Source organism: Babylonia areolata, chromosome 30 (assembly GCF_041734735.1).
Source record: "Babylonia areolata isolate BAREFJ2019XMU chromosome 30, ASM4173473v1, whole genome shotgun sequence".
NCBI lineage: Eukaryota > Metazoa > Mollusca > Gastropoda > Neogastropoda > Buccinidae > Babylonia > Babylonia areolata.
Window position 1 is genome coordinate 12,019,978 of NC_134905.1, and position 144,179 is coordinate 12,164,156.

At 42.1% G+C, this 144,179-nt stretch overlaps 5 protein-coding genes across 7 annotated transcripts in view; 3 read left to right on the forward strand and 2 right to left on the reverse strand.

Moving 5' to 3' along the window:
- Positions 1-13,020: 13,020 nt before the first annotated feature.
- Positions 13,021-36,979, reverse strand: LOC143275403 (uncharacterized). The gene is made up of 4 exons (XM_076579479.1): positions 36,970-36,979; positions 31,536-31,631; positions 30,489-30,663; positions 13,021-15,441 (listed from the first exon to the last, which is right to left on the reverse strand). The coding sequence occupies exons 2-4, from the start codon at positions 31,620-31,622 to the stop codon at positions 14,222-14,224; spliced, it is 1,482 nt and encodes a 493-aa protein (XP_076435594.1). The 5' UTR covers positions 31,623-31,631; positions 36,970-36,979; the 3' UTR covers positions 13,021-14,221.
- Positions 36,980-37,079: 100 nt separating this feature from the next.
- On the forward strand, positions 37,080-65,256 carry LOC143275404 (transmembrane protein 256 homolog). Its single transcript, XM_076579480.1, has 4 exons — positions 37,080-37,340; positions 49,199-49,236; positions 56,702-56,782; positions 63,704-65,256. The coding sequence occupies exons 1-4, from the start codon at positions 37,145-37,147 to the stop codon at positions 63,845-63,847; spliced, it is 459 nt and encodes a 152-aa protein (XP_076435595.1). The 5' UTR covers positions 37,080-37,144; the 3' UTR covers positions 63,848-65,256.
- Positions 65,257-83,796: 18,540 nt separating this feature from the next.
- LOC143275368 (mitochondrial fission 1 protein-like) lies at positions 83,797-102,984 on the forward strand. 2 transcript variants are annotated; one of them, XM_076579428.1, is made up of 5 exons: positions 83,797-83,892; positions 85,567-85,699; positions 91,357-91,436; positions 94,665-94,770; positions 97,205-102,984. In XM_076579428.1, the coding sequence occupies exons 1-5, from the start codon at positions 83,848-83,850 to the stop codon at positions 97,291-97,293; spliced, it is 453 nt and encodes a 150-aa protein (XP_076435543.1). In that variant the 5' UTR covers positions 83,797-83,847; the 3' UTR covers positions 97,294-102,984. The 2 variants fall into 2 exon arrangements, with proteins under 2 accessions (XP_076435543.1, XP_076435544.1); XM_076579429.1 differs by having other exon boundaries at positions 83,818-83,866.
- A 136-nt stretch (positions 102,985-103,120) lies between these two features.
- On the reverse strand, positions 103,121-135,713 carry LOC143275367 (protein MIS12 homolog). The gene is made up of 8 exons (XM_076579427.1): positions 135,623-135,713; positions 117,495-117,695; positions 117,047-117,114; positions 115,692-115,790; positions 113,997-114,140; positions 107,418-107,538; positions 105,452-105,543; positions 103,121-103,470 (listed from the first exon to the last, which is right to left on the reverse strand). The coding sequence occupies exons 2-8, from the start codon at positions 117,682-117,684 to the stop codon at positions 103,441-103,443; spliced, it is 744 nt and encodes a 247-aa protein (XP_076435542.1). The 5' UTR covers positions 117,685-117,695; positions 135,623-135,713; the 3' UTR covers positions 103,121-103,440.
- Positions 135,714-135,889: 176 nt separating this feature from the next.
- Positions 135,890-144,179, forward strand: part of LOC143275688 (mannose-6-phosphate isomerase-like) — a 24,921-nt gene continuing 16,631 nt past the window's right edge. Inside the window, exons 1-4 of one of the 2 annotated variants that reach the window (XM_076579981.1) lie at positions 135,890-135,918; positions 138,256-138,383; positions 139,186-139,386; positions 141,932-142,073. In XM_076579981.1, coding sequence (XP_076436096.1) covers positions 135,900-135,918; positions 138,256-138,383; positions 139,186-139,386; positions 141,932-142,073 — 490 coding nt within the window. In that variant the 5' untranslated portion in view covers positions 135,890-135,899. Of the gene's footprint in view, positions 135,919-135,961; positions 136,129-138,255; positions 138,384-139,185; positions 139,387-141,931; positions 142,074-144,179 lie in introns of those variants that run through there. The other variant, XM_076579982.1, reaches the window with a different exon arrangement.

Below are 144,179 nucleotides of genomic sequence, written 5' to 3' on the forward strand. Positions count from 1 at the left end.
CTTTAAGCACCCTCAGCGAGATCCCACCAGGGCCGCAGGCCTTGTGAGGATTTAATCCTTTTAACAGGTTCTTGACGCCCTCCTCTGAGATGTGTATCTTGCTGAGCTCAGAGTAGTCTGCCTCGTTCATACAACACTTGCCCTTAAACTGACTCTTGGTGTAGACCTGCCCCTCTGTAAAGACTGATTGAAATTCAGAATTTCTGCTTCATGCTTGGGTTCTGATATTAATCTACCCTGCACTTTCAAAGGTGACACCCCTATTTTTGTAGTCCTCTGGTGTTTTATATAAGACCAGAATCTTTTAAAGATGACGAGGGCTCATCCAGCAGGGTCTCTGGCAGGCTTTCGTTTATGTACGTCCAGTATGCTCTGCGTAGTTTGCGTTGTATTGTCCGTCTCAGCTCTGTGGACTCTTCTCGAAGGTTCTGTCGTCCTGTCTTCTTCAGCTTTTTGTAAACCCAAGCTCTCCTGTTAATGAGCTTCTTTATATCAGGTGTAACTCAAGGCTTACTACATTTGGGACGTGCTTGTTTACGGGGGACATAGGTCTCTTCAGCTTGTAAGTATGCTTCCTTGAAGCGCGTCCACAGTTCTTCTGTAGTCAGGTTTCCCTTTTCCTCTACAAAGCTGGAGTACATGGCATTCATTGCTTCTCTCATGCCATCCCAATCTGTTTTGTTGAAGAGTTTAATCCATCTGGGGCTCTGCTTGGTTTTCTCCACCTTAATGTTGTACTCACAGTAGACTATCTCATGGTCAGAGACGCCCATGACAGTCTCTACTCTTGGAATGAGGCCTGGTGACTTTGTGAGGATAAGGTCAAGGGTGTTATTATTCCTAGTGGGCTGGTTCACCATTTGTTCAAGTCCATGATCTCTAATTAGTTCGAGGAACTCCCGGTGTTGTCCCACAGCTGGGGCGTTGGGTTTCAATGTGGTTGTCTCCCAGTCAAATCCAGGGAAATTAGAAGTCCCCTCCAATCACTACGTGTGCATTTGGTATTGAAGATAATCTGTCAAGAGATTCTCCAAATTTCCTCAAACTTTCGTGGTCAGCATCGTCAGGACGGTAATATGAGCATAGCTACAAAGTTCTTTTTTCTCTTTAGTTTCAATGCTGCCAATGCAATTTCACAATCGGTTTGCAGTTCTTTCACAATGAAGCTGTTCAGGTTCTTATGCACGGCCACAAAGATTCCCCCCCCCCCACGCCCCCCCCCCACCCCCACCCCTGTCACGATCATTGCGATACAGTTGGTAAGGTCCAGGTAATGCTTCTGCATCCGAAATGTCATCATTTATGTGTGTCTCTGTTCTGAGTATAATATCTGGGCGGAGACTGTCAATAATATTTTGCATTGGTGCCCTCTTTGCTGTGCATGACTGAAAGTTTATGTTCAGTATACGCAGTGGACGAGTTTTCCATTTGTCTTGTTGACTGGCTCTAGTAGGCATTGATGCATGCCGGAGGTGAGAGTCCTTCTCCATTGGCGTTGTACAAGAAATATCCTTTTCAGAACTGCAAGTAGTTGTTCCGGAAGAATCAGTTGAGAAAAAAATGCCAATCGTTGACATGCAGATTAAAAACTATAATGCTATTTGGATGACCACATAGAGCACAGTACCAGGAGATATCAGCTTTAGAGTCATTCAGTTTTGTGTAATGTTCGTCTGTGATGCTTTGACAGCTAGCATGAAACCAATGACCGCAGGTTTCGCATTGGACACCCCTTTGTCCCCAGGTGTTTTCTGGTAAGGTGGCTGATATGTTGTCAGGGCCTGGGTTTGGCTCTGGCGCGTAGGAGTTTAGTAGCAACAAGACAAACAGATACAATTTCACAATCCTTATTTGGGAAAGAATCTGCATCTTTTTGTGTATCTGCAGGTAGCAAGAAGGTGGGTGACTGGACTCATGCATGTGTTGGAATTCCTGAAGACTGTTTTCCCCCTAAACCCAGAGTGTAACACGTTGTTACAACTGTCGGGTCCTTTAACTTCTAAGATTAACAGTCTGTGCCCAAGGAGGGCGGTTACGGCGAACACCAGTGTAATGCATGCCATGGCTCATTTCAAGAGTTCTTATGTGTGGTTTCAGTTTCAGAAGAGATTCAGCATACTCACAGTTTTGTAGGTGCAGTCCTCAGAGAATAAAGATAACAGCAGCAAACACCTTTCTAAGAGTATGACGTACTGTGCATCACAGTTGATATCGGAAGTTTATCATAACCGATGCAGTCCCGCACAAAATGTTGACGGATCAATGTTTTCACCACAAGAAAAATAAATTGTCCAAAATTTTACACAAATAGTTCAAAATAGGTGAAAACGTTTTGAAGAAATCACTCTGTTTTGTCCTAAGGCTCTCCCTTATTGGCAGAACGACTGAATTCATACCATGACTCAACTAATATTTCTTTTATCCTCCAGTCCAACCTCCAAGAGTCAAACGTGAGCACTCCCGCAGACGACACTTCAGACTGGACCAGGAATTTCAATTGTATTTCGCCAAAATTTCGAAAAAAAAACAAAACAAACCCACTAATATGTTTCGAAGTTCTGTAACTAGAATAAGAACTCAATCCACCAAAGCGAAAAATAACATAAACAGACATAAATAAACACAATAAAACACTAATATAGATAATTTAGATGCAGCGGTGTTGAAATACTTCTTCACTCCTTGCGTATGCGCCCCTCTTCTATTATCTTTTACATCTCTAAGTGGCGTAACTCATATATATATATATATATATATATATATATATATATATATATGTATGTATGTATGTGTGTTTGTGTGTGTTTGTCCCAATGCTGCAATGGGACTAGTCCGCTCAATTATATCATATGGTCAGGAAATCTATTTCACTGCTTCAAACTCTGATCTTCATAAACTGACAAGTATTGATTCCTTAGCTTTTAAGATTGCACTTGGGTTACCGCGATGGGCTTCAATCGACAAAACATACAAAGAAGCTGGTGTTTTGCCATTACCTGAACACAGGAAATTATGTGCCTGTAACTACATGGTAAGGGCTAGAGCTGTTCCAAATTCGGTTGTCTCTGAAATTGATGAAGAAACGTACATCTGTAGAGAAATTCGTAACAAAGCTGTATACACGTCCTTGTTCGATTTTACTAAGTCAGTCTTTGAGAGTTGCAGTCTGCCTCTTTCCCAGATTGCGAAAATTCCGCATTGTTTTCATCCGCCTTGGCTGACTGAGCAAGCAAATATTATTTTTACATATGGACAATTAAAAAAGAGTGACAGTCCACTCATTATTGCCTCTCGGGCCAAAGAACTAATTAATACACGTTTCAAATATTACCTCCGTGTTTTCACAGATGGATCAATTAGTAGTAACTCTGAAGTTGGAGCCGCTTTTGTAATCCCCGAGCTTAACATTAAAAAGAGATTCCACTTAACTAAAGGTTGTTCAATTTTTACTGCTGAATTGTTTGCAATTCTGATGGCTTTCACCTTTTTTAGTGATATGCCTCTTGTGCCTGCAAAAATCCTTATACTGTCTGATTCAAAATCAGCATTGATGGCTTTAAATAATCAATCTTCATCTGTACGAGCAGATATTATGTACGAAATTTTGTATTTAATCCACCAGTTAATTATGCGAGGCTCCGACATTTCACTCTTGTGGGTTCCTGGACATTCTAATCTTCGTGGCAACGAAATGGCCGATTTTTGTGCCAAGGAAGCGGCATCGAACAATTCAGATTCAATCAATCACAATATTCCTATTTCTGTTTCTGAAGCTTGTACTATTCTCTCAACATATATCTGGAATTTCAGACAGAAACAGTTCTTAGAAAACTCAAAAAAGAAGCTCTGGTGGGATCTCTCTCTTCCAGCAAGAAAAGGCACTAACCCCCCAGGATCAATTTCCACAAGAAACTTGACACACAGGCTAAGAACTAATGCATGGTTATGCAGATTTTTGAAACCGTCACCACTATGTATTTGTGGTAAGACCCTTGACATCCCACATTTTTTGCTCGAATGTCCAGATACACATTTACATTTCAAACCCCTTCATGATATGATTACATCCTTTAATCTTCCATTAGTCATGTCCAGCGTTTTTCACCCTAGCAAAGAAAATGGTTGGTCTCTGACAAAAACCGCAGTTGACCTAATTAAAAGCCATCCAATTGGTCGGTTTTTCTAATTTGTTTCATCCCCTTTCTGTTGCAGAGGTTCCCCTCTGTTTTATTTAATCCAAAATAGTGTTTCGTTTTGGGTGATAGCGTCAGATTTACTTGTAGAGCAAAGTTCCCATTATTCTAATTAGTGGAACTGTTCGACCCTAACATGTAATATGTCGTCTTGATTACATTACGAAACCTTAATTTGATGAGAAAGAGTGAGAGACAGTGTGAATGTGTGTGTGTGTGTGTGTGTGTGAGTGAGTGGGCAGGGGAATGAGGTAGGGGACTTATAATGGGCATTTGTGTGCATGCATGGATGTATGTAGAGAGAGGGTGGGGGAGAAACGTATGTGAGTATGTGGGTGCGTTAGAATATTTTTTGGAGATAATGATATTAATGAAATTTGGTACCTTGATTTGTTAAATATGTTTGTTTGTTTGTTTGTGTGTGTGTTGTTTTTTTTGTGTGTTTTTTGTTTTGTTTTGTTTTTTAAATCATACCTTCCTCAAATCAGAATTTCCTTGTGTTGCTCAGTTAATATTTTATTCAAATGGTTGCGAAAATGTCAGTACAACAAACAGTTAATCTGACAATAAATGGTTTCAGTCAGTCAGTGTGTGTGTGTGTGTGTGTGTGTGTGTGTGTGCTGCTGCTGCTACAGCCGCTAGACGTGTTCTGCACCTGCAGTCTACAAAGATTAACAAATAGTAAAGAGTGGTAACTCTCTCCATTCACAAGGTACACAACTTCAAGTCAATGCTGCTTACGCTACAGATTCAGCAAGCACACAGGTAAATAAAAGGTAGATTATTTACATGTGTGCTAGCTGAATCGGTAGCGTAAGCAGCATTGACTTGAAGTTGTGTACCTTGTGAATGGAGAGTTACCACTCTACTATTTGTTAATCATTTCATCTCCTGGCCTCATTGTTTGTTAATTTCCAGTCTACAAAGTGCCGTAAATACTAGGCCCGAATAATGACCACCCATCGGAGTAGACGCTGTACAAGTGCCAAGAGATATCTGTGAGCGTGTGTGAGATATTGTTGGACAGCAACGATATTCGAGGCTTTTGCAGCCTGACTGCCGTAGTCTACGGTATTGGCAAGGTAGCTACCCCGACATCTTGGCACCATTTGAAGTGAGGGCCGCCTGTCCTTCACTGGAGCCACTTCTGTGTCTTCGTTGTCGTGTCTTTGTGGTAGTCGTAGGTGTACGCTACCTGTGGCAGATGAGAAGACACTTATTAACTTAGCTTGTTAGTATTTCTATCAGGGGCGTGGGGTGTACAGAGATAGAGGGTTGACAAGAAAGGAAGGTGTATGATAGGTTTTGACACGAGAATTTATTTGGTTAATTACTTGTGCTACAACTGCCAACATTTACAAACCCTGCTGGATGGAGGAACTCCAGAATCTGGAAGATGTTACGGTAGCCAGGGACCGAGCAGAAAAGCAGCCATCACTGGAGAACAACATAGTGCTGAAGGAAGTAACTGCCAGATACAAGCTGTCCTGCGCACAAGCTGCAAGAAAAAGCTGGCAAGAGAAAACTGAAAGCCTAAATCTCGACAAGGATGACAGCAAGCCATGGAAACTGGCTATAACCCTCAGCAACGAAACAACAAGTCACACCACAATAACAATACAAGAGAATGGAAATTACCTCTGGAAAGAAAGCAGCAGACCACTTCATAGACGTCTATGAAAACATCAGCAATCTGGAAGTCCCTCCTGAACATAGAGCTGCAGTGCACAGGGCCCAAGGTGAACTTCATGAGAAAGAGCCCCAAGAGGAAGTCATGACCTCAGCTTTCACAGAGAAAGAGCTGGAGGAAGCGTTGCAGAGCCTCAACCTGAAGAAGTCACCTGGACCAGACGGAATCACAAATGAAATGATTCTGCATCTTGGGATGAAGAGCAAGGCAGTCCTTTCAACAATCTTCAACTCCAGCTGGAAGATAGGATCAGTCCCACAGTATTGGAGGGAAGCAGACATGATCCCCATTCACAAAAAGGGAAAGGACAAGTCAAAGGCTGGCAGCTACAGACCCATCAGCCTTACAAGCTGCTTAGGAAAGCTGACGGAAAGACTTGTTAACACTAGGTTTGCCTGGCACATTGAAAAGTATCAGCTGCTGAGCCCTGAACAGGCAGGCATCCGCCAACACGGATCAACAGAAGACCAGATCACATTCATCGCTCAAAGCATTGAGGACGCATTCCAAGAAAAGAAGAACACGCTTACTGTCTGGATTGACATGGAGAAGGCGTTCGACAAAGTCTGGAAAGACGGACTCAGGCTCAAACTACTGCGATGTGGTGTGTCTGGAAGGATGTACACCTGGATCAGCCAGTACCTACACAACCGCCAAGCCCGAGTCAAGATTCAGGGCCAGAAGAGCAAGAAGAAGGTGCTGAGACAGGGAGTACCACAAGGAGGAGTCCTTTCGCCAACGCTGTTCCTCATCTTCATAGATGACATCGTCAGAGAACTGCCAAGAGGGATTGGAGGAGCGATCCAAGCAGATGACCTGGTACTCTGGTGCTCTGAAGAGTACACCACTACAGCACAGGTACGCCTCCAGACTGCGCTCAACAAGATCAGCAACTGGACCAAGGAATGGCTTGTCTCTGTCAACTCAAGCAAAACAACCTACACAGTCTTCAGCCTATCCAGCAAAAAGCATGAGGCGAAACTGACACTGAACAACCAAAGGCTTGCAGAGGAACCCACACCTACCTACCTGGGAGTGACCTTTGACCACAGGCTCACTTGGAAACAGCAGATCACCAGATGCTGTAGCAGGGCCAAGCGGAGACTGGCGATCATGAAGAACCTTGCAGGGACGGACTGGGTGGCTGATGAACGTATCCTAAAGAGACTCTATACGGGGAGAGTCCGACCTGTAGTTGAGTACGGGACATCAGCATGGGCATCAGCTGCAAAGTCTAACCTCGACCATCTCAACAAGATACAGAACCAAGCTCAGCGTGTCATAACTGGCACCATGAGATCCACCCCAATCCTGAAGATGGAGGAGACCACTGGGCTATAGTCATTGGAGGACAGAAGGGATCCTCATCCAGGCAGCAAAATTCAAACGCCTTGAAAACTATCCAGTGAACAACAGAATGAGCAGACCCACCAAGAGCTGGCTGAAAAGAGGCAGCTTCATCCACCAGTCAAGACGCCTTGAAAGACAAACCCCAGTCTTGATGGAATACGAAGCAAAGCCTAACCCAGCAAATGTCACCCACCCATCTTGGAAGAGGCAGGTGTTCCCAACAGTCGTCACCAGCATTCCCGGAGTGGAGAAGAGAGGAACACAGACACCCAAAGGAAGGCCCTGGCCATGGAGTACATCTGCAACCAGTACCCCCAGGAAGACTGGACCCATGTCTTTACAGATGGCTCCACCACAGAAGCAACGAGGGATGGTGGAGCTGGAATCTTCTGATACAAAGACGGAGATGAAGAAATTGCAATCCCAACAGGAAAATACTCCACCAACTTCTGAGCTGAGCGAGAAGTCCTCTGTGAGGCAGCCACAACAGTCTCGCAGAACTCCACAAGAACAACAGGGCAGGTGGTGGTGTTCTCAGATGCTCTCTCCGTGCTCCAAGCCCTCAAGAACTCCCGCTGAAAAGAACAGAACCATCTCACTTCAGCCCTTGTTGCCCTGAGTGCCAGAGTGGAGAAAGTGGTGATACAATGGGTACCAGCACACTGTGGCATCAGAGGCAACGAAAAAACGGACATTCTGACAAAAGATGGTGCACAGAAGGAGCAGGCCAACAAACTGGTGTCATACAATGAAATCAAGACAATCATCAAGGCGCAGCAAGGAATAAAGTGGCGCCTCCAGCACCCCAAATATAACCCAGAAGACAGATACCATTTGCTGGAACGACGGGAACAGGTCAAAATCTTCCACCTGAGGACTGGACACAACCGCCTGCTCCACCACATGCACACAAAATTTGGCATTGGACAGAGTGGAGAGTGCCCTTGTGGTGAGGGACCAATGACAACCGACCACATCCTTCAAGACTGTAGAACGCATGCAGCATCCAGGAGGAAGTACTGGCCAACACCGACAGCAGTGGAAGCCAAACTGTACGGCACCCTGGAGGAGCTGCAATGAACGGCAGCCTTCATCGAGGACACCGGGCTGCTCATCTAATAGGAGGCGAACGAGGAAGAAGAAGAACTGCAAACATTTGTACTATTTCTTGAGGCGTTTGTTAATGATTTTGCCAATTTTATTTGGTTAATTACTTGTGCTACCACTGTGAACATTTGTACTATTTCTTGAGGCGTTTGTTAATGATTTTGCCAATTTTATTATCATTGAGTCTTAACATCATTATTTTACCACAATTCAAGGTTATGTAAAACTAGGCATTGGCTCTGTATCTTTGGTGTAGAGAGTGCGAGTGCCAGTAAATGAGTACTGTGTTTTTGCCTTCTCAATGTAATTGTGAGAGAGAGAGAGAGAGAGAGAGAGAGAGAGAATTTTCTTGCTGCCGGATTGATCATTCCTGTAGTGGTGCTCGCCACTAAGATTATATTTGTTTGCAGTAACAACAGATGAGTGGGAGGACGAAGGAAAACATAAGTCCACAGTAATGTGAAAAGAAGAAAGATTTATTCTGAACTCCAGTTTTGAGATGGAGATGAGTCTGCGCTACTCGGATGAGCATGACGACACGTCATTAATACATGCTTTTACGCGACAATTCCAACAAACCTGTGAGAAAGAACAAAAACAAACAAAAATCGCCCAGAAGATAGCTAGAATGTTTTGTTTTTTTTCTCCCTTGCAGAGAAGGTTATATTTGTCAAGAAACATGTAATCACATTTCACATTTGGGTAAGCAATATAACAAAATAGATTGTTTAATTCCAACAAAAACAATGAAGCATTACACCGTTGAATCTGCTTCAAGGAAAACACATAAACACTGACCCTCGCTTCACTGAAGTTATATCATTCATCCAACTGCAAGGTTTTTGTTTTTTTTGTTTTTTCATCTCCCCAGTCCCAACAAACACACACACAGTGAGGCACACACACACACACACACTCTTTAACGTATAATCCCTCGGTCAATATACCACGAAACTAGCAACATAATCTCCTTCTGAGACATCGAGGGAACACCGAGAATACTCCAGTTTAGTACAGGTTCTTAGAATGTACAAACATAATCATGAAGAAAAAACAACAACAACAGTATTATCAATTATTATTATTATCAAAACCTGTTACATAATATTGTGTATATTCTAAGCTAGCCATCTGTCCGATCATTATGTTATTCTCTTTCTCTCTTACATACACAGAGTAACAAACAGCCAGACACAAACACGCATACCCCCCCCCCCCCGCCCCCTCCTGCCCAATACTCATGTATGCACAAAACACTCGCTCTCGCACACTCTCGCGCGCACATTCACACACACTAGCAAACGAAATGGGTTAAAATTGTTACCATGATTTTGTGACCTGATTTGACATCAATGCCATGAACAGGCTTCATTATTCTGAAAAGACTGAATTTTTTTTAATGATTTGGTCTGAGGTGTCTTACAAATTATTAGTCCTTTCACATACATGTGAGAAATCAGCATCCATGGACACACACACAATCACATGCAAGATAAAAAGACAGATGTAGAGACAGGGATATAGTGAGATAATGTGATGGGGACTTTTTAACTGTAGTATGGCAAATTTTTATATTTTGTTGGTGAAAGAAAGAATGGCAGTAGAGTTCATGCGTAAACAATGCCAAGCATTTTTTGCTTGCTTTTCCAAGTTCTTACCTCAGACATCATTGAATTATGGATTTTTTAACATCACAAAATACAAATATCCAAAGTTTTACTTTTAGGTTACATTTTTCATCTCTCCATTCCTTCCAGTTCAACATTTACACGTCTTCCCACATACACATCACACTCTCACTCCTGCAGATAAATAAAACTGACTATACTGTATGCATGAACATACACATATCCTTTCAAATTTTTCTCAAGTTTTTGTTTATAAAATGTGCTATCAGTATGCACAAGGACAAATTTCAAACAAGTGTAACAAAACATACATTGCTTTCATTACAAAAATGGCAAATGGACAGAATTATAAGCATGACGTTCTGTGTGCAGTTACACTCATCAGGCTAATTCATATTCTCTGAGCAATGAGCATACATATGAATAGATATATAAATATACATATATATATACATATATTCATTTATTAAAAGAACAATGAACACACATGAATAAGTAAACAATGTGTATCATGTAAATACAATGATGCAGCTGTAAATGACTTATCTTGAGCAGCAAATATCACTTGTTACTTGTTGTATTGTTTTGTATTATTCTCTTGTCACAACAGATTTGTCTGTGTGAAATTTGGGCGGCTCTCCCAACGGACAGCCTATTGCACATTTTTTTCTTCTTATTCCAGCATGCAAGTGTATTTGTATTCCTATCAAAGTGGATTTTTCTGCAGAATTTTGTCAGGGACAACCCTTTTGTTGCCATGAATTCTTTTATATGTGCTAAGTGCATGTTACACACCAGACCTCAATTTATAGGTCTAGCAGGGGGCGGGGAGGGGGGGGAAATACTGCCAAAAGGGGGATTGAATTCAGTACGATCAGATTCTCTCACTTCCTAGGTGGACACGTTAACATTAGGTCAGCACACCACTTAGGCACATCAATACATGTTCACTGCTTCAGAGATAATGATAATAATCAAAATAAACCAATAAATATGGAGTGATGGCCTAGAGGTAATGCGTCCGCCTAGGAAGCGAGAGTATCTGAGCATGCCGGTTCGAGTCACGGCTCAGCCACCGATATTTTCTCCCCCTCCACTAGACCTTGAGTGGTGATCTGGACGCTAGTCATTCAGATGAGACGATAAACCGAGGTCCCGTGTGCAGCATGCACTTAGCGCACGTAAAAGAACCCACGGTAAAAAGGGTTGTTCCTGGCAAAATTCTGTAGAAAAATCCACTTCGATAGGAAAAACAAATAAAACTGCACGCAGGAAAAAGTAAAAAAAAAAAAAAAAAAAAGGGTGGCGCTGTAGTGTCGTGACGCGCTCTCCCTGGGGAGAGCAGCCCAAATTTCACACAGAGAAATCTGTTGTGATAAAAAGAAATACAAAATACAAATAAAAATGTCAAAGACTAAAACTGTTTCATACTCCCCACAAACTGCCCATATTCTGAAAACAATATGTAATTTGTGCTTTTAAGAACGAGCATACAATTTTTGGAATTAGGACCCGTGTGATCACACTCACACATACATACAAACACAAGAAGATGAGCTCTGTGTTAAAATAATAATTTTATTCTTATTGCATTTTTCCATGTAAAACATGCTCAACTGTGCGGTACAATTTAAAAAGACATTTAAGACATGCATTGAAACACTAAAATGAAAACTTAAGAAGTAACATGTGTCAAGACATAACAGAAGACACAAAACTAATAACAGACATTGACAAATTACAGACATAGAAGATATAAAAAGAAAAAAACAAAAACAAAAACAAAACAAAAAAATTCCCACAGAAGCCCGAGAGGATATCTACCTTCTGGAATTCCAGACTGTCATCTGCTACATTGAAACACATTTTCAAGAAGGAATTCCAGACTGTCATCTACTACATTGAAACACATTTTCAAGAAGCAATTCCAGACTGTCATCTGCTACACTGAAACACTTATTGAAACACATTTTCAAGAAGCAATTCCAGATTGTCTTCTACTACATAGAAACACATTTTCAAGAAGGAATTCCAAACTGTCATCTGCTACATTGAAACACATTTTCAAGAAGGAATTCCAGACTGTCATCTACTACATTGAAACACATTTTCAAGAAGGAATTCCAGACTGCCATCTACTACATTGAAACACTTATTGACACACATTTTCAAGAAGGAATTCCAGACTGTCATCTACTACAGTGAAACACATTTTCAAGAAGGAATTCCAGACTGTCATCTACTACATTGAAACACATTTTCAAGAAGGAATTCCAGACTGTCATCTACTACATTGACACACATTTTCAAGAAGGAATTCCAGACTGTCATCTACTACAGTGAAACACATTTTCAAGAAGGAATTCCAGACTGTCATCTACTACAGTGAAACACTTATTGAAACACATTTTCAAGAAGGAATTCCAGACTGTCATCCACTACATTGAAACACATTTTCAAGAAGGAATTCCAGACTGTCATCTACTACATTGAAACACATTTTCAAGAAGGAATTCCAGACTGTCATCTACTACATTGAAACACATTTTCAAGAAGGAATTCCAGACTGTCATCTACTACATTGAAACACTTATTGAAACACATTTTTAAGAAGGAATTCCAGACTCTTCTGGAATTCCAGACTGTCGTCTGCTACACTGAAACACATTTTCAAGAAGGAATTCCTGACAGTCATCTGCTACACTGAAAGTTACACTTATTGAAACACATTTTCAAGAAGCAATTCCAGACCGTCACCTACTACATAGAAACACATTTTCAAGAAGCAATTCCAGACCGTCACCTACTACACTGAAACACATTTTCAAGAAGGAATTCCAGACTGTCATCTACTAGTTTAAAACACATTTTCAATAAGGAATTCCAGACTGTCATCTGCTACATTGAAACACTTACTGAAACACATTTTCAAGAAGGAATTCCAGACTGTCATCTACTACATTAAAACACATTTTCAAGAAGGAATTCCAGACTGTTATCTACTACACTGAAATACATTTTCAAATTTTATCAATGATTTTCAAATGAATGAAACAGACTATACCCATGAATTCCTGCACATGACCACTCCAGTGTCTGAGCCACTTATACAACACAGTCTGCACACTGATGTTATAAATAAACCATACATCACAAGAACAGACTTCCCCTTCCAAGCAACATGACACAAACATACAGACACATTTCCAGTGAATCAGAATTTTCCCCAGATCCCTTGGGTAAGGGGAGGATGTGCACAGCATCACTGATTGGTGAGGTAGTCCTCCAGGACCTAATTCATGGGGCTGACTTGCTAAATGGGTGTAAAGTAAATTGTCTGGACCTTGAATGTCAATGCTTCTGCTTGCTGCAGCAAAGTCCGTATTCATGGGTCAGGCGAGAAGGTATGAAAACAAAGGACCAGACTTCTCACAAAAAGTTCGACAATGCCTTTGTTCTTATTCAAGAAAAGGGTTTTCCTGAAAAAGCTTCCCTGTGTGCATGCAGATATTTGTCATCTGCTGCACATAGTGAACTTTGCACTTTATTTGTTAGGTCTGACACTTTGTTGGCATGAAACCACTGGTTTAGTTTTGTCTGGAGGGCATCACTTGCATGTAAGAGTGTGTGGCATGCCCTTGGTTTACAAACACCAACCAAGTTGCTATTATTATTTGAAAACCACCAGTGACAAACTTCTGTAATGTCAGCAGCATTTGTCATACAGAAAGCAAAGCATCTTGTCTGTCCTGCACATTCTCAAGTTAACTTCTAACTGAATCTGTCAAATCTAGAATCGCCTGTAATGTGAAATAGATTTTTTTTTTTTCAGAACTTGATCATCATTATACACTTCCAGAGGCTGTGTTCTGTTTCGAAATATTATCATTGATTGCAGTACTGAACAAAAATAAACATGCTGTTTTTCTTTTACAAAGTCTGTGCGAAGTGTAGTCTAGTGAAATCAGTCAACTAAATTTAAGCCCTTCTAGTCTATGTTTAGACCTGGACTTAGCTTAATTCCTACTTCTGATGGATTGTCTTAGACAAGACGTTTCGATCGCATGTTTCTGTTTTGAATTACTGGCTCCCAGATCAGTGAGGTGGTCCTCAGAAGAACGTCACAAATCAATGAGGCAGTCCCCAGAAGACCGTCACGAATCAATGAGGAAGTCCTCTGAAGAACATCACGAATCAATGAGGCAGTCCTCAGAAGACTGTCACAAATCAATGAGGTAGTCCAAAGAAGAACGTCACGAATCAATGAGGTAGTCCTCTGATTCCTTGAGAAAGTGGGGGGTGTGTAGATCATCACAGATGGGTGAGGTGGTCTCCACACAGGACCCACCTGCAGCCAGTGCCACCGACTCTGACTCCCCTCCCCATCTGTCTGTCTGGCGCCAGTCTCCCGGTTCCCTCTCAGACCTGAAGAAGTCTGGAGTCTGCAAGCTGTCATGTGGCTCTTCCCCAGACACACAAGACCCGCTCAGTGCTTTGTCTGGAATGTTTCGGTCAAGCAATGCACAGGATGGCTGCTGACTGGAAGACGCAATGGGAGTGTCCTGTGATGAGTCATCGTCCCTGGCATGGACACTGTTTGTGTCTGTGATGTCCAGAAATGAACTGTCTTTTTCCTGAGTGTCACAGACATGTTTCACTGGAACTTTATGACCTGTGTCCCCAGGTTCAGATCTGTTCTTGGTGCTAACGACCACCACAGCCCTGGCCTCTGCCTGGGGCTGTGAGAAGTCCAGTGTGTGGTGTGTTTCACTGAGAAAGTGAGGTGTGTGCAGGCTGAGTGTGTGGTGTGTTTCACTGAGAAAGTGAGGTGTGTGCAGGCTGAGTGTGTGGTGTGTTTCACTGAGAAAGTGAGGTGTGTGCAGGCTGAGTGTGTGTGTTTCATTGAGAAAGTGAGGACTGAGTGTGTGGTGTGTTTCATTGAGAAAGTGGGGTGTGTGCAGAGTGTCTGGAAAACTGCCATCATCACTGGCGCAGGAAGTACCATGCTGCAGTCGAGATGAACATTTATGTCTGAAGTTTTCCTGTTTTAAATCAAGAAGTAGAACTGCATCTTGTGCGTCATGTTCCTGACTTTCCTGATGTTCCACATTTTGCTCAAGTCTGACAACTCGGTTGCTGAAGATTTGTTTTTCACGAGGCAAAACACCCCATACTTTGCAAGGAGAAGATGAGTGAGTAGTTGTTTTCGCCGACTCCAAAGACACCGGGCAATGAACTGTTGCTATGCTGCCATCACTCACACAACTCAGTGCAAACTCCTCTTGTGATGGTGTTGGTGCCAACATGTCAAAATCTGCATAGGCAGGATTGTGGGCAGCATGTGATTCAGTGTGGGCTGGCGTGGGGCCAGGCACATCAAAGTCTGTATACATCCAGTCATCACTGCTGCAATCTGTTGTCTGATCCTGTCTGACAGCACCCGCTTGTTGAAACGACATTTCATCTGCACCATCTGAAACATGGAAGAGTGAACAGTTGCTTAAAATAAATTAACAAATTAGACATTGATCTTTATCCCCTTTCTTTCTCCAGTATGAGGGCTACAATTTCCATGTTCACTCATATATATGAGTGGGCTTTTACAGGTTTGACCATTTTCATCCAACCATGTAGGGAGCACTACTCCTTTTTTGGGGGGGAGGGAGGGGTTTGGGAGAGGGGGGGGGCTTGTTGGGTATGTTCTTGTTTCGATAACCCACTGGATATTGACAAATATTACAAAATGTTTGACATTTTCATATCTTCTGCACACATGAAGGGAGTTCAGGCAGGAGCAAGACTGCACATCTGTTGACCTGGGAGATAGGAAATATCTCCAGCCTTGACCCCACCTCAACCAGGATGTGAACCTAGGACCCTCACATTGATCGCTAAAGTTTTGACCACTCAGCTCTTGCACCTGTCCCAATGATTGCTGGCTCTCCACAGCGAACCATCCATCACATCTGCAGAGTTTAGGTTTGGTTCAGGACACCATGGGTCATTTGACTGGTCCACCACAAAGTCATTGTGTCATTTTTAAAATTAATGGGTCAGGAAAACAACATCTTATTCCTGTCACTCATTGTGCCATCACACACCCCCAACATTTGTGACTGAATTTGTGCTTTGTCCACATTTGATGTGTAAAATGGTGTTACATGTGTGTGTGGTGTGTGTGTGTGTGTGTATAGATATATATATATACATACATACATCAACAGAGCAAAAAAATGAAATGAAATGAAATTATGGTGCTTAGAGCCTCGCCGACCACTAAGGCCATCTCAAGGCTATCGCCGCGTCAATTACTACTACAAGGCTAAAAAAAACAACCAATTAAAACGAGAAACCACTTCAAACTTTCCACTCCAAAGTTTAAAAAAAAAACTTCCATAGTTTAAAACCTTCAAATCTGGTTAAAAAGGTTCACTTCTTTTAAGAAGTCCATCAGCGCCCACGGAGGGACATCACGAAACAAAGTCTTCAAAGAAACCGCCGTGTAATGTCTGCGTCTAACGTCATGCAGATCCCAACAGTCAAGGAGCACGTGTTTCATGGTGAGAGGCTCGTCACAGGGAACGCATCGAGGGGCCTCCTCCCCCTTCAACAAGTAAGAATGAGTAAAAAAAGTGTGCCCCGTACGCAGTCTGCACAGCACAGATTCCTCCTTTCTGTTCTTCACCCCCGAAGGGAGGGTCTCCCCCAGGTCCGGACGGATCTGAAAGAGCTTGTTGTCTATCTGGGTGTTCCATTTCTCTTGCCAAAGATCTTTAACGTAAGAATTGACCTTCCGCTTCATGTCTGTATAGGGTACCAAGGATCTGGACAATTCTTTCTTTACAGCGTTCCTGGCCAGCAGGTCCGCCCTTTCGTTACCACGAATGCCAACATGTCCGGGAACCCAGGCCAACACAACCTCGTATCCTTTCTTCGTTGCGAGAGTAAAAGTTTCATAAAATTCCAGCAGTTTGGGATGAGTGATATTCCTGCAGGCGATCGCCTCCAGGGCTGATAAGGAGTCGGAAAAGATCATGAATCTCTTCTGTTTGGAAGAGAGAACCATTTTTAACCCCAGGACCAGTGCAGTCAGTTCCGCGGTGTATACCGAGCTGTCAGACAGGATGTGTTCCGTTGAGGGCCGGTCAGGAAAGGCGGGACAGAACGCAGATGCGGCGACTCCGTCCTCTGACTTGGAACCGTCAGTGAAGATGCCTTGAAAGGTGGGGAATTTGTGGCACAGTTCCGAAAAGTAGGTTCTGTAGGCCAGAGAGCTGGTGGTGTCCTTACGGTACGAGGCCAGATCGAATCGGACCTCAGGTGTTGTAAAGGTCCACGGGGGGCTGTCAGGGAACTTAGAGAAATCTGAGATGCCACCGACATCCAGATCGGCATTTTCCAAGTGCGGCTGAATGCGGAGTCCGAGAGGAGGTATGCAGTTTGGGTTGTCTGTAAATTTCTTATCGAAAGGGTTGTTGAATACAGCATCGTAAGCAGGGTTTGTAGGTTCCGAAAACAATTTCAAATAATAGTTCAGGGTCAGCTTCAGTCTGCGGTTGGAAAGAGGTGGTTCCCCCGCCTCTGCATACAGGCTGTGCACAGGGGTGGTGCGGAAAGCACCCAAGCTGAGACGGAGCCCTTGGTGGTGTACAGGGTCCAACAGTTTCAGGTAGGACGGTCTGGCCGAGCCGTATACAACACTTCCATAATCCAGTTTGGACCGGACCAGGGCTCTGTAGAGGTGCAAGAGAGTCCTCTTATCAGCACCCCAGTTTGTGTGTGCCACAACTCGGATGATGTTCAGGGCTTTTAGGCAAGATATTTTCAGCTGTTTAATGTGGCTGAGAAAATTCAGCTTCTGATCGAAGACGACCCCTAGAAATCTGGCTTCCTTGACCGCCGGGATGGTGGATGTTCCCAGACGGATTTCAGGGTCCTGATAGAATTGGCGAAAATTATGAAAGTGGATGCATTCAGTTTTGGAGGACGAAAATGTGAAGCCATTCTCCTCTGCCCAACACTGGATTTTGTTGACGCAGAGCTGAAGCCGTCGCTGGATGCTGGCGTACGTGCTGCCGGTTGCATATAAAGCAAAATCATCCACGAACAGCGAGCTGTCCGATCCTTTCTGAACGGATTGAACGATGTCATTAATTTTGATACTGAACAGAGCAGGCGACAGGATGCTCCCCTGCGGGACACCCAGCTCCTGCTCGTGAATGTCGGACAGGGTGGTGCCGACTCTCACCTGGAATTGTCTGTCTTGTAAAAAATTGTGGATAAACTGAGGCAGGTGTCCTCGGAAGCCGAGCTTGTGCAAGTCGGAAAGAATACCAAATTTCCACGTGGTATCGTAAGCTTTCTCCAGGTCAAAAAATATGGCCACCACATGTTGTTTGTTGACGAAAGCATTTCTTATCGTGGTTTCCAGACGAACCAGATGGTCAACGGTAGAGCGATGCTTGCGGAAACCGCACTGTTCCTTCGCCAGAAGGCCGTCGGTCTCTAGTTTCCACATCAGTCTACCGTTGACCATCTTCTCCATCAGTTTGCAGACGCAGCTGGTCAGTGCAATTGGGCGGTAGTTGGAGGGGTTCGAGGGGTCTTTTCCCGGTTTCGGCAGCGGGATTATGAGGGCTTTCCGCCAGGAGGGTGGAAAGAAGCCTGTGACCCAGATGTGGTTATAAACTTTAAGCAGGGTGTCCAGACAGGTTTGGGGAAGGTGCTTTAGGAGTTTATAATGGACTTCGTCCATTCCTGGACAGGAATCCGTACAGGTCTGAAGGGCAGATTTAAGTTCGTTCATTGTGAAAGGAAGGTTGTAATTCTCTGTGTTGTCGGAAAAGAAGTTACATGGTGTTTTTTCTGACAGGTTTTTGGTTTTAAGAAAGCGAGCAGATTTGTTAGCAGATCTCGAGTTCTGTTCTATTGTGGAGGCAAGCAAATTGGCAACTGCTTTCTTCTCTGTGACCAGAGCGTCTGAAAGTTTAAGATGGTGGAAGGTCGGGCATGCGTTTTTGCCCTTAATTCTTTTTAAAACCCTCCACACTTTCTTCTTGGGTGTGTTGGAGGTTAAGGAAGAGCAGAAATCTCTCCAAGACTTCCTCTGGCTCTTTTTAAAAACATACCTGGCTTTCGCCCTCAGCTGTTGATGGGTTCGAACGCTATCGGACTCCGGTCTCCGAAAGACGCGTCGCTGCGCTCTCTTCCGAGACTTGCGGGCCTCCCGACATTCCGCGTTGAACCAGGGTGTTCTAGGGACCTGAGGCTTGGAGGTAGACGATGGGACTGCTGCTTTGGCGCAATCTAAAACGATCCGAGTCAGAGCGTCAGCAGGGTCCTTGCTTTTCAATACTGTTTCTTCCTGCAGCTCAGCTCTTATCTTGGTGGTAAAAAAACTCCAGTCTGCTTTGTCGTAGTACAGGCGGTCAGGCAGAGAGTCACCTTCTCCATCTGTGGGGCGGAGGATGACAGGAAAGTGGTCACTCCCGTGCAGATCGTCGTGCACTTTCCACTCGTAGTCCAGGACCAACGATGGATCGCAGACCGACAGATCTAAACACGAGAGCTTTCCAGAGGACAGATGCAGGTAAGTGGGAGACTTGTCGTTAAGACAGCACAAGTCCATGTCAGAGAGAAGGTTTTCTAAGAGAAGACCTCGGGCTGATGTCATCTCACTTCCCCAGAGCGGGGAGTGTCCGTTGAAGTCGCCCAACAGTAAAAACGGACGTGGGAGCTGGTCGACCAGGTTCATGAGGTCCTGCCTCAGAACACGGACGGAAGGGGGAAGGTAGAGAGAGCAGACAGTGATGGTTTTCTCGAGCGTGACTCTGACTGCCACCGCCTGTAAAGGGGTGCTTAAAAGAACTGTACTGTATAAAAGGGACTTTCGAATAAAAAGAGCGACACCTCCCGTCAACCCCTCTTGCTTCGGTTGAGCGGGTTTAAAAACGGAGTTAAAACCAGAGAGAGATAAAACCTTGCCATCTCTTTGCAGAGTCTCCTGCAGTGCCAGCACTGAAGGTTTCAAAGCACGACAAAGCAGCTGGAGTTCCTGGAAGTTGGCACAGAATCCCCGGATATTCCAGTGGATCACTGCCATTAAAAAGGTTTTTTTTTTAAAAAAATAAAAAAAATAAAGCAGCAGCCTATTCCATCGCTACCCCCTGCTCCTCCACTTGCGGTGGCTCAAGGTCCGCCAGGATGGAATATTTGTTCTTTGACATAAATTTTTCAGGTTCCGACCGGGTCGAAATATCCACCACCTCGGCCCCTCCCGATCCCGCCGTGGCCGCAGCCCTCCCCTCCTTGAGTTTTGGAGGTGCGGGGGGCTTCCGGCCACTTCCGCCAGCCCAAGGGCCAGGCAGACGAGAGGCGGGGCGAGGGGGGCCGGGGGGTGGGGTGGGGCGGGAGGCGGACAACGTGCCTCCGCCCGAGGCTTTTCTCTCCCGCCCAGCAGCCCCTGAGGACTGCCGCGCAGGATGGGAAGGGGTGGACACAGCGCCTCCACCCAAGGCCAACGGTTCCGACGAGGCGGTTAAGTCGTCCGTCTGCGTTCCTGTGGACGTCGTCTGGACTGCGACGTCCACCGTCCCGGATCTGACGACAGAGGCATACGACGTCCTAGGCGACGCGGCCTCCACCTGTTTCCTGCCTCAAAGAAGGAAATTTTCTGTTCTGTCTTGACTTTCTGAATTTGTTTTTCTTTCTTCCAGGCGGGGCAGTCCTTCGATGAGGACGGGTGGCCACCTCCGCAGTTCGCACACAGGGCTGAACTGACGCAATCGCCCTGGTGCGCCGCCTTCGAACAGGTGCCACACGCCTCTTCCTCCTTACATCTGTCTCTCACGTGTCCGAATTTCTGACACTTAAAGCATCTCAGAGGGGACGGTACGTACAGGCTGACATTAACTAGCAGGTATCCGACCCGAATGTCCTTGGGGACATCCGGGCAGCAGAAGGTGAGGAAGAAAGTGTTGGTCGGGACTCTGTCCGACCCCTTCCTCACCGTCACCCTGTACACATCGGTCACTCCCTGAGAGGACAGTTCGCTCTTGATCTCGGCCTCAGACACACCTTTCAACTCCGGGCATCTGATGACTCCCTTAGAGCAGTTGAGACCTTTGTGAGGGGAAATCTTCACAGCCCTATCCACGAAAGTGGTCGCCTTCAGAAGGAGCTGTGTCTGTCTTTTGGATTCTGTCTGTACTAAAAACGCTCCGCTCCTCAGCCTCTTGATGGATCTGAGCGATCCTGCCAGGCACTGAAAGCCCTTCTGGACAGCGAAGGGGCTGAGAGCTGACAAGGGCTTGTCGTCATCAGCGCCCTCCATCACTAGCCATGATGGCCAAAAACCAGAGGTCTCGACGACCTCCGACTCAGAGTCTGAGTCGTCCGTTCCCTGTCGTCGTCTTTTTCCGAGTTTGGGGGGGTGTATTTGTTTAGGATTCATGTTGAAAGAAAAATGTGAATTCATCCCTCCCTTACCCACCCACCATGGGGTCCAACTTAGGGGCCAGGGTCAAGGGAACACCAGCTTGACCCCTTCCAGGTTTCGGGAGGGATATACAACCAGCAGCCCAGCTCCAACGTGCTCCCCCCCGATCATGCCCAGCTCCCGGGGACAGAGAGCCGAGCACTACGGGGGTTACCTTCGTCAGCCACTAAACTGCCAGTCTTGACCCAGCCCCACGAAGGGGTAGCCGATTGACACACACGGGCCAATGTGTGCCGCCTGTCTTAGGAGAGGTCCGAGCCAAAGGGATGTGTTGAGAGCAGCGTGCTCTCTCAATCCCCAGGATCTCATTCCCCTCCATCACAGGTCGCGCCGCACGGCAAACACGGCGGGCCTAAAGAAGGCCGCAGAGAAAAAAAGAATGTGGAAAAGAAGGCTTGATGGGGAGCTGAGGACAGAAAAGAGGCGGTAAAAAGAAGAACAAAGAATAGCGAAAGGGACAGTGGGTCACGTTTAGTTTGGGCCTCACTCACGACCTGTTCGGCATGGGAAGCCCTATCAGGGGCATCAGTACAAAACCACCACTTATTCAGCCCTAACAGCTACGATGGCTATGTAGGCTGTCAATTAAGACCTGGGACCAGAGCACCAAACCCCAAGAAGCACTGATGCCCCCGCCGACATAGCTCGCTCGATCACTGGCCACTAAGCCTCCCGACCACGACAAGGTAGTGACCCTCCCGGGAGTGCAACAGAGCAAAGACCAGAACGTTCCCTGGTGCAGACATTGGAAGTGACCATCAACAACATCCTGACACAACACTGATTCCAGTCAGGCATCAACAGAGCAAAGACCAGAACGTTCCCTGGTGCAGATATTGGAAGTGGCCATGATCTTGTTATCATGAACTTCAGAGTCAAGCTCAAGAAGATCAACAAACCCAGAAACTCCAGACTGAAATTCAACTAGACAGACAGAAGGATCCTTCCATCTGTGATTCCTTAAAAGCAACAAATGGAGGAAAGTTTGCACCACTGCTAGCACTTGATGAGAATGCTGAAGTGATGACCACCACTTTCAAGACAGTAATGACTGAAGTAGCAAGTTTACTGCTTGGAAAACACTGCCAAAAAACTCACAGATGAGATCTTGGACATGTGTGAGCACCGAAGAGACACGCAGAACACCAGGTACACAAGAAAAACATGATACAAAGAGGTCAGCAAAAAGATCAGACAAGGCATGAAGAAAGCCAAGGAAGACTGGACTGATGATGAGTGCGCATGCTCCAAGATGGGGGCTCAATTTTGGCCTCTGCTGTTTTGACCAAATTAGAAGCTTTTGATCAAAAGTCATTTCAAACATGTCTCAGAATAGGAGGCTGGAACATCAGCTTCAAAAACACTGCCTTATTTCTGGCGACAATCTCACTGTTCCTGAAGGAAGCTCGGAATTGATTCGTCAATCCCAACTCACCAGATTCAAAAACCATTTTCGATTTTGAAAGTTTATATTAACTCGATCGAGCTCTCACTGTTAAATGTAACAGCTGTCACTGCACGATTTTACTTGCTGCACAATTTACTTGCTGCACTACTACAAGATAAGGTTTTTCCTCCTTTTCCCATTTCCTGCTTTTGGTGCAATACATTGCAATAGTGAATACCAGAACTGGATCTGTAAGCAATGCGAGTGGGGGGGCCGGGGGAGGGGGAAACTCTACCATTGGAGAAAAGGGAAAAAAGACCGGAGCCGCGTCTCCAATTCTGCTCCTTACTGACGATGCAGACAAAACTCCCTGTTCTATTTGCAGCTCCTTGAAAGGCTGCAAAAAGTGGGTAAGTTGGAGACTGCTGCAAAGCTTGGTGTCACACTAATTGTGCCAAAGTCGATCATACAAATTCTGAACACCTCCAGAGGACTAAAAACAGTGCCATAAAATGGTACTGCCCCAAATGTATGGAAGAACTGACACAGGGATCAGATCCCAATGACAAACTGGCTCAAACCGAAGCCATGGTCACAACACTGATTAAAATTGTTGAAACTCTGCAGACACAGAATCAGATGATTCTGAGCATGTTGCAGAGTACAGGGGGAAGCATCAATGAGCAAATTAAGGCTCAGATTCAAGAATATTTTGAAGAGGAGAAAGAAAGGGACATGCGAAAAAACAATTTGGTCATTTTCAATGTTGATGAAAATGATTTCACAGGGGAAAAAGAAAGGGAAACGGATGGGGCACTTATGAAGGAAGTGTGCCAAAAGATTTGCCATGTGGCACCAAAACTAGCAGAATTTAAGGTCATGCGTCTGGGAAGAAAACCTGAGAAAAATTCTGCCAGGAAGCCCAGACCAATCAAAATAATTTTCCCTGATGTCAGTTCCAAAGAGATGGTCCTTAACAAATCAAAACACCTAAAAAATAACGAGAAACAGTCTTTCCGCAAAATGGTTATTGCACCAGATAAGACCAAAAAACAAAGAGAAGGTGACAAAAAACTGTACATGGAGATGAAAAGGAAGAGGGAAGAGGAAGGACTGGATGTCATCTTCAGAAATGGTAAAATCATTCCCAGACCCAAACCCAGCCAGGATGAAAATGACAGAGCTGGTAACACTGGGGTGCCAAGCTCAGAGCACTGACTCAAGAATACCAAAAGAAATGCTGCAAATAATGTAAATAGTGCAAATAAAAAAGATCTGAAAGTTACAAACAACAAGAGTAATGGTAATGTAAGGGGTGATAGTTACAGTCTTGAAGGTCTGAAGTGTTTATTATTAAATACTGATAGTACTGGAAACAAATAACAAGAACTGAATGCCTTGGCTTGGGATTTAAATCCTGACATTATTGCAATTACTGAACTGAAGCCAAAGACCCTGAGACCTGACTGTGGATGGGAACCTGAAATTGATGGATCTGATATGTTTTATATACTAATGAGGCTGGGCGGGGGGTAGGCTTGTTTGCAAAGACGAATTTGAATGTGGTGCGTAATACACAGCTGGAAGAAGTCTTCAGTCCCTTGTCTTTTGCTCCATTGCACTTGATAATGAGGAATTAAAAGTTGGAGTTGCATATAGATCTCCCAGTAGTTCATTAGAAGAAAATAAGAAATTAATAAAATGTGTATTGCTGTTTTTTGAAGGCACAGGTAAGAAAGTGTTGATGGGTGATTTTAATTATCCAGATATCGATTGGGAACAAGAAGTGTGTACCAAACACATAGACCATCCTGCTTCAAAATTTCTGAAAGAATTGCAAGATAATTTTGTGGTACAGTTTGTTATGGAACTAACACATTTTCGTGGTAATCAAACAGCAAATATTTTGGATTTGGTTTTAGCAAACAGAGATGACTTGGTTTATAACGTTTTATATTATCCCCCTATAGGTAAAAGTCACGATTCTAGTATCACTTTTGAAGTTGATCTTGGTCTTCCACTACATGATAAGTCGAAAGGCATACGCTATTTTTTTTTTTATAAAGGTGATTATGAGACAATGAGGCATGCACTGGATGACATAAATTGGAAAGAGACTTTGGAACTCAAATCTGTGGATGAGTGTTGGTCTTGCATTACTGATAAATTGAAGGAATTACAAGATAAGTATGTGCCATCTAAAGAGTTTTGGACTGGAAGCAAAAGTTACAAAAAGACTGTCCCACTTTCTGTTTTGGAAAAGATAAGATTGAAAGGAAAGGCTTTCATATGGTATAAGAAGTACAGGACAACTGAAAATTATAATGCTTATGCACGTGCTCGGAATCAGGTTAAGAGGGCATTACGAAAGACTACCAAGGAAAAAGAGATGTCTATTGCAAAGAACATTAAAAGTGACCCAGAGAGATTGTTTAATTATATTGCATCACAAACTAAACCAAAGGAGATTATTCCGAACTTAAGCACACCTGATGGAACTTTAACTAACAATGACAAAGAAAAGGCTGAGGTCCTAAATTTGTTTTTCTCTAGTGTTTTCACAGTGGAAGATGTCACCAATATTCCTTCTTTTGAGTCAGAATGCAAGGCTTCAACAGATTATGTTGAAGTTTCAGAAATGATGATAAATGACAAACTTTCACAGTTAAAGGTGAATAAAGCCATTGGTCCTGATGGAATACCCCCTTATTTGCTAAAAGAATTGCATAATAGTTTAGCTATTCCCTTAAAGATTCTGTTTGTTAAAACTGTATCATATGGTAAGATCCCACAGGCATGGAAAGTAGCAGAAGTAAAACCAATATTTAAGAAAGGTAACAAACAAGACCCTGGAAACTATCGACCAGTAAGTTTGACATCGGTTGTATGTAAAGTTTTTGAAGGTTTCATACGTGATACTTTGAATAACCATTTGATTGATAATGACTTACTGTCTGATTATCAGTTTGGCTTTACCAGTGGTAGATCCTGTGTGACTCAGTTGCTGAATACTTTACATGACTGGATGCAGTCACTTGAAAACAATAAACCAATGGATGCAATTTATCTGGACTTACAGAAGGCGTTCGATAAAGTTCCACATAACAGATTAATTGTTAAATTGCAAGGGTATGGTATTTGTGGTAAATTGTTGGAATGGATAAAAGACTTCTTATATGAGAGAACCAGTGCAACTACATCAAGAGAACATCAAGGAGGTTGACAAGTTTGTCTACCTAGGCAGTGTTGTCAGCAAAGACGGGGGGACGGACGAAGACATCAAGAGCCGTATCAACAAAGCAAGACACGCCTTCAACACCCTTCGACCAATCTGGAGATCGACAGCCCTCTCAATCCGCAACAAGATCCGGATTTTTAACACCAACGTGAAGTCGGTTCTACTCTATGGCTCAGAGACGTGGAGAGTGACAAAGACCAGCACCCACAAGCTTCAGACATTCACCAACAGATGTCTAAGAAACATCCTGAACATCAGATGGCCAGAGGTTGTCTCCAATGAAGAACTTTGGAACATGGCAAAACAGACCCCACTGGAGACGGAAATCAAGAAACGGAAATGGGGATGGATAGGCCACACACTACGCAAGCCTGCAACAAACATCACAAGACAGGCTCTTGATTGGAACCCACAGGGGAAAAGGAAAGTTGGCCGTCCGAAGCAGACCTGGCGGAGAAGCATTGAGGCAGAGACAAGGGCGGCCGGAATGACGTGGGCCGAACTGAAGAGGACCAGCCAGAGCCGGGTGCGTTGGAGGAGTGTTGTTGCAGCCCTATGTTCCCCACGGAATCAAGAGGAATAAGTCAAGTAAGTATATGAGAGAACACAGTATGTATCAGTAGGGACGGAGTCATCGTGTCCTGTTAAGGTGAGTAGTGGTGCTCCTCAAGGCAGTGCCTTGGAGCCCACACTCTTTGTATATTATATAAATGACATGCCTGACATACTAGACTGTTTTGTGAAAATCTTTGCAGATGATACAAAGATCTATGAGGAAGTAGATTCTGATGTTGGTAGATTGAAGTTACAAGTTAGTATTGATAATTTAGTACACTGGACTGATAGATGGCAAATTAAATTTAATAGCAATAAATGTAAAGTTTTACACGTAGGCAGAAATAATTCACATTATAAGTATTATATGGATGGTACGGACTTGCAGTAGACTTCATCGGAGAGAGATCTTGGAGTCATTGTTGACTCTCGTCTCTCTTTTGATGTTCATGTTAACTCACTCAGTACGGCCAGTCCTCTTTTCTCCTCTACACAGACCCCTTGGATGTCCAGTGGGTGTCTCAATGACCCAACCTTTAGCTTCCGTCGTCAGAATATTGTGGTATTCTTTGTCAGCATTCACGTCTTTAGTGTAAGAGCCTTCCGCTTGCAATATTTTGATGATGGTAATTGGGGTGAAACGCTGTTAACGTCCTCTCTTTCGCCGTTCGTATGGAAAGAGTTAATGAAACCATTAAAAAAGCCAATAGATTGACTGGAATGTTAGCTGGGAATATACAGTGTAAAAGTAAAGACATAATGGTGCCATTATTTAAGTCATTAGTCAGGCCAGTCTTAGAATATGGGAATGTTGTTTGGAATACGGGCTTAGTGAAACATATAGACAGTACTGAAAATGTTCCACGAAGATTCACTAAAAGAATCATTGGCTTTGTTGATATGGACTATGAAAATAGGTTGCAAGCACTTCAGTTACCTAGTTTAGAATGTAGAAGACTGCGTGGTGATTTAATAGAGATGTATAAAATGACTCATGGATTATATGACAGCAGAACTATAAACTCTTTGTTTACGCTGAATGAGAACAGTGCCACAAGAGGCCATTCCTACAAACTATTAAAAGTTTCAGTAAAAACTTCCAGAGTAACAAATGTTTGGAATAATTTGTCACAAGACGTTGTTTCCGCAGGAACAGTGAATACATTTAAAAATTATCTTGATATTCATTTAAAAAATTTTTAATACAAAACTCATTTACATATTTATTGATTTTTCAAGCACTGCGCACTCAATGTTGAAAAATGCACCAGACATATGTGGGGACTCTCTTTTTCTTCCCCACTTCAAACGGGCAAAAGGCCTTGTCAGGCCTGCACGCCTTGATACTGATATGATATGATATAAGAAAGGTGCTATGTAATAGAAGACTGTCTGACCCACAACAAAAGTAGAAAGGCATTCCAAGTTGTGAAAGATCTGATAAAGCAAAGGCAGTCCAGAGTCAGTACATTACAAGACAAAGTATGAAAATGTCTCACAGAAGAAAAAGACATTGTGAACACAAGGACAGACTATTGCAGAGTTCTACAGCCATCAAGAAGATAAAGACCTCAGTGCACTCTAAAGCCATAAGCCAACGAACAATAATGACTGTCTGATACTGTGTGAAGAAGTGGAGGAAGCAATGATATCACTGAAGAATAGATAAACAGCAGGCATAGACAACATACCAGCTGAACTGATACAGCAAGTAGGAAAGGCAGTGACAGATGTCCTTACCAGAATCTGCAACAAAATCTGGCAGACTGGGGAATGGCTGACAACATGGACCCAGTCTGTAATCATCACTCTACTCAAGAAAGGAAACTTAAAACTATGCCAGAATTCCAGAACTATCAGTCTGATCAACCATGCAAGCAAAGTGATGGTCAGAGTAATCTTGAACAGACTCAGACCACAGGCAAAAGAAGTCATTGCAGAAGAACAATTTGGGTTCTGCTGTGAGTGAAGCACCACAGAACTCATTTTCAACCATGAAGAAATACAAGGGCCAAAAGCTGATCAACACCATCAAACATTTATACGCTAAAGCCAACAGGGCAGTCCTCGTTCAAGGAACTATTGGGTCTCAGTTGGGGTCTGTCAAGGCTGTTTTCTATTTCTCAACATCTTCCTGGAATGTATAATAATTGATAGACTTGGAAGGACACTCTGGCACTATCAACATTGAAGGACGCACATCATAATCTCCAAATCGCTGATGATACTGACGGGCTAGCTGGAAATGAGGAAGAACTAGCAAAACTGGTGAACCACTTGGATGATACATCAATCAAGTATGGAATGGAGATCAACGCCGAGAAGACGAAACTCATGACCAATAGTAGAGACTCAATCAAGACCAAGATCAATGTCAGCGGTCAACGGCTGAATACAGTGAAGAGCTGGAGGTTTAAGTACCTTGGTGCCATCATCAGTGAAGAAGGGTCCAAGGCCGAAATACTGGCAAGAGCTGCGCAGACTGCAAGACTGAGGCCCATATGGAGAGACCAGAACATCAGTCTCAGAACAAAGCTGAAGCTGCTACATGCACTGGTTCCCTCTCTATTGTTGTATACATGTACATTGGTCAGTAGGAAGACCTCCTGACCACAATGAAAAAAAAAGGAAAATGAGATGGTGTGGCCAAGTGACAAGATCCAAGGGGCTCTCCAAAACCATGTGTCAGGGAACAGTGCAGGGGAACAGAAGACAAGGCAGACATCGAAAGAAATGGGCAGACAACATCACTGAGTGGACAGAGAGGAGCTATGCCAAACCTCAGGCCCTATCCCATGACTGCTAGAAATGGAGAATGTTAGTGATGTATTCAGCAGTGCAGTGCACCCACGACCTAACAAGGTTTCGGGACCAGTGACATGGAAGAAAATGACTAATAAAAACATTGATGCATGTAAAAGTGCGCTTGTGCGTATCTTGATTGGATCTTGATTTAACTTGAATGTGTCATGCTCTTGCATAACACCAATGAAGTAAACATATAAGTTGCCCATGAACACCGAAGAAATCTTTCGATTCACTCTTTAGACATGTGCAGAATGGAAGAGATTGTTACTGTTCTGAACACTCATTCGATCATTCTCATTAGGCAGCTCCTTTTGGCAGCATGCTCCATGATGTGGATGATGATTTATCACAGCAAAATATCTTGTGTGTATCTTCAATCGAGGAGACTGTCAGAAAAGTAAAATGCTAAACTGGCACAGTACTCTGCCACAGTTCAAAATATGCAAACGAAGATGCCTTTGTGTAAGTGTACCTCATTTCCTTTCCCGGCTAGGTGCGAGTTCTGTTTTTTATTTCACAATGTTCGTCTGCTTGATGTGGAACTGCACAGCCACAAAAGTAAAGATTACAGTTATATTTTTGTATATTTTTCTAAGTTCGAAATGGCAATCTCTGTTGTTTTGCAGGGGAACAAATAAAAGAACCCTTTTAGCATGACTGATTTTACAAAACATTCATGAGTCAAGTGACCGAGTGGCTGCCACATCAATGGGTCATTTCAATATTGTATGCGTCAGTGATCGATGACGGACACAAAACCTAAACCCTGCACCTGTGTTTGGTGTCATGATTACATGGATGATGTGTGGATATTGACAGAGGCATATATTGGGGCTGTGTAGTTGAGATAACTATGCACTGTATGCATAGGGGGTGTGGGGGGGAGATGATTATAGAAGTACCACTTGTGTCTGTTGTGATGATTTTTAAGTACAATTTTTTTCTATTTATCATGTTTTACATGTGATATGCCTGAGCATTATTATTTTAAACGAAAGGTGCAATGGAAATAAACTACTATCATATTGTTATCACCTATGGCAGGGAGCCCCTGCAGATGTGGAGAGAAGTAGTCAGCAATGGACGTCTGTTTTTTAGTGGTCTTCAGCGACACAGGTGTGTCATCCATCAACGTCACTAGTGGTGATCGAGGAACTGGTCTTCGCATCAGGTGACTCCCTCCTCGGGTCTTTATCAGAGGAGGTGAAATCTGTAAAAAAAAAAAAATAAAATAAAAAATTTAAAGAGAATGGAAGCCTGTCACAGCTGACCAATGATGCTGCTATCTCAAATGTGTCATGTCATGTGCATTCTTGGTTACTGGCGAAGCCTCTGCCTGACTACTGCCCATGAAGGTCACAATGGTGTCTAGTCCCATAATTGGAAGCAGAGTTTAATCCCCTTCCAAAGCCTCCACCTTGCTGTGGTCTGTGCATAGCTGCAATATTTTCACAGCACTGTGAAGACTGTCCAGTGCCTCTGGGGTGAAGGATGAGTTCCATTACAGTGAGCCGAAAAATCTCGTTACACTCTGGTCAAATGAACTCCTGCAAATATTTTATTTGTGCACACAACACAGTAAACAAATCATTTCCCAAAATGTGTGTTCCTGGCAATAATGTTATACACAGCATGATCATCTCTCCATCCTTGCTTTCTAGAGTCAGGCAAAGTCAGATCTTTACACTAGTTTTCAATGCCAAAAACTTGGCCCTGATGTCACACACTGAGGCGGGTTATTTTGGTTCTGCTTGGGATCCAAGGCAGGCACAAATGGAACGTAGGCACCTCTGACTGAGTGGCTGACTTCTCCACAAAGGCCACCCTGCCACTGATGGCCTTTAGACCTGATCTAAAACTGTCTACCATATCCTGAACTGTCTTATTTAAATCTTCCGACTGCACATATACAAGAACTGTCTACCATACCCTGAACTGTTTTATTTAAATCTTCCAGCTGCACATATACATCTTCTCCACCATTTTTTTTTTTTTACATTTTCTCTTCAATGGACATCATGGACAGTGTGTTTACAGACTAAAAAATAACATATAAATAAAGTTTTCAGAAAAAAGTCTTACCTGTACCTTTTTTTTATTTCTTGTGCTCAGCCATTCTCCATCATTCTCATCTGAGGTGACAGCGGACACAGATTTTACTTTGCCCATTGTTCTTGCCTGCAACAGATGACAGACCTGATTTGTCAATAACTTATAAGCTTTATGAGTTTTCTTTGCTGTTACACTTTGTTGGTGCTTTCAGTGAAACAACTCTGTCTTTTCAAGGATGAAACTGTAAATTAAAATTCTGATTGTCTGCATATATGTCATCTTTAATTTTCCAAGTAAGTAGATGTTCAATACTTTTTTTTTTGTAGTACAATAGTATATGTGCCAATGATAGTACTGATACAAAGTTATACATAGTTATATATTGTATAATATGTATGTATAGATAGATAGATAGATAGATGTAACACATTAACAGCCCAAATAACAGGACAACAAAGAATGGCTGGATACATGGGATATTAATTTTGATGCACAATAGTGTAAGGTAATGTCTAACAACATGAAACAACAATGATTTAATACACACATCTAATTCCAGTACGTAAAGAAGATAAAGATGACGGGTGCAACGGCCGAGTGGTTAAAGCATTTGACTTTCAATCTGAGGGTCCAGGGTTCGAACCTTGGTAATGGCGCCTGGTGGGTAAAGGGTGGAGATTTTTCCGATCTCCCATGTAAACCTATGTGCAGAACATACCCAGCATGCACACCCCCAAAAACTGAGTAGAGCTGCCTAAATGGCAGGGTAAATGAACAAAACGGTCAAACACGTAAAATATTACATATCTGTATGAGTGGGTATGTATATGTAACTGAAACTGATTGAATGACACAAGAAACGAATACAAATGGCAGCTGTCAGTCGGCTCTACCAAGGTAGGCAGCCTGTTGTGCAAATGATTCCATGTTTGTAAAGTGCTTAGAGCTTGATCTCCGACCAAGGATATGCTATACATAAGTACTCATATCATATCACATCATCTAGGTGTTCTAACTCTGGACTCAGCTTTGCATTTGTGATCTGATCCCCACATGCAAGCCAGGGGCCCACTCCCAAGCCAGGAGCCAACAATGACTTTCCAATAATGCGTGAAGAAGTGGTGGAAGCAATAAGATCACTGAAGAATGGAAAAGAAGCAGGCATGGACAACATACCAACTGAACTAAGAAAACAAGGAGAGGAGAGGCAATGACAGGCGTCCAAAAACTCCTTACCAGAATCTGCTACAAAATCTGCTAGACTGGAGACTGGCTGACAACATGGATCAAGTCTCTAATCATAACTTTACCCAAGAAAGGCAACTTACAATTAACCCAGAATTACAGAACTATCAGTCTGATCTGCCATGCAAGCAAAGCGATTCTCAAGAGTAATCCTAAACAGACTCAGACCATAGGCAGAAGTCACTGCAGAAGAACAAGCTGGGTTCAACAGTGGGAGAAGCACCACAGAACAGATTTTCAACCTTCATGTTCTGTGCGAGAAACATAGCCAACACCAACATAACATCTATCATGTCATATCTTCATCAACTTTAAGAAAGCATTATGCACTGTGGGAAACCATGAAGAAACACAACAAGAGCCAAAAGGTGATCAACACCATCAAACAGCTACACACAAAAGCCAACAGTGCAGTCCTTGCTCAAGGAACTGTTGGCGACTGGTTCCATATATGAGTTGGAGTCTGTCAAGGCTATCTCCTGTCTCCCACTCTCTTCAGCATCTTCCTGGAATGTATAATGACCAATACCCTGGAAGGCCACTCTGGCACTATCAACACCAGAGGACATACCATCAACAATCTCCGATTCGCTGATGATACTGATGGGCCAGCTGGAAGTGAGGAAGAACTAGCAAAACTGGTGAACCACTTGGATGAAACAGCAAACAAGTATGGAATGGAGATCAGTGCCAAGAATATGAAACTCATGGGAAACAGTAGATCAAACAATCAAGACCAAGATCAATGTCAGTGGTCAACAGCTGGAAGCAGTGAAGTAGTTCAAGTACCTTGTTGCCATCACCAGTGAAGAAGGGTCCAAGGCCAAAATATTGGCGAAACTCGGAAAGCTGCGCAGACTGGAACAGCACTGGCAAGACTGATGCCCATATGGAGTGACAAGAAATCAGTCTCAGAACAAAGCTGAAGCTACATCACTGGTTATCTCTTATTTTCTTATACACATGCAAGTTCTGGACTCTTACACCAGAGCTTCAGGGAAGGATCCAAGCAATGGAAGTGAGATGTTCAACTTCAAGAGACTCCTTGGCATTTCCTACAAAGACCACACAATAAATGAAGTAGTAAGAAAAACCATCAGACAGTATGTGGGTCAATATAAAGACCTGATCAATATGAAAAAAAAGGAAAATGAGATGGTATGGCCAAGTGACAAGATCCGACGGGCTCTCTCAAACCATCCTTCAGGGAACAGTGCAGGGGGAACTCTCCAAAACCATTCTTCAGGGAACAGTGCAGGGGGAACTCTCCAAAACCATCTTTCAGGGAACAGTGCAGGGGGAACTCTCCAAAACCATCCTTCAGGGAACAGTGCAGGGGGAACTCTCCAAAACCATCTTTCAGGGAACAGTGCAGGGGGAACTCTCCAAAACCATCCTTCAGGGAACAGTGCAGGGGGAACTCTCCAAAACCATCCTTCAGGGAACAGTGCAGGGGGAACTCTCCAAAACCATCCTTCAGGGAACAGTGCAGGGGGAACTCTCCAAAACCATCCTTCAGGGAACAGTGCACAGGAAAAGGAGACGAGGGAGACAGCAAAAGAAGTGGGCAGACAACTCAACTGAGTGGACAGAGAGGAGCTTTGCTGAAACTCAGGCACAATTCCATGACTGCCAGAAATGGAGAATGTTGGTGATGCATTCAGTAGGGCAGTGCCCCCACTACCAAACCAGGTTTCAAGACTAATGACGGTGACCCCACATACAAAAAGCAAAATTCTTGAAAAGCTTACAAGTTAATAAAAAGGAAATTTTCTACCTTAAATTACGTTTAAGTAACATACTTACCGTGACCCACTAGTGCAGACTCTGGCAGGGGTCTGATTCCTGTCCTGTACAAACTACTACCCGCCTATGCGGAAAAAACGAAAGTAGCTACGGCCGATAACCTCCCAAAGTAGGTTACCTTTCAGTCTCATTCAACCCTGATCTCCTATGGTGTGCCACAAAACACTGTCCTAGACTCTGTTCTGTTTGTTCTGTACACTACTCCTCTTTCTGATGTCATTTCTGGTCATTCTTTTTCTTCACCACTCTTTTGCTAATGATACTCAACTGCAGAAGTCTGCAGAACCTAGCCAAATAGACTGTCTAATTCTGTCAATGCAAGACTGTGTTCTTGATGTTAAATCGTAGATGACATTCAACAAACTCAAGCTAAATGATGACAAAACTGAGGCTATGGATATTTCCCCTTCAAGAATATCCATATCTGCCTCTTTCCCTGGCTCTTATGGTTGGTGATACCAGAGTTCAGTTCTCTAAATCAGAAAGGAAACTTGGAGACATTCTTGACTCAAACCTCAGTATGCACACTCAGGTGGTCAATCTGATATGCACAGTCAGTTGTGAACTTCAACAGATTAACTCTGTTCATCAGTACCTTTCTGTTGAAACTACAGATATTCTTCTGCTTTGTGTTTTCACTAATCAACTACTGTAATTCTCTTCTAAAAAGCCGGTCCTCATAATCTTCAGCAAATTCAAAAACTTCAAAACAATGCTGCCAGTCTGACTCTTGAGTCCCACATACTGATCACATTTCTCCTCACCTCTGTACTCTGCACTGGCTCCCTACAGAGGCGAGAATCAAATACACAGTTGCATGTCTGCTTTTCTCCTTTCCACTTCACTATTGACAGTAGACTTAAAGAGACCCACACAACACAGACTGCATTGACTTTTTGTAGATCATAATCAAATAAAAAAATCTGTTGAGGAAACAATTTGTACACACAGCAGACACTCTAGCAGATACAGGCAAATCAAGGCAGGCAGAAAAAGTACTCCACACTATCAGCACAGACAGATACAAATATTTTTTAAATGAAGCATTACATTTCTTGGGTCTGACTTTACTGATAGGCATGATGATTTATTTGACTGAAAGGATTGGACAATCACATCTATGTTGTTATCACTTAGAGTTAGAAGTTAGAGTTGTCACACTGAATCATGTATATCTCTCTTTTTTTTTATATTGTGGTTATTCTAGGATAATTTGTGTGTACGGTTATAATCCATTTGTCCAGAAAATACATTACTGTGCAAATGACCTGACTAAAGTCTGTAATGAACAGATTGAAAATCTGACAAAAACACAAAACACTGATTTCAAAACAATTGCATGTCTTTGGATAAATAAGAAAATGAAAAACATAATATTTTGTATTTTTTATTCAATTATTTTTCATAAAATATATACTTTTATTGGTCTTTATCCAATAACAAAGCCCACAGAATCTTTTGAAATCATAAATAATCGTTTTGTTTTGTTTTGTTGTGGAAAAAAATCCCTGGGAAATATATTTCACTTCAATCTTATTTCCTTGGCAGTCAAAGGGTTAAACAGGCCAGAAATATCAAACACTCATATTTTCTATTTGATGAATGATTTAATGAACTATAATCTACTGCATGCAAAAGAACCCACAGCAACAAAAGGGTTGTCCTCGGCATAAGTCTGTGGAAAAATCCACTTCAATAAAACAAATAAAATTGCAGGCAGGAAAAAATACATTTAAAAAAAGAAAGAAAAAAAAGGTGGTGCTGTCAGTGTAGCGTTGCGCTGTCCCTGGGGAGAGCAGCCCGAATTTCACACAGAGGAATCTGTCATGACAAAAGAGTAAAAACAGTCATCTGCAAATTATTCCAGGGACAGCATTACCAGCAACACGTTTTTTGTGGGTTTTTTTTTTTCCTTTAAGTATTGCAAGTAACAATTAAACAAATCACAAATTATTTTTCGTGTATTGCAAGTTACAATGACGCGAGTTTTTTCTAGTCCCAAACTTTACTGGACTGAAATCATTATAACTTGTTTTTGTATAACTGTTAGTTTCAGTTTCTGAACCTTTGTGACGGTTTGTTGTCTCATCCGAATGACTAGATGCACAGTCTGATTTTCCATTCAGACTTGCCAGAAAGGCCGAGAGTCGGATTCGAACCCAGACCCACGTTCTCTGTATTGACAGATGAGAGTCTTAACCATTCTGGGTAATGTGCCAGTCTGTCACTTTCCTCGTCTTTTGTGTCTTCTTCTTCCTGATTGTAGTCCACGGTCATCACGTTGTGTCAATGTCCAATCGTAATGCGAGATCATGTATTTAGCGACATTATGAGAAATAAATAACAATTCAACACACTGCCCCAAGCCTGGTCTATTTTGACAAGTTGGTATACTATGCTCATACAAGTTTACCTCTGCTGGAATAGGCACTGTGGTATGTCTCGGGACGGTTCTTGACCAAGGTGAATTACCCGCCCAAAGGTACGTTATTCTCTCAGACTGTACTTTCGTTTCCGGTGCAAATCAGCCCCACGGTGACATTCGCAAATTGAACTGAAGTTTTAACTTCGCCAGTTTTGGCATAGACATGTCTGGGCTGTGGACAGACATCACAGGCATTTTCAGTGAGATCTACCGTGTTTTGCCAGGTGTACCTGCTCCCAAGGAGATTGAGAAAGTCGTCATCAAAGAAGTGGACACGATGATCCAGAGACGAAGTTTCGTCAGAATCGCCGGATTGTCAGGAGCTTTGGCCATTGCGATGGCAGCGTATGGAGCCCATGGTTAGAGTTTTGTGATCAGTGCTGTGATGATAACATTACTTAGGTATTTGCAGTATCTGTGATAGTCTGATCTCATATGTGAGAGGAGTGCATTTGTGTTGTGTTTGTAAAATGATGTGTTTGTGTGTGTGTGTGTGTGTGTGTGTGTGTGTAAAATGCTGTGTCAGTCACAGAGCGCGTGTTTGACAATGCTCACAAGCGTGTGTGTGTGTGTGTGTGTGTGACGTCACGTGTGTGTGTGAAGAACTACTGTTAAGTAACAGCTTTTTTGTTGTTAATCTTGCATTGCCACATTGATTGGAGGATGGCTGGAATATCACTGTCGGTCTCCATTCAATAGGGACTAACTCATTTTTGCTGTGTAGCTAATTATTGTAATCAATAGACTGCTAAATAGGTATACACATAGTTTGAATTAATGCACAGTTTACCTTTTGCTGTGTAGCTAATTATTGTAATCAATATTCACATAGTTTGAATTAATGCACAGTTTACCTTTTGCTGTGGAGCTAATTAATGTAATCAGTAGATTGCTAAATAGGTATACACATAGTTTGAATTAATGCACAGCTTACCATCTCTGTTGGATGGCCCCATGGTGACCAGTCATTGACATATCTTGTGGACTGCTGGCTCTGCAACTACAACAGAATGAGTCTTTAATAACCATTCAGAGATGGCACTGAGATGAGATAGCAAACATGCACACACACACACACACACACACACACACACACACAGTGAAAAGACGTTAAACTAAAGAACGAACACACACACACACACACACACACACACACACACACAGACTGTGTAAGGGGTCATTCACTGGCAAAACAAAGATTTGTGTTTGCTTTACATGTTACTTAAAGTGATATATTTTGTCTTCCACTAATGGTAATTTTATTTAGTCAAAATAATAATAGATTGTCACAGAGTAGCAAACAGCCAGACACAATCCATTCACCCCCATTAAAAAAAAAAAAAAATCCCCAATGAAAAATGATTAATTTAGGGTGTGAAAGGCCCATAATATTTTACTTAAAGTTGAACTGAAAGTATGGAGCTTTCTTCTTTTTTTCTTTGTTGTTGTTGTTGTAAATGTGTAATCTTGAAGGTGATACACTTTGATTATTTTTTTCACTTCACCTTCACACCTTCACCTATCCTGTAGTCTTGTGGACCATTGGGGCGCCACAGGTGATCTGGCAATCAGCATCCTCCAATCCTCTCGGTTTTCTGACCTCCTGACTGTATCCCTCAACCTCAAGCCCGTCCATTCTGGGATGTTGTCCTCCCATCTCTTCCTCTGTCTGCCTCTCCTTCTCCCCCCTTGCACTGTGCCCTGCAGGAATGTCTTGGCAAGCCCTGATGATCTCGTGACATGGCCATACCATTTGAGCTTGCGTCTCTTGACCAAGGTCAACAGGTCTTCGTAGGGCCCAATGACTTGCCTGATTCTGTTTCGAACTTCTTCGTTCGTGATATGATCTTTGTAGGAGATGCCCAGGAGTCTTCGAAAGCATCGCATCTCAGTGGACTGTATTCTCTTTTCTATTTCAGCTGTTAAGGTCCACGATTCACATGCATACAAGAGTATTGATGTCACCAGGGTACGCATCAGTCTGATCTTTGAGCCGAGTGCAATGTTCCGGTCATTCCAGATGTACCTCAGTTTTGTGAGTGCTGCTGTCGCCTGTGCAATCCTGGAGAGTACTTCGGGTTTGGATCCCTCATCTGTCACAATTGCTCCCAGGTATTTAAAGCTGTGGACAGTTTCTAGCTTCTGGCCATCCACTCTTATGTCAGTGCTGATGCCATTGGTGTTGTTGGTCATCAGTTTGGTCTTCTCTGCACTGATTTGCATGCCATAGGCTCTAGAGGTTTTATCGGCTCTAGAGGTTTTTTCAAGGTGGTCCACTAAGCTAGCTAGCTCCTCTTCTTTTCCTGCTAGGCCATCAATATCGTCGGCGAAACGTAAGTTGGTGACTGCTCTGCCTCCGATGTTGACTGTTCCTTTGTGGTCTTCAAGTGCATCAGTCATGATTCTTTCCAGGAAGATGTTGAAGAGAGTTGGTGAGAGCAAACAGCCTTGCCTCACTCCGACTGTGGTTCTGAAGCAGTCCCCTATGTTACTGTTGAAGTAGACTGCGCTGGTGGCTTTGTCATAGAGGTTCTGTATCACTTGGGTCAGGTTGGCATTGATGTTATACAACCTCATGGTTGCCCATAAAGCTGCATGCCATACTCGGTCAAACGCCTTCTTGAAATCCACGAAGACGTGGTAGAGGTCTTGCTGATGTTGGAGGTACCTCTCGCATAGTATCCTGAGGTTGAAGATTTGCTCTGTTGTACTGCGCCCTGGTCTGAAACCTGCTTGTTCCTCTGCGATGATCTTCTCCGCTTGTGGCTTCAATCTATTTAGCAGGATCTTTCACTTAAAGTTGCCAAAATTACTTCAATTGTTACTTGAAACATGTTCACTTGAGGATATAGCAGTGGGTTAGTTGTCCTTAATTTAGTGAGTTATTGATCTGTGATTGCACACAAGTCACAAGTAACTGTGAATTCTATGTCAGGTGAAAGGTTCCACAGCCCTTTACTGCCATTACCGGTACTGGGGCAGTGAATTCACTAAGTCAAGAGCTCAGCACAGGTGGCAGAGCCTGATCGTCTCCTGCTGTTTTATTTTTAACCTTCCTGAGCAGGTCTCAGATAACCATTGACACTAATTAATAGTTGTTGTTTTTTTGTTTTTTGTTTTGTTTTTTTCTCCCTTGCAGAGAAGGTTATATTTGTCAAGAAACATGTACTCATATTTCACATTTGGGTAAACAATATAACAAAATAGATTGTTTGATTCCAGCAAAAACAATGAAGCATTACACCGTAGAATCTGCTTCAAGGAAAACACATAAACACTGACCCTCGCTTCACTGAAGTTATATCATTCATCCAACTGCAAGGTTTTGGGGTTTTGTTTTTGCATCTCCCCAGTCCCAACAAACACACACACAGTGAGGCACACACACACACACATACTCTTTAACGTATAATTCCTCGGTCAATATAGCAACATAATCTCCTGAGACATCGAGGGAACACCGAGAATAATCCAGTTTAATACAGGTTCTTAGAATGTACAAACATAATCATGAAGAAAAAAAACAACAGTATTATTAAAACATCAAAACCTGTTACATAATATTGTGTATATTCTAAGCTAGTCCGATCATTATGTTATTCTCTTTCTCTCTTACATACACAGAGTAGCAAACAGCCAGACACAAACACGCATACCTGCCCCCCCCCGTCCTGCCCAACACTTACATATACACAAAACGCTCGCTCTCGCACACTCTCGCGTGCACATTCACACACACGCACATTTGCAAACGAAATGGGTTACACACAAACACTTGAATATTGGCATAATGGCACCAAAGCATTTGATATTTCAATTCAACACAGATACATAAATGGCAATTGAGATTTAGCACATCGTGTTGCAGAAATTCACCTGTCGCCGGTATGTCTGTACATGTGGTTGGCAGTGTTGTATACAAAAATAAAATACAATGAAGTAGAAATAAGACAGCAATGATACTGGCAGCAAAAAACTAGTTTCTTTAACCATTCATATATATTCCGATGTACCATACTAGACTAATCATTTAAATCGTTTATTATTCCCATGTACAGGAACCACTTCCGTTCAAATTTGTTATAGCGCATTTCCATTCTGGACACATATTTTTCAGTGCAGTAGTTGTACTGTACTTCCTTCATGAATGCTGATATTGTTGGTCTGATTTTATTGATTCTGCTTTTGTATATAAAAAATTTAGCCCATAATATAATCAGGTTGAGTACTTCGTCTGTTTTCGTTTTGTCGTCAGTTCCAAACAAAACAAGTTCAGTATTAAAGGATAATCTCTCACACACTTTGCACTTGTCTTTCAATAATGTTTCCAGTTCTAACCAGTAAGACTGTATATAGTTGCATTCCCACAGATAATGATGTATAGTATCTTTTTCAATATTGCAAAAGTTGCATTTTTCACTTTCTGTCAATCCCATTCTTCTAAGAATACTATTTGTGACTAGAATTCTAAAGCAAATTCGGATTTGGAACCATTTTAGTTTGATTTCTTTCGTCTTCTTAATTAACTCTAAAGCAGTTTTCCAATCTATTACAACATCCATTTTTCTCTCCCAATTAACGAACGGTTTTATGTCATATATTTCTATTTCATCAAGCAAAATATTATAATATGTTCTTGATCCTTTTGTAACTCTACATATCATGTCTAATGCTTTTGTGTTCTGGTTACTTTCGTTGTTGATTATTACTATCCTTTCCTTTTTAATGTATTGCTTTATTGCTTGTGTACAACTTTGATAGTGTAAGTAGTTAACCCTTATGTTCCATTTTTTTTACAGAATTGTTCATGGCTCAGAAAGTCTCCGTCTTCACTTAATACATCTTTTACTAAATAGACATTCTTTTTTGCCCAGTCATTGAAACAAAAATCAACGTTACCTACTTTAAATTTGTCATTATAAAATATAGGTTCTGATACAAGTTCTTTGTAGTTTTGTAATTTTACGTGGTTGTTGAATTGATCAAATGCTACGAATACATCTTTCCAGAAGTGGTTACATTTACTTTTGATAAATCTTTTGGCTCCGTAACAGTTTAAGTTAATTATTTCTGGACATTGTTTAAGTAGTATTTGCCTCCACTTTTGGGTTCCATTGTTTAAGTAGTATTTGCCTCCACTTTTGGGTTCCTGTGTATAATTTCCTTACCTATGAGAATTTTAAGGACTTAACGAAAGTTATTATATCCAGTATTCCTATACCTCCTTGCTCAATGTTTTGCACCGAATACTGCCTTTTGATTTTGTCTGTTTTTTTTGTCCCATACAAACTCATAGCACATTTTTTGCAGTCTTTTCAGTTCGTTTTCTGGCGGGTTGGGCAGTAAAATCCATAAGTAAGTTAATTTTGTAAGTATTAAGGATTTTAGTACTGCCACTCTACCCAAAGGTGTACAAATTCTTTTTGCCCACGTTTTGAATAGATTAATGACATCAACAAATTTATCTGCAATATTAATTTTTGTTATGTCTGAAATTTCGTTAGTGAACCAGATTCCAAGTATTTTGAACTTTGTTGGATTCCATTGCATCTCTTTGTGAACTAAGTATCTTTCAGGCGAATTTTTCTTTTTTCCTAACTAAACATTTGGTTTTTTTTCAAAGTTAAGTCTTTGGCCTGAAATATCTTCAAATTCATTTAGTGTTTCAAACAACCTTTCGTATGAGCATCTGTCTCCTTCTAATGTGAATGTTGTATCGTCTGCAGAATGATTTATTTTAAATTCGGTGTCGGATATTTTTATACCTTTTATTTTTTTGTCATCACAAATTTTGCATGCAAGTATCTCTGAACATAGGACAAACAAATAAGGCGATATCTGGTCTCCCTGATGACACTCTCTATTTATATCAAAGTGTTGGGATACCTTTCCATTAACTGCTACATAAGACTTTATATCATTATAAAAAGAGGCTACCCAGTTGCATATATCCTTCCCAAATCCAAATTCTTTCAGTACATTTTTCATGAACCCCCAATTAATCGAGTCAAAAACTTTTTCAAAATCTGTCAATACGAGCAGTCCTGGTAGGTTCTTTTTTTCCAGGTAATGAATCATATCATACAGAGATCTGAAATTATCTCCAATATATCTTCCTGGTATGAACCCCGTTTGATCTTCATGTATCAGTTTTGGTAAGACAGCTTTGATTCGATTTGCAATGCATGCTGTTCCAATTTTATAGGTGACATTTAAAAGAGTAATTGGTCTCCAGTTTTTTAAGAATTCCCTTGGCTTATCTGCTTTTGGTAGACATACTATTTCCCCTTCCCTTTGTGTTATAGACATTCTTCCTTTGTAAAATCTTTCATTAATAGAATGGACTACAAAATCTCCAAGTTGTTTCCAGAAAAACTTAAAGAATTTGACTGTCATTCGATCAGTTCCTGGACTTTTGTCATTATTCATATTCTTTAATGCTATAGATGCTTCTTCTTTAGTAATAATTCCCTCCAGTACCTCAGCTTCTTGTTCACTTAAATGTGGTATATTTGTGACGTACGTACCTAAGTCAGCCTCTTGTGTATTTCTTTCTTTATATAGTTCTTGGTAAAAAGACCTAGTTTCTTCTAACATTTCCTCTCTTTTCGTTAAGACCTGTCCATTGTCTGTAACTAGTTTTAGTATTTGTTTACTCATAAAGTGTCTTTTTCTAGTGAACAGAAGTATTTTGTTATTTTTTCTCTCTGTGACGCCCATCTTGCCTTTGACCAAATGATGATCCCATCCATTTTTGTTTTTCTTATTTCTTCTAATTGTTTCTTCTTTTCCTCTAATTGGTATGCTTCCTTTACACTTCTATCACTATTTTTTTCTATCGCCTGTATGTCTTGTTCCAGACCTTCTTCTTTTACTCTTTGCTCTCCTTTCATTTTAATGGCATATGCTACAGTATTTGCTATTATTTCCATTAACAGGGTGTCTAAAAATAATTGGTCTGATATTGTGAAGTGCAATTCGCTATTTAGAATATCTTTGATTTTATCCCGGGAATATATCAATACTGCATATTGTTCCTTTACCCTTTCAATAGTTTCATTAATAAGTTCTACATATATCTGATCTTTTAACAAGGAAGAGTTAAATTTCCAAAAAGGTTTATGATTCTTTTCTGCTTTAAATATAATTTCTAATGTTATGAGGGAATGGTCACTACGATATCCATAACAAATGTCTGCATTTTTTACGTCAGAGATAAGTGTTTCAGAAACTAGGAAGAAATCTAACCGACATTGCTGAAATGGATTTGTTCTTCTCCAGGTGTATCATAAAATTTCTGGATTAAATTCTCACCAAATATCTACTAGTTCTAATTGTGATATCATATCCAGTACTGTATTGCTTGCTTTAGTATTATTAATATCTTTGTAATTATGATAATCTAAATTCGGGTTGATAACAAGATTCCAGTCTCCTGCTATTATGATATTTGTTTCTAACAGATCTTCAAGTTTTTGACTGATGTCTTTAAAAAATGATAGGTCATCTCTGTTCGGTCCATATACATTAGCTAGAGCAGTTTGTTTACCCATGGTATTTATTATAAGAATTATGTAATTTCCCTGGCTATCTTGATGCATTTCTCTATCTTCAAGTCAAAATTGTTGTTAAGTAAAATAGCTACCCCCCTAGATCTCTTATTTTTGGATGAAAATATACATTCATATCCCCATTCTGCTCTAATTTGATGCTCGGATTTAGGAGGAAAATGTGTGTCTTGTAGAAAATATATAGAGTATTGTTTTTGTCTCAGATATTGAAGGACATCTCTTCTTTTAGCAAAATTACCAAGGCCTTGGCAATTGAAAGATGACAGCGTAAAACTATTCATTGTATTGTATCATTATTCTAATAACCATTTTACTCATTTTCATTATAATATAGATACATTTTACATTTGTGCCACTTGCGTTCCTCAGCCACCTCATATAACCATTAAAAAAAACCTGCCTGCTTTCGTTCAGTTCTTGCATTCACATGGCCACTCATCCTTCTTTTCTTGAACAGCCGCTCTCTCTGACATGGTTGCATTCAATAGACGTTATTGAGCTCAACTGCACACAAATGAATAACTGACTAAACAAATGAATAAATAAAACACGACTTAGTTTGCAAATTAAGGCATACGTGAGCTTAAGTGAACTCATCAAAAGCACGTTTCTTCTTTGAAAAAACATGTAAGAAATAATTATAAAAAATAAATAAATAAATGAGTAAATAAAAATAAATAAATAAAAAGAAGATAAAAAAATACCAAGAAATACAAACAGAAATCGAGACATATTATATTACATTTTCACTAGAAAAAGTGACATACAGTAAGGTTAAATTATGTACAAATCATACTGAATGATTTTGAATGCAGTTTTTTTTTTTATGAATTCTCTTGTGAAACACAACACTAGGTGCTGAAGGATTCCTTGCTTGCTGAAGGAGAGTGGGAAGGGGGTCGGGTTGGTGGAGGGAGGAGATCGAGTGGAAAATGGTCACACACACTCACACACACACAAGGGGAAAAAAAACACAGAAAAAAAAGAAAAAGAGTAACATTTCACTCCACAATGATGTAGAATCGTGAGAGACCATTTTTCATGTTGCACATGAAAAACGCTTCACACTACTCGGATCACACCAAATCCAGACACCACCAAACCACTGGCAAGGAGGGGGTGGGTTAGGGGTGGGGAATCAAGTATGTATACAAAGCATGTGAAGAAAAGGGGATAAAGAGGGGCGTGGGGGGCAATGGGAGTATGTGTGTGCCTGTTCGTGCATGCATGCGCACACTTGTTAACTCACTCAGTACGGCCAGTCCTCTCTTCTCCTCTACACAGACCCCTCGGATGTCCAGTGGGTGTCTGAATGACCCAGCCATTAGCTTCCGTCGTCAGAATTGTGGTATTCTTTGTCAACATTCACCTCTTCAGTATAAGAGCCTTCCGCTTGCAATATTTTAATCATGGTAATTGGGGTGAAACGCTGTTAACGTCGTCTCTTTCGTCATTCGTATGGAGAGAGTTAATATTAGAGGATACACACACACCCCCCCCCCCCCCCCACACACACACACACACAGAGTACAACCCAATGCCTTTCATAAGAAAAAAAAAAAGAATAAATAAAGAAGGAAAAGAACTTGCACAGAAACCAGAGGTGGGATAAATGTGGATTGCACTATCAGTAGTGGACAAGTAATAAGTCGAATTCAAACACACACACACACACACACACACACACACACACACACACACACACACACACCCATCCATTTCCCAATAATCAAACAGTTCAGTCAATCTGACTTCCAGGTAAATTGCTGTTTAAAAAAAAAAAGAAAAAAAAAGATCTCACGTGAAAAAATGTTTCAAGTTGCACACCAGCCCGCTCACCCACTGGGTAAAAAAAAAAAAAGAAAGATAATAAAATAAATAAATAAGTTTTAAAAAAAATCATCGCACGTGTGGAAAAAAAAAACCCACCAAAAAACAAACAAACAAAAAAAAGTTCCACGTAGCTCGAACACCAGACGCAGCACAAAAAAAAAAAAAAAAAAAAAAAAAAAATCGCCTGTAAAGAAAGAGGGAGCAGAGGGATGTGTGTGTGCATGTGTGTGTGTGTGTGTGCACATTCACGCTCGGTTGCGTGCTAGCGGGGAGGTTGGGGTGTGGGGGTATACAAAGAAGTGTAACTACATGTCTTCCTGAAAAAAGACCTACAGATCTCCATCAGAGATGAATTAGGTCGAGTTTACCCCCCCCCCCCCCCCCCCCCCCCAACATCATTGGTTCAGTCAATCAGGCCTTCATGATGTTACATCACTGTTTTTGTTGTTGGTGTTGGTTGGTTTTTTGGTTTTGGGGTTTTTTTTTTTGTTTTGTTTTTTATTACTTGTCTGTCATTTTCCCTCTCAATAATGCAAAATCTAAAACCGTATTGTCAAAAAAGCAAAGAATAATGATAACAACATAAATAAAAACTATAGTAACAAAAAGATTGTCAATAATAACAATTAATAAATTAATATTGTCCATAATGCAAAGAATAATAATAGCAATACGTATCGTCACCATCACTGTCACCACTCCTACGACTGTTCATCATTACCACTGTTCATCATTATCACATTGACTGCATCAACAGCGGCAACAAAGAAAGGACAGTAATAATGTTACGTGTAAATGTACGGTATTCCCCCATCCCTACTTTGTCTTCCTATCACACAGTCCCTACATTCTCCATCCTCTCCTCCCTCACTGGAGTAAAGAATACATTCCACCACCACCCGTCACCACCACCCTTCCTCCTCCCCACCCCTCCACATCTCCTCCCCCCCCCCCCCCAAAAAAAAAAGTAAATAAAAAAAAAACATCAAAAATTTAAAAAATGAATGTCAAAATATAGAATTTGCCTTTCAAAGCTGGGTGGATACTTTTTTTCTGGGGCATGTCAGTGTCTGCTCAGTCTCCATGGCCTGGCTCTCCACTGGTTGCTGGCGGTCCCGTTGCTTCTGGGACTGGCTGGGGGAGGACGACTGGTGTCTGGCTGGCTGTACCTTCGCTGGCTGTTGGTCTTTGGTCAACTTCCTGTCAGCAGCTCGCAAAAATAAATGTCACCATGCAATCTGTCAAACTGCTCAGAAATGTGCTGAAATAAATGTGATTCACTGGCATCAGTTTTGGATTTTAAAGTATTCAGTTTTTCATTCAAGACTCTCTCAATGTTACCTAACTGTTCTTGAATACCGTTTGTCCCCCCTCCCTCTCTGCTATGTATGTCTTATTTACTTCCTTGGTTGCCCTTGTTTCTGTCCCACTCACGAATTCCTTCAATGTCTTTTGGTTGCTTAACGATTCAGATCGTTGTTTTTTGTTTTCTTTTAACCCCACCGTAGACTCAGCAGCACTACAGTCCTGAAAACTACTGCTAACATCAGATGAACGATTTTTTCTTTTATTTCCTGCATTACGTTTTGGTGGCATTGTTTTTTAATTGTATTTCCAAAAGACTGTCACCACACATATCAATTTTGATGTCTTTGCTATCGCAAGAGAAATGATTACAAAATGTGAAAATACTGGTTTCAAAATTGCTCCAGACAAGGAGATAAAATAAAGAGAGTCTTTCTACCTTCCACACACTCCTGTCCCGGAAAACTACATTGTACCCACACTTGCATGAAGTTTTCACAAACTTGAAACTTTGCAACCAGTAGCTGGTTGCAGTCATGATTATTTCTTGATGTGAGTTATGAAATGCAACTGCATGAGAATGAAGGGTCACAGCCTGTGATTCATCTCTTCTCCTGTGGAGCGTTTCAAAAAGTACGTCCGTTCCCTTCGACGGTGAGTGATTGTTCTCTTCTAATTAATAGTTATAACAGCGAGGTGGAGTGAAGAAAATCAGAGTAAAGTGCCTTTCCCAAAGAGACAGCAACATGCTAACGCATGGCCTCAAACCCTGATCACCGGTTAGCACTAAATCAGAAGTCCAATGTCAAACTGATTTGGCCAAGATGCCTTCAAAGTCTTTGTTACTAATTGTCAAAATTACTTTTTATTAGACCTATCAGCAGGATCATGACACTGCATACATACCAGTTCAATCATTTTATGAATGTCATATTTTGTATATATCTAGATCTATATTAGTATATTTTGTGTATATATATATATATATATATATATGGAGTGATGGCCTAGAGGTAACGCGTCCACCTAGGAAGCGAGAGAATCTGAGCATTCTGGTTCGAATCACGGCTCAGCCGCCGATATTTTCTCCTCCTCCACTAGACCTTGAGTGGTGGTCTGGACGCTAGTCATTCAGATGAGACGTTAAACAGAGGTCCCGTGTGAAGCACGCACTTAGCACACGTAAAAGAACCCACGGCAACAAAAGGGTTGTTCCTGGCAAAATTCTGTAGAACAATCCACTTCGTTAGGAAAGACAAATAAAACTGCACGCAGGAAAAAAAACAAAAAAATGGGTGGTGCTGTAGTGTAGTGACGCGCTCTCCCTGGGGAGAGCAGCCCGAATTTCACACAGAGAAATCTGTCGTGATAAAATGAAATACAAATATATATATATATGTGTGTGTGGTGTGTGTGTGTTATACATACATATATATATATATATATAATATGCACATGTATATACATATATACATTAATTTATGTGTGTTTTGTTGTATATTTTTCAGGAATGAGCCAAGAACCACCAGATTCTCGCCTGAGAACGGTAATGATCAATTTTTGAGTATTTGTTTTGTACATGCAGCATTCTTCAACTAAGTTCATTCAAACACTTGTGACTAAATTATGCGGGTAAGATCAGTTATGATTTTTTCTTCTTTTTCTTTTCTTTTTTTTTTTTTTTTATAGTGTATGTGTCTTCAACTAAGTTCATTCAAACACTTGTAACTAAATTATGTGGGTAAGATCAGTTATGATTTTTTCTACTTTTGCTTTTCCTTTTTTATAGTGTGTGTGATAACATATAGTTAGTCTTACGCATTTTGATAATAAGAAGGATATTTATGTGTTTATTCAATAGATGTTTCTCTTTATTCACACACGCTTTTTTGTGTACTTGTGTGTGTGTTAATTTCGTGCATGCATGAGTGTTTGGGGAAGGGGTATTAGTTGTGACACTGTAGTAATAACATTCTCTTTCAGACTTTCATTATCAATGTTACTTTTTCCATTAACTCACTGCAGACCAAAGGCCCTGATCGGGGCCCTACTGTTCACAACTGTTTCAGACAAAGGGCCCTGTTAGAGGCCTTAGCTAGTTTTGAATTTTTGGAGTGGCTTCTAATTTCCATGATGACGTTATGAGCTAAGAATACCCTAACTGACCTTTCCCCTCTCCACTGTGACCAATAAATGCAGTGTGTGTTGCTGTGCTTGTGAGCAGGAGAGTTATTTTCGTGAACTGGTTTCACGTGAACAGTGAATGTCAACAATGGTGTCTGAAACTCTGAGCCAGTTTCATCTTAGTCACAAGGCAGACAACAGAATTAGATGAACGGGCCAAGTCACGGCTATGTAATTCTGAATTTAATCTGTTTCAAACTCTTTGTGCTTTCCAGATTCATTTACAACTCATCAGTGTGTGCATTTTTTTTAAAATTTTTATATAGATATGGATACTTTCATCATCTAACTGATGATAGCATAAGAAGGGAGGAAGTTCTATATTTTGTCCCCAACTAACTCATTATGTTACTGATCAGTTTGGAAGTTTTCAGTTCATAAATTCTAACATTTGTTTTTTTGGTGATTTTATTTCTTACCCATACAAATGGGTCGTCTGTGGGAAAAGTCAGGGGAGCTAACTGGCATTAATAAGTGATATATTGTCATTTTTTAAAAGCTGAAACATACTTTTTCTTACAGTATTTCTGTCTTTAAAAAAAAGTTGTAAAACTGATCTGATTAAATATTCTCTATATATTCAATTCCGTAGTTTTATTGGCAATTAAGATTATACCTTCACATTTGAAATACTTTGTTGTTTTTAAAACACCAGTAATATAATCGGGATAAGAATAATAATGATATTTTATTTGTAGTGCAACTTTCATACAGCATCACATGAGCAAAATATAATAGAAAGGAACGTTTAGCTAGAATTGTTAGTAGAAATCATAATCACAAATGAGATTTCTATAATGCTTCTCACAGCACATGTCCACTTTACAGAAGACTGACATACATATCCGGTGTTGGCAGAGAAAGTAATGTTAAAACAGCTGCCCTGTGGAATGTGGTGTTTTGTTCCTTAGGGTGTGTAGGTTGCATAAGGTCATATCCAACTTTGTCTTCTTTCTTAAAAACATGATTTTTTTTTACTCATTTGTGTAAACAAAGTTAGTCTATGTAATAACCCAGTGTTCGATTGTCTGTGTGCTTGTGTTCACCACATGTCTATGAATTATAAAAAATAAAATAAAAAGATTTTGTGTACAAAAACTATGGGAGATACAGAAAACAAGCAGTGGTTTTTTGTGAAGGAAAATGAATGTGGATTCTGATTCTGAATCAGGGCATTCCCCCAAAAATAGTTTGATTGTAGATAACTGTTCAAGCATTTGAAAGTGAAGATAATAATTTTTGTGGAACAAAAATGTCAGTTTCAGCCTCCACAGAATGGCATCCAATAGGAAAACAAACAAAATACAGAGCTGGAAATAGCATATTATACCTGCAGATTATACCTGCAGATAAAATTAAAACAGGCTATAAGTTCATGAAAACAAATCGCAACTTTTGTAGACATGTAAGTGAATAACTTTCCCAACAGTGGCAAACATGGTGGGTACAGTCAACAAAAAAGTCAATCATCTTCTCAGAAACCGAGCAGTCAAGCTTTTTGACAGCGAAGAGCTTTCCCCAGTTAGAGGGTGAAGTTCTTTGTTTGCTATGCATCCGTCTTGCCTCCTGTTCAAACAAGTCAACCACCTGATTCATCAACAAAAAGCGTTAAAACTATGACTTATAAGCACATGTTTCACGCCCAGTGCACTTTCAACCCTGCATTTTATGCAAATTGTGAATTATTGGTGGTTGTCTATTTCTGGCAGTAAGCAGTGAAAGAACAGTTCACTGACATCCAATGGCCACACTCACTCCCACGCCCTATGACTGGCATTGACCTGTTGTCTTACATCACTCCTCTCCCTCTCCTCCCCCTCTTTCAACACTTGCTGCAGGTATTCTGTCATAGCCACCTGCTCAAAAACACTGTCTGATTGGATAGATGGACTTGGTTAACATCAAATGGGCTGTCAGTTTCATCACTGTCATAGTCATTCACCTTCATGTTCAAATGAATCCTCAGACAAGAGAGATCCATCTCCATTGTTATGGCTATCCATAATCATTAGCATTGCTTAGAAATTTGTGTAAATCTGCTGAATGGGGTCACTTTCTTTACTGGACAAAGTTTTCAACGCCTTTTTTTGCATATGAGGCAACCCCCTTTCCACGTGTGTTCCATGTTGTCCAGTCAGCAAATCATTATCAAGAAGAAAAGGTCTGCCTGATTTATGCTCATTTGAATAGTATTTTTATAATCCAGATGCATCAAGCTAACCATTCAGAGTCTGTTTAGGCTGCGGCCATAGTAAACCCGGCCGTCCGGAGTTTTGACGGCCGTCTCTTTAGCCGGTAGAACGGGTCCGTCAAAGTGGCCATAGTAAACCTGGCTTTCCGGAGTTTTGACAGCCGTCTCTTGCTGAGGCCAAGTGCGGTCAAGGGAAATGTGAGTCGTCATTATCAAAATGGCGCGGACGAAACGGAGCAGATCGTTGTTGTTGCTGTGGTGGTGGAGGAAGAAAAGAGGGAGCCTACGACGTTTCGCTGTTCATCCTATCAACAGATGGAGACACATGTGTGAAGAATATCACCATCTGATGCCCCAACTGCGCAATCACTTAGAGAAGTTTCATCAGTACCTCAGAATGACACCTCATTCTTTTGATCATCTTCTTGAACTCTGTGCACCTGATCTTTGAGAAAAGTCAACTAACTTTTGCCGAGCAGTTCCACCGGAAGAACGACTTGTTGTTACACTGAGGTAACCATTTGAATTTTTTTCCTGTATGTATATACATTTGAGTGTGCCTGTCTCTGTTTGGCTGTCTGTCAGTCTGTGTGTGTGTGTGTGTGTGTGTGTGTGTGTGTGTGTGTGTGTGCGCGCGCGGTGCAAATGCGTGTGAATGTGTATGTGCGTGTGTGGTTGTATTTGTGTGTTTCCATGTTTTGTGTGGGTGTGTGTGTAAGAGAGAGAGAGAGAGAGAGAGAGCGTTTGAAAACATTTATGCATTTGCATAAAAGCCAGTGGTACCCGTTATCCAAAGTACATGGGTTTTGTATTTTAACAGTAAATTGTGAAATACATACACACATAAGTGCAAATAATGCTTACTTTCACACATCGTCTTTGTCATTTATGATATCAAGAGCACAAAGTTAAAGCAGTAATTTCTTTATTTTAGTATTTTAGTCTGCTTACAAACAATCGAGCACAGTCTTTGACAGTTGTAAGCAAACAAAGAAGAAAGAACCATAAAACAGAAGAAAAAAGAAAGAAAAGAAGATAGAAAGAAGAAGTACATAAAGAAGAAGTAGAAAAAGTATTGATAATAAAGAAAAAGCAGCAAAGATCACTCAAAATACAGGCATTAATTTTGTTTACATACATTAATGATTAACTAGCCATCACTTTGGTGTGATCCACACTATGTCACACCACAAAAAGAAAAGGGGGTGGGGGGGAGAGGAGAAAGGAAAATGAAACAAAAACTAATAACTGAACACTTAAAAAAACTAAGTCTACAGACATTTTTTGTAGACATTACTCATCAAATGGAGTTTGAAAAATACCACATGAAAAGTATACACATATATACATTATGATCTTTAATTATTATTGGAAACTGAGACTGGAAGCAGTGTCAATTTTAGCAAAATACTATTGCTGAAAAACAACCAAAAAAGTGACATGATCACATGAAGGTATTTTTAACTGAAGAATTGGCAGTTTTCATTCGCATCATGATGCAAGTATTCAAAATAGCACACGTGACAAAAAGGTACCTTTGGCAATGCACATTCATAAACATTCAGGGTGAATATGCTCGCTGAGTGAAGTACTGATCTTGCACATAGTAAGGCTGCTGTTGAGACTGCTGGAACTGGAACTGAGCTGCACCTGAAGTAGATGCACTGGTTTGTGGGGAAGGGATGAGTGTCTGTTGTGCATGTGTCTCTGTTACTTGTGTTTTCGCCGATTTCACGAAAGAAATGACCAGTTTCTGAATTTCTCCCCGCAATTCCAAAGCCTGCATCACATCCAATGTTTTCATAACAGGCACTGAACTTTTAAAAAAGCATTCGTTTTCATCCATCGGTAACTCATTCTGTACTTCTCTAAAGGCGTTGATGACCTCTTTATCAATACCTTACATGTCATTCTTCTTCCCTGAGCAGTGAGTGGGTCGTTTTTTACGCAGTGGAGTAACATCAGGCCGAAGACTGTCGTCGTCTGAGGGAAGGTACCTTGAACTTTGTGTGTCTTGACTTTGTCTCTTGAGTTTGGTCATCTGATGACTCATTTTCATCTTGGTGGTCTTGGTCCGGGTTGGGAAGGTTGCCGCTTGTCAATCCAGTGGAGCATGATGGTATCAGAAATGTGAGAAAGTCATACAGATACCACTTCCGTCGTTTCTTAGCAGCTTGCCCAGAGACTGCAGTTGACATCTCTCTGTGCTTCTTCCTGAAGTGATCCCGCAGTGAAGCCCATTTGTTCTTGCAGTCCGCCACAGTCACTGAAATCATGTTAAAAATGAACAGTAATGAATTGTAGCTGCAGTAAAAGTCATTAAATTATCCTACAAAACACAAAGTATCTAATTATAATTCATACTCTCTCTTTAATGTGTTATGTCACCTAAACTTGCTTGTTCCTTTGTTTTCAGATTTCTGGCAACCGGCGAATCTTTCAGATCTCTTGCATTCCACTTCCGTCTTGGCAAGGAAACAGTCCGGACCATTATCAAGAAAACTGTCCGAGTTCTCTTCGAAAGACTGCAGCCATTGCACATGCCTGTTCCTGATGCAAGCATGTGGATCAAGACAGCTGAAGGATTTTTTCAAAGATGGAATTTTCCGTTGTGTGTCGGGGCAATTGACGGCAAACACACCCACTCTGGTACATTGCATTACAATTACAAGAGTCATTTTTCCATCGTCCTGATGGCAGTTGTAGATGCTGGTGGAAAATTTCTGGTAATAGATGTAGGTGGTTTTGGAAGCTGCAGCGATGGAGGCATTTTTCAGGAAACTAACTTTTTCAAGTTACTGAAAGCAAACTTCATCTTCCTGAACCATCAAAAATCCCCAACACAAACATTGAACTACCGTATATGTTTGTTGGCGATGAAGCGTTTGCTCTCATGACAAATTTGATGAGGCCATTTCCCAGGCGCTCCTTGGATAATGAGAAACGCATATTCAATTATAGACTTTCCAGAGCCCGAAGACAGGTGGAGTGTGCATTCGGTGTTATGTCCAGCACATGGCGCATTATGAGAAAACCCATCGAAACTGCGACAGTGTTTGCCATTGATATCGTGAAAGCTGTGTGCGTGTTGCATAACTACATCCCGGACAAGGAATCAGACTACAACAACCAAGTTGTGCAGACTGACACAGATGTTCAGCATTGGAGAGGCCTTCCACAAGTCAGTGGTCGGGCTCACAATGAGGCAGTGGCAGTACGGAATGCTTTGATGTCGTACTTTTTATCGCCTGCGGGCAGTCTGCCTTGGCAGGTTGACTTGTTACCACATGTGTAAAAGCACATGGCGCATTATGAGAAAACCCATCAAAACTTTGACAGTTTTTTGCCATTGATCTAGTCAAAGCTGTGTGTGTGTTGTGTAATTACATCCCGGACAAGGAATCAGACTACAAAAACCAAGTTGTGCAGACTGACACAGATGTTCAGCATTGGAGAGGCCTTCCACAAGTCAGTGGTCGGGCTCACAATGAGGCAGTGGCAGTACGGAAAGCTTTGATGTCGTAGCCTACTTTTTATCGCATGTGGGCAGTCTGCATGTGTGCATGCGTGTGTGTGTGTGTGTGCGTGTGTACATCTGCGTGCACATATGTGTGTGTGTGTGTGCATGTGTGTGTGTGCGCGTGTGTGTGTGCGTGTGTGTGTGTTTGTGTGTGTCTGCGTGCGTGTGTGTCGTGCGTGCGTGCGTATGTGTGTGTGTGAGAGAGAGAGAGAGAGAGAGAGAGATGTGAATTTTAAAAAAACCCAGCAATTTAGGATGCACACTTATCATTTTCCCCAACCTCTTTCGCAATGTTCTCCCATGCAGCCGCCACAAGATCTCTGTTGGCATGTCTCTTGTCACTTTTGCTGTAAATAAAGGTTCTGAGCCTCACAGCACTGATCAACGTCTCTTCGTCCATGTTTGCAAGGGAGATAAGTCATTGAAAAATAAGGAACGGAGTTCTTCCTCTTTCCCTTTTCCTTTCCGTCGACCCGGCAAACGGACGTTTTGCACGAAAGTCGAAACGACGGGTTGAAAATGCCGGGCCGGGCCTGCTCCACTATGGCCACCCACATCCGTCATCGGTGACACCACAGAGCAATTAAGCCGGGCAGGATCTTTTACCCGGGCCGGAAAAAAGACTGCGGTAAAAAACCGGGTTTACTATGGCCGCAGCCTTATGCTCAATGAACCAAACTCTGATGAAAGAAAAATTGGAACATATGCAGGATGTCAGTGGAGGTCTTATACTATAGGCACTATGGCAACACTTTATGCAGGATGTCAGCCCACATTTTATAGGCACTTAGTGGGCTAATAAATCATGGAGATTTGAACTTACTTAGCATGCACACTCTGTCTAATCAGCAAGATAAAAATGCTCATATATGTAAAAGACTACAGTATCAGTATCAGTAGCTCAAGGAGGTATCACTGTGTTCGGACAAATCCATATACGCTATGCCAGATAGATTCAAGGGAATGTAGGAGTCTACAAATGGATTCAAGTGAATGAAGGAGTAGCAGCTCACAAACTCACAAAGGCAAAAAAAAAAGGAAAAAAAAAAAGAAGAAAAATGCAATGAATGCATGGAAAATAAAGGATTGTTTAAATAGGTTTCAGTTCATTTTCAGACCTTTATGACTGGGAACCGGATGCATTTGATCAACAGTGTGGCTCTCTTGGCCTCCCCATTGGCACGGAGACCTGTTCTGGTGAGTGTGTTTGTGTGTGTGTTTGAGTGTAAGGATGAGTGTTTGTGTTGGATGTGTGTCTGTGCATGTGTGGATGCATGTGTGTGTGGATGCATGTGTGTGTGGATGCATGAGCATATAAAGGTCTTTTGAATTACCTGGTAGATATTTCATGGCATTTATGATTGTCAACAAAAACGTCTCCCTGGAATAGAGAAAGTGTGTTAAAAAATTGAATTATTTTGCAGAAATGAGTTTTAATGATTTTGAAAATGCAAACTGGATGGCAAAGGTTGACAACTTAAGTCCTTATCTACTTCAAATATGTTTTTCTGTATGTAGAGAGAGATAGAGAGAGATGTATATATGTGTGTTCGTGTGTGTGTGTGTGTATGCTTGCAAGCATTTGTGGGCATCTATTCTCTGTATGTTTTTGCATAATCTGTTTCAGTATGTGTGCTGGAATGTAATGTTGGATGTATGTGTGCATTTGCTCATGCATATTTGTCGGAGGGGGGGGGGGGGGGTGACATGTGTCTATATAGATATTTGTGTCATGCATATTGTAGGACGGGAACAGGAAGGGTTGGCAGGGAAGGGTAGTTGGAGTGGAGAAAGGTAGGATTGCAGGTAGAGGACAGGTGCACACACTCACACTCTCTCCTCAAACCTAGAGCAGGACGACATGGAGTGGTTTATTTGAAGTGTTTACTGGAGCCCTACAAGTACAGTAGCAGTACAAAGCAGCACTAAGCAGCACACAGCTCCCAAGTCAGTCAAGGATTCCCGTGCACCTTGACATCAGTCTGTGCCAGGTTCCATTTTCTTCCCAGAGACAACAAAAAACTTGGTGTGCACCCCACTTTTATTCTTTCCTCTCAACACGCTGTGATGCTGATAACAAACTACAGCACTCCCTAATTGGTTACGCCTGTTTGACCAGTCTGGGCTTTGGTCCAGTAATATTTGTGGAAAAATTGGCTTGAGTGCAGACTTTATTCTTCTCTCTCTCTCTCTCTCTCTCTCTCTCTCTCTCTCTCTCTCCGATATGATGGGTTTTGATGTTGAGGCATGAATAATTATTTCAGGATTTATATGTATTTTATATGTGTTTCTATTGATATGATGTGTGTTGATGTTACATGCATGAATATTTATTATATGATTTATCTGTACTTTGTCTTCTGTGTACTGTTCAAACCTTGGAGATGAACAACTGAAAAAAAGGCACATTACCCCATGTCACTTGTACTCATGGCCTGGCTTCGCTGACGAAGATCTAGGAAGGGCGTTGTCCACGTCTGATGCAGGCACGCTCATGGCTGACAAGGCCAATGCGGGAAAAGCAGAGTCGGCCGCAGCGGTTGCAAGGGAAAGTCTGGTCTGGGTTCGCGGCTGCAGCGTCGTGGTTCTTCCTCCTTCTGCGTTTGTCCTCAAGGCTGGCCCTGCGGTTGTTTTCGAAGGAGGAGACAGCTTGGTGGATGGTGCGTCGCCAGGTCTCTCGATCAGCGGCTACTGCGGACCACTGGCGATGGTCAATGTGACAGGCACCGAGAGCTTTCTTCAAGGAGTCTTTGTATCTCTTCTTGGGTGCTCCTCTGTCACGGTGGCCAGTGGACAGTTCGCCATACAGCGCGATCTTGGGCAGGCGGTGGTCCTCCATCCTGGACATGTGCCCTGCCCAACGTAGCTGGGTCTTTAGCAGCACTGCCTCGATGCTGATAGTCTTTGCCTGCTCCAGGACCTCGACATTTGTGATGTAGTCACTCCAGTGGATGCTGAGGATGGTGCGAAGGCAGCGCTGGTGGAAGCGATCAAGCAGTCGTATGTGGTGCCGGTAGGTGACCCAGGTTTCGGAGCCATACAACAAGGTGGGCAGTACAACAGCTCTGTACACGCTGATCTTTGTGTCTTTCTTCAGGTGTTTGTTGTTCCACACTCTCTTGTACAGCCTGCCGAATGCGCTGTTTGCCTTTGCAAGTCTGTTGTCGATCTCCTTGTCGATCTTGGCGTCAGACGAGATGGTGCAGCCTAGGTAGCTGAACTGGTGGACCGACTTCAGCTCTGTCTCACCGATGTTGATGTGAGGAGCGTGGAATTCTTCCTGTGGGGCAGGCTGGTGGAGAACTTCCGTCTTTTTCAGACTGACTTCTAGGCCGAAGAGCTGCGCAGCCTCTGCGAAGCAGGACGTTATACGCTGCAGGGCCGCTTCTGTATGGGCGACGAGGGCAGCATCGTCGGCAAACAGAAGCTCTCTGATGAGTTGCTCCAGTGTCTTGGTGTGGGCCTGTAGCCGCCTCAGGTTGAATAGGCTGCCATCAGTGCGGTATCTGATGAAGATACCGTCGTCGTCGCCAAGATCTTCAGTGGCCTGTTGGAGCATCATGCTGAAGAAGATCGTGAAGAGGGTCGGCGCGAGGACACAACCTTGTTTCACTCCATTTCCAATTGGGAAGGGCTCCGAAAGGTCGTTGCTGTGTCTGACCTGTCCACGCTGTTCCTCATGTAGTTGGATGACCATGCTGAGGAATTTTGGGGGGCATCCTAGACGTTTCATGATCTCCCACAGACCTTTTCTGCTCACGGTGTCGAAAGCTTTCGTGAGATCGACGAATGTCGCATACAGTCCTTTGTTCTGTTCCCGACATTTTTCTTGTAGCTGTCTGAGAACGAAGACCATGTCAGTGGTGCCTCTGTTGGCTCTAAAGCCACACTGACTCTCTGGGAGATGTTCTTCGGCGATAGTAGGCACCAGCCGATTTAGGAGGACTCTGGCGAGGATCTTGCCTGCGATGGAGAGCAGAGTTATCCCCCTGTAGTTGGAGCAGTCCGACTTTTCTCCCTTGTTTTTATACAGGGTGATGATGACTGCGTCACGGAGGTCCTGTGGTAGTTTGCCTTGCTCCCAGCAGCAGACAAAGAGGTTGTGGAGTTTGGAGTGTAGTGCTGGGCCTCCATTCTTCCACGCCTCCGGCGGAATTCCGTCAACCCCTGCTGCCTTGCCACATTTCAGCTGTTCAATGGCCTTGACAGTCTCTTCTAGGGTTGGTAGCTCGTCCAGTTGTAATTTCACTGGCTGTTGTGGGATGCGGAGAATTGCCGAGTCTTGAACCGTGCGGTTGGCGCTGAAGAGGGCCTGGAAATGTTCCGACCACCTGTTCAGGATCGACGTCTTGTCTGTGAAGAGCGCCTGGCCGTCTGCGCTGCGCAAAGGACTCTGGACCTGGTATGAGGGACCGTACACCGCCTTCAAGGCTTCGTATAAGCCCCGGTAGTCACCAGTGTCTGCACAAAGCTGAGCCCTCTCTGCCAGGTTGGTCCACCACCCATTTTGAATCTCACGAAGCTTGCGCTGGAGGTTGCTGCATATGAGCCGGAAGGTTGCTTTCTTCACCTCGGTGAAGAAAGCAACTTGTACTAAGTGTTAATGATATGTGCCAATGACAAAGTGCCAAAGTGTCACAAATCTCTTATTAGTTTATGTTGTTTCAGTTCTGGGTGGGTTTTTTGTTGTTGTTTTTTGTGGGGGTTTTTGTTTGTTTTTGTTTTGTTTTGTTCCAATTTTTTATATATTGTGCACCATTTTATCCTGATTAGTACCTACTATGTCACCAGAGCTTTTCAGCTAATGACATTAAACATTTCAGTGTTCTCTTTCTCTCTCTCTCTCTCTCTCTCTCTCTTGCATGATTAAGTAGTTTTTTGTACGCATAACACGATTTTATAGTTTACCAAAATATAATGGCAGAAACTGACCAAAATTTTATTTTGAAAAATTGCATTTTTATTTGCATGCTATTTCTGACACAATGGGACGACCATACCAGGTATCAGAGTTAGGGTGCTGTGGCTATGAACCATGTACAAGCACAACACATTTTCAACAAAAGCGGGTCACATCTTGAAAAGTTCTGAGGGAAAGTTTTTGAATAATGATAAGATGTTTTAGAGGTTAATATAGTATAGTATAATACAGTATAATATAGTATAGTATCGTGTTATATGATGTAATGTCATAGAATATATATATCATAAAATGTTATACAGTATAATATATCATATTATGTTATAGATATGTATATTAATTATTATATGAGTTAAAACACATAATTGTGACATTTATGGAGAGACAGTTTGTTAAAACAAAAGTGCCGAACGGATAATAAAGGTTTCTTCACGCACAGTGTCTGCAGGGTAACTTGACCGTGTCACTCATATTGCGTGCATGGCTGAGTCGAATTTCTATGGCAAATCATTTCTGTTACAAGCAAGAAATGTGTGCTTAAGAACATGCGTTTGCGTTTGCGTTTGCGTTTTTTCTCTCTCTCTCTCTCTCTCTCTCTCTCTCTCTCTCTCTCTCTGTGAATGAGTCAGAGTGTGCATGTGCATGTGTGTGTGGACAGACAGAGCCAGTGAGAGAATCAGATACATATTGATTGCTTATCAGTGTCAGATGATTTGATTTGATTTTTTTAAATACAACTAAGAAGTATGAATTGTTTCCTCTTGTGCTTTCATTTTCTCTCAACCTCTTTTCTTTATCTCTTCCCCCAATATCCATTCGTCATCCTCTTTTTTCCCCCTATCTTTTCTTTGAAGCTCCTCAAAGAGTGAGTATAGCAGCCTTCATAAAGTTCATGGCAGGAAAAAAAGAAATGGCTGTTTATGCTAAAGATTTGCCCCAAAGACAAATGTTTTTTTTACAAGAGGTCTCAAGGAAGAAGTGCTGAACTGTCAAGAGACGTAGCGTCCTTGGTATAGATGGAGAAGAAAAAGTTATACTATAGCGGCATGTTGTTCTGTCAGAGACTCAGAAATCACAGACCGGCAATTTTGTAGCAGATTTTAGTCATCATGGGAACCCAGTCAGGTCTTTTGAGCAGTGATGTTGCACTCTCATGCCTTGTTTACGGAGCACAAGTTGGAGTGCATGATTGTGAATGTGTTGAGATTTAGTTTGTTTTCGGGAAGACCAGCTGGCAGATAGTTACAGCAGTCTAATCTGGAGAGTGTGAAAGAAACTGTTAGCAGCAATAGTGGAAAGAAAAAAACAACCGATATTTCCTGATCTACAAAACTGACAGAACAGAGTGCAGCACACATGTCTGATATAAAATTATACATTCATGGAGAGTGTTTCATCAAAGTATATGCCCAAGTCTCTAACAGTGTTGGAGAATGGAATATCACAGCTAGAGGTGGACACTGGGGTAGAGGTAACCTGATTACTCTTTTATTTGGTGCCAGTGGCACTTAGCTCTGTTTTAGCCTTATTCCCTTGCATCTTATTCTCACATATCCACTCAGTTGCATCCACAACACTGTCTTTCAAACTACAAGCAGGGGTTGGAAAGTCTAAGGGAAAACAGATCTGAAAATCATCTGCGAGAAAATTGTAAGAATGACTTAACAAGCAAATTACAGTGCTGAGAGGCTGTGTAATTGCTGGGCCTGTTGATGCTACTTTCAAGTCTGTACCATGTCCACTGAAAACCTGTGGGGAAAAAAGTTTCAGTAAACTAGTAACAAAGTTCAACACTGTGTTATCTTTGTTGAGATATACACCTACCCACTTACCCACAAGCCAATTCACACCACCCATCCACCCACAAACTCACCCTTAACACACACACACACACACACACACACACACACACACACACACACATCAAATATCACAACACAGTGCATTTTCTGCCATTCCTATATAGCTAAAAATAATCATGATTAATTAGCTACAGAATTTTTCATGCACTAAATATCAATAACTCTTAGTAACGACTTATATCACTCTGATTTCTAAATAACGCATTAATTTTCCTATCTTGGAATGTTCATGGTTTGATTCCATTTCTACCCAAGAAGAAACTGGCAGTACTTTTTTTTCATAGATTGTCTACACTGGTCTGCGTCTCCATTTTTTGTTGCTTGAAGTGACTAATGTGTGCAGTGATTTTTGCCTTTTTGCCAGTTGAACATAGGAGAGATTCATATTTCGCTAGTGTTCAAAGGGAAGTTAGTGCATAAATGTTATTTAGATCTGGGAGCAAAAGATGTTGTCTTCATCAAAATGCACTCGCTGTGATAACAATGTGTTTAAATTTGATCTGAACAATCTAAGATCTGATATTTTGCCTTGAAGTCATAACACAGTTAGTGGTATAAGTTGGAAGAAAATAAATCACAAAAATTATTATTACCAAAATGATGATAACAAAACAGTAATGAGAAGAAAGAAAGAAAGAAAGAACATGAGACATCAAATCGTATTCTGATGTGTTTCAGATGCCATACTTGGTTGGTTATTGACATCTGAATGGTTATTGTTGAGATTAACAGAAAACTAAGAGCGAATGAATATGATAGATTCCGTTCTTAATAAGTGTTTTAATAAAAACTACTCTAAATTTAAAAGTGTGACTGCTAGAAAAGTTCATCTGCTACGACTGACATCCGCTCTTGTGTGACCAAATCCAAAGTGATGACACTTGATCATTACAGTGATCACACTGCGTCAGACTTGCAAATTGATGAAAGTAAAACACTTTCAAAACCAGATTAAGCGATTATGCAGAAACCTTCGTCATTCTAGTTTGGAAGACATGTTTGCCACTATTTATTCCATCTTATCCGTATGATTTTGTTTGGGTTCCTTTTAGTTTACCCCAATGTTGCTACTGTGTAGACTATATCTGATCCAGTGTTCATTAGTGCTCAGGGTTCAAGGCCCCATTTTGGCATGGTGTTGTGCCCTATGGAAAGGCACATTACTCACTCCACCAAGCTGTAATTGGGCACCTGACTTGGGTTGGGGAAGGTTAGAATGGCAGGAGAGGACTGGGCCCCGCCTTCCTGTGCCAGGCCCTAAACACAGTAAATAATTCACTGTCCTGATGGCCAAAACATTGCGTTTAACCTTGAGTGTTGCTGTTTTGTGTTCAGGTGGGAACGCTCCTCACGGTGGGAATGGTTCTGTTCTCTGGAAGCTGCTATTACCATGCCTTGACGGGCAACCAGCAAGTGCGATATGTCACACCCTACGGTGGGATCCTGCTCATTGTTGGTTGGCTGGCCATGGCCCTGTGAACACACTGGTCACTTGTCTCCCTTGACAGTGGTTGCACTGTGTGTGTGTGTGTGTGTGTGTGTGTGTGTGTGTGAAGAATGGAACATGCAGTTTTTTGTTTTTGTTTCTTCCTCTTCAGCTGTATTCTTTTCTCATTTTAATTTATAGCATTAGACAGCTCTAAAATAGTTTCATTTAGAAAAGAATATAAGCATGTTTTTTTTTTGTTTTTTTTTCTGAATTATAAATGTTCTTTTTATGATAGTCACAGCCGTGACCAAAGTTTCTTTTTTTTTTTTTATCTTTCTTATGTAGAATATGTCAGGAAGATAGGCTTTCATTTATTTTTGAAAGATAAATGTTTATTTATTTGTTTCATTCATTCACTTTTAGATAATCATCTTTGCCTTTCATTGTCCTTTAATTTTCTCCAGTTTAGACTGAAAGTGAGAATATCAATGTTGCAGATTGTAGAGAACTTGTAGCCTCAGTGGTCATAGCACATGCAGTGTACATTGCAACCTGTTTGTAGCATCAAGTTGAAAATGAATTATGCATATTTATGGAAAAATCAAATGTGCATGTGATATCTCATCAACCTTTCCTTTTTTTTGGCAGTTTGTTTGATACTGATGTTGAAATTTTGATAACTTGGTGAGGAAGATTATTGCTTTCTTTTCCTTGTAGTTTTTTTGTCTGCACTTTTGAATCGTGAAGTCCAACTGTCAGGAGACGCTGTGGCAGAATTGGTTTGACGTTGGACTTGTGACTGGTGTTCACAGGTAAAGGGGGCTTGAGGCCACCTTGTGACTGGTGTTCACAGGTAAAGGGGGTTTCAGGCCCCCTTGTGACTGGTGTTCACAGGTAAAGGGGGTTTCAGGCCCCCTTGTGACTGGTGTTCACAGGTAAAGGGGGTTTGAGGCCCCCTTGTGACTGGTGTTCACAGGTAAAGGGGGCTTGAAGCCCCTTTGGACATAGTGTTGTGCCCCTGGGACAGGCACTTTACTCTGACTTTCCCCACTCCACCCACATGTGAAGGGGTACATGATGTTGGTTGAAGAAGATTAAAATGGCAGGAGAGGAATCAGCCCCACCATCCTATTTTGAACCCTAGACTCAGTGGATATGAATTCATACCCGAATGCCATGAAGACTATGGGACCTTTAACCTTTAAACCTTCACTAAACTACTAGTGTATTGGAATGAAAGTTATTTTGCAGGAACTGTCATTGTTATTTGAATGTTGTCTTCATTTTAAGGTAGGGTTGTTGTTTTTTTGTTTTGGGGGTTTTTTTTTGGTTCTTTTTTAGCATTGATTGATCATGTGACTTTAATGATGAAACTTCATTCTGGTGATTTGACCTTTTGTAGGCTGCTGCTACAAATGGAATTGTGCAACAAAAGTGAATAAATATGATGTCAAATTTGTATGATCTCTTTTTTTTTTCTTTTTTTGGAGGGGGCGGTGTTGTTTGTTTGCTTTGAACGCTATCAACAAACCAGTAAACATTATGGATTGCTGATAGCAGACTGCACTGAGAGAGGCACAGCATACTGAGGGTTAGCTCCCTTTCCTACAGCAGTCAACATGAACCAGTCTGGCACGGTCACCAGCGATAGGGTGCTGACAAGGAAGAGTTTGTTGAGCGCTGTTCTCAGGCCTTAGAACAGAACACATGACCGTTCAGCAGGCAGGGCAGAAGAATCAGGCATTGGAGTGGACAATAATGCTGTCTGCTGTTTGCTGACTGTTACTTTCAGTTTCAAGAAGGTGTCAAACTGTACGGACTGATCCCAGTATGCAACACCACATCTGCATAGATTGAAATATAAAAAAGGAGCATATGCCTTGCCTATATGTAAACCCAATGTGCTGGTCAGGCCTGAAAGCATATCCTAGGTTTGTATAAGATATCAGCATGAAATGAAATACAAGAGAGGCAATGCCTTCAAGACTCACTTGCAATACACACTTTATCCAGTAAAAAAACAAAAAAAAAGTCATTAAAATGTGTTCCGTGTTTGATAATATAAAGCTTTGGGGGTGGAAGGAGGGATGTAATAGCAGGTTCGAACCAAGCAGTTTTGATTCAAGAGTATGTAGAATTACAGTGCTAAATCACGCCTACCAATGACATTTAAAAATTAATATTTAAACATATGGTTTGGGTTTTTTTGCGTGTTAAATTGATTTCAGTGTTCAAGGTGATAACACCATTTAAATCATGTTATTTTGGCATACCTCAATTATTTAAGAAGTTCTTTAAGAACTGTGGTAAAGGAGAGTTCGCTATTGCCTCATGCATACCATAACATACAGCTGTTTTCTCCAGATCTTCATGTTCGACAGGCTTACAGAAAGTACAACCCAGTCCATTCCATTTCTCTTTTATGTTCATTTTAGTTAATTCAGTAGCCACTTTAAAATATTCATATGCTGTAAATACGTCGATGGTATGGTTAGTGTCACTGTTTTTGTTCTGTCCAGAATTTGTGGTTCTTTTGATTACGAACAAGAAAAAGAGGTCAGGCTGTCTTCAAACCCAAACCCAAATTGTGATTTTTTTGGATACGGGTCCTCAGTGAAATAAACCATTGATGATCATGAAATACAGCTTAATCGGGAAGATGTACAACCTATTATTGGTATGACCTTGAAGATTTGTTCCCGCTATGTTTAATCCAAGTTTGGTATCAGCAGGCAAAGTATTTCCAGAGAAAATGAAGATGTTTAAGTGTACCATGGACACACAGACACAGACACAGACACAGACACACAAAATATTATCAAACCCAGTCAACTGATACTATAAGACAAAACGTGGGAATGTTTGGAAGATTTGTCAATAACTCCTTCCAAAAATGCCATATCAGGGAGAAATCATTCAATCTCTTGTTCTCTACTTTATTGTTTTACTTTTTGTATGTGGTATATGTAACTTTTCGTGTGTGTCTTGTAAACCTTGTTAAGGTTTAATTGACATTATAATTGATTCTGATTCTGATTCACACACATACACACATGCACGCACACGCACACGCACACACACGCGCACACACACACACACACACACACACACACACACAAACATGGGCTATTACACAGACTCACAGTGTTTACACAAGTGAGTCAAAAACAAAATAAATAAGTAAATATCTTAAATGTGATAAATTGAAAGATAAGTGGAAAGCAACTGATTGAAATAAGAAAAATTATGGGCTATGTTCAGCAAATTTATGTGCACCCACACACAGCATGCAAATGCAAACACACACACACACACACAGACACACACACACACACACACACACACACACACACACATCATATATATATCATTTTGTTGTTGTTGTTGCTCTTCTTCTGCTTGTTTCTCTCTCTCTCTCTCTCTCTCTCTCTCTCTCTCCCCTACATTTTTTCTTCATTTTTTTTTCTTCATTTTTTCCCCTTCTCTTTAATTATTATTATTATTATTTTCATTGATGGCTTGATGTAAAAAAGCAATTGTTGCTTATTCAATTTACCATCATGAAATAAAATCTTGACTTGTCTTGACTTCACACACACACACACACACACACACACACACACACTCTTTTCACCATTTCCTTTTTTCTTTTCTTTTTTTTTTCTTTTTTTTTTTTCAAAATGTCTGTCATTTAAAAATTCTTCAGACGAAAATTGCTCAGAAAAAAGCCCTTCTTAAACTTTCATGTGATGTCGCCTCCCATGGCAGTTATTGAGACACAGTATTTTTTGACAACAAAGACATCATTACAAGCCCTGTTTCTACGGTCTAAATTTCTGATTTTTCTAGATTAAAGAGCAAAAACGCAGGAGGTGAGAAAAAACTTCTGATTTTCGTTCATCCATGGATGGAGGCATTCATGGTTCTCTAGTGCCATTCATCATTTGTATTCTATCTGCTTCCCTGGGTACCTCAGATGCATTGACAGTTTTTAACTGTGAAGTGTCATTTTATTGTCTGCTGTCCATGTGTATGTAAGCAAAATTTAACTTCAGATTTCTCTACACAGAGGACATAAGTGTGTAAATATTATGGTGTGTGTGTGTGCATGTGCACATGTGTGCATGCATGTGTGTACATGCGCGCAAGCGCGCGCGCCCGTGTGTGTGTGTTTTGACATGTGCATCTATGTGTGTATGTGCCATTTATATAATTATGTGTATGTGAATGTGAGGATACCACCAAACAAAAGAACAAACTTTCAAACAAAATGTTTATTGATGAAAAGAACAAAGTTTCGAACAAAACGTTTATTGATGAAATTAATGATTTGCTGAATCGTTTTATTTCTCTCAAAAATATTTTATTGTTGATGATTTTATTTTCCATTATGATTCATCAACTGATGCGAATGTTATTAGTTTGAAGGATTTACAAGAAAGCCATTGTTTACAGCAGCTTAAGGGTGCTACACACCGTCACATTCACACATTAACACATTAACAATGAAAACAACGTGATGGGTGTTGTTGTCGTTCACAAACTCATCTCTGACCACTTTGTGATATTATTTCATCTTTGACTGAAAAAACCAGTAAAGATGAAGAAAACTGTTTGCTCTCGCAAGTACAGATCTCTGAACTCATTCACCACCATAGGTTACTTTAGCTGACATCTAGGGATCATGTTAAAAAGACCATTTTTCACATTAGAAAAAGATAAATGTTTGCTCACGCTATTATAGATCTATTAATGTCAATCTTTTTAAAGCTGATGTTTCTTGACACCAGTCTATGCACCAATGATCCCATTTTTGACTCACTTGTATAAACAAAGTGAGTCTATGTTTTAACCCAGTGTTCGGTTGTCTGTGTGTGTGTGTGTGTCTGTCTGTCTGTCTGTGTGTCCGTGGTAAACTGACATTTTCTCTGCAAATACTTTGTCAGTTGACACCAAATTAGGCATAAAAATAGGAAAAATTCAGTTCTTTCCAGTCATCTTGTTTAAAACAATATTGCACCTCTGGGATGAGCACAAAAAAATAAAAAATGAAGCCTAATTATATGCAAACTGCATTTACTGTTATATTTATATTTTTTGTATTCTCTAAACTTGGCACTTTGATCTGATATTCTGACCCAACAGCTAGAGCAGTCATTATTATCATTTTTTGTTCAAACAGGAACTTCTTTTGCTAAGCATGGAAGTTTTATTTATTTTGCAAACGTTTTGGTGCAGATAGTAAAAAAGGGAAATTACTCTGTAATTAATGCAAGGGGACTTAATTTGCTTTAAACTGATCTTTCTCATCTTAAACATTACATTTTGCAATTATACTCAATTCATAAAAAGCTTGTGTGTTTTACTCTCAGTGTACAGGGCTTTCACTATGTTCATTCACCCAAGTGGTCTTTTTCAGAAAATACTCAAATCAATACGACGAGTGGATTTACAAATCTGTTGGCTGAGCCCTGAAGGTCATGGGCAAAAATCAATTGCGTACACATATTTATACACATTCAAAGTGCGTGCTCATATTCTTCGCGAACGACGCCATTTTGTTTCAAGTTGTTGACCTGCCCCTTCAATCCTATATTCAATGGACAATACACATTAACATGTGATGGAAAGTTGGAGAAGGAGACCTTCAAATACTTATTCAGAGAAAGATTTGTGAACGCCTCATCACTTACTGGATTATGCCCCAAACTGCCATAAAAATATCCACAGAATCAGTCCGAATTCACAGTTAAAAATTGTAAACCATGCGAGTTAATACCCTTGAACTGATCACGATGAAACGAAAAAATTTCCAGTCTTGACTTTTCTCAAAATGAAGTCCTTTTCACTTCTTACGACGTTTAGAAGTACTTGTACTTGGCTCTACATGTTATTAGTTTAACAAAATACTAAATTTTCATATCAACTTTAAACCTATAAAACTAGAATGAACATAAAAGAGAAATTGAATCGATCGTGTCGTACTACATTCGCGGCGGGTGTAACTAAACTTGTACATCTATCTAGATCTAGTGAAAACAGCTAAATGTTGCAGTGTGATTGCGGCGATAGCCATTAAAAAGAATTTTTTATTGCCCTTTAAGATTTTTTGAATGCCCAAGATACACCAGAATAATATGATTTAAACAGCGTTCTCACTGCGAATGCCGCAATTGATTTATCGCCCTTTAAAAAAGTATGTTCAAATGTTGAATTTTTGAACGTCGGTTAAGGAGCCACGATAGTGTAATGGATAAGGCAGTTTCTTCTCACCTGAACACGCGGGGTTCTTCTCCTTCTTCTTCTTCTGCGTTCGTGGGCTGCAACTCCCACGTTCACTCGTATGCACACGAGTGGGCTTTTACGTGTATGACCGTTTTTACCCCGCCATGTAGGCAGCCATACTCCGTTTTCGGGGGTCATGCGGGTTTCGAATCTGGTTAGGACTTTTTTTTTCTTTTTCTTTTTTTTTTTTTTTTAACGCGAAGCTTTATAATAACAAATACAGAACACATTTTAACAATTAGATTTTTTTTTTTTAAAGTGTATCACAAGTGAGTCTTGAAGGCCTTGCCTCTCTTGTTGTTGTTGTTTTTATAACACTTTCATCCAAGACTGCTTATAAGCATGCCCCTCTGGGCATGAGAACTTTCATTTTGTTTTAGAATATCCCGAAAATACTGAAATTCGAAATAAATTGATACCACATAAATATAAATCACATATGTCAATGTTCGGTTTATGCAATTTATTCAGTACTGGGAAGAAAACACAACTTAATGTAAGTAAATTCATAAAACTTGGGGTGTAACTTTTGTTACATCGAAATCATACTTGTCAGTATGTATAAGTTTGATTTGGTTTTTTTTATTGCAAATCATTATCATTGGCACGTGTGTGTGTGTGTATGCGTGGGTGTGCGTTTTTGCCAGTTTCGGAGACATCGTTGGACTGAAGTTGTGATTCAATGAGTATGTATTGTTATTGTGGGGGTTAGGGGGTGCACGGGAGGGGTAGTACCTCTAGAGGGGGGGGTGGGGTGGGGGGGGGGCTTGTCACGCTCTTCCGGGAGTGGTTCGTCCTCTATTGGTCCCCACCGGCACCCAGCTCTCACCTATGGGTCCTAGAAGCTGCTAGCATGCGGTAGCGCCCAACCCCCGGGCAACGGCTTTGACAGGCTTGCTGAACTGGGTGAGGGTAGCCGACGGGTCTCAAAACCTCGGTGAGTTAGGGCTTGTCTACCCAAGCATGTGAAGACTGGATCCGGCGGACTCTGCGGAAGAAACCTTCATGGTTCAACGGAGAGGAAGGCGGTTGCAGCAGAGCACTGTGGAGTGCTGAGGGCAGGATGAGGCACATAGGACATCCTGGTCATCCACTGCATCCGTTTCCATCTCCAGTCGTCTTGACCTCGTCTTGCCACTGGATACAGACGGTCTCGGACAAGAGAGTGAGGTCGACGGTGCGCAACTCCTCCTCACTATAAACAAAGTCATCGCGCAAGTCATCAGTCATCCTTCATCCCATACCATCATTTTCCCCAAGCCCTGTGGCGACAGGCGAGCGACGAAGCGACAGGAGTGGGTACACTGGCAGTCATAGCCGCGGACCTGCACACAGGCGGCTCAGGCCATAGGGTCGTTTTTCACTGACTGGAGCAGCGGTGGAGATCGGCAGCCCCCTGAGCGACTGAGCAGCCCTCTTCAGGACAGCACTGCTCACCTCCATGGCAGGAGGAAGGGGCTAGAAAAGGTGCCCTTAACATTGCCTGCTCCACACCACCCTAGTCAGCATACCGCGGCTGACGGGGACGCTATTCAAGTGGTCGACACACAAAGGAAAGAAAGAAGAAAACAAGGAGCACCCCATTGACCATTGCCACATGGAACGTGCGTACGCTTCTGGACAGAGGCGACTCAGACAGACCAGCAGAGACGCACAGCACTCATTGCGAGTGAACTAGCCAGATACAACATCGACACCGCTGCCTTAAGTAAGACCAGACTGGCAGAAGAAGGCGAACTCTGTGAGCGAGGCGCAGGCTACACCTACTTTTGGAGTGGTCGCAGACCTGAAGAGAGACGTGAGGCAGGAGTTGGCTTTGCAGTGAAGACAACCCTCGTTGGTAAGCTGGCTGGCCCCCCGAAAGGAGTGAACAATCGCCTGATGACGATGAAACCCTTTTTGCAACGGGAAGAAGTTTACCACCATTGTCAGCGCCTACGCGCCCACCATGACCAACCCGGATGAGATCAAGGACAAGTTCTACGAGGACCTGAACGCTGTCATCACCACTGTTCCCAACGCAGACAAGCTCATCATTCTTGGTGACTTTAACGCGAGAGTTGGCTGTGACAGCACTTCCTGGGAAGGCGTGATTGGGAAGCATGGGGTTGGTAACTGTAACAGCAGTGGTCAACTACTTCTCCAGACATGTGCCGAGCACGACCTTCTTATCACAAACACCGTCTTCTGCCTCCCTACCCGTAACAGGACGTCGTGGATGCATCCTCACTCTGGGCATTGGCATCTCATCGACTTTGTCATCGTCAGGAAGAGGGACAGGCAGGATGTACGAGTCGCGAGGGCCATGTGCGGCGCCGAGTGCTGGACAGACCACCGCCTTATCGTCTCCAAACTCAACCTCCGCATCCAACCCAAGAGACGGCCTCAGGGCATGAAAGCACCCAAACGCCTGAATGTCAACAAGCTGGAACTAGGCAACATCAAGCAGAGCTTTGCTGACACCCTGGAGGAACGCCTTGAGTCCACCGTGCTGGACAACCAGAATGTGGAGGCAGCATGGGGCGCACTGCATGAGACGGTGTACAACACTGCCATGGAGTGCCTGGGGCCTTCTGCCAGGAAGCACAAAGACTGGTTTGATGAGAACTGCACTGAGATCAAGCAGCTGCTGGAAGACAAACGCCAAGCCTACAGGGCCCACATTGAAGATCACAAGTCACAGTCAAAGAAAGACATACTGAAGAGCGCACGCAGCACCATCCAGCGGAAGCTGCGGCAGATGCAGGATTCCTGGTTGAGCAACAAAGCTGATGAGATCCAGGGCTTTGCAGACAGGAATGACATGAAGAACTTCTATAACGGCCTGAAAGAAGTCTACGGTCCCACCACCTCCGGATCTGCTCCACTCCTCAGTGCTGATGGTTCTACCCTGATCACTGACAAGGACGGGATCCTCGAGAGATGGGCTGAACACTTTGACAGCGTACTGAACCGCCCCTCCGCCATCAATGATGAAGCCATCGACCGACTCCCCCAGGTGCCAGTCAGTGAGTCGTTGGATGCCATTCCAACTTTGGAGGAGACCCAGAAAGCTATCCGTCTGCTATCCAATGGCAAAGACCCTGGCTCAGGCTCCATTCCAGCTGAGGTCTACAAAGAAGGTGGTATGGCGCTGACTGAGAAGCTTCATCAGCTGTTCCAGCTCATCTGGCAGCATGAGGCAGTTCCACAGGACTTCAAAGACGCTTCCATCATACACCTGTACAAGCGCAAAGGAAATCGTCAGGCCTGTGACAACCATCGTGGAGTATCCCTGCTGTCCGTCGCAGGCAAGACTCTGGCCAGAGTGCTACTCAACCGTCTCATAGCGCACCTTGAGCAAGGTCTCCTACCAGAGAGCCAGTGTGGCTTCCGGAAAGAACGCGGGACTATCGACATGGTGTTTGCTGCCAGGCAGCTCCAGGAGAAGTGTCAGGAACAGAACGCCGACCTTTACTCCACCTATGTCGATCTGACCAAGGCCTTCGATACTGTTAGCAGAGATGGCCTTTGGAAAATCATGGCGAAGTACGGGTGTCCCAGAAAGTTCATCACCATCATACGGCAACTACACGATGGGATGCTGGCCCGAGTCCAAGACAATGGAGAGACTTCAGAACCATTCCCTGTCTCCAACAGAGTCAAGCAAGGGTGTGTTCTTGCCCCCACCCTGTTCAGTCTCATGTTTTCAGCAATGCTGACAGATGCCTTCAGAGACGCTTACGTAGGCATTGGCATCAGGTACCGCACAGATGGCTCACTCTTTAACCTCAGGAGGCTTCAAGCAAAAACCAAGGTGAGGACAGACACCGTCATCGACTTCCTGTTTGCTGATGACTGCGCTCTCAACGCTGCCTCCGAAGCTGACATGCAACACAGTGTCGACAAGTTCTCTGCTGCCTGTGACAACTTTGGCCTCACAATCAGCACAAAGAAGACTGAGGTGATGCACCAGCCAGCTCCAGGAAAGCCTTACGTTGAACCAAACATCTTCATCAACGGGCAACGACTGAACGCGGTGGACAAGTTCACATACCTGGGCAGTACACTCTCTCGCACAGTTGTCATCGACGACGAGGTGAATGCCAGACTCGCCAAAGCCAGTGCTGCCTTCGGCAGACTCCATAAGAACGTCTGGAACAGGAGAGGCATCACCCTGGAGACGAAGCTCAAAGTATACAATTATTATTACTATTATTGTGATGTTATTATTATTATTGTTATTGTTAGATAATAATAATAATTATTATTATTGTGAAGTTATTATTATTATTATTATTATTATTATTATCATTATATTATGGTTATGATTATGATGATGATGATATATCATCATCATCATCATCATCATCATAATCATAATTATAATATTTATTATCATTGTTGTTGTTGTTGTTATTTTCGTTGTTGTTGTTATTGTTGTTGTTATTCTTCTTCTTATTATTATTATTATATAATAATAAAAATTATTATTATTACTAATATCATTATTATTAGTATTAGTATTATTATTATTACTGGGATGTTGTTGCTATTATTATTATTATTATCATGATGATGATGATTATTATTATTGTTATTAGTATTACTATTATATCATAATTATTATTTGTTATTATTATTATTACTATTATTAGTATTATTATTATTATTATTACTACTACTACTACTATATTATTATCATTATTATTATTATTACTACTACTATTATATTACTATTATTATTATTATTATTACTACTACTATTATATTACTATTATTATTATTACTACTACTACTATATTATTATTATTATTATTACTACTACTATTATATTATGATTATGATTATGATGATGATGATTATTATTATTATTATTGTTGTGATGTTATATTATTATTGTTATGATTGTTATTATTATTATCGTTATTATTATTATTATTATTATAACTATTATTATTATTAGATTATTATTAGTATTATTAGTAGTATTAGTGTTATTATTATTATTATTATTTTATTGATATATTTTAGTGGAGGTGAAATGTCTCAAGTTGTGGTTAAAAGGGGAACCGCGACCAGATCCAATGCCGATATTTGCAACACTTTTTGTCAGTGTTTTACTGTTGCACACTTTTTCTCTACTTTTGCTACTGTTCTTTTTTTCAGAGACTAACATGTTTTGCTTGACGAATGAACTGTGAAGAAACAGAGCGATCACTGGTTGGGAAGAGAAAAATGCACAAAGGAACACCCAGTGTCGCTGTTGATGAGTGTTCTGTCAACATAAAAGTCTGCATCATGAAAATTCTTTCGTTCATTTTCAACATCATTTCACATTATTTTCTTCTTCTTTTTTCCCCAGAATATTCACCACAAACACATCACAGCGGATAGCAATGTCAGTTTACCAGCTGCCGTGGTGAACTTAAAAAGTGGTTAGCCGTGTGTTGCCGGCTGACGGCTGGGAGGACATGGGTTCGATTCCCAGCGGAGTTGGGTTTTTCGGCCCGCGGCCGGCTCCTGTCCAGAGCTGAGTGTACTACGGGCTTAAATGGGAAGACTGGACTGGGACCACACAGTCGAGTATCATCCACTTCAGGAATGCGTCTTCATTTTAAATTAATTGTGTGTTGCTCTAATTTCCTGACCAATACTGCAAGTGTCTGTATCTGTCGGGCCTGGTTGACGCCGGGATATCATGACATCATGAAAGGAGGCGTAGAGTGCAGCCTTGTCACGTAGTCCCAAACTTAAATTGACCTCCATAGCAGCATCGTCATCATCAGCAGCACCATCCTCCTCCTCTTTCCTCATCATCAATGAAAAGAAAAAGTCCCAAATTCTCAGTGTGGCCTTTCATGCCCTGCTCTCATGATGACCTCATTTTCGATATCTCTCTACTTCTGCATTTGGGGTGAGTCTTGTCAAGGTCTCCGGCGGTGTCAGTGTTGGCAGGTTCATAGGGAACTGTCTTTTGAGGGACGTGGTGGCCGGCGATCTCAGCCATCGTGACTTTGGGGAAGACGCTCACTCTGGCAGTTATTCTTGTCAGTATATAAGGGGCTTAGTCGGTGGTGTACTTAGTAGGTATACATTAAATCAGAAAAGGCACTATTAAACACCCCCAAAGTGACTCAGCAGCAGTGCAGGGTCTCCTCTGGTGTGTGGCTTCTTGGTGACGGACCTAACATGGATGGTTCTCTGTGGACTGCCGACGCTGGGGCTGCGACAGACGAACCCAATGTGGCTGTGTTTTGGGGACTCGGAATGGGCGGCGTGGGAGTGACGCCACTGTTTCAGTGGTGCGGATGATGGGGCAGCAGCAGCAGCAACAACAACAACAACAACAAGCAAAAACAATGACAACTTTTTCAATATAACTTGTTCAAGTTGTGTGGTATCTTTTTAACATCTACATTTCTCTCTCTGAGAGTCTGTTAAATATGTGCATGGTTCCCAACTTTCGCGGGACTGATGTGAAGATTTGATGTCACGTTGATGTCATTTGATATCAATAATGGAATTGGCGAAGACGTGGCCTGTTGTACAGCAATGATGATTCCCTAAAAACAGGCTCAGTTAAAGTCACTTTACATGTTTATAAAAGAACAATCATCAACTAAGATAGCACATGCAATGAAATATATAGAAATCATTAATACATGGTGTGTGTCCATCGAGATCGATGATGACCATCGTTGTCATCCAGCTGGGGGATGGGGGGAGGGTGGTGGTGGGGTGGGGGGGAGGATGCTCATGAATCTATCTGTGAGTGCGCAGATGGCTGAATAGTCCAATCTGCGCACGAAATGTTCGCTGACAGTTGGGGCAGACAAAGACAGGCATACCATTGTCAGGAAGCTTGTTTGCCCGTGACTTTCTGGCCTGCCTCTTCTGAACAGCTGCAGCAGTCCTGTTGGCCTCGCACAACTTGGCGCCTTTGTGCACAGCAGCACGCCATTTGTCACGGTCCACTGCAGATTCCTCCCAGGAGTCAGGGTTGATATCAAACGCTTTCAGAGAGACTTTCAGAGTATCTCTGAAGCGCTTCTTCTGACCTCCGTGTGATCTCTTCCCTTGTTGCAGCTCGCCATAGAAGAGCCTTTTGGGCAGCCGATGGTCTGGCATGCGCGCCACGTGTCCAGCCCAGCGAAGCTGGGACTGCATCAGGATGGTGAAGATGCTGGGAAGGGTGGCTTTTGCGAGCACCTCTGTGTCTGGGGTCTTGTCTTGCCACTTGATGTTCAGTAGCTTCCTGAGGCATGTTGTGTGGAAGTGGTTCAGCTTCTTGGCATGTCGTTGGTACACTGTCCAAGTTTCGCAGGCGTACAGTAGTGTGGGGAGAACTACTGCTCGGTAGACCTTTAGCTTGGTTTCAAGACTAATGCCTCTTCTGTTCCAGACATTTGCATTGAGTCTACCAAAAGTTGCGCTTGCTCTTGCAATCCTGACGTTCACTTCATCGTCGATGGTCGCATTTCGTGACAGTGTGCTGCCAAGGTATGTGAACCGCTCCACCGCACTGAGTCTCTGACCGTTGACTGTGATGTTGGGCTCAACGTAGGGTTTCCCTGGGGCTGGCTGATGGAGAACTTCAGTTTTCCTCGTGCTGATGGTAAGGCCGAAGTTCCTGCTGGCAGTGGCAAACTTGTCAACGCTGAGTTGCATGTCAGCTTCAGATCCAGCATTGAGGGCACAATCATCAGCAAACAAAAAGTCTCTGATGATGTCTGTCATGACCTTCGTTTTTGCTTGAAACCTTCTGAGGTTAAACAACTTACCATCTGTTCGGTACTTTAGGCCGATTCCAACATCGCCATCTCTGAAGGCATCAGTTAGCATTGCAGAGAACATGAGGCTGAACAGCGTTGGAGCCAGGACGCAGCCTTGCTTGACACCATTTGTGACAGCAAAAGGAGCAGATGTTTCGCCTTTGTCCTGGACTCGAGCCTGCATGCCTTCATGGAATTGGCTGACCAAGGAAATAAATTTCCGAGGGCATCCGTACTTGGCCATGATCTTCCACAGTCCCTCTCTACTCACGGTGTCGAAGGCCTTAGTGAGGTCGACATAGGTGGAGAACAGATCAGCATTTTGCTCCTGACATTTCTCTTGCAGCTGCCTTGCAGCAAACACCATGTCGGTGGTTCCGCGCTCTTTCCGGAATCCACATTGGCTCTCAGGCAAATGACCTTGGTCAAGGTGTGCTGTGAGGCGGTTTAGTAGGATCCTGGCAAGTATCTTGCCTGCGATGGAGAGCAAGGAAATGCCCCGATGGTTATCACAGGCTTGCCGGTTCCCCTTTCGCTTGTACAAGTGAATGATAGATGCATCTTTGAAATCCTGGGGGATCGTCTCTTCTTTCCACATGAGTGAGTACAGCTGATGGAGCTTCTCAGTCAGCACAGTGCCTCCATCCTTGTAGACCTCTGCTGGTATGGAGTCTGAGCCAGGTGCTTTGCCACTGGATAGCAGACGAATTGCTTTCTGGGTCTCAAGAGGTGTTGGCCAGTGCTTCGTTGATGGGGACTTGTGGGAGACGGTCTATGGCTTCATCATTTATGGAGGAAGGGCGATTTAAGACACTGTTGAAGTGCTGAGCCCAGCGTTCGAGAATTTTCTCCTTCTCGGTGATCAAGGTATTCCCATCTGCACTGAGGAGGGGGGATGATCCTGAGGATGTGGGGCCGTAGACTTCTTTTAAGGCATCATAGAACCTCTTCATATCGTGCCTGTCAGCATATCCCTGGATCTCATCAGCTTTGTCACTCAGCCACTTATCCTGCATCTGGCGTAACTTTTGCTGAACAGTCCTGCGGATGGCATCGTACACATCCTTTTTTGATGTGGACTTTGGGTTGCTCAGGTAGGCTTGATGCAGACGGCGTTTCTCATCCAGAAGCTGCTTGATTTCATCACAGTTTTCATCAAACCAGTCTTTGTGCTTTCTGGACATGGGTCCCAGGGTCTCTGAAGCTGTACTATAGATCAGCTCACGCAGGGTCCTCCAGTCAGACTCCACATTCTGGTTGTCCAGAGAGGCGGATTCCAGACGATCTTCCAGCAGCTCCACAAAGGACTGTTTGATGGTGATGTTTTTCAGCTTAGCGATGTTGAGCCGTTTTGGAGCCTTCTGGCCTTGGGGGCGTCTCTTGGGCTGGATTCGAATATTCAGCTTCGAGACTACAAGGCGATAGTCTGTCCAACACTCGGCGCCGCACATGGTCTTTGTTACACGTACATCTTGCCTATCCCTTTTCCTGACGATGACATAATCGATGAGATGCCAATGCTTTGAGCGAGGGTGCATCCATGACGTCCTGTTACGGGTAGGGAGGCAGAAAACTGTGTTGGTTATCAGCAGTTCATGCTCTGCACAGGTCTGAAGCAAAAGCAATCCATTTGGGTTGCAGTGGCCCACACCGTGCTTTCCAATCACTCCATCCCAGGAGATGTAGTCAGAGCCAGAGCATTGAAGTCCCCAAGAATGATGAGCTTGTCTGCTTTAGGTATAGCAGCAATGACAGAGTGAAGGTCCTCGTAGAACTTCGCCTTCACTTCATCCGGGTTGGTCATGGTTGGGGCGTAGGCACTGACAATGGTGAGGTGCTTCTGGCCAGATGCCAGTGGGAGTTTCATGGTCATAAGCCTATCGTTGACTCCCTTTGGGATTCCAGCTAGCTTGCTGACAAGTGCTGTTTTTACTGCAAAACCAACGCCAGCCTCACGTCGCTCTTCGCTTCCTCGTCCACTCCAGAAGAAGGTGTAACCAGATCCCCGTTCACAGAGCTCGCCTTCACCTGCAAGCCGAGTCTCACTCAAGGCTGCGATGTCAATGTTGTATCTGGCGAGTTCGGATGCAACTAGTGCCGTTCTCCTTTGGGGTCTGTCCGCGTTATCTCTGTCCAGGAGAGTCCTTATGTTCCAAGAACCAATGGTGAGAGGAACGATCCTTGTTTTTTTCTTTTCTTTCTCTTTGTTTCGACCGCTGATGTAGGGTCCCCGCCAGCCGCGGTATGCTGGCCAGGGTGATATGGAGCAGGCAATTTTTAGGGCACCTTTTCTAGCCCTTTCCTCATGCCAGGGAGGTGAGCAGTGCATTCCTAAAGAGGGCTGCTCAGACGCTCAGACGGCTGCCGAGCTCCATCGCTGCTCCTGTCGACGAAGAACGACCCTATGGCCTGAGCCGCCTGCGTGCAGGTCTGCGACTGCGACTGCCAGTGTACCCACACCTGTCGTTTCGTCGCTCGCCTGTCGCCACAGGACTTGGGGGTGATGAAATGATGAAGGATGAAAGGTCATTTTGGATGACTGATGACTTGCGCGATGAGTTTGTTTAAAGTGAAGAGGAGTTGCGCAACGTCAACCTCACTCTCTCGTCCGGGTCCACCAATTTCCAGTGGCAAGACTAAGTCGAGACGACTGGAGGATGAGCACGGATGCAGTGGATGACCAAGATATCCTTTCGGTGTCTCATCTTGCTCTCTGCACTCCACAGTGCGTTGCTGTAACCGCCTTCCTCTCCGTTGAACCGATAGGTTTCTTCCGCAGATTCTGCCGGATCCAGACTTCGCATGCATGGGTAGACACACCCCGGGGGCCAACTGCGTGTGGCATGCACACAGCACAGTGGAGCTAGATGGCCGTCGGTGGCTCTCCTGAGCCAACGCCCTTTTATGGATCTCCATAAGGGTGTCTAGCCACCCGCCTCACCAGTCCCGGAAGGGAGCGGTGGGAGTGCCGGTTTAGTCGCCGACAACCCGACCCTGAACAGGTTGTACTGGATTACAGGTTACCAGTAGCAGATCTAATGACCTGACATACAGTTACATGATACACCAACAAAAGTTTACGTGTTGTGCATGCAGTTGCTATTTGATTGTATTTGTCTTTAAACTATGACTATATCATTCATTGCAAAGGGGGCACATATACATAAACAATACATTATTATCTGTATGAACAGTTTATCAAGTTGATCCATCAGTGGAACAGGAAACTCGAAATGAAATTCACAAATTAAAAAAAAAGTGTTTAAAAAACAATTTTTGATTCAGAAAACGTGTGCAACCATCACGACATATGAATTTCAAACTTCTCCATTCACATTAAATTTTTTTCTTTTCTTAGAAATAGAACTGAGAAACAAATGGATATAAGAGAAATGAGTGAACAGGGACAGGAGACAGTGAGGGGGAGAGAGAGAGAAAGAGGAGAGAGAGAGAGAGAGAGAGAAAACAAGACAAATTCTTTATTTTCGAGGGTAATAGATAAGCACTTGCGCGCTTTTTTTCATCCAGTCCCCGCCCTGAAACAGGGTCTACACTACACAATACTACATTATATATGTCACTGCATGCACTACACAAGGCAACTAAAGTCATAGCATGCGAATACACTGATACTACATAAAGGCATAAGCATGGTAATAACACACACACACACACACACACACACACACACACACACACACACACACACACACACACACACACACACACACAAAGGCACAACTGAGCATGGTATTAATAAACGACATGGAAAAAACTCAAACAAACAACAACAACAACAACAAAAACACTCAAAAAAACACACACACACTTAGGACACACACACACACACACACACACTCTCTCTCTCTCTCTCTCTCTCTCTCTCTCTCTCTCTCTCTCTCTCTCTCTCACGCACACTCAAGTTACACTTACACACACACACAACCATGAGAGAGAGAGAGAGAGAGAGAGAGAGACGGAGAGAGAGAGAGAGAGACAAGACAAGACAAGACAAGACAAATTCTTTATTTCGAGGATAATAGATAAGCACTGGTGTGCTTTTTTTACATCCAGTCCCCGCCCTGAACAGGGTCTACACTACACAATATTTAATCAAATGAAAGCATTGTGTTAGTAGAGATACACAACAGAGGAAAAAAATATGCATAAATCAAAACAAAACAACAACCACACACACACACACACGCACACACGAACAAACACACACACACACACACACACACACACACACACACACACACACACACACACACACATGACATACAGGCACTAGCATGGTGTTAGTAAAATGCATAGGTAAAAAAAAAAAAAGAACAAAAAAAGAACAAAATCAAAGAAACAAACACACACAACACACACCGCATTACACATCAGAATGGGGGATAGAGGGTGAGGAAGGTTCTGTCAACCATACACATTTGACAAACAGTATCAATAAAATGAACGATTTACATTACACATTATGGCATAAGGTGGGAAAGGCAATGTTTTTTTAAGGTGGTTGGGCAATGGTGTTGTTTAATTGTTTCTAGGAGTGAGTTCCATGGGGTGGCGCCTGAGGAAACCAGACTGGATTTGAACAAGTCAGTTCTTGGAATTGGGATATGGACTTTGGGGGGATTCCTTGATGAATTTACAGAAAATTTGTCTGTTAATGTTGGTGGTGCATTACCTGTCATAATCTTTTGCATCATGATTCCTTTATTGTACTTTAATCTACGGATTAGTGGGAGAATATTCGCTTGTTTATAGTCTGAGTCTAAAAGGATAGTCTTTTTAAGGAGTACCAGCTTGAGCCCCGTTTATGAAGATTCTGTAATGGCTTCATGGTATTCGCACTTGCGGATTCCCATTGTGTTGATGCATAATCTATTGTAGACTGAATATGCGCTTGAAAAAATAATTTCCGTGAATGAAGGTCAAGGAATTGTTTGATTTTGGATAGTTGATGGGTTTTCTGTGCTGTCTTTTTGCAAAGGAAATTCATGTGAGGATTCCAAGTGAGAGAGAGAGAGAGAGAGAGAGAGAGAGAGAATTATTTAACTGAAGCCACTGATTTGCGCAAGAGATAAGTGTGGTGTGCACGATTCCACAGAGAGTTTGTCATCAGGTGATCAGGTAACATGAACGCCACAACACAAATATGGCCCCAAACACTAAGCTGAAAAGTTAATTCTCTTAAGCGCACAAAACCTCAGCTGACTAAATACCGGCCTAACATAAAGACCAGTCGCAGATGTCCACTCAGCTCCCTGAACCCACACGCCTTCAACCTTCCCACTCCTCATGCCCTCCTCACTCACAGATTGAAAACATTCATAGAAGATAAATGGACCAAAGCCGAAAGGAAAAGATAATTCAGTTGATAGGTGGTGGCGGGAGTTGACCGGATACAAACAAACAAACAAACAAAAAAAAAAAAAAAAAAAAAAAAAAGGGCAACATCCAACCACAAACAAGCAAGCAGAACAAAAACAAAGTAAACAAAACAAGCAGACAGAGCAATATGTTAAAGAGGAAACATCGTTTTCCCGGTTGGGATGCTATTTATACACTGCGAACTTGAACACACAGACACTTATTATTTCTATTTTTTTATATATGTGTGTGCACTTAATGTACATGTATTACAGTGTGCCACTTGAAGTCGGGTAAAAGGGCTGAAATATGTGCAGGTACATTCAATCACCGCCCACCCCTTACCCCCCGCCCCCCGAACTCCAAAATAAATGCCACAAAATGAATGAAATTACTGAAGTGTGTATGTGGAGGGTGAGGGAGGGGGGGAGGGAATCCACATTTCTTCCCCACCACTCCAATTACGCCTTGTTGTGAACACTACTCAGTACTCATTCCGTCAAAGGTTATGGATACATGCCACTGAGATTATGTATTACACGAAAATCATAGGTGTGTGACATGTGCATTTGGTGGTTTCCCTTGAGTCATCTTCACAGTGGAAAAAACAGTAAGGCGAAGGAAAAGTAAAAATGGATGCTTTGATCAAAGGTACAATCGATCTAGAGGAATTGAAGGTACAAACTACTGGCTCACAGTCATGTTAATGACGTTACTGAATGTTGTATTATGATAGTATTTCAGATTTGTTTGAAGTTTATTGGTGTCACGGACTTACTTTTCCGTCAAGTTAACCCTCAGAATTTTAATGTTTTTTTTAGTTTCGTTATGCATTGTTCCTTCCGTTCTTTCAGTTTGAAACAAAACCGACGAAACTTTTTGACTGGTTAAACCGAGCAGAGCTTAAACCCATACTTTCTTTGATTGCATCCAGTTCTTTTTGCCTCAGTTTACCACTGGTTTGTCTGATCTTGGGTTTTTCTTGTCAACTTATGCAGTTTCCCTTTTGGAAGTCCTTTTGTGCACTGATTAGAACGTCACAAACATACCATTTCTTGATTTGAACGAGGGTTTTGTTTTCATTTTATAAACACAAAAAGTTATTTCTGTCTACAGCAATTATTGCAGGCTGTTTCCCATGCTCAAATGTTCTTCATTATCAGTATAATACCATCTCATTCTTTCAGTCTTTGGAACATAAGGACACCACACTTGATGCATACAGTGACACCCACACAGACAGCATATTCCTTTTAAAGTGTCACAACCAGTGCTCATTCATATGTGTACACACACACACACACACTCTCTCTCTCTCTCACACATATTGGCAGTACTAGCACACACACATGCACTCACAGATGTGCACAGGCACCTCATTTTCTATTGTGAACATGAAAAAAAGAGCTCTGTCTAATTTTGCCCAGTTTTAAAACTGGCATGACTGTTCTGACACAAGTGACAGTGAGTATTTATGTTTTGTCTGACAAGATACGACCCAAAAAATATTATATTGAGAGTAAATTTCAAGCCAAAGATCATGCAGTTACTGTGTTATTATGAGTACCCACTTACCCCCACCCCTTACGCATAATCTAATTATATTTGATATGAAGTTAAAATCATAGTAAATAAAATTAAAAAAAAGCTCAGCATATTGGTATAGAAATGGTTCCAAAGAGCAAACTTAAATGTTCACACCTAAATGCATTATCTACAGCATGCACTCAATCTTAGTTTCTTCTGTGTTAAGACGGGCGCAATATCTGAGTGGTTAAAGCAATGGACTTTCAATCTTACTGTCCCGGGTTCGAATCTCGGTAACAGCACCTGGTGGGTAAAGGGTGGAGATTCTTCCGATCTCCCAGGTCAACATATGTGCAGACCTGCTAGTGCCTGAACCCTTTTCGTGTGTATACGTAAGCAGAAGATTAAATACGCACGTTAAAGATCCTGTAATCCATGTCAGCGTTCGGTGGGTTATGGAAGCAAGAACATACCCACCAGCATGCACCCCCCAAAAAACACAGAATGGCTGCCTACATGGTGGGGTAAAAAAACCGGTCATACACGTAAAAGCCCACTCATGTACATGCGAACGAATGTGGGAGTTGCAGCCCACGAACGCAGAAGAAGAAGAAGTTCTGTGTTGATATATTGACATTGTGACATACACTTACTATATTGTTGTGTTTGTGCATTTTAGGAAGTTTAAAAAAGCTTTTAAAACCCAACGGACTTAAACACAAATTTAATAAATTTGTGTTTCATTATACCTTTAAGTGTTCTACGACTTCTGCTGAACTGTTTTGGATATATACAAAATCCATGTGGTATTTTGAATTTTTCAGAAACATGAGAAAATGTACAACCAGCAGGTTCTGAGAGGGTGTGTGGGGGAGAAGACGCAGTTTGACTACAGCATATGTCTGGTTCGCAGTCACTACCAGGAGGACATGAAGAAAGGAGTTGCTCTCCTGGAAGGTGACTAAGCATTGTGTGGGTGTGCTCTTGGGGCATGGGGGTTTGGGAGTGGTATGTGTATGTGGATAATGGTGTGTGTGAGGTTGTGCTTATCTCTGTGGATGCCTGCATGGAAGGGGATGGGGGAGTGGGGGTTGTGTATTACTTGGGTGAAGGCTAGTGGTGCAATATGAGTACAAGTGACGTGTCCCTGCATATATTAGAGCTTCATTTTCTGTGTGCGCTCAAATGTGTGGGTATATATATTTGTACATGTGTATAATGGTGTGTGTGAGGTTGTGCCCATCTCTGTGGATGCCTGCATGGGTGGGGTGGGGGGAGGGTTGTGTGCTACTTGGGTGAAGGCTAGTGGTGCAATATGAGCACAAGTGACGTGTCCCTGCATATATTAGATCTTCATTTTTTGAGTTCACTCAAATGTGTGGGTCTATATATTTGTACATGTATGCATCAGTGCATGCATAGTCTGTCAATGCCTGCCCAGAGCATTGGGTTTAAATGAAAGTTGGGCATTGACTCTTCTTCTTCTTCTTCTTTGCGTTCGACAGCTACGCAGTCAGGGTCGAAGTCCAAGGGATGCCACAAACTCGGACGTCTGGTGAAGATCGGCTGCCATCCCCCAGAGCTTGGTGTTGAGGTCAGCACCCCCAGGCCAGGACTGCTGCCGCATCTTCTCATACAGGGGGCAGTCTTGGAGAATATGGGATGGGGTCTGGTCAGCCTGGCCGCAATCACATAGGGATGTGGCTGCCACTCCAATCCTCTTCAGGTGTGCTCGGAGGCCGCAGTGTCCTGTGCGAAGGCGGTAGATGGTAGTCTGGTGTCTTCTCTCCAGTGTCCTGATGGGATCTTGGTGTGCCTGGTAGCCTCCGTTCAGGGTGACCCAGCCTCTTCGGAATCTGCTGCGGAGGAGAGTTTTTGCTTCCTCATACGTGGCAGGAATGGTTGGCTGTGTGAGCTGGATTCCTTCCTTAGCGAGGTAGTCTGCACGCTTGTTGCCTGGGAGGCCTATATGTGCAGGCACCCACTGGAGGGTCGTTGGGGCTGTTTGGTTAAGGGTTGTGAGGGAGGCCTTAAGGGACTGGATCAGTGGACCAGGATCAGGGGAGTCAAGGGCCTGGAGTGTGGACATGGAGTCAGTGAAGATGGAGATGCTGCCAAGGGGCTTTCCACAGGAGGAGAGGAATTCTGCTGCTGTTTTGATGGCCAGGACTTCAGCTCTGAAATTGGAACAGAGCTTTCCTCCAGGGAGTGCGATGCTGCTGTGCTCTCCATCGGGAAATCTGACGTAGACACCACTGCCTCCGTTGTGTGTGGCTTCCTCCGCTGATCCATCCGTGTATACATGGGTCCAGGAGCTGGCTGCGTAGGACTCCTCTGTCATGGCCAGAGTCAGGATCTTGAGAGTAGTTGGTTGCTGGTCTTTGGTGGTGATGCCAGGAACTCTGAGGCTGATGGTGGCCTCTATCTCTTGGTCAAGCCTCCAGTCAGGCAAGGCAAGGTCAGTGCAAGACTCCCCTTTTGCCGCCAGAACATTGCTGTGCTGTGCTCTGAGTGCTTTATACTGTTGGTTGAGGCTCTGATGTTTGAGACGGTTCTTGGTGGGCTGCTCCAGTCTGTGGTGTAGGTGATGTGAGGGCAGTCTTCTGAGCTTCTCTCCCTGCGTCAGGACTTTCAGGTCGCATCTTCTCTCCAGGGGCTCAACGTTAGCAGTTTTCTCCATGTCATGGATCGGCATGGACCTCATGGCTCCAAGTCTGAGGCGTAGTCCCATATTTTGGACTTTGTCGAGCCGGCTCTTGTTGGTCTTGGAGGCTGCGCCCCACGAGGTTGAGGCGTACTCCATGGTGGGTCTGACCGCTCCCATGTAGACCCTGGCGAGAAGCCTGCTGTCTGCTCCCCAAGTCGTCCCGGCCAGCTTCTTCAGCAGGGCTAGCTTGCGGATGCCTCTCCTCTCCATCTCCTCAGTCTGGGGCCTCCAGGTCAGGCGGGTGTCCAACCTGACACCAAGGAATGTTGGTATATTCGTCTGGGGCAAGACCTGTCCCTGGAGCTTCAGCTTGACTTGCTTGTTGGCGGTGGAGAGAGAGAAAAGTGTTGCGTTGGTTTTTGTGGTGTTGAGCTCAAGACCCCAGTCTTCTGTCCATGTAGCGATATTGCTAACGACTTCCTGAAGCCGGTAGAAGGCCGTGCTGGTGTGTTCAGCGGATGTCCATACTGCCAGGTCATCTGCGTGCAGACTGTTGGAGACGTGCTTCGTGATGTTGTCTCTGATGTCGTTGATACACAACAGAAACAATGTTAGGGAAAGCACTCCTCCCTGGGGGACACCCTCACGTAGCTTGACCTTTCTGCTGTGGAAGCCGTCTAGTTTGACCCTTGCGGTCCTGCCAAAAAGGTAGTGTTGGATCCACATGTACATCTTGCTACGTACGCCAGCTTGGAGAAGTTTCAGGATGAGGCCCTCCTTCCACACTTTGTCAAACGCTCTCGACAGGTCAAAAAACACGGCCAGTGTCTTCTTCTTCTCCTGAAAAGAGTTTTTGATGTCCTGGACAAGGAGGGCTAGTTGATCTTCTGTGTTTCGGAATTTTCTGTAGCCGGTCTGGGTAGGTGAAAGGATGTTCTGTGTTTCCAGGAGGAAGGTGAGGCGGCGGTTGACCATCCTTTCCAGCAGCTTGCCGACACAGCTCAGACGGCTGATTGGTCTGTAGCTGTGGGGGTCCTTCTTGTTCTTTCCCTTCTTTGGGATTGGGATGATCTCTGCCTCTTTCCAGATGGAAGGCACAACTCCTGCTGTCCAGCTGTAATTGAAGATCTGAAGCAGCACTGTTCTGGATGCTGGTCCCAGGTGCTTCAGCATGTCGCCAGTGACACCATCAGGCCCCAGAGCTTTCTTGGGCTTCAGCTTGCGAATGCCTTCATGGTTAGTGGTTCGCTCGTACAGCTGTCATCTATGCCATGTGGGTCTGATGTCTGTTTTGTGGTTTCCTCTCATACCTGCTTGATGCGCTGTCTGGACATATGGATTGCACTCTCCTCTCGGTATAGTTCCGCAAAGGTGTTGGCTGCGGCCTTTTCTGTTTTCAGCTGGTTGTCCTGCTCGATGACGGTTTTGCCTCTGCTGGGGTTGTCATCATTCAGTTTCTTTGTCAGCTTCCAAAGCCCCTGCATGTCTGTCTCCATGTTCAGGGAGGATGTCTTGTCTTGCCAGCTCTTACGTGTTGCTTGCAGCTTTTCCTTTATGAACGCAGCTTTCGTTCTGTTGTGTGTCTCTACATTTTCGTCAGTGGGGGAGCTCTCCATCGTGTCCCTGGCTTCACTGAGGGTCTTGTGCAGGGTGTCGAGCTCAGGTGTCCAGTAGGGACAGTAGTTCCTGTGTTTGCCTCGTGGAATAGCTGCCTGCGCCGCGTCTAATACTGCCTTATTAAAAATTCTTGGCATTTTCGTTGATGTCTTGGTGCGACAGTGTCAGCGCAGAAGTCCTCTTGTCTACCTCGTGCTTGAAAAGGTCCCAGTTTGCCTTCTTATAATTCCAGCTTGCTGGGAGCCTGGTGGGATGGGTTTCAAAATGTCTCTGTACTGTAATGATCACTGGCCTGTGGTCGCTGCCTCCAAGCTGGGGCGACACCTCCCTTTGGGCAATGCTATGGATGTCGTCTGTTGCGAAGGCCAGGTCAGGAGTGCTTGTGGTCCTCCATGCTCGTGAGTAGCACGTAGGTGGATCTTTTGGACTGTTGATGAGGATCAGCTGGTTACTGATTGCCCAGTTTTCCACATCTTCTCCCTTCTTGTTGAGATCTTGGTAGCCCCAGCTGGGTGAGTGGCTGTTAAAGTCTCCTGTGATGATCCAGCTATGGGAGTCAACGAGGATAGAGTCAAGCTGTATTTGGTTTGTAGGTGAGTAGACATTGAGGACTGTCACTGACGTGCCTGGCAACACGAACTTGACTCCCAGAAATTCTGTGTCGAGATCAGCTTGACCAGAACTCTGGGTCTCTGCCGCTGGGATGTTGTTTCTTACCAGGGTGATGAGGCCTCCCTTTGGTCTGTTCTCTCGGTCTTGTCTAAACAACTTGTAACCTCTTATGAAAAAGCGGTGAGTGTTCTTGAGGTGGGTCTCTTGGATGCAACATACATCGATCGCATTTTCACGCAGAAACCGTTGGAGCTCAACCTTCTTGCGCTGTACTCCTTCTGCATTCCAGTGGACGATACGAAGTGCTGCTTGCCCATGTGCTCCAATCTGTTCTCCCCAGAGTCTGGGAAGCATCGCGTCCGTGGTCGGTAGTAGTGGATGGGCCCCTTTGAGGCTGAGGGCCCGGCACCATCTCCCCCCGGCCATGGTCCAGGAAGACGACACCACATCGGTCTAACGTTGTCGTAGAGTGCGTGCACAGCCGGTTTTGACTAGATCACGCCCCTTAGAGAGGCCACTGTCGCGCCGTCTTCGGTGATCTCCTGTTCTGCTAACGGTTTACAGTTGGCCGGGTTTTCTCTTGGGAGTTTTCCTTCTCTTGGAAGAACTGCCTGCTGAGGCTACGGACTCCATCTGCCCGGATTTTTCCTCAGGATTGACTCCTGAAGCCTTTCCTATGAGTGGGTATGGCCGTAAGGCAGTGGAGGTTTGAAATCAGAGTTTTCCTTCTCTTAGATGAGCTGTCTTCCCAGACTGCTGAGCCCCATCTACCCAAAGCACTGGTTTTCAGGCACCAGGTGAACCGCCTTCGCCCCTTCTCCTATCAGTAGTAGCAGTTCCGCCGGGCTTATATCTAAGCCACACGAGCAGGCTAGGAGCTGGACTTAGTTGTCAGAGGCTGTTGGAGACGCGCGCCGTGAGGGGCATTTTATAGACAATGGGAGCTTGTCCCCATTGCCACCCCTCGGCTATGACAACCTTGGGACCGGGCATTGACTCATTTTTCTTTAAAAAATAAAACAACCCCAAAACAAAACCAAAAAATCAAAACAAAACGAACAGGAAAAAAACCAACAAATGTGCTGTAGTGAATCAGTCTGCGTGCTTTGACACATTCAAACTAAGAATTGCCTGCATGCATTTTTTAGGGGTGCTGATCACAAAAATACAAAGTTTAAAGTGGTAAAGGCTTTTGTTTTATGAATATATTTTCGTGTGTGTGTTCATGTGCATGTGTGCATTTTGAACTGTAAACTTGAATTAACAGCAATAAAGAGTGGTAACTCTCCCCATTTACAAGGTACACAACTTGAAGTAAATGCTGCTTGTTCTACCATTTCATCTAACACACAGGTAAATAACAGGTACATGCATTGGAACAGACACATCCTCAAAAAGGAAGTTCTGGACTTGTATTAAACAGTTTTATGTCTGAGTGTGTACAAGTTGTCTGTGCGTGTATTATCATCTGTTAAATTACTGTTAAAAGGAGAGACTTTGAGAAAAGCACAACTATGGTGTTCATTGTGCTTTATCATTGTGTTTTTGGTCATGTGTAGACAGTTTACTCAGTGGCTGGGTATTATATGTTACTGATAATGTTTGGTACTCTCTTTGTTTTCTACTATGGCTGCTATATATGATGAAAGAGTGACAAAAGCGGCTGTTGGGGTGATTTTATGATTACTTTTTTTTAATTTTGATCCTTTATTTGATTTTAACATGATGTTTGTTCCAGATCTTCTGCGGAGAGAAAAAGATGATGCTCCCAATACAGATTACCTCTTTTACATTGCTGTTGGCTACACCAGACTCAAAGTAAGTGACCACTCAAGCCACCTTAATGATAATATAGCCAAGTCAGCCTTGGTTCTCCAAGACTTGGCTCACCCACTAACTGTAGTGGCCAGCACATGCCATAGCAGACAACAGATCTGCGGTAACACTGCTCAGCACATGACCTGTACTGAGACAATGGCGGCATGCCATTTCAAAATTCAGGCTGATGGCCACACTAAATAAATGTTTAAAATTGTTTTAAAAACAAATATCTTTATCTTTCACTGCCAGATAAATTCTTATTGTGCTTATGTGGATTTAGATCAGTTAGAATCTTAATTGATTTTAATCTAATTCTCTGCTGGCTTTGCTTCAATGGACGCTGAAGATTACATCATTTCATCTTTTTGTCAGATATGATGCTACATTGTTTAGTTCTATATGTGATTGCTTGTCTGTACACTAAAACAACACTTTTATATTCTAGTATGAATTACACTGTTCGGGTGAAAATAGATAAGGTATTTAAATGGTACAAAGCAAATTTTCATTGTTGACACACAACATCATGCCATAAATCGGGTATTGTTGCAAAATAGTAATTTTGAAATTTGCGCATTCACACACACACAGCATCAGTGTGACACTTGGTCAGTTACACAGGTGATGATCTCTCACACACACCTGCAGCACATCACTCACATCCTGGCTGCCTGAAGTTTTGCTGAGTGTGCTGTGTTATGTGCTGATAGTTTGTTCCAAAAGATTGCTTATTTTGCATAATTATTTTGATCAATTGAGTATATTGAAGGCCAGTAAACTGTCTAACTCATTGTTTATCGCTCAAGGCACAGTCATTACACTTGATGTAACTTATTGTTGTGTTGCTATGATAGGCTTTTATGCTAAAAGTATTAATTCTGTCAAACACAGTCAGTCATTGATATCAAGTGTTTGATGTGGAAATCATTTCCTCTGCACACATTGATCTGTTGTTGAGACACCTTCAGAAATATTGTAGGGATGATGCATCTTTCTCATCTGTTACACTGATCAGCTCAGTCATAAAGTGAGATCAGTTTACAATTAATGTGTCAAGCTCCCAGTGGGGAATGAAACCTGTCTGCTATTATTGTAGTGCAAAACACATCTGCTCAGCTTTGTATCATTTCATCTTATTATAGAACACAGGCCATACTGAGCTGTGTTGATGTTTGGCTTCTTCTGTTCAATCATGTATTTAATTAAGTCCATTAACTAGCTGCACCACTTTATTCTCCAGCCATATGGCAGGTTTCACAGTCTTCGATCGGCTAAGCAAACAAAAACAAAAAAACAAAAAAAAACAAAAAAACCCAAAAAAAAAGCAAATGAAGCTAGGCTCCCAGTTTTTTCTGAGTTTGCAGTTGAACATGTCTCCATGCTAGAAAACCAGCATAATTTTTTAAGAGGATAGTGGGTGTTTGCTTTAGCTGGCACCCATCTCAGTTTAATTCCCCCCGGTAAATTTTGGATATGATGACTTAATAGTTGCTCAGTATTTCACTTTAGTGTGATAGGTAATGTCCAGTACACAATGCAAATGTTAAATACAACCATGACAATAAAAAGAGCAGAGTGTACATAAAGTATTTCACTTGCAATAAGCAAGACTAAATAAAACAACCCACTCTGTAACCACATGGTTAACCTAATTTTTCCTTTCACTACATTTGGCTATGTGAGCTAGGATGTTGAGGGATCTTTTGATACTTAATCCTTTATCCATTTAACCTCTTCAGTGCCCCATGATGTATGTATGTGTTATAAAAAAAAAATGCTTCGCTTTTTGCCCCATGATATATGATACATATACGTCAGCATCATTTCAGGAATTTTCACAGTTCAATTTTAAAGTTGATATGTCCTAATAGCCACCTGTCAGAAACATTGATATGTCCACTTTGATTATCAATGAGAAGCAACAGAGAATCACGTACTGTATGAAAATTTCTGGGTGTTATTGTCAATATGCCCCAAATGATGCTTTCAAAATGGTGAACGACAAAACACAATCTTACAATTGTGGCTTGAAACAGCAGTGTGTTACAACAAAACAATTTAGATTTTGCCATCCAAGATGATGCAGAGGCTTTAGAAGTCATTGACAAAATTGAATTGAGTGCTAGATGTGGCAAAATCATGTTGGGTGGTTCATTTGACGTGACTTAAAGTTAGATTGATGATTTGCAGAGAGAAGGAAATCTGTTGTGACAAAAAGAGAAATACAATACAATACAATACAGTACAATACAATACAGACACAGATAATTTTCTTTTCAATTGCCAAAGACGTGGAACAAGCTCCCTGGTAACCTCCATCACTCTGACTCTCTCGCCTCTTCCAAGTGTGATCTCAAAACTCACCGCTTCCCTCAGCAATACGTTCAGTTGTGGCAGGTCCACTTCTTTGCATGTGGTGTGTTTGACTGTGTGTATACATACATACATACATACATACATATATATATATATATATATATATATATATATATATATATATATATATATATATATATATATATATATATGTGTGTGTGTGTGTGTGTGTGTACACATACATATGGATGTGTACTTTTGTGTGTTCATATGTTTGATAGTACATGTGTGTGTTTGTGTGTGCCTATGTGGGGAGGGCTGCTAAGTACATACATATGTTAAAATGTATGTATGCATTGTGTGTGTATGTCTGTTAGTCACATTTTGGTGTGTGTACGTAACATTGATGTGATGTGTTGTCGAAACGAAAGTGTTTTGTAAAGCACCAAGAGCAGATTCCTGGATTGTGTGCTATATAACTTATAAGTATCCATTATTATTATCATTTCTTCTTTTCACATTATATTTCCTTGTGTGAAGTTGGGGTGCTTTCTCCTGGAGAGCTCATCACCACAGTGCAGTGTCTTTGTTTTAGTATAAATGTAGATTTTTACACAAAATTTTGCCAGGGACAACACTTTAATTGCCTTGGGTTCTTTTACATGCTAAGTGCATGTTGCACACAGGACCTCCTTTTATCATCTTATCAGAAAGAGAAGTCCAGACCATAACTCTGGGTCTAGTAGACAGGGTATCAAAAATACTGGTTGGTATGTGGGACTTGAACCCATGGGTGCTTGTTTTCTAGTCAGGCACATTGCCACTGGGCCACCGCTCCAACTGTGTGCATATGATGCATTTTGTACAGTGTGTGTGTGTGTGTGTGTGTGTGTGTGTGAACTGTGACAGGATTACCAGCAGGCATTGAAGTACGTCAGTGCAGTGACACATCTGGAGCCCAGACACCAACATGCCCGGCGGCTACATGCCCACATCACCAAGAAGATGGAGACAGGTCAGCTCACCCACTCAGTGCCCAAAGTTCATGTTTCAGAAATCAGATTCTTGTTGTTTGTTTTTGAAATTACACCTTGTTTGCATGCATATCACAGAACACTTTTTTTTTTAGTTTAATTTTGAAGGTGCTGGTGCATACATCTTCTTTTGTGTGTGTGTGTGTGTGTATCTTTCTTTAACCCCTAGGCTGCCTATATGACGAGATAACTTGTCATGGCAAGCATTTATGCTTTGCTGCCACAATGATGAGATAACTCGTCATCGAAATATTCTGACTTTTCCCTGCTTTGCATTCAGTTCATTGACAAAAATGCTGGTAGCTTTAGTTTGGGGAATCTTTCTAGATTCTATTCATGGCGAGAAACCCCATCTACGTCATGAGGCAGTCCTTTATTTGAACGTTTTGGTTGGGTTACTGGGCACAGTGTTTGCCTGATTCCTCTCCTCGCTCGCTCAACAAAATGTCAGACTGATGCCGTGCTCAAGACATGTGATCGTGGCGAACTAAATCAACCAAGATTGCTTTCTTTAGCTGATGCTCAGAAAGAATTGAAGCGTAGATTAGAAGACAGTGATGAACTTTATAGGACGATTTGATAGAAAATAAAGGGAGCAGTCAAGAGAGTGGCCAAGATACAACCATCAGTGATTGATGCTGGCTGTCCATTCATAGCAGACGACAGACTGACTGAATTATTAGCAGGACACAGTGTAAGCGATTTTTTTGGCACTCAGCCAACACAGTCTGATGAGTGACCGTGTGGGAGGGGTGAAGAGGAGGGGGGGTGGAGACTGAGGGGGCATGGCCTCACATCTATATTATCACTTGGAGAAGTCACAATGCATTGTTTATCTATCTCTTTTTCAATTTTTTTTTTTTATTGTGGTTGTTCTAGTATGATTTTGTGTGTGCAGATATTCATTTGTCCAGAAAATGTGATATTGTAGTGCAAATTACCTGACTAATGTTTGTAATGAACAAGTTGAAAATGTGACAAAGAACATAACACTGATTTCAAAACAACAGCATGTCACTAAAAATATAGAAAAATGGAAAAATATCATGTGTTTTGCTTTTTTTTTATATATATATATTCATTTGCCTTTCAGAAAATATATACTTTCATGGGTCTTTCTCCAATAACAAAGAGCACATAATTTTTTGAAAATTTGTACCTGTTTTTTGTGAAAAAACCCTGGCAAATAGATTTCACTTAAATCTTATTTTCTTGGCAGCGAAAGGGTTAATGTCTTTTCACTTTGAGTGATATTAGACATGTCATGTGTGTGTGTGTGTGTGTGTAGAAGATGAGAATGTGGTGGGGATGGTACTTAAAAGGGGGATATGCAGAGTAATGATAAACTAGAACAACAGAAGCAACAATTTGTAAAAATCTGTGAAACAGCAATTAACAACATAAACGAAAAAACCCAACAGAATTAAATATCGGAGGTTTGCATCAAAGAAACACTTCTGTTGGACTATGTAACAGGGATTCAGCAATTTCTAACAACAGTAATTGGTTGGTGTGTGTGTGTGTGTGTGTGTGCGTGTGTGTGTGTGTGTGTGTGTGTGCCGATTGCTGTAAACATGTGTGCATTTTCTGAACATGGACATCTGACATCACACTTGTATGTGGAATGTGATGCAACGTCTGGTCTTTTAAATGACATAGTGAATGTTGTTATTTTTTCCTTAAAAGAAAATGAACAAATATATATATACAATAAGGAAAAAAAGTAAATAGGAATTAGATTTTTTTAGTCCAAAATAAAAAGAACAGATGAACATATAATTTTTAGAACTATTTCTGCAGATTGTGCATACATTTGTGTGTGTAGTATATTGCAGAAGTGTATACAGCTCTTTTTTATGAGCATGGTGACCACTGATACATTTATATTATAAATGTCCTTGTATAAGTAGAATTAAATGAAGATGTGCTCATAAATAATTGATTGAAGGAATGAATGTTCATTAATTTGCAGTCTGAAATAAGCAGTAATCACACATCTTGACTTCCAGCCTGCAGGACAAATGAAAAAGTAGAAAATAAAAGAAATCAAAACAGTAACAAGAGATGTACAAAGTTGATGAAACAAAGAGAGGATGCACTCACACACAAGTCTGCATACATACCTGCACGTGTGCTTGCACATACTCACATCCATGAAAAATTCACACGTGATATACATACATACATATGGGAGTTGAACACACACACACATGATTTCTATGCAGTATGTATACATGTACAGAGATGAATATACAAAGTATCAACATATAGAAAATTTACTCTTTTTTTAAATGGTATTTTCATTTGCATTTATGATGATATATATATTCATCGTAGTAAACAAATTCTTGAGATACTTTCAGAACTGAGAGAGAATGTTAGCAGATGGTGTGATACTGAATACACCCTGTGCAGATGGCCTGATGGGAATTGCAATTGTGGGAGGAGCTGCGGTGGTGGTAGGGGGGCTGATCGGACTTGGCATCGCTGCCCTCAAGAAATGACCTTGGCTGGTTGAATTTTTTTGGGTTTTTTGTTTATTTAAATTAGTTAATGTGATGGCATATGTAAAATAGAGGGAAGCCAGTAGTTTAAATGTGTGTGTATGTGTATGAGACAGTGTGTATTAGAATGAGTGTGTGTGTGAGGATGAGTGTGTGCAAGGGACAGTGCATGTCAGTAAGTGTATGTGATGAATGTGTCACTGTGACAGTGTGGATGTGTGCGTGTGAGTGTCTGTGTGTGAATTGCTGAGAAAGGAGCTAGGAAAGAGAAGTGTTTGTGGGGTATTTGGGGAGGAGAGGGGAGGTATCAAGAGTGAAAGGTTTGTGGATACTTTTGTTGCTTTTCTTTTTTTGGGACTGAAGAAATTGTCTCCAGAACGTTAGCTATGGGTGGACGTGTCTTTGCAAATTTGTCTGAATTTAATGTTTGTGATTTACTGTGCACAGTTAGTTCAAGTTTTTGAAATTTCCTCACAAAGTTACTGATATACAATAAACCAGTTAGCATCCATGTTTTATGTTGCAATGGCAGTTTTAAAAATTTTTCATGCAGTTTTTTGTCTGCACTTTAAAATCAAGTCAAACTACCAGGAGGCGCCATGGCAGAATCAGTTAGGCGTTAGATTTCTGATCCAGTGTTCACCAGCGATCAGGGTTCATGGCCCTGTTTTGTCCTTGGGAAAGGTACTTAACTGATTTTCATCACTCCAGCCTGGCGTAAATGGGAATTAGACTTAAGTCAGGGGAGGTTAGTGTAAAGAGACGACAGGGCCCTGCATTCCTATGCCAAGCTCTTCATGTAGTAAATCAGAATATGATTTCACTTCCCCAATGCCGGCAATGGCCATAAAGGGCTATGAACCTGTAACAATGTTTTTAATGCTCCCCAGACATCATACATTTTCTAGGTTTTCTTTGGTTTTTTCCACCATAGTACAGCCTTACTCCACAGGTACATGAAGTGTGCACAGTGGAGTCATAGACAAGAATGTATGTTATCCATTTTGTGTTCTATTTATAGACAATAAGTATTTTTTTGCAAGTCAGGCTGATAACTGTCTGTGCTGATCACAAGGTTTTTGTGTCTGGACTTCAGATTTGGAGAGGACAGGCACATGTATCAACAGAGTTGCAATATGCTGTGCTAAGAATACTGCCGATGTAGTATGACAGAGACATATTCAGTAAAATTCTTCAAAATTATACTCGGGGCCCAAGAATAAGTAAACACTTAAGCTCATACACCCTCATCTTGCCCCCCACCAAGGTAAAGAAGCTGAGATATCCCAGATAGCAGATGTTCATCTTTTTCTGAAAATCCAGTCCAGTTCAAGTTATATATAGCTCAGACCACAAATGTTATTTCAGGGTCCAAAGCATAACAGTATCTTTTTTCTGTCATAATTATTTTAATGTAGAATGTGTGTTGTTATTTTAATGAAACAGGTGTTTGACCAAGAAACTTGTTTTGGTGTTCAGAAAGTCCAGACTGTTGAAATATTGTATTTTTTCACACTAGCCAGATTCTTTTGTAGCTCAAACTACTGTAGTTACAAATAATGATGTATGTGTTTAGAATGGGAGTATGTGCGAGTGCATACAATTAAAGGATTGTTTATTTTGCTGCATTATTAGTTATTGCATCATTAAGATGTGTAAATAAATGTGTATTTATGCATGAAATATCGTTCAAGTACTATTTTGATTGATAACTCTGGGCTCCAGTATTACCATTCTGTGTATCCCATCTCTCCCAACCCTTTCAGAATAGTTTCATGAAGGTGACAGTGAATGGAGGCACCATGATCAATTTGGTCAGACCTAGTTTCTCCCCGTCTTTTAGAATGGTCATTTATTCATTTATAATCTGTTCATCTAAGATGATGATATTAGACTGATGTCTTCTCGATTGTTTACATCCCTTGGACTTGTATGGTCTACTCTGTATGACTTATAGACAGTGGGAGATTGTAAAGTCACTTACAGACACATTAAAATGATGTTGTCTAGCAAAGATCAATCTTGGCTCATTTTTTGAAGGTTCACAGCCTTGAAAGTGGCTCAGCAAATACTGAAAGATATAGACAGTGAGGAAGAAAATCTGTGTCGTGGTGAGGGTGGTGTTTGAGGCACACATTTAGCGTATGATGACAAGTCACTACACACTTCATGTCAAAGTGATTGTACCCAGACTGGTCAGTCTACGTCTGTCTAGCACGCTAGGAGTAAAATAACAGTGAACATGATCCAGTTGCCAGTCACTCCACATGTGCAGCTTGAAAGGGAAGGGGTGTGAAGACAGCGGTGGCAAGGCAAGCTGGTCACCATTGGATGGATGGAGGGAGGAAGGGCTCAGCCGTTTTTTTCTTTTAACACATTATGGTTGATATAAAGCTCACCAATGATTGCCGAGTTTAATTTATATAACCTACACTGTGTGCATGCACAAAGATGCAAAAGGGGACAATGTGTATGAATTTTATTTGGGCATGAGAATAAGCATGCATTAAGTGTTCCGTGTACTTTTTGATTTTATTGGTTCAGTGTCATGATTAACCCCTTGACTGCTGAAGCTGGCTGAAATGAGATCAGTGTGACAGTTAATGTTTTGTGAATGGTATTACTGATTTTGCTGGACATAGGTAATCCAATTCCAGGAGGAAGAAGCCCAGATATAGAAATAATGACTAACCTCCTGACCTGTAAGGTCTGTCCTATATCAGTGAGGTGACATCTTTTCACCGACAGAGCATACTCATCATCAGCAGTCAAAGGGTTAAATGAACAAGACTAATGTCATCCATTGTTAAGAATGCTTTTTTCTTCTGTAAAAAATATAGATTTACTTTAATTATGAGAAATCAAATGTAATATCATAAATTCTGTTTTGATGTATTTATAGTCTGAAATCAGCTGCTTGTATGAACAAGACTATAAACTGACTAACCAAGGTAAGAAATTTATTTCATTTAGTCATTATACACAAGCACATTTTACATACACCTTAAACAAAAAGTGATGACACAGAATAAACAAACAAAACAAAAAAGCCCACACAAACAAATACACATTGTAATTTTTTCTCAGCAATAGAAAACATTCTTCTCCCTAACAATATACGAAATGCTGTAACTTTATTGACACTGTATAGTTGTGTTTTTGTCCAGTTCAGAGAGCAATCATTGGTGAAGATGTACTCGGTATTTACAGCCCAGAGGATGGAGACAGCCCACGCTTTCTTGCAATCCCATGCTTTCTCACACTTTGAGATAAAATGTGGGGAGCGCAACATTTTCTTTCATTTTACAAAAAAACATGGTCATTCCCTTGCCGTGTTTCCAATTGCGAGAAAGCATGGTGGAGGCACCCCAGTGCTTTCTCACAATGTTTGAGAAACATGGGAAGTCCCCTTTATTTTCATCCAAATTTTTTTTTGCCATCTTAGTTGGTTTCTTGTCTTTTTCTATCACAAATCTCAAAGAAAATGAAGAGAGAAAGAAGGGTTGACAACAGCAATGATCATGATACTGATGGTGACAGTGTAGAGGTAAATGGTGATGACACAGGATCATAAAAATGGTTTTGTGCAAGTGTGTGTGTGTACATTTCCTTTTATCTGTTTATTTCTTTGGTTGGTTGTTTTCCTTCTTTGACTCTGGTTGTTGTTTTTTTGACTCACTTGTGTAAACAAAGTGAGTCTATGTTTTAACCCGGTGTTCGGTTGTCTGTGTGTGTGTGTGTGTGTGTGTGTGTCCGTGGTAAACTTTAACATTGACATTTTCTCTGCAAATACTTTGTCAGGTGACACCAAATTAGGCATAAAAATAGGAAAAATTCAGTTCTTTCCAGTCATCTTGTTTAAAACAATATTGCACCTCTGGGATGGGCACAAAAAAATTAAAAAATGAAGCCTAATTATATGCAAACTGCATTTACTGTTATATTTATATTTTTTGTATTCTCTAAACTTGGCACGTTGATCTGATATTCTGACACAACAACAAGAGCAGTCATTATTATCATTTTTTGTTCAAACAGGAACTTCTTTTGCTAAGCATGGAAGTTTTTTTTTATTTTGCAAACGTTTTTGGTGCAGATAGTAGAAAAGGGAAATTACTCTGTAATTAATGCTAGGGGACTTAATTTGCTTTAAACTGATCTTTCTCATCGTAAACATTACATTTTGAAATTATACTCAATACATAAAAAGCTTGTGTGTTTTACTCTCAGAGTACAGGGCTTTTTTTTTGCTTTTTTTTTTTTTAAGCACGAAGCTTTATAATAACAAATACAGAACACATTTTAACGATTAGATTTTTTTTTAAGTGTATCACAAGTGAGTCTTGAAGGCCTTGCCTCTCTCGTTATATATTATTTTCAGGTTCTGAGTGTTTTCTCTTTAATCGAGAAGCTAACTTCATTGAGAATGGATGCTAATACAAATGATCTTTATGAACCATCATGAAATAAGTGAATATTGTAAATAAATGTGACAGAAAAGATTGCATCACAACAAACATCAAAACGTAATTTGGTTCCACTTTCATGCTCCCTGTGCCAGGTTATAGCATTGTGAAAAACCTTTTGCAGTCACATTTATGTAGAAAGTTGCTTCATTTGGATGTTTTTCCCCAACAGATGTTGGGAAATATGGTCAGATCTTGGTATATATTTGATTTGTATGCATTGCCATAATTTTGTTGTTTGCTGTTAATTGTGATGTTGTATTTGAGGTCTGTGCATTGTAGTGATCCGTCTCATGTTAAGAGTAGTAAACAGGTGACAGTTTCAGTATCATCACCATCTTCATGAACACCATTATCATAATCATCAGCCCCCCCTCTTCTTTTTCTCTTAGGTATGTGTTGGGAAAACACAAAAAGCCAATCTCAATGACAAAGGAAATGTTTTTATCAAAAATAAGGACTTCTGAAGCTTTCTCGCAATTGAGAGAAAGCGTAGGTGTACAATCACACTTTCTTGCAATACCGCGCTTTCTTGTAAAGTGAGAGAAAGCGTGGAGGTGCCTTCCACTTTTTCTTAAAGAGTGAAAAAGCATGGGATTGCAAGAAAGTGTGGGCTGACATGGGGTATGTGTGAGGGAGGGTAGGGGAAACCTGATGTGGGGAAGAAATCAAGTAGACCTGCAATTACAAATTATAGGGTTTTTAATTTTTTTTCTTTTCATGTGTCTTCTTTCATAATCAATTTCAATGGATATGGATTTGTACTTGACTGCACACAAACATGTTCATGGGTGTTTGCATGAATAATTGTACAATATAATTTTTTAACAAAAAAAAAAAATTCCAACAGACGGCAAACAACAGGAAGCAAAAATGTAATCAAATTACATATACAATATAACATTTCCATGACCTGTTGGTGCAGACCGTGGCGCGAGTCTGGTTTTTGTTCTGTGCAGACCACTTCTGCACCAGTGAAGATGAAAGTGGAAGTAGCTGTGGCTTGTGACCTCCCTTCGGTAAATTATGTAAAAAGGGTAAACTCACAAACCATGCTTATGTCAAGTTCTGAGATGAAATACTTTCACACCCAGTATGTTTTTACATAAGCATGATGTTGCTATCCCTGATGTGATGAAATGGCCAGTATGTTCGTGAGAGAAGTGTCTGTTCAGTTGAACAGTTCTGTTCTCATTGTCCTGACATTAAAGCAGTATTTCCTGGACTTCCTCTTGGCTTCCCATGTAATCAGACACTGCTCTTTTCCATTGTTGTTGATTTGTCTGAGTGTGGTGTATTTTTTTGAGAGTATGTGCATGTGATTGTGTTGGTCATTACTTGAATATCAATCACTAAAGTGATTTTAGATGAATGAGTGTGTCTGTGTTCATGTGTGGATGTATGTATGCACACGCTCATGCATGCGTGCATCATTTATAGGCTCAGCTGATGTAGTCTTGGGTATCGATATCCAATTTGTATCCACAGAATGGCACTCAGCAAATTTCATGTCCATACTGTCCACACTAAGAGTGATGTCATTTACCCAGGTTTCAGCACATGTACTTCACAATATTTTTTTGTCACCAACAATTTTGTTATTTGCTAGACAAGGGAACAATGGAGCCATCACTGTTAGGGCTGGTTGGTGCAGGAATTCAGGAATGCTCCCATCAGTGGATTATTTCCTGTCAGCTTGACTGGGACCACCCTGAAACAGTGAAAACAAGCGTGAAAACAAGCATGAAAACACTGCAGAGAGACAATGAGATGACAGACATATTCCTCACAATCTATTTAACACAACACTGACATCACCAGGACCCACTGCCTTTCACAGCACTTTTTCACTTTTATTCACCCAGTTTGAGTGGCCTGACAAGACTAAAACTCATGAAGTAAGAATGCAAGATGTTTAAGAGAGCAAAGTTAACTTTTTTCACTTCTGTCACACCAATCTTTCAACCCCTAGGCTGCCTATTTGATGAGATAACTTGTCAGCACAACACTGTACACTTCACTGCCACAATGACGAGATAACTTGTCAGCACAACACTGTACACTTCACTGCCACAATGACGAGATAACTTGTCAGCACAACACTGTACACTTCACTGCCACAATGACGAGATAACTCATCAGTGAAATATTCTCTGGTTTGTATTTAATTTGTTTACAAAAACATGGGTAGATTCAGCTTGGGGAATCTTTCTAGGTTCTATTGATAGCTAGAAACCCCATCTACATCATGAGGCTGTGCTTTATTTCAGCAATTTGGTTGGTTAACTGGCCACTAGTGTTTGCCTGGCTCATCGTTCGCTCAGCAAAATGTCAGACACCCTGCTCAAGCTATGCGATCAATGTGCACTAAACCAACCAAAATTGTTTTCTTTAGCTGATGCTGAAAGAATTGATGTGTAATCTCAAAGAAGACAATGGTGAACTTTTATCAGATGATTCAATGGAAAATATAGAGGGCAATGAAGAGACTGGCCAAGATATGACGAACAGTCAGTGAAGCTGTCTGTACAGAGCAGATGACAGTGATGCAACTGAAAGATTAGCAGTACACAGCCTGAGCAACATTCTTGGCACTGAGCCAACACAGAGTGAGGGGACTCAGTGGAACTGGATAAAGTGTACTGGGCCAGAGAGGGGAAAGAGGAGGGGGGTGGAGGCTGAGGGGACGTGGCCTTACTGTGTTAGAGGAGATCAACAAACAACATTTAGCATGTTATTGCTGACTTTACTGGTGACAGTGGACTGAAAAAGATGCATAGAACACATACTGCATAGACTGTCTCTCTTTCTTCTTTTTATTTTTATTTATTTATTTTTTTTAAGATGACTATTTAAATCAGGAACTCAGTGAGCAAACCAATATGTATGCACAGTAGATACTCCAACAGGTACAGGCAAATCCAGACAGGCAGAAAAAAGTACTCCAGACTATCAGTATAAAAGATACAAATGTGTTTGAAATGAAACAGTTCTTGGGTGTGACTTTACTGATTCGACTGAAAGAACCGGGCAATCACATCTATGTTGTTATCACACAGAGTAGTCACAACAAATTGTGTGTATGTCTCTTTTTTAAATATTTTTTATTGTGGTTGTTCTAGAATAATTTGTGTGTACAGATATTATCCATTTGTTCAGAAAATATATTACTGTGCAATTACCTAATATTTGTAATGAACAGGTTGAAAATGTGACAATACAAAACACTGATTTCAAAACAATTGCATATCATTGAAAATGTACAAAATTGGAAAACATCATGTGTTTTGTATTCCTTATTCATTTACCTTTTAGAAAATATATACTTTTATGGGACAAAATTAGATTTCACTTAAATCTTATCTCCCTGGCAGAGAAAGGCTTAAAGAGAGTTCCAGCTTTCATGCCCACAAGCCTTCTTACTCAACTTTACTGAACATAAATGCACTGAGGTGACATTCCAATACTACTTCAATTTTACGCCGTTCCACAATAAGATATTGGACCAATCCCATACTAATCTTATCTCAGTTCAAACTCTCAAGGTGCACAAATTATGTGTGTCTTTGTGCAGGTATGTGAATGTATGTGTGTAGATGTACACAACAAAATTTCCCAGTAAGTATGATTTCTCAGCTGCGCATATGAATATCAGAATACCGTTTAATTACTGTACATGATCCTCATCTTACCTGAGTGTACAGGACCTGGATGTTGCTCAGAAGTCTGACAGTGCTCAGAACGGTCTGTGCACAATGGCTCAGTGAGTCATGAAGGTCAACAACTGCAGGACAAAGGGCATTTTCAGCTGGTGAAATATATAATAATAATAATTTTATTTTGCAGCTTTAAGCACATTTAACAATATATACAGCATGAATAAGCTAGAAGAATATTTTTAAAACGTAACCTTCAGATACAAATTTGTTAAAAACACTTTTTTTCAAAAACAGTGAAACATCACTCTGAACTCAAACACTTTCCCACCCACAGATAAGCACACACAAAGATGGTCTAGGGGTGGGGTGGGGGTGGGGAGAAAGATCTATAGTTAATGACTGAACAAAAACGTGTTTAGATTAATTGAAAATGATTCAATAGTCGATCTGTCACTGTCACTGGTCCTGAGACTTAGTTTGGTCGTGGTGGAACTGCACTGCTGAACGCATCACCAACATTCTCCATTTCTGACAGTCATGGGTTAGGGCCCCGAGTTGTGACAAAGCTCCTCTCTGTCCACTCAGTGATGTCTGCCCACTTCTTTTGTTGTCTGTCTCTTCTCCTTTTACCCTGCACTGTTCCCTGTAGGATGGTCTTGGAGAGCCAGTCGGATCTTGTCACTTGGCCATGCCTTCTCTTTTTTCTTTTTTTCACTGCGATCTGGTCTTCATACCAAACTGACGGTTTTTCTTACTTCTCCATTTTTTATGTGGTCTTTGTGGGAGATGCCAAGGAGTTTCCTAAAGCATTTCATTTCCACTGCTTGGATCATTCTATGAAGCTCTGCTGGAAGAGTCCACAACTCACATGCATACAAGAAAACACAGTTAGTGCAAGTATTATTTTCACCTTTGTTCCAAGACTAATGTTCTTGTCTCGCCATAATTATAGGCCTCAAGTCTTGCTAGTGTTGTTGCAGTCTGAGCTGCTCTTGCCAGTATTTCAGCATTAAGCACTTCTTCACTGATGATGGCTCCAAGGTACTTAAACTGTTTCACAGTTTCCAGCTGTTGACAGCCGACACTTATCTTGGTCTTGATTGGGTCTTTGCTGTTTGTCATGAGTTACGTCTTCCTCTCTGCCTGGCAGCCCGTCAGTATCAACGAATCGGAGATTTATGATGTTATGTCATCCAATGATGATAGTGCCAGTATCCTTCCAGGGCATCAATCGCTATATATTCCAGGAAGATGTTGGAGAGTGGGCGACAGAAGACAGCCTTGATGGACCCAAACCTACATGTGGAACCAGCTGCCAACAGTTCTTTGAATGATGACTGCACTGTTGGCTTTTGTGAACAGCTGTTTAGCCCATGTATTTCTTCATGGTTGCCCACAGTGCATCATGCCAGACTCAGTCAAATGCCGTCATAAAGTCAATGAAGACTGGTAAATGTTTTGTTGGTGTTGTCTATTTCTCGCACAGAACATGAAGGTTGAAAATATGTTTGAAGTTGCTTCTCCCAATGTGGAACCAGTCCAGTGACAACAGCAGTGACCGACTGTGGAGTGGGAATGCGGAAACAGAAGGGGTCTGAGGCTGATCCTATCGAGATGAGGTGAAGGCAGTCACACAGACAGATAAGATGAGGCAGAAATGGAAATTCATTTACAGCTTAGTGAAGGTTTTTTTTTACTCAAACTAGGAGGCAAGACTGCACTGGCTCTTAGTGCTGAAGCATGGGGGCTAGTTGGCCTTTAAAGATCATCTTAACACCAACTGTCCTAAAGCCCTCTTCACTGAGAGTGTGAATGTAACTTCGGCAAGACACTCTCCACTATAATCAAATTCTCACCCTGATAGTCGGGACAACAGTTGCCTTCTCTGCTATTCTTATGGACATAGTCGGACACAACATTCGTATGGCAGAGAGTGCAGATCAGGGAGCCATGACATGAGGGGACAACAAGCAATAACTCTAGCTAACAGTCTACCCACCTCCCTCCTGCCGGGCGATAGCCTGTGCGGAGTTCAGCCGCTCCACAATATTGTCAAACATTTCCTGCAGCTGCATGGTGTACTGCAGTCGCTGCTTCAGGACAGCATTGGCCAGTTTCACCTGCACACAATGCTTCAGCTGTTTAAATCTGTCACTGCACACACAGAGTTGAACACTGGATCAGAAGCCCAATGCATAACAGATTCTGCCATAGCCTATGTAAGATTACAAGCTTTTTTTTTTTCTTTTTTCTAAGAAGGTGGAGAAGTGGAGAGGTCATAATAACACCCATATTTTCTGACTTCCCTTATTCCCCCACCACCACCACCCTCCTCCTCCGCAAATGATAGAATCTTTTGCATTCCCAAACAGTGGTTTTATTTTTTCAGCTGTACAAACCTGGAATTCACTTTCTTTTTCAGTCAGCCACAGTTACCAATGTTTGCATCATTTCAGGATTTGATGGGTGCAACAGCTGAGTTAACATTGGACTTTCTATATGAGGATCTCAGGTTAAAATCCTGGTCACAGCACCTACTCTGCGCTAGTCCCAAAAGACTGAGCATGACCTTGTCTGCCGAGTTGGACACATGCCTTCTTGGAGGCGATGAGTCAAAATGCTTTCCTAGTTTTGACTGGGCTTTAGTCTCTGGATCATAGTGATGGACCCATGTTTCATCCTGCATGATCAATATGTCGAAGAAATCATCCTGGTTTTTGGTTTTCTTGGCACATGGTGTGAGCAACCGGGGAATCCATTGCGCAGACAACTGTGGCATGTACAAATGGTCACAGATGATTTTTTTCCACAGACCCTACACTGACCTTGACATCTTGGGCCAGCTGGTGAATGGTTATGTGGCGAACCTCCAAAATGGTGGCCTCCACTTGCCAGATGGTGTCTTCATCATAGACAGACTGTGGTCACCCAAGAATGGGAGCCGTTTCCAGTGATGTCCGACCAGACATGAACTGACAATGCCAGTGCTTGACTATGTCATATGATGGGGCATAAGTCTCTTTCATATTATTGAATGTCTCCCTTGGCCTCTCAAGTGCAGAAACCTGATGACCACTCTGCATTCAACTGGCTCCATTATCACACCTACTCCACCATAGCACATGTAAAAGAGAGACTGTTGTGAGTTCAGAGATGCAAATTATGTGAACTAGAGAGATGCGTGTTATGATACATGTGCAGTTTCAGCCTCCTACAATAAATGGAAGCAAGTCAGATGACTTCTTTAATAAACATCCCTCATAGTATGTTTTTCACTGGCTTTTCATTTGCTACCCTTGCTGAGTTTAGCCTGGTCACATCAATTCTTTTTTGTTCCTACTAAATTTAATCCAGATTTGGTTGGTACTGACAGAAAAAATATTTCCAAAGAAAATGAATTTGTTAAAGTTTATCATGGACACATGCACACACACAACCAAACATCACTAGGATTGATAGATCAATTCTGTTTTTTTATGTGAATCTTTTTATGTTAAACTTTCAGAAAGTAAACAAATGTCAAAAATAATAAAATCCAACTTAAGCCGAGTTTTCATGTGCTGTGTCACATTTTCTGGGTTCATTTCTGCTGCTTTTTCTTACACTCTATAATATATTAGGTGGCAGCAGTGAAAATTTAAATATTCATTACAATGACTGAAATGTGATTTTTGGCAAACAACATGACAATATAAGAAAAGAAAAAAAAGTAAGTGAATATCTTGATTGGTTCTGAAGCTATTCCATTTTAAAGATGTGACGATGCGTACGTGCTGTTAGTACTTAATATTTTCACAGTCATACTATACTGTCCATGAGGGTACTGTAATGAAAACTCATATACTTTTAAAAACCATATGATAATGGCATATTGCACAAGAAAACACTAACACTTCAGCAGCAAAGAAACTGGAAAATATGCCTGTCAAAGGAGGAAATAGAAAATCAAGACGTGTCAATCTGCACAAAATAGCAACTTTGGTCTACAGCACTGAAAAGAATAGACAGTTGCATTTCATAATAAAATATCTTGCAGAATACATCACAGAAAGTGCACTGAATTTTTTTTCAGGCATGATAGTTGACTGAATTTTAAATATCAGTCTCAAACTTTGAAAAATCTTCAATTTGTCCAGTGGAAAAAAGACTGTTTATTGGAGTAGCATGCTGCAAAGATGAATATTTCAGTAACTGTCACAAGTAGGACCAGGAAATTTTGAGTGTGTATTAAGTGAAATGTCAGCTTTCAAAATAAATTAAAATCAACCTTAAAATTTTTTTTCTAAATTTGGCAGAAAAGGAATGATACCTGATTTTCTCATTAAAAAAGGGTGCACACTGTGGATGAGACTTCTTCAAAATTTTTGTTTTAGAAAAAATATTGAAGTTACAGCCACAATAAGTTACCAGTGGTCTAGACTGATCATCTTCTGCAAAATTACTACAAATTTTTAAACAAATGCAACTTGAGAGCATTATACAGAATGGGTAGGTTGATGGGGCATTCCAAGACAAAGGAGGGAGCAAATATTACTTAAGTTGCTAGCAAAAATGACAGATATATAAATCTATTTTCTTTCAGCTCTCTAGCTTTTTCTTCCATCCATGAACTCAGTCATGCATTTCATTATAGAAGAAACACAATAAACAAGAAATAAAAGGTAGATAAATAAGAAATAAAAGGTAGATGATGCATCTTTATTTCTTCACAAAATGGCATTCACAAGAGAGAAAATGCACACAAAAAAATATCTCTTTTTTGGCACTCATGGGTTTCCTGGCATCAGCAATAACATGCTGCTCGCTACCTGAGATGTTCATACTGGCCTTTTTGGATGATGGAATATGTCTTGCAAACCCTGCCATGAGCAGCTGTTTCTGCAACATGTTAGATACACAGATCAGCTCATAAGAAAGAACAAATGTTATATTCAATTTAAAACTTCAAACCAAAAACAGAGCTTTCAGTTTAATATATGTTTTGGCTTTTGTCAATTTTGGTGTGTTTTGAATGGGAGGAAAACACTGTGATAACAGAATTATACAAGAGGCAAAGCCTTGAAGACTCACTTGTGCTTCACGCTTTATCCTGTAAAGGAATCATTAGGAGGTAAAAAAAAAAGAGATTTTAAAAATGGTTGAAAAGTGCTCTGTATTAAATATGATGGATAAACTTGGGAGAAAAAAAAAGAAAAGAAAAGAAATGTAATGTTTAAGATGAGAAAGATCAGTTTAAAGCAAATTAAGTCCCCTAGCATTAATTACAGAGTAATTTCCCTTCTTTACTATCTGCACCAAAACGTTTGCAAAATAAATAAAACTTCCATGCTTAGCAAAAGAAGTTCCTGTTTGAACAAAAAACGATAATAATGACTGCTCTTGTTGTTGTGTCAGAATATCAGATCAAAGTGCCAAGTTTAGAGAATACCAAAAATATAAATATAACAGTAAATGCAGTTTGCATATAATTAGGCTTCATTTTTTTTTTTTTCTTCCCATCCCAAAGGTGCAATATTGTTTTAAACAAGATGACTGGAAAGAACTGAATTTTTCCTATTTTTATGCCTAATATGGTGTCAACTGACAAAGTATTTGCAGAGAAAATGTCAATGTTAAAGTTTACCACACACACACACACACACACAGACAACCGAACACCGGGTTAAAACATAGACTCACTTTGTTTACACAAGTGAGTCAAAAATGGCATACTAACAGGTAAGTATTCATTCAACAGCAACACAAAATTCACTGCACTGAACTATATGGCTGCATTTACCTTTCACACAATAACTCAGATTGCAGCAACAACTTATGCTTTGACAACTGAGGCTGAAGTTTTGGGGGTCTGTCCTTTCCAATTCCTGACAAGAGCTTTGCCATCTACATGTACTGTTCATCTTATGGATGTCTTTGTTGCATGCGATTATTTAGTCAGATATTTCCACTTCAGGGTGCTACATTTCATGACTGAGATGAAAGTATTACTTAATGTCTTAGGTATATATGATTACTTAATATTGAATATTTTATTGTTAATATTTACATCATACTTAGTATCTTATTCTTTGATATATATTTTGTGTACTCACCTTTATTTGTGTGTGTATGTGAGAATGCATGTCTTAGATATATATCAAACTGAATATTTCATTCACAATATGTGCATGGTATTTTGCATTTTATCATTTCATGAAATATGTGTTTACTTCCGTTTGTTTTCTGTTTCATGCAGTCAAGATGCACAGCATATCATGGGTTACCTGAACCCACCCACCCACACAATTATACTCTCTTAATTGCTGGACTCCTGATAGTGTTATAGTTTGACTGAACCTGATGTACAACTTAGGCTATGGGTGTTATTGTACTGATTTTCTTTTTACTAATTTTAGCTTGTTAAAAATTGGTGTTTAATTTTTGAAGAAACAGGATGCTGACTGCACTGTTCAAATTAATCATATATCTCTTCACATTACACTTTTTTCATACTCAGACATACACATACTCACAAGGATACATGTGCAAATGCAAACTTGCTCGCTCTCTCTCTCTCTCTCTTTCTCTCTTACACACACACACACACACACCTACTCCACTGACAGGAAAGAAATGGGGAAGGGGGATGACTGGAGGGAGGAGGTGGTGGGTTATATCACTGCCAGCAGTCAGGGATTCTCAGCCAGAGCAAGTGGTTAGTGATTTGGCTCAATGTCATGTTTGCCACAACCATTGACAACCTCCTCCCCTCTCCTTACCACTGGTGGGAGATACTCAGAGACAATGGAGGGGAATGACTATACAACTCTCAGAAAATTATGAAAGTGAAGTTTGCAGAGGAGAGAGGGGGAGGAGGGGTTAGTATGAATTGGTGTTCTTGTTCTTTCTGGAATGTGAGAGCATAGTATCTACCTGTCTGTATATATTAATATAAAGTTTCACAGCTATCGAAGCAAAATGCAACTAGAATATCAGACTTTTGTGTGATGTTGAATGAAAAAGAAACCACATTACAATTTTTTACTCACTTATTTAACACTCACCGAATTTGTAGCAGACGACGCTAATGCTGTCCCGAGCACTTGCGGTTTTAGGCCCAGGTAATATTTTGCTTACTAAAGCAAAAATCAATCAAATATTAGTAATGGGAATTGATGGTCTCCATTTTAACATGTCCATTTTTCATTCTGTATTAATAGTTTTTGTGTGTTTTACTCAGAAAAAAATAAATCGTATTCCAATTGAAACACAGTGTCACGCTACAAAAACACTGATGAAATAGATCCAAGCTGCTCAGCTACTGACATCGATCAAAATCCTGATTCAAAGAATTTCAGATCAATATTGTGCATGAAAGTGCTAAAGACATTCGTTTTCAAAAATAATATAAAACTTACCGATGAAACTTAAGATTTTCTGGAGAAGCAATGCCATTTTTGTGTTAGATGAAGTGCCACTCTCCTGTGTCGAATGTTGATTGGGCTGACGCAACTGACGAAGAGGGGTACCTGCTTTTGAATCGCTGGAGCAAATTAGGCATGGATCAAAAATCTTAGTTTCGGATACCATTGAAATCAGCAGAAAATGCTGTTTACCACTCATGCAGTATCGTGTAGGGTCAGACTTCATTTTCGAACTGCGTGAGGTGTTGAAAGATAGCCGAAAATTTCCCCTGACTTGCGCTCAGATCTAACTACCCTACTTAGCCCAAGGCTTGGAAAAAATCGCACGAAAGTTCTCCTTGAACTTTCGCCTTTCACGGCTCCCAGTTTTTCGAACAGTAACCAATGAATGGAAAACAATGGATGCAATTTTTTCCACTGTGCGGTTGGAACTAACTTTGTCGCGCTCAGAAAGACGCCAGCCGCCATTGAACAAGGATTGCTGTTTCGCGTTACAGTACACTTCTTTTTCTTCTATCTGCGAACTCATTCACGCATTGCATAAAGCAAACACAATAAAAATTTAAAACATAGATGATAAATAATTTTCAGTTGGATAGTTTTTCACAAAATGAAATCAAATTTGAGAAAATGCACTTCAAAATTAGTCAATTTTTTAGGCGTTCATAGGTTTCCCGGCATCGGCCATGGGGGCTGCTGCTACCTAAATATATATTCAGAAAGTATGTGAAATTTGTTTATTTCACATTTATGGTTTGCTCTTTGCTAATCAATATGTTAAATAAGCTTCAAACTATCAGAAATTGATAGTCTGTTCATCTGAATTTCAGAAAAGCATGTGTTATGTTTACTTCCTTGCAGTAGTTTGCGTGGTAGAATTTTTGTTAATTATTACCCACCGCAACCAACATCTGCTTGGCAAATAGGAAGCACAAGCCAAAATAATGCCCAGCACTGAAGAGAATAACACAATCTTAAAACACTCCGTTAAAGCAGTCTATGAAATGAAGACACACCATTCCATAAATGTATTCTATGGATCCACGTATTTGTGTGTGCATGTCTGTGTGTGTTAAGTCTTTGTGTCTAACATGTTATTGTAAAGCACTTTGAGAGGTTTGAAAGTGCACTGAAAATGTACTAATATTACAAATTTTATTAAAAGATTCACTCACAGCCAGAATGTTTTTTTTCATGCACTGGATGCCGTCCTGCACAGCACTGAAGTCTTGCTGACTGACAGGTGTGTTCACCTGGACCTGGTCCTCCGGCAGAATCACATTCGTTGGGACGCAGAAAATGTTGTTTGCCAGGTAGGTCTGAACAAAGTCAATCATCACTTTAATGTATGAAACACAGTGTGCAGAAAATTGCCTTCAGGCTCATCATAAGAGAAGGAAAAGGTTAAAACATATTTTAAGAAATAATACATATATTTTTCAAAAGTCATTTCATCGTCAAAGTAAATCACATTTAAGCCATTTTAAGAAATAATATATATACATAGATATTAAAGTCATTTCATCATAACAGAAAATCACATTCAAGTCAACCTGAAAAATCACTCGCATAATTCATGGTGAGGAAGGGGTTGGTGGAGAGGGTGTAAGGGAAGGAAAGACAATCGCTATCACAGTAAATTTCGTTATCAAAGAGTGATACGTACAGTGCAATGCCAAAGCTCAATACGTATACAAATAATGACAGGAAGGGTAGAGTACAGCCTTGTCACGTAATCCTGAATCTAAATGGACTTCCATAGCAGCATCGTCATCATCAGTCATACGTCGTCCTCCTCCATTATCAATATAAAAAAAAAGGTCCTAAATTATGTGGCCTTTCATCCCCAGCTTTCATGGTGACCTCAGTTTCGATACCTCCCCACTTCTGCAGTTGGGGTGAGTCTTGTCCAGGTCTTCAGTGTCAGCGGATTCATGCTGGAGGGACGTGGTGGCAGTGTCCACTCTAGGGGAGACGCTCACTCAGTCTGGCTCTGCAACTAAGCCATTATTGTCATCAGTATGGGACTTAGTAGGTGATGTCTCAAGTATGTTAAATCAGAACAGGCACTACCGAACACCACTGAAGAGACTCAGCAGCAGTGCAGGGTCTCCTCTGGTGTGTGATCTAGGGAGACCTAACATCAATGGTTCCCTGTGGACTGCCGGCATTGGGACTGCCACAGACGAACCCAGGTGTGGCTGTGTATTGGGGACTCAGAATGAGTGGTGTGGAAGTAATGCCACTGAAATGGTGCAGATGATGGGCAGCAAAAAAATGAAAAATAAAAACCCCAACCTATAAAACTATTGCATCAGAAACCTGGATCACAGACACAGTATTTTGATAGCCAGCTTATGCCCTTGAATGAAACATCATCTTCTGCATAGATGAACAATGATTTAGTTTTAAATTCAGATTCAAGTCGAACATTTTGCATCACTTATCAGAGGGAAACAGGTTTCCTCAACTTTTTTCTTTTTTATAATAAAGAGAGCCAAACTTAAAACTTTCATGAACTCGGGTCAGCTATTTTTTAAGGACTTAAAAAGGATGTGATTTTTTTTACAATAAAAAAAGAAAAAGAAAAAAAAAAGCGTATACAAACCCTGAGTAAGCAACTGACCCCTTTACTGCTGTTGACAAGTGCACTCATCAGTGAATGACTGTCACATCACTGAAATGCAACAGAGTTTACTGGTCAGGATGTCATTCACCACTCTATTGAACTCTTGGGATTCCATTACTTTTGCTCAGCAAAATCAGTGACATCAAAAAGTAGCAGCAGCATTTCAAGCTCATGCCACACTGATCTAACTTCTTCATGGTTCAGCTGTCAAGGGGTTAAACACTTATTTTACACGCCTCACCTCCAGTGTATCAAAGGCTTTGTCAATCTTGGTCACCAGGTGTTGGCGGACGACCTGCATTCTCTCCCCAATCTCACTGGCTGACATGGTGTCGCTGTACTGACCATGGCAAGTACAGGCACACAATGAGGAAGCAATAAGCCAATACACAAACACTAACAATTCATGGGAACAGAAATTCATCATCATCATCATCATCATCCAAAGACCAAAAAATAATACAGCATAGTAAGAGTGTCCAATGTTTCAGACCAGAACAAGGCAAGTTTTTCACACAAAAATATAGGTGAATCGACCAACAAGGCAGAAAACAAGAAACGGAAGAGTCAACACACCAGAAAAAGCTAAAAAATAAGAAAGCAATAGAAGAGGGAATTTCTAGGTGAATGAAATGTGCATTGGAACAAGTCAAATCATTGGTATAAGAACAAGCCCTGACTTTCCTTTATGAGGAAGTGTCTCAAAAAGTTTGCTCTACTGTACCTTTTATTTACTTGTGTACTAGCTGGATTGGTAGCATTATCAGCATTGACTTGAAGTTATGTACCTTGTACATGAATGGAGATACCAATCTTTATAGTTTGTTAATCCTTTACTCTCCTACTCCTAGCCTCATTATTTTTTCATTTCGAGTAAATTTCTAGCTCCAAATTTCCTGACTATACTAAATGAGGGGCTCTTTCACAATAAATCCCCACAGGGGGTCAGTGCAACCATCAATACATTTTGGCCAAGTATAAATTTTAACCTTTCACAAAGTGATATATATACATGTAGTTCTACAAGGACAACAGATGATCCCGAAGAGAAGCATCCCTTTGCAATGACAGAATGCTCAACGACAGGCCTGCCAGTGACTGAAAAGTTAGAGACATCTACAAATATTAGGTATGTAGAAAACGTTAAACACACATTCTGAGCTGTGTCAATTAAACACACATTCTGAGCTGAGTCAATCAACCTTGCCTATTTTGTGACTGTCATTCAAATATATTTATGAAACCCTTTTTCATCATCAGTATACTCCCAAAATGAAAAACAGTCTTTAAAAAATGCAAATGGATCTGATACGAGTACACAGAACTTTCTACAAGGAAGGTAAGATAATTCGTAATTATACCAATATGCATGCACAAAAGCAGAATTTCTTTTTTAAACTCCATGACAGTCAAGTACACTGTACAGTGACACACACATACACACTACATGCAGATGCATGCTACACATACAAAACAATCCAAAGGCACACCGCACACAAATTATTAGTTAGAACAGAGAAGACACACAGCAGAGACAAAATGTGTGAACCATATAATGACTGTTTACGCCATAGGTGCCAAGAGCAGTGTACTTACATGTTTGCTCAGATAGTCTTCCAGACTCTGCAGAGCTTCTGTGAAATACTCACTGACTGCATTGTAAACTGCAACACAAAGAGGAATCAGAACTACAGAAAAACATTAAAACTTCTTTTTTTTTAAAGTAAAACTTTTAAAAGGTATTGATCAATGGACACCATAAGTGCACAAATTCAACTTGTGCCAGTCACTATACAAAATTCTATGAATAACAAATACAAGTATCGGTACTAAAAATTGCTCAAAGTACATCACATCACAATATAATGAATATACTGAAATGAAACTTCCTGATGTTTAGGACTACAGTACAAGTCATCTGAATCTAAATCAGTAAATGCCAGATATTTGCCAAAGTATACTTCTGTTATTTGTACAGTATCAATACATACCTTCCCCAAAGCCCCCCCACCCCCGCCCACACCCCTCTCCCCCCATCACTTACTGCCAGAAACAAAAGACCTGGGTGTAAATCCAAACAGTTGGGTTTCATAGTCCTCCAAATTTTCCTTGGCTGTCACCTGTGCTTGCTCAGGCAGAACAGAACTCTGGGACTGCTGGGAATTATCTGTCATCACCCTGCTGTCTTCTGAGTTGTTGGCCTTCAGGCCTAACAGTGATGTTGGTACTGACATTGTGCACACATCTGCAACCATGAACACAAAAACAGACAAGTAAACAAAAGGTTGGGAGAGACAGGGCTTCTGATGATTTAAAAATCTTGGGGGTACCGGGGACTCCAGTCATATCTGTATTGCAAAATTTCATGTATACATAGTTTTACTCACAATCATTTTGGTTTCTGTGCCATGAAGTGGTGAAGAGAAACAAAGAGTAAGGCCAGAAGCAAAGAGTAATAATAACAGTAATAGTACCAATAATATGTTATATATATATCTATATATATATATATATATATATATATATATATATATATATATATATATAATATCACCTAATCAAATGATTTTGCTCTAAGTGCTTTACAATACAATAGTTGCAATAAAAATATCCATCAAAACATGCAGGCTGGTCCGAGTGAGCAAACATAATTAAACTCAATGTCTACACTAAACTGTAGTTATCACACATAAAAAACATTGATATATGCCTACACACAAACATCATAACAATTTAACAATCCATACCCCCCACCCCCACCCCCTCCTAAAAAACAACAACAACTGTGCTGCACAACATAAAAACTGACGTGCAAGACATGCATTTAAATACCAAAACAACTTGCATATGGGTACATATGTGATGTATACAAATCTGTTAACCTGCACAGACATCAAACCAAACTTTACTCAGTAATCTTCTTATCTATCTATCTATCTTTCTATATATATATATATATATATATATATATATATATATATATATACACAAATACACACAAAAACAGCTCTAACAACATACCATTTTTGTTGATCACACACTTTCTTGACAATATAAAAACAGTGTCTTTTTTAATCATACCGTGGTATATTCATAACGTAATTCGTTTTTGGCAGACAAGTATATTTGAATGGCAAATTGATAAAACTTTCAGGAAATCATTATGGACTCCTCCTCCCGCCTGGGTAATGTGTGTGTATGTGTGTGGGGTGGGGGGGGAGGTATGGTCACTTGAAGGTCTACCACCAATGACCATTGCTGACCACTGACCGTCGCTGACCTGGGAGAACATAATAATGATGATGATGGAGTCTCCCGTCGGACCGACGGATGAGTAGGCAGGCAGGATTATCTGTCGGTGTGTGTCCTCATATGGGAGAAGAGGCCGATTCTGGATGCGCAGCACTTCCCACAGGTGTTGCAAGGGAAAACGTCTCCAGAAGTTGAGCCCTGCTTCCTTTGTTCATGCTTCTCCTTGATGGCCAGCGTTCTCTTGTTTTCAAACGTCTTGATGCCACTAGAGCACAGCATCCTCCAGCAAGAGCGGTCAAGGGCATCAGTTTCTCAGGAAGCGATGTCTATGTCACAGGCTTTGAGGTTTGTCTTTAAGGTGTCCTTAAAGCACTTGCAGGGTCTTCCAAGTTCGTGGTGGCCTTCCTTCAGCTGGCCATACAGTAGCATCTTCAGGATCCTGCTGTCTGTCATGCGGAGAATGTGTCCTGTCCAGCGTAGCTGGCACTGGATCAGCAGGCTTTCGATGCTGGGCAGGCCGCTCCTCTCTAGGACCTGGAGGTTGGAGACCCTGTCTTGCCACTTTAAGCCGAGGATCATTCGTAGGCATCTCTGGTGAAACTGCTCAAGTTGTTGAATGTGACAGCGATACGTCGTCCATGTTTCACAACAGTACAACAAGGTGGTGAGCACAACAGCTCTGTAGGTTTTGATTTGGGTGCTGATCCTAATGCCTTTGTTGTTCCACAGCCTGTTGTTGAGTCTGCCAAAGGTGGAGCTGGCCTTGGCGATGCACAGCGTCACTTCTGCACCAAGGGCTCCGTTGCTGCATAGGGTGCTGCCCAGGTAGCAAAACTTGTCGACTGACTTGATCTCTGTGTCATCGATCTTGATTGCAGGTGGGGGGGAGGCACTGGCGTTCTGTGAGCTAGCTGGTTGATACATGGACTTGGTCTTGCTGAAGCTGGTGGTGAGTCCAAAGTGCCTGCAGGAGGTTGAGAACCTGTCCATACTTGTACATGTCGGCCTGGATTCCATCCGCTCCTGGTGCTTTTCCCTGACGTTGTCAGCTTCAGGGCCTTCCAGGTCTCGGCCTTGGTGGGAGGGGCAGCTAGCGAGTCATTGACTGGTAGCTGTGGGAGGGCTGCAATTACCTCGTCAGATACGGACGAGTCCCTGTTGAGGAGGGTGTTCAAGTTCTCTGCCAAGCGGGCAAGGATGTCTTTCTTGTCTGTCAGGAGGGTGGTCTGGTCCAACGCTCGGACAGGGGTTGATCCTGTGACTCTCGGCCCATACACAGCTCGGAGACCATCATGGAAGGTCTTTGTGTCGTGAGCATCAGCAGCGGACTGAAGCTCTTCGGACTTTCTCTCCCACCAGGTGTTCTTCCTCTCACGCAGCCTCTTCTGTACGAGTTGCTTGGTTTGCAAGTACTGGTTATTCTTTCTCTGGCAGTCTTTATCGGAAATGTGATCCTGATGCCGTATATGCAATGTGTTCAGGAGCTTGGAGATTCCAGAGTCGTTCTCGTCAAACCAGTCTTTGTGGCTCCCCTGTACAAAGCCGAGTGTGTCAGCTGCTGCTGTGTACACAGCATCTCTAAAGGTGCTCCATACTTCTACATCAGTCGATGCAGGAATTTGTTGGAGAGCTGCTTGGATTTGCTGCTGCAGCACATCCTTGGTGATGGGGAGGTGGTGGATGTTCAGCTTCCTAGGGGGTTTCTGCCTGGCTGGTTGGAGCTTGCGTGCAAGTCTGATGTTCATCTTAATGCGTACAAGGCGATGGTCCGACCAACAGACTGCTCCTCTCATGCAGCGTGTACTGGAAACATCACCTCTGTCCCTCTGCCAGACAATCACATAGTCCAGCATGTGCCACTGCTTGGAGCAGGGGTGCATCCATGTGTTCTTGTACTTGTCCGCTTGGTGGAAGAGGGTGTTGGTGATGGTCAGTCCATGCTGCGCGCAGAGCGAGAGCAAAAGCAGTCCGTTGGAGTTGCACTTACCAGTGCCGTGCTGTCCTAGGACTTTTGGCCACGAGGAGAAGTCCACGCCGATGCGGGCATTGAAATCCCCAAGGATGACCAGCCTGTTCTTTCTGTCTACCGCTGAAATGGTGTGGCTGAGCTCCTCGTGGAAGGCTTCTTTGATGTCATCAAGGTTGGTCATCATCGGAGCATAGCAGCTGATGACTGGCGAAATGATCCTCGGACAGCTTCAGACGCAGGGTCATCAGCCTATCGTTTATCCCGTGTGGAAGGCTGTCAAGCTGTCGTGCAAGTTTGGTTTGTATGGCAAAGCCCACGCCTGACGTTCTTGGGGTGCCTTCTGGCTACCCAATGCAGTAGGTGTAGCCCCCTCCAACTTCCTCCAGCTGGGTTTCACTGGCAAACCTGGTTTCGCTCAGGGCTGCTATGTCCACCTGGCAGCGATCAAGCATTCTAGCAATGAATGAGCGCTGTGCGCCTTTCTGGTCTGTCGTCTCTGTCCCAAAGGGTGCGAACAATACAGGCACCCAGAGTCAGGGAATGACTCCTGGTTCTTTTCTTCTGTTGTTTTCGACCGCTAGTGTTGGATGTCCAAGTAGGTGCGGTTTCCTACTAGGTACTAGGCGAGGCAGGATTTGTTTAGGGATCCTTTTATCTTCCCTTCCCCGTGTGGGGAGAGCAGTGCTGTCCCTAAAAAGGGCTGCTCTGATGCTGCGGGAGGATACGAGCGCCGCATCTGCCCCAGTCTATGGCGGACGACCATCACCCCACAGCCCCCTGCGTGCAGAGTCGTGACTAGGACCTGCCAGCAGCATCCTCTGCCTGTCCCCATTACCACTAGCTCGTTCCGACATTAGCCTGGTTGCCTGACCAGCATAGGTGACTTTTTTTAGTGAAGAGTTGTGCAGTCCCTTCCCCACTCTCTCGCCTACCGACGCTCAGAGTCCCACAGGTGCAGATAGTGCCGCGTGTAGAACGGCCTCGGCAGGTGCAGGTTTTTTCTTCAGAGTTCCGTCTCCTAGGAGGATTTCCAGCCAAGGATAAGAGCTCCCCGTGCCCTTTGGTCATCCTCTTCCGTTTCCTCCTCTCCCTAGTCCGTCGTTGGGAGACTTCACATGCAGCAGGTAGTATTGGGTTACATGGTACCAGTAGCAAGGGCTATGCCCCTGACCTAACGGGAGGAATATAGACATGGGGGAACATAGACATGCTTTTGAGCTTAGTTACTATTCAAATACATGGAATAGCTTTCCAACCCCACGTGCCCCACAAAACAAAGCAAACGATTGAAGTCATGAACTGTCAGTGAAAGAAATAAAGACGACAAACCAACAGTTACTAAGTGAACGCTGAAATGTCGCCAAATCAAATGAAATGTCACCAATCCACTGACAAGGCTAGCATATGTATTCTTCAGTACACCAGTGTATACATATATATAAACTACTTGTATGAAGTACCTTCGGTTTCGGCATATGAATATCATTATTATGTTGTTTTGGTCTTTTTTATTTACACATGCAGGTATACATGTGTGTGCGTGTGCGTGCGCATGTGTGGATGTGTGTATACGTGTGTGTGTACGCTCGCGTGCATGCGTGTGTGTGGGGGAGGGGGGGGGGGTCAGTGGGTGGGTGGGTGGGTGTCTGTCTGTCCACGTTTCTGTTTATCTGTGTGTGTGTGTGTGTGTGTGTGTGCAAGGGCGCGCTTGCGTGTGAGCGCGCACGCGATCGCGCCCTATATTATCTTATCTCTAGTGCTTTTATCTTTGCCGTCGTGTTATCTCCGCCACTTGGCTGGGTCGTAAAACTTACAACTTTTGTGTCCGTTGTGCTCACTGTGTCAATGTGTGTCTGTCTGTCTGTCTCTGTGTGCCTCTGTGTGTGTGTGTGTGTGCTAGCGCGTGCATTTGAATTATGTATGTGAAAGTGTGTGGGTGTGTATGTTGTTGGTGGGTGTGCATGTGGGCGATGGGTATGTATGACGGTGGTAGGTGGGGGCGTCAGATGGTCAGTGTGTGTGTGCAATTGTGTGTGCGTTTGTGTGTGTTTGTGTGTGTGCGTAAAAAAAATGAAATTATGGTGCTTAGAGCCTCGCCGACCACTAAGGCCATCTCAAGGCTATCGCCGCGTCAATAACTACTACAAGGATAAAAAAACAACCAATTAAAACGAGTCACCACTTCAAACTTTCCACTCCAAAGTTAAAAAAAAACTTCCATAGTTTAAAACCTTCAAATCTGGTTAAAAATGTTCACTTCTTTTAAGAAGTCCATCAGCGCCCACGGAGGGACATCACGAAACAAAGTCTTCAAAGAAACCGCCGTGTAATGTCTGCGTCTAACGTCATGCAGATCCCAACAGTCAAGGAGCACGTGTTTCACAGGGAATGCATCGAGGGGCCTCTTCCCCCTTCAACAAGTAAGAATGAGTAAAAAAAAGTGTGCCCCGTACGCAGTCTGCACAGCACAGACTCCTCCTTTCTGTTCATAACCCCCGAAGGGAGGGTCTCTTTTAGGTCCGGACGGATCTGGAAGAGCTTGTTGTCCGTCTGGGTGTTCCACTCCTCTTGCCAAAGATCCTTAACGTAAGTGTTCACCTTCCGCTTCATGTCTGTATATGGTACAAAGGATCTGGATAGTTCTTTCTTTACAGCATTCCTGGCCAGCAGGTCCGCCCTTTCGTTACCACGAATGCCAACATGTCCGGGAACCCAGGCCAACACAACCTCATATCCTTTCTTCGTTGCGAGAGTAAAATCTTCATAAAATTCCAGCAGTTTGGGATGAGTGATATTCCTGCAGGCGATCGCCTCCAGGGCTGACAAGGAGTCGGAAAAGATCATGAATCTCTTTTGTTTCGAAGAGAGAACCATTTTTACCGCCAGAACCAGTGCGGTCAGTTCCGCAGTGTACACCGAGCTGTCAGACAGGATGTGCTCCGTTGAGGGCCAGTCAGGAAAGGCGGGACAGAACGCAGATGCAGCGACTCCGTCCTCTGACTTGGAACCGTCAGTGAAGATGCTTTGAAAAGTGGGGAATTTGTGGCACAGTTCCGAAAAGTAAGTTCTGTAGGTCAGAGAACTGGTGGTGTCTTTACGGTACGAGGCCTGATCGAATCGGACCTCAGGTGTTGTAAAGGTCCACGGAGGGCTGTCAGGGAACTTAGAGAAATCCGAGATACCACCGACATCCAGATCGGCATTTTCTAAGTGCGGCTGAATGCGGAGTCCGAGAGGAGGTATGCAGTTTGGGTTGTCTGTAAATTTCTTACCGAAAGGGTTGTTGAATACAGCGTCGTAAGCAGGGTTTGTAGGTTCCGAAAACAATTTCAAATCATAATTCAGGGTCAGCTTCAGTCTGCGGTTGGAAAGAGGCGGTTCCCCCGCCTCTGCGTACAGGCTGTGCACAGGGGTGGTGCGGAAAGCACCTAAGCTGAGACGGAGCCCTTGGTGGTGTACAGGGTCCAACAGTTTCAGGTAGGACGGTCTGGCCGAGCCGTATACTACACTTCCATAATCCAGTTTGGACCGGACCAGGGCTCTGTAAAAGTGCAAGAGAGTTCTCTTCTCAGCACCCCAGTTCGTGTGTGCCACAACTCGGATGATGTTCAGGGCTTTTAGGCAAGATACTTTCAGCTGTTTAATATGGCTGAGGAAGTTCAGCTTCTGATCAAAGATGACCCCTAAAAATCTGGCTTCCTTGACCGCTGGGATGGTGGATTTTCCCAGACGGATTTCAGGGTCCGGATAGAACTGGCGAAAATTATGAAAATGGATGCATTCAGTTTTGGAGGACGAAAATGTGAAGCCATTCTCCTCTGCCCAACACTGGATTTTGTTGACGCAGAGCTGAAACCGTCGCTGGATGCTGGCATACGTGCTGCCGGTTGCATATAAGGCAAAATCGTCCACAAACAGCGAGCTGTCCGATCCCTTCTGAACGGATTGAACGATGTCATTAATTTTGATGCTGAAAAGAGCCGGCGACAGGATGCTCCCTTGCGGGACACCCAGCTCCTGCTCGTGAATGTCGGACAGGGTGGTGCCGAGTCTCACCTGGAATTGTCTGTCTTGTAAAAAATTGTGGATGAACTGAGGCAGGTGTCCTCGGAAGCCAAGCTTGTGCAAGTCCGAGAGAATACCAAATTTCCAGGTGGTATCGTAAGCTTTCTCCAAGTCAAAAAATATGGCCACCACATGTTGTTTGTTGACAAAGGCATTTCTTACAGTGGTTTCCAGACGAACCAGATGGTCAACGGTAGAGCGATGCTTGCGGAAACCGCACTGTTCTTTCGCCAGAAGGCCGTCGGTCTCTAGTTTCCACATCAGCCTACCGTTGACCATCTTCTCCATCAGTTTGCAGATGCAGCTGGTCAGTGTAATTGGGCGGTAGTTGGAGGGGTTCGAGGGGTCTTTTCCCGGTTTCGGCAGCGGGATTATGAGGGCTTTCCGCCAGGAGGGTGGAAAAAAGCCTGTGACCCAGATGTGGTTATAAACTTTAAGCAGGGTGTCCAGACAGGTTTGGGGAAGGTGCTTTAAGAGTTTATAATGGACCTCGTCCATTCCTGGACAGGAATCCGTACAGGTCTGAAGGGCAGATTTAAGTTCATTCATTGTGAAAGGAAGGTTGTAATTCTCTGTGTTGTCGGAAAAGAAGTTACATGGTGTTTTTTCTGACAGGTTTTTGGTTTTAAGAAACCGAGCAGATTTGTTAGCAGATCTCGAGTTCTGTTCAATTGTGGAGGTAAGCAAATTGGCAACTGCTTTCTTCTCTGTGACCAGAGCGTCTGAAAGTTTAAGATGATGAAAGGTTGGGCATACGTTTTTGCCCTTAATTCTTTTTAAAACCCTCCACACTTTCTTCTTGGGTGTGTTGGAGGTTAAGGAAGAGCAAAAATCTCTCCATGACTTCCTCTGGCTCTTTTTAAAAACATACCTGGCTTTCGCCCTCAGCTGTTGATGGGTTTGAACGCTATCGGTCTCCGGTCTCCGAAAGACACGTCGCTGCGCTCTCTTCCAAGACTTACGGGCCTCCCGACATTCCGCGTTGAACCAGGGCGTTCTAGGGACCTGAGGCTTGGAGGTAGACGATGGGACTGCTGCTTTGGCGCAATCTAAAACGATCTGAGTCAGAGCGTCAGCAGGGTCCTTGCTTTTCAATACTGTTTCTTCCTGCAGCTCCGCTCTTATCTTCTTGGTAAAAAAACTCCAGTCTGCTTTGTCATAGTTCAGGCGGTCAGGCAGAGAGTCACCTTCTCCATCTGTGGGGCGGAGGACAACAGGAAAGTGGTCACTCCTGTGCAGATCGTCGTGCACTTTCCACTCGTAGTCCAGGACCAACGATGGATCGCAGACCGACAGATCTAAACACGAGAGCTTTCCAGAGGACAGATGAAGGTAAGTGGGAGACTTGTCATTAAGACAGCACAAGTCCATGTCGGAAAGAAGGTTTTCCAAGAGAAGACCTTGGGCTGATGTCATCTCACTTCCCCAGAGCGGGGAGTGTCCATTGAAATCGCCCAACAGTAAAAACGGACATGGGAGCTGGTCGACCAGGTTCATGAGGTCCTGCCTCAGAACACGTACGGAAGGAGGAAGGTAGAGAGAGCAGACAGTGATGGTTTTCTCAAGTGTGACTCTGACTGCCACCACCTGTAAAGGGGTGCTTAAAAGAACTGTACTGTATAAAAAGGACTTGTGAATAAAAAGAGCGACACCTCCCGTCAATCCCTCTTGCTTCGGTTGAGCGGGTTTAAAAACGGAGTTAAAACCAGAGAGAGATAAAACCTTGCCATCTCTTTGCAGAGTCTCCTGCAGCGCCAGCACTGAAGGTTTCAAAGCACGACAAAGCAGCTGGAGTTCCTGAAAATTGGTGTAGAACCCCCGGATGTTCCAGTGGATCACTGCCATTAAAAAGGTTAAAAAAAATAAAGCAGCAGCCTATTCCATCGCTACCCCCTGCTCCTCTGCTTGCGGTGGCTCAAGGTCGGCCAGGATGGAGTATTTATTTTTAGAAATTACTTTTTCGGATTCCGACCAAGTTGGAATATCCACCACCTCGGCCCCTCCCGATCCCGCCGAGGCCGCAACCCTCCCCTCCTTGAGTTTTGGAGGTACGGGGGGTTTCCGGCCACTTCCGCCAGCCCGAGGGCCAGGCAGACGAGAGGCGGGGCGAGGGGTGCCGGGGGGTGGGGTGGGGTGGGAGGCGGACAACGTGCCTCCTCCCGAGGTTTTCCGCTCCCGTCCAGTGAAGGGGTGGACACGGCGCCTCCACCCAAGGCCAACAGTTCCGACAAGGTGGGTAAGTCGTCCGTCTGCGTCCCTGTGGACGTCGTCTGGACCGCGACGTCCACCGTCCTGGGTCTGACGACAGAGGCGTACGACGCCTTAGGCGACGCGGCCTCCACCTGTTTCTTTGCCTCAAAGAAGGAAATCTTCTTTTCTGTCTTGACCTTCTGGATTTGTTTTTCTTTTTTCCAGGCGGGGCGGTCTTTCGATGAGGACGGGTGGCCACCTCCGCAGTTCGCACACCGGGCTGCACTGACGCAATCGCCCTGTGCGCCGCCTTCGAACAGGTGCCACACGCCTCTTCCTCCTTGCATCGGTCTCTCACGTGTCCAAATTTCTGGCATTTAAAACATCTCAGAGGGGACGGCACGTACAGGCTTACACTAACTATCAGGTATCCGACCCGAATGTCCTTGGGGACATCCGGGCAGCAGAAGGTGAGGAAGAAAGTGTTGGTCGGGACTCTGTCCGACCCCTTCCTCACCGTCACCCTGTACACGTCGGTCACTCCCTGAGAGGACAGTTCGCTCTTGATTTCAGCCTCAGACACACCTTTCAACTCCGGGCATCTGATGACCCCCTTTGAGCAGTTGAGACCTTTGTGAGGGGAAACCTTCACCGCCCTATCCACGAAAGTGGTCGCCTTGAGAAGGAGCTGTGTCTGCCTTTTAGACTCTGTCTCCACAAAAAATGCTCCGCTCCTCAGCCTCTTGATAGATTTCAGCGATCCTGCCAGACACTGAAAGCCCTTCTGGATAGCGAAGGGGCTGAGAGCCGACAACGGCTTGTCGTCATCAGCGCCCTCCATCACAAGCCACGATGGCCAAAATCCAGAGGTCTCAACGACCTCCGAATCGGAGTCTGAGTCGTCCGTTCCTTGTCGTCGTCTTTTTCCAGAGTTAGGGGTGTGTGATTTTTTGGAAGTCATGTTGAAAAAAATGTAAATTCATCCCTCCCTTACCCACCCACCATGGGGTCCAACTTAGGGGCCAGGGTCAAGGGAACACCAGCTTGACCCCTTCCAGGTTTCGGGAGGGATATACGACCAACAGTCTAGCTCCAACGTGTTCCCCCCCGATCATGCCCAGCTCCCGGGGACAGAGAACCGAGCACTACGGGGGTTATCTTCGCTAGCCACTAAACTGCCAGTCTTGACCCAGCCCCACAAAGGGGTAGCCGATTGACACACACGGGCCAATGTGTGCCGCCTGTCTTAGGAGAGGTCCGAGCCAAAGGGATGTGTTGAGAGCAGCGTGCTCTCTCAATCCCCAGGATCTCATTCCCCTCCATCACAGGTCGCGCCGCACGGCAAACACGGCGGGCCTGAAGAAGGCCACAGAGAAAAAAGAATGTGGAAAAGAAGGCTTGATGGGGAGCTGAGGACAGAAAAGAGGCGGTAAAAAGAATAGAGAACAGCGAAAGGGACAGTGGGTCACGTTTAGTTTGGGCCTCACTCACGACCTGTTCGGCATGGGAAGCTCTATCAGGGGCATCAGTACAAAACCACCACTTATTCAGCTCTAACAGCTACGATGGCTATGTAGGCTGTCAATTAAGACCTGGGACCAGAGCACCAAACCCCAAGAAGCACTGATGCCCCCGCCAACATAGCTCGCTCGATCACTGGCCACTAAGCCTCCCGACCACGACAAGGTAGTGACCCTCCCGGGAGAGGGTAAAGAGAACACCAGCCCGACCCCCTCCAGGTTTCGGGAGGGTGTGTGTGCGTGTGTGTGTGTGTATGTGTGCGTGTGTGTGTGTGTGTTCTCAAATGTAGGTCTTTGTCTTATGTGTGACGTCTCCTCGTTGGCCCCTAAACATATGCATCTGGGGTGCGGCACTCCAAGATGGGGCCATAAAAGGGTCATAACAGTGGCCCATAAAAGTTTGGAAGCTTGTTTCAGGCAGCGGGAACAAAGCATAGTGCGGCGGCTTGGCCGAAGGTTGGGAGGTGGGGGGTGGGTGTGGGGGTAAACATTACGGGTTGGTGATAACATATTGAAGTCCAACAGTGTATATATATGCGTGCGCGCGAGTGCGTGTGTGTGTGTGTGTGAAAATAATCAATAAAAACGAAAACAAAACGAAAATATAAAAAGAATGCAACGAGCAGAAATCGACACACACAACTGATTAATTTTCTTTTTTTTTTATTTCATATGTATTACAAATTATATAACATGAATTATCCGTGCTAAATCTTACAGTGGTGAAACGCTCTCTCTCTCTCTCCGGCTCTCTCTCAGTCTGTGTGTGTGTGTGTGTGTGTGTGTGTGTGTGTGTGTGAAAAACAATCAATAAATAAAATCGAAAACATGAACAATACACGGCATGCAAATACGTATAACCCTACCCCCCAAAACTATATGCCTTAAATATATCAAACAAATCAATTAATATCTTTTCCCCTGTTTATATGTTGCAAATCACATCAAGTTACATGATATTGCTTATCAGTGCTTAATTATACCGATTCAAATCTTTAATTGTTGATTAGTCAAGTTCGCTTACTGTTATCATTAGTATTTCGTTCTAAGGATGTTATATTGTAATCTCATATTTTGCACAAAATTTCACCAATCATAAGTTATCTAACACACACACACACACACACACACACACACACAGTGAACAGTTACTATTCCCTCACCAGTAGCTGTCTTTTTCCTCTATGTTTGTCAAATAACACTTATGGTTAAAAGACACTAAACTAAAGAAGAAGAAAAATACAACAACTGCAGCAGCAACAACGACCACACACAGACACGCACACACACACACGCGCGCGCGCGCGCGCGCGCACACACACACACGCACACGCACACGCACACACACACGGGGGAGTATCGACATGGGGGAGTATCGACACGGGGGAGTATTGACGCGGGGGAGTATCGACACGCTCCCCGGTTTATTCTACTCCTGACAGCTTGTCAGTCAAGCCAGAGTGGATGTGGTTAGGCAGAGAACTGTCAAACCACCTCTCTGCTTTTTAATTGTGATCCCAGGGATTATACACCTCTGCTTTACAGGCCTTTAAGACAGGATGGTGCTGACCTTGAGCCTCCCACCATAACTGTTAAGGTACAGAGCCATGCCTCAAATGCCACAGAAAGAGGACTTTTTGAGCACATGATTTCCAGATTGTAGGGATACTACTTAAAGAGCCCCAGACATTCCATGGGGGGGACAAGGAATGTTGATGGAAAATGTTTGTTTGATGTTCAAGTTCTAACACATGAAACAAATCCAGACTTTAAATTACTAACATAGAAAGTTACTAGTTCTACTACTACTTCACTAGATTGGACTGGGTTCCGACGAACGTGCATAGTCCAGCGGTGGAGTCTGCTGAGCTAAATGGGTATGATTAGTGGTGGCCCATAGCTCAGAAAAAACAACAACAGCAACAAAAGAAAACCAGGTTGGTAAGTGAAATCAAACACCTAGATCCTCTAGGAAAGAGTGACCATGACATTCTGCTTTTCCAGTTCCATATTTCAATGGTCAAGTTAAAAGCAGAAATTTAGTATAAATGTGACCTATATAAGGGAAATTATAATAAAATAAGAGAAACAATAAATAAAATGGATTGGACATACATGGAGGAACAAGATGTTAACAAGTGCTGGAATTACTTAAAGATACTAATACTTAAATCTAAGGATAAATTTATACCTAAAATAACAGGTAGACAAGAAAAAAAATTAAAACCCTTATGGATGAACAGAAAAATAATGAGGCATCAAAAAGAAATATAAACTATATAACAAAAACAGGTTACTCATATTTATGTTATGTAACAGAAAGGAATAAGTGCTGTAAGCTCATTAAAAAAGCTATAAAAGAGTATGAAAGAAACAGCAAAAAACTGCAAATATAGCCCAAGAATGTTTTGGAATTATGTACAGGAAAGAACTAAGCTAAGAACGGGAATAGGAGTACTGAAAAAAGAAAATGGTAGTTTAGCAGAAACAGATAGGGAAAAACTCAAAAAGCAGAAACTTTAAATAATTTCTTTGCAAGTGTTTTTACGAAAGAGACTGTTACGAATTTACCTAACCTTGGAGAAAGTTCCAGACCAGGAAATATTAATGTATGTGATCTAAGGGTCACCCCTACGGCAGTGGAAAATAAATTAAAAGCTTTAGATCCATATAAAGCACAAGGACCAGACCAAATACCTTCAAGGCTCCTAAAAGAGTTGAACAAAGAGTTGGCTATTCCATTGAGCATCATCTATAATAAGTCACTTGAAAGTGCTTGCATACCCAACGACTGGAAGATGGCTGAGGTAACAGCTATTTACAAGAAAAAGTCAAAACAAGAACCAGGAAATTATAGACCAGTGAGCCTGACATGTATAGTGTGTAAGATTTTAGAATTTTTTTTATTAGAGATGCAATGATTTCGCATATGAAAATAAATAACCTTTATGTAGAATGTCAGCATGGCTTTAGACAGAATAGATCATGTATAATGCAACTATTAGAAGTAATCAAAGATCTGACTAAAATGACAGATAGCAGTAAATCTACTGACATAATTTATTTAGACTTCAAAAAAGCATTCAATTCTGTCCCACACAAAAGACTTATCAAAATTAGCCTTGTATGGTATTACTGGTAACTTACTGAACTGGACAAAAAACTTCTTAACAGGTAGAACACAATTAGTTAAGATAGGAGAAGAAAAGTCAACTTGTGCAAACGTAATCAGTGGTATTCCACAGGGCAGTATTCTTGGACCAGTACTTTTCACAATATATATAAATGACCTTCCTGGTTGTATACAAAGTATGTGTAAAATTTTTGCAGATGACACTAAAATTTACGGTGATGCACGCAACAATCACACATTACAAACTGATTTATATACACTACAAGAATGGTCTGACAAATGGAACCTTTATGTTAATGTTTCAAAGTGTAAAGTAATGCACATTGGGAAAAAAATCCAAATAACAATTACCACATGAAAATAGAAAACACGACACAGAATACTGAGAAATGCCATAGTGAAAAAGACCTAGGAATAATGTTTGACAATAAACTTTCCTTTGATTCACATATTGATAATATTATAAATAAAGCCAATCAAATGATTGGTGTAATTAAGAGAGCCTTCAATTACTTAGACAAAGATATATATTTCTCAATTTATATAAAGCATTAGTTTGATGGCATGTGGAATATAGTAATACTGTGTGGCACCCATACCTTAAGAGACAATCTATAACATTAGAAAGGGTCCAAAGGAGAGCAACAAATTATCAAAAGAATGCAAGAATATGAGTTACCAACAAAGACTTACATACTTAAATCTACATTCACTGAAAGGTAGAAGAGTAAGAGGAGATTTGATTGAAACTTACAAGATATTAAATAACATAAATGATGTAAATGCAAGACATATTTTTAGAATGTCTGACTATGATAGTCCAAGGAAGTCAGTAAAGAAAATTTGTTTAGAACACAGCAACACCAACATTAGAAAAATTCATTGGCTAACCAAATTGCACAAACATGGAATGCACTACCAATCGAAGTTAAACTTGCACAAAATACTAACACGTTAAAAAAATCTCCTTGACACCAACACCATCTTAAAAGAAAATTTTTTTGACTATGATGAATAAAACAAAATTTCTTGATATGATGATATATGATATCGTTGCAGACCTATATTTAGGCTTCTCAGCCTTTAGTCTGGTCTTAGTGCTTGAAGTCTTTTTATCATAAACGTCCAATACACTTTTTCTTGTTTCTTTTTCCTTTTACCGCAATTTGTACATGCGGTCTGCCCAGTGATTGTCCAGCCTAGCTTTGAAAGCGTTGAGAGAGGGGGCGCTGACCACAGAATCTGGTAGGGCGTTCCACGGGTTCACCACCCAGAAGGAGAAGTAATGCTGGCGCATTTGTCCGTTGCATGGCCTCTTCTTGAGCCTCAGGTTATGCCCACGGGTCTGTCTGTCACTTTTTTCTAGGACCAGGGGGCTTTCCACTTCATACAGTCCATTGGTAAACTTGTAGGCCTCAATCATGTCTCCTCTGTCCCTACGGTACTGCATGCTGGGTATTTTCATTCTGGTAGGTGCTCCTCATATGTACTATTTGCCAGCCCGGGGACCATTTTTGTTGCTCTCCTGAGAACACCCTCGATGAGGTCTTTGTCTTTCTGGTAATGGGGTGACCACGCAACATTGGCAAATTCCAGGTGAGGGCGTATCAGTGCAACGAAGAGCTGTCTCACTGTGTCCATGTCTTGGTACTGGTATGACCTTCTGATCAGCCCTAAGATCCTGTTGGCCTTGTTGACTTGTGTCTCAATGTGCTGTCTGAACTTGAGTTCCTGGTCCATCAGTACTCCCAGATCCTTCTCACCTATTGATGATTCCAACACCACTCTCTCATCGCTGTTGTGTAGTCTCATGTTGTACTCAGCTTTGGGGTTATTGCGTCCTAGATGTAGGACCTTGCATTGATGCATTGAAGCGCAGTTGCCAGAGATCGGCCTTCTTTTATGTAAGCCTGAAAGGCAAAGTGCAGGATACGATGATGGCTTTTTCCAAGCGGAGGGCTATGTACAATGTTTCTGACCATACCTTCCTCGTTGCTAAAAATCAGATCAATCAGGGAAGGGGCATGGTTAGGATGAGTGTGCGTAGGAAGCCTTACATGTTGTGTCAGAAAGGTCTCTCTTACGAATGTCTCAAGAAACACAGTAGCTTTATGGTTTGGACTAGATGGGGAAGTTTTGTTGTTCCAGTCAATCTCTTTGAGACTGAAGTCACCTGTTAAGAGTACATGCGACCTGTCACAGATCATATCTTTCACAAGACTATACAAAGCCGTATTTTCTTCCGGTGTATTGCTGTCAGATCTGTACACACAACCAACTAGCAGTCTGTCTCCTCTGTCTAGCTTGATCTCTGCCCACACTGTGTCTTTTGATCCTGGTTTACCAGAGACTTTCACTTCTTGAGCTGAAAGGTGTTTCTTTACATAGATCAAAACTCCCCTTTCCACATTCTTTTCACAAATATTGCTAAAACAATCATATCCATCCAAGGTCAGTTCCACTGACTGTGCATCAAAACGAAAAAAAAAATTTTTTTTTTCTTTTTTTTTTTTTTGCTGCCCCATCATCTGCACCGTTTCAGTGGCATTACTCCCACGCCGCTCATTTAGATTCCCCCATACACGGCCACACCCGGGTTCGTCCGTCGCAGTTCCAGCGTCAGCAGTCCACAGGGAACCATCGATGTTAGGTCGCCTGGAGGCCACGCACCAGAGGAGACCCTGCACTGCTGCTGAGTCACTTCGGTGGTGTTCAGTGGTGCCTGTTCTGTTTTAACGTACTTAGGACACCACCTACTAAGCCCCCTACTAACGACAATAATGGCTTAGTCGCGGAGCCAGACTGAGTGAGCGTCTCTCCCAGAGTGGAGACCGCCACCACGTCCCTCAAACAACAGCCCCCCATGAATCTGCCGACACTGACGACATTGACAGGACTCACCCCAAGCACGGAAGTGGAGGGGCATCGAAACTGAGGTCACCATGAGAGCAGGGCATGAAAGGCCACAGACTTTGAGACTATTTTGTTTTTATATTGATGACGATGAAGGAGGAGGAGGATGACGATGATGATGACGATATTGCTATGGAGGTCCATTTTGGTTTGGGACTGCGTGACAAGGCTGTACTCTACGCTTCCTGTCATAATGATATCCCGGCGTTAACCAGACCCGAGAGATACAGACACTTGCAGTGTTGGTCAGGTAATTAGAGCAACACACCCAAAGACGCATCCTTGAAGTGGATGACACTCGACTGTGTGGTCCCAGTCTCCCCATTTAAGCCCACAGCACACTCAACTCTGGGTAGGAGCCGGCCACGGGCCGAAAAACCCACCTCCGCTGGGATTCGAACCCGCGTCCTCCCAGCCGTCAGTCCGCGACGCTAACCACTTCGCCACGGCGGCTGGTACGAAAATTTTTTGGTACCACTTCTGTTATACACACAATGTCCGGGTCATCGTTTACAATCACAAATAAAAGCTCTGTACGTTTGTTTAAAAGGCTGTCTACATTTGAGTATGTACATTTCACAGTTCCTGCGTTCTTCACTCTTTGTCCTTCTTGCAGAAGTGTACTTGCGTACACCGCCCAACAACAACAAACAAAAGATGAAAATAAATAAATAAAATAAAATGGAAGAATTGAAGATGAAGATTCGATGGGGACATAAAAAGGCCGAGAGGTCTAAGCAGACGACTGCCAGTCCCTACTACTACTAGCACTACTACTACGAAAACTTGTAGTTGTACGTATGTGAATCTACTGGTCAGTTGTTCTGAACTGAGCCTGTGCGATAAAGAACGTAATGTATTTTCACCCAGAAACATGCATGAATTCAATTAAAAGTTGTTTTTTCATATATACATTCTATAAAAGTATTGCAGAAGCTTTGACGAGTTATAAAAATAGACAAATAAATACTTTGCTGGGTGTGGTCGAATGGAATGATACCCTGAAACAAAGTATGGACTGTTCAAAAGTTTCACAGCTTGTCTTGTCCCTACTCTACTGTTACATAACAGGCATTTATGCAGTAGAAGAAAATTTGCGGCACTTCCAACATCCAGCCCAGAGCTCTTACCAGACTGAAAGCAACGCCCCAAATCCTGATCCTGATCCTGAAGACAAGAAAGGTTTGAGTTGGCGCCTTTGGTTCATATCCAAAACAAAAATTGTACGTTGTAAATTTGCGTATTTGTCTTACCCGCTCCATGACTTTAAAAATCTGTTAAGAAGCTGACCATTTCTAGTACTATTTTAAAATAAAGGATTATTATATCATATAGCTCCGTGTGCATACAGAAACAGATGAGGAAAAATATGAATACGAAACACCAGTGGCGATTTACACGTACAGCATGGCAGACGATCCTCAAGGTAAAGTTGCCAAAATATTTTAGTGCACGGTGGACATATTCGGACACATGTTCTGTTTACGCAACACTACAAACAAATTTGGATAAGAAATTATTTGCTCGTTCAGCATTTTATTCGGCTGCGTATTTATTGACTATAAAAAGCGCAAGAAAGTCGAGGATCAAAGGACAAACAAAGTTCGTCTGCTGTTTGCGGGTACCGGTGTTCAATGTGTGTGGGTTTTTGTTGTTTTTTGTTCTTCTTGTTGTTGTTATTAATTTTGTTTTGTTTTGTATTTTACATAGCACTGCCAACATTAACTATTAACTTGCTGATGAACATGACGTGGTTGATCTATGCTGTGTGTGTGGTTGTTGCTTGACATTGAGATTAAGTCGTGTGTGTGTGTCACACACACACACACACACAGATGAGAAAGGACAGAAAAATAAGGAGCAGAAGATCTATTGATTTAATGTATCAAATGTGTTAACTGTATCATCACCACAGTAAACAGTAGCATAAAGAAAATCATTGACTGCACTTTCCAGCATTGAATCATATCAGTCCATGCTTCCCAGTTTAAAATCCTAAACAAATTCCTGAAACCAACTCATGCATGATCAATCCCCAAGCTGTTGTACAGCTATTAAAGGATCAATCATATCTTAGGTGGCAAAGGACGTGTGCCAGCCAGTTGTGCAAGCTGTTGGAGGTATTGTAGGAGTGTGTGTTTACTGGACCAACATTAGTTGTTGGTTATAAATCATACTCCATGTATTAATTTATTTGTGCACACAGCCGTCACTTATCAGGAATATATATTATATGTTAGACAGGATTTTATAGGTTTCCTTATCCTGTAAAATTGATGTGTTTGTATTGTAAAATTTCTAAATAAAACATTGTTTTAATCAACATTAGTGTACTAAATAGTGTGCTGTACACTTCTTAACTGCTTGCCAAGGTTTTGTTGTTGAAAATGTGTTGCTGAACATTGAAAGAGAGTGATGATGATATAACCACTCCTTTATAGTTTATGTGTTTGAGTAGTGAAATGTGTGTGACAGAATGTTGGAATATTTTAAACCTACATGGACCTCCATAGCAGCATTGTCATTATCATCATCATCATGACCTCTTTCTTCTTCATCAATATAAAACTTTAGAAAGCCCCAAATTATGTTGACTTTCATGCCCTGTTCTCATGGTGACCTCAGTTTCAATACCCCTCCACTTCCATGCTTGGGGTGAGTCCTGTCAGTGTCTTTGGTGTCGGTAGATTCATGGGGGGCTGTTACTGGAGGGATATAGTGGCGATTTCCACTCTGGGAAGGATGCACACTCAGTCTAGCTCCGCGACTACACCATTATTGTCATCAATAGGGGGCTTAGTAGGTGGTGTCCTAATATGTTAAATCAGAACAAGACACTACCGAACACCACCATAGTGACTCATCAGCAGCAGTGCAGGGTCTCCTCTGATGTGTGGCCTCCTAGTGACCTAACATCAATGGTTCCCTATGGACTGCCGGCTCTGGGACTGCGATAGACGAACCCAGGTTTGGCTGTGTATGGGTACTCAGAATGAGCGGCATGGGAGCAATGCGACTGAAATAGTGCAGATGATGGGGCAGCAAAAAACATCAACAAAAACCGAAATTGTGTTTTCCATTTATAAATGGTTTTCCTAGCTTTCTAATCCAACTAAGTTTTAATCTGTTTATAAGTGTTTTTAAGTCAAACATACCAAGACCTCCGTAATACTTTTTATGATCGTTTTACTAGTTATACAATCTTGATTTTGATTCCAAATAAATCTAGAACATTAGTTTCTTCAAGTTATTTATTGAAATTTCTGGTGGATTTGGCAAAAGTAACCACAGCTGTATAATTTTAGATAGGATCAAAGATTTCAGTACAGCTATTCTTCCGATTGGTGTCATCAGTTTCTTAATCCAGTTCATGATTTTCATGTGTGGCAGTCTCACCACTGACAATCCATAGGGAACAATCAATATTATATTGGCAAAAGGCAACACACCAGTCGAAACCCTGCACTTCTGCTGAGTTGCTTTGATGGTGTTCAGTTGTGCCTTGTTATGATTCAAAATGCTCTGGACACCACTTACTAAACCACCAACTGATGACAATGATGGCTAAGTTGGGGAGCCAAAGTTTCCCTGCCCTCACAGCAGATGCCAATGCAGATTCAGACTGGGACTCCATAGCCATAATTATGTGAGTCCACACCAAAGGAGACTGAGAAGCTGATAGACAACAATGTTGGATACAGTTTATTACCAAGAAGATGGTGTAACTGACAGTTGACATGTGGTGAACACACTGTGTGTGCAGTGTTTGAACTGCGGTGCAGTGTGCAGCAGTATGAGTGGGGCAAGCTGGGGAAAGACAGTGAGGTGGCTGCACTGAAGGCTGGCGCTGACCCCACCTTCAAGGTGGATGACTCCCAGAAATATGCAGAGGTGTGTGGGCTTCTCCGACATTCTGTTTGTCTTACACTTTTTCTGTACTTTTTGGGTGGGAAAGGGGGTTGGGAGGTATGTCGGTTTCCAATTCATGACAAATTCCTTTGGCTCTCTCACTGTCTCTCTTTCTTTCATCAAGTTTATCTCCCTCCCTCTCCATCTGTCTCTCACCATCTTTGTCTGTTATGATGATTAGCAGAGAACTTTGGTTGTTTATTTGTTCACACCCTTTCAAATGGGGCTTAGGCCTTTACCCCATAACACCAGATAAAGATATTGTGACTGTCATCCTAACCTGTAAGCTCAATCTCACCTCAAGCAACAGCCGTTCATTGGTGAAAATTCTCACCAGCTTTATCAAGAGGTTAAAGTAAACTGAACAAATTCTATTCAGTTCTGTCTCCTTCTCCCTCCTGCTCTGTCTTCTACCACCCTCCCTTACTCTTCATCTTTACCCTTTCTCTCTCTTGTTAATATTATTATCATTATTAATATTTTCTCATATTTGATTACTGTTTTGTTATATATTTTTCTTATTACTATATTGTTACTAATATTGTTGCTACTGGGACAGATTGAAAGACTCGACAGTGCCTAAAATCATTATGATTGAGTGATTAAGTGTTTGAGTCTTGTCTCAATCTCTTCACTATCCTCTGTCTGTCAAAGGGCCCCATCATGTGTATGTGCATTGATACATCATACATGCACACGTACTTGCACACGTGTGCACACACACACATGCTCACATGCACATATGCATGCACACAACCCTAACCACTCACTTCCCTCTGTACAGCTGTGGATGGGTACACACACCAACTGCCCATCCCATGCTGTACGCCCAGGGCTTCCAGAGATGCCTCTGCTGGACTGGGTGCAGCAGAACCCCAACAGTCTGGGGTCAGAGGTCAGGGAGTATTTTAAGGACTCCCTGCCGTTCCTCTTCAAGGTGCTGTCAGTGAGGACTTCACTGTCCATACAGGCTCACCCCAACAAGGTGAGTGTGGAAGCAGTTGAAAAAATGTGTGTTGTGTTTATATAAGGAGCAAAAGTTACAGAACTTGTTTAGTTGTTTTTGTTCTTAGTGATGATCATTTAATCATATAATAAGCATTTCTGAAAAGCTTACCTTGTGGTTCCAACCACTTTTAACAAAACATGTGGTACGAATAAGGTACAGGAATGTTTTAAAAAAATCAGTATTATGAAAAAGAAAAAAAGATGCAAACTGTTTAACCTCCTGTTGTGGAAGATTTCTTTTTGGGTAGTGTGGTCAGCTAAAATATGCAGGTACATACATTGTGTCTAGACAGGATTTGTGTTTTTCTGTGTTTCTGTGTGCCTGTCTGTTTTGCTCTCTCTGTTTCTCTCTGTGACATTCTCTCATCTATAAATGTAATGTACTTGCACTCTTCCATATTACAACTATTTATGTTTAGAATGAACTCAATACTGCCAATTAGCTGACCTATTTGTGTGAGTAAGAAAAACAAATTGCCAAAAAACAAATGTTAGAATTTGATAACTGAAAACTTCCAGACTGATCAGTAATCTAACAAGTTAGTTGGGGACAAAATATAAAACTTCCTCCCTTCTTATGCTATCATAGAGTGAGATGATGAAAGTAGCCATGTTTTTTGTTCAAAATTTGCACACATTGATGACTTGTAAACATATCCAGGAAAGCACTGTTGTATAGCCCCGATAGGGCCACTTCGTCTGCTTGTTGTCTGCCTTTTGCACGAACCTATAAATAGATGGACCAAACCGAAGACCATGCAGCTGACGCCATGCAGCCACCATGCCTTTCCTCCAGGAAGGTGCATGCTAACAATGCAGTAAATGTGTGTATGTGTGTGTGTGTTTCATGTGTGTGTTCCACAAGCTGAAGTTAACAAAGGGCTGTCCACCATGTAACAGGCCTGTTCACGACTTCCTTTTTCTCATCTTTCATCATGGCAGTGTCAAAGCCGCCTCTGTGTGTGGGGTTTGGGGGAGGGTGGGGGGTATGTCGAAGCCGCCTCTGCCTCTGTGTGTGTGCATGTGTGTGTGCCCGTTTATGACTTCCCTTATCTCTTCGATCATGACAGCATTGAAGCTGCCTCTACCTCTGTGTGTGTGTGTGTGTGTGTGTGTGTGTGTTCTTCCCTCCTATGTGCAGAGGTGAAAACAAAGGATGGACCACCTTGTAAAAGGCCGCTGAAGACGGTTTATGACCATCCCTATCTCTTTGTCCATGGTAGTGTCACTTCTTTCTGCGGCAGCTTGATGTTTTACACACACACACACACACACACACACACACACACACACACATAAACTCAAATTTCAACATATATTCGAAATAAAAATTCGCCATCCCACTTACACAAACACCCAAAACACCCCCAAATTTGAACTGAACAGACCGAGAGAGAGACAGAGAGAGGAAGTAGAGAGACAGACATAGAAAGAGGGAGAGGAGGGGTGTGGATTGTACATCCGAGTAATTACACAATAGTAAACATAAACACAGATAAACATAAAAAGCATAGAATAAATCCACATAAATGTTTACTTATGTTCCAACACACACACACACACACACACACACACACACATTCCATGAAAAATTCAAACACTTCAATAAAATTAAGAATTCAGCTTCATATAGATAGATATATATATAGAAAGAAAGAGAAGGAGAAAGGGAGAGAGAGATTGAAAGACAGACAGAAACAGAGACAAATTCACAGGGCAGAAAGGAGACAGAGGAAGACTGGGTTGGACTGCACATCAAAATAACAACATCATACGATACATAGAGAATGTGCTAAAATATCTTTAAAATATATAAGAAGTACACTAGTCTTTCTGCATAGTTACCATTGAGAGCACACACACACACACACACACACACACACATGAATGGGTACAGAAGATTAAATGAAATGTTGTTCCTTTCTTTTCTTCTGCCTTAGAAGGTTTTTTTAGAGCAGTTAATGGCAGCACAACTTGGCATGTTCTCTCTTTCACTTTCTCACTCGTTGAAGTTGTGGGGTACAATGGCTGCTGCGCGCATGGCATGGTTTCTTGAAGCTATCACGCATTGAGCTTCAGGATGGTTTGGTCCATTCTGTTTATATGCCATGGCCTTATGACAGAGAAGAAATTGGGTGAGATGCCATTCTTGACCCACACTATTCATGAGAACCAGTCACCTTGAAAATAACTCTCCTGTTCACGAGCACAGCAACACACTCTGCATTTATTGGTTGTTATGGAGAGTGGAAATGTCAGTTAAGATATTCTCAGCTGATAACATCATTCTGAAAAGTAGGTGCCACTCCAAAAATTCAAAACTATCTTAACCCCCCATCGGGCTTTGTCTAAAACAGTTGTAAATAGTAGGTCCTCGATCAGGGCCCTTGTCTGGAGTGAGTCAGTGGAACTGGATACTCAAGAAGCATGTTAAAAATAATTCTTTGGATGCTGTGTGTGAAACTGGATGACATGACTTTGAGGCATTTTTGGAATAATTCTTTGGATGTTGTGAATGTCAGGTGCATGCTGAAAAACTGCACCAAGAACAACCAGAAATTTACAAAGATCCAAACCATAAACCAGAGATGGCCATCGCACTTACCCCTTTCATTGGGCTCTGTGGGTTCCGACCCATAGAAGAGGTGGTTGATTTTTTTAAGGGTAAGAGCTTGTTTTTTGTTTTGATTTTTAGCTTGCTGTGTCATCAGTAGCTGAGTTTGGTGCCTTCTTTGTCAGTGTGTTGTAAATCTGTAGTGTTAGACAGTTTCTTTTAAGTACACAGCATGTATCCCCTGTTTGTTAGTGTCTTGTATGTCTATTTTGTGTGACTTTTTTTTTTTTTAATGCCCTGTTTGATTTACAAATAGTAAAGGGTGGTAACTCTCTCCATTACACAAGGTACACAACTTCAAGTCAGTGATGCTTACGCTACCGATTCAGCTAGCACACAGGTACATGAAAGGTACATTGGAACAAACCCAGACACTTCCTCAAGAAAAGGAAGCGCCGGGCCTGTCCTTATACCAATCATTTGACATGTGCACATAGCAGCAAAGACAGAAGAAATGTGCAAACACAAATTAGCTTTTATTCAAGACTGGCATAGCCTCTTGAATCCTGAATAAGCTACACAGAACACGTGGACAATACAGAACAAATACATGGTTGCCCCGGTAGTTTATCCACTGGAAATTATACAAATAATGAGCCAGGAAACGATATGATTTACAAATAGTAAAGGGTGGTAACTGTCTCCATTACACAAGGTACACAACTTCAAGTCAGTGATGCTTACGCAACCGATTCAGCTAGCACACAGGTACATAAAAGGTACATTGGAACAAACCCAGACACTTCCTCAAAAAATGAAGCGCCGGGCCTGTCCTTATACCAATCATTTGACATGTGCACACAGCAGCAAAGACAGAAGAAATGTGCAAACACAAATTAGCTTTTATTCAAGAGGAAGTGTCTGGGTTTGTTCCAATGTACCTTTTATGTACCTGTGTGCTAGCTGAATCGGTAGCGTAAGCATCACTGACTTGAAGTTGTGTACCTTGTGTAATGGAGAGAGTTACCACCCTTTACTATTTGTAAATCATATCGTTTCCTGGCCTCATTATTTGTAATAATTTCCAGTGGATAAACTACCGAGGCAACCATGTATTTGTTCTGTATTGTCCACGTGTTCTGTGTAGCTTATTCAGGATTCAAGAGGCTATGCCAGTCTTGGATAAAAGCTAATTTGTGTTTGCACATTTCTTCTGTCTTTGCTGCTGTGTGGCCTGTTTGATATTAATGATATAGAGGATTTATATAGTATGGCCCCTTACAGTATAAGCTCTCCTTGCTGGTCAATAACAAATCATGAAAACAAAGTAGTTGTAAGAAAAATAGAGAAGAATAAAGATCTGGGCCCATATGCACGTCAAACCCGATTAGCTTATTCGCGTTTAGGGCTTAAACGCGGTTAGCTATTCGGAGCTTAAACGCGATTAGCCCCTCTCCGGTTTTGGTATGTACGTCGCCCTATTCGCGATTGAATAGCTCTCCGCGTTTACGGGGCAGGACACGGCGCGCTATTTATAGATTCTTTGGAAAACCGCGGTGCAGTAGGCATTGCTTTCGGTTTAGACATACCCTCCCTCGTGGAACTACCGCTGGTACGTGCTTCGTCGGTTTTCGTCAGTCCCAGTTTTTATTGTTTGTATTACTTGCCATGGAGAATTCAAAGCGCACTAGGAAGCCAAATTTCAGTGCTGATGAAATTCTAGTATTTCTGGAAGAGATGCAGGTGGAACGTGTGCTGTTATTCAGCAGTTTGAATCCGAGTGTAACCAACCCTCAGAAGACAGATACATGGAAAAAGATAGCCGAGAAGGTAAAGGCGTGCGGAGTGGCTGTTCCACCTCGTTTGTCAGCTCCCAAATATGTTGCCGCCTAAACCTGAACTTTCGGAACAGGTCATGGTCATCGTACAGGTCAAACGGGTTCTTTCTGTCACGAAAGATGCGGTTTCTTCGCAATTGCCGTCGCTGTCTCACTTGGAAAAACATCAATGCCGCCATATTTATCCGCGTTTAGGCTCGCTATCTGACCCCCGACGCACCGATAACTTTATCCGCGTTTAGCCCAGTCGGATAGCTTATGCGTTCTGACGTACATACCAAAATCTGCGGCCTATCCACCCGAATAGGCGCTATTTGCGGATAGCCCTCTATCCGGATCGACGTGCATACGGGCCCTGAACAACTTAACCTGCCCCCA

Bases quoted from the DNA above. Each gene is read 5' to 3' on its own strand.
- LOC143275403 (XM_076579479.1), bottom strand. From the start codon at position 31,622: ATGGGCAAAGTAAAATCTGTGTCCGCTGTCACCTCAGATGAGAATGAT. The intron at 30,664-31,535 runs GTAAGACTTTTT...TTTTTTTTACAG, and splicing joins GAAATAAAAAAAAGGTACAG to ATTTCACCTCCTCTGATAAA. The intron at 15,442-30,488 runs GTGATAACAATA...TCCATGTTTCAG, and splicing joins GCAGGGGCTCCCTGCCATAG to ATGGTGCAGATGAAATGTCG.
- LOC143275404 (XM_076579480.1), top strand. From the start codon at position 37,145: ATGTCTGGGCTGTGGACAGACATCACAGGCATTTTCAGTGAGATCTAC. The intron at 37,341-49,198 runs GTTAGAGTTTTG...TATATTTTTCAG, and splicing joins GGCAGCGTATGGAGCCCATG to GAATGAGCCAAGAACCACCA. The intron at 56,783-63,703 runs GTGAGTGTGTTT...TTTTGTGTTCAG, and splicing joins TGGCACGGAGACCTGTTCTG to GTGGGAACGCTCCTCACGGT.
- LOC143275368 (XM_076579428.1), top strand. From the start codon at position 83,848: ATGGATGCTTTGATCAAAGGTACAATCGATCTAGAGGAATTGAAG. The intron at 83,893-85,566 runs GTACAAACTACT...TGAATTTTTCAG, and splicing joins TCGATCTAGAGGAATTGAAG to AAACATGAGAAAATGTACAA. The intron at 85,700-91,356 runs GTGACTAAGCAT...TGTTTGTTCCAG, and splicing joins AGGAGTTGCTCTCCTGGAAG to ATCTTCTGCGGAGAGAAAAA.
- LOC143275367 (XM_076579427.1), bottom strand. From the start codon at position 117,684: ATGTCAGTACCAACATCACTGTTAGGCCTGAAGGCCAACAACTCAGAA. The intron at 117,115-117,494 runs GTAAGTGATGGG...TTTGTGTTGCAG, and splicing joins CAGGTCTTTTGTTTCTGGCA to TTTACAATGCAGTCAGTGAG. The intron at 107,539-113,996 runs GTGAGTGAATCT...CATTGTGTGCAG, and splicing joins TGAAAAAAAACATTCTGGCT to GTGAAACTGGCCAATGCTGT.